The sequence below is a fragment of the Sinohyriopsis cumingii genome, chromosome 19 (assembly GCF_028554795.1).
Source record: "Sinohyriopsis cumingii isolate HCF-2022 chromosome 19, ASM2855479v2, whole genome shotgun sequence".
In the NCBI taxonomy this organism is placed as follows: domain Eukaryota; kingdom Metazoa; phylum Mollusca; class Bivalvia; order Unionida; family Unionidae; genus Sinohyriopsis; species Sinohyriopsis cumingii.
Window position 1 is genome coordinate 67,656,805 of NC_142979.1, and position 144,179 is coordinate 67,800,983.

The 144,179-nt window shown below is 36.7% G+C and overlaps 1 protein-coding gene and 1 non-coding gene across 4 annotated transcripts; one reads left to right on the forward strand and one right to left on the reverse strand.

The window, feature by feature from the left end:
• Nucleotides 1-13,714: 13,714 nt before the first annotated feature.
• On the reverse strand, nt 13,715-13,787 carry Trnar-ccg (transfer RNA arginine (anticodon CCG)). Its single transcript has one exon. It is a non-coding gene; the product is annotated as a tRNA-Arg (tRNA).
• Nucleotides 13,788-16,084: 2,297 nt separating this feature from the next.
• On the forward strand, nt 16,085-60,204 carry LOC149775884 (retinal-binding protein-like). Of its 3 annotated transcripts, XM_089943244.1 has the most exons (14): nt 16,085-16,162; nt 20,069-20,138; nt 22,341-22,384; nt 23,240-23,302; nt 25,959-26,021; nt 28,167-28,355; nt 34,189-34,264; nt 36,223-36,303; nt 37,448-37,531; nt 38,808-38,914; nt 47,631-47,770; nt 48,327-48,475; nt 49,770-49,890; nt 56,563-56,730. In XM_089943244.1, exons 1-14 carry the CDS (start codon nt 16,088-16,090, stop codon nt 56,576-56,578), a joined length of 1,278 nt encoding a protein of 425 aa, XP_089799370.1. In that variant the 5' UTR covers nt 16,085-16,087; the 3' UTR covers nt 56,579-56,730. The 3 variants fall into 3 exon arrangements, with proteins under 3 accessions (XP_089799370.1, XP_089799369.1, XP_089799371.1); XM_089943243.1 differs by lacking the exon at nt 49,770-49,890 and having other exon boundaries at nt 56,563-60,204; XM_089943245.1 differs by lacking the exons at nt 16,085-16,162; nt 20,069-20,138; nt 22,341-22,384; ... (1 more) ...; nt 25,959-26,021; nt 49,770-49,890 and having other exon boundaries at nt 27,229-28,355; nt 56,563-60,204.
• Nucleotides 60,205-144,179: the final 83,975 nt, after the last annotated feature.

A 144,179-nucleotide genomic window follows, 5' to 3' on the forward strand; every position in this document is an offset into this window, starting at 1 on the left:
GTCTTATGATCTACAAAAAGTAGACATGTGAATAAAAAGTGCTCAAACCCCCATGAAAATGAGTAGAGCAACGTTCTTCAAAATTCATTTAAGAAAGAAAATTGCACCAGGCCTGTAGATCACTACGAAGAGTAAAATGTTGGTGCCTAAACATTAAATATCCAAAACATATCGGCAATGTATCTTCGCGCACCCTGCTAGGATGTTTATGGCTGCCCTGCCAAACAAAATTTGTGTAAATATTTACCATTAAAACTATAATCTTTTGGTAACAAATCTGATGTTTACTTGAAATTTTAAAAAAAAGGATAAAACTAGTATATGGTAAATGGATAAGAGTGCGTGGTTTTGAAGACAAATATTAATAATTCACATTTTTGGTTAATTATTTTTTAAGGTAGCCGATTCTAATATGCCCAAGTTTAATCAGTATATAGCAATCGATGCTAGATTAAATGATGCTGGTGGGTGTGCGAGTGCGTGTTGGACACCATTGTACAAATAAACATGAAACACATGGCTAAGCAGTGTATACGTAATCAGAATCGCTCCTTTATTGCTAAAGGAATCAAACGTCATGGCAACCTACTTCTAGCAGACCTACATTAAGTCCATGTTGGAATATGTGTTGCGTCAAATTATTCTCAAAGAGTAGGTCAGAGCAAACACATACAGGCCAAAAGGCGTGGTACCTATTATCTCTTCACTTAGTATGTAATTTATAATAATAATAATAATAATAATAATGATAGTAATCGCTGATAACGCAATAGAAAGCATGTTCTTATGGGTGACGCATATTATCAGCTTAGTTGTCCAGCTGTAAAGAAAAACAAATCTTCGCTTCTGATTTCTCATGATTTACTCCGTACGGACACTTCAAAGGAGATGCTGTTGTTGTTGTTGTAGGGTTTAACGCCATTTTTCAGGACAAGGAGAATGCAACATTCAAACCAAATAAAGTCAAAAGCAACGCTGACTTCGTTTTCGCAAAATAAATTCATGACTCAATATACGTTTTCGACATTCATTTAAACTCTCCTTATTCCTCGTATCTCAAACGTAATCCTACTTCATTGCCCAGGCAAACGTTATTGCGCATCCTCTTATGCAAACATATCCAGGATGTGATTCATTATTGTTGCTGGTGTCCCATTTGATTCCCCAACTGTACGGAGATATGCCTACATGGTACAGTGTATACGTAATATGTAAGTACAAGGTTGACTAAAGATGTGAACGCTGCTGATAGACTGGACCGATTTAATAATAATAATAATAATAATATGTTCACCACTTGAAGTGGATATTTGTTCTTGTGTCTTAAGGGGAAATAATTTGACTTTGTACTTCTTATTTTAAAAGCACGGTTTCCATCATATTTTGGAAAAATTACATTTGGAGAAACTTGCTTTACATCGCAGCTTCTGCAAGTAGGCTTACAAAAGATGGTTTAATAGGATCAACTTTGACATAGCTACCTAAGAAGAACAATTTGGTCTAAGCCGATTTCCATCAGCGCAACGGACAAAGTAATTAAATTGTGTTTCTTCATCGATCCTACCGTTGCAGATTATATTAGTAGATTGGTAACTGACATAGCCATATGAAGAGACATTTAACGTACAATGTATATATTAGAACTTAATGGTATGTGGCTATATCGCCCAGAGGCATTTAATTGTAACGTGTAACAAAGGAGATCGCTTGATACAAGCGTACGATCTTGTGGAAATAACGAAATCAACCAGTACAGTGGGATCCATGATCATACATGTGATTTATCAGGAACCATATTATACAGGAGTCCTGTTTACTGGGGGACCTCTTTATAGACCGACGATGTTGGTAAGTGTTCGGTTGTTAGTATAAAACATGTGTGCATAAACTTTTAGTAATGTAAAAATATTTCAAGAATTTATGAGACAATACCTGATAAGAGACTCCAAACTGTGCTCCCTTTAATGTTTATCACGAGTTATAAAAACGTATTTTGCTGAAATTACGTGACAATTTATGTAGTATGAGGATAGATAGATAGATAGATAGATAGATGGATGGATGGATGGATGGATATCACACAAATTCATAAACATGACCCATGACCTCAACGAGAGAAAATATTACTTCCTTGCAAAGTATGAACGACACTGGCCTACTGGGCTGGAGCGTTGGTGTAAAACAGACCCGGTGTAACAGGCAATAGTATACCCCCAGTCCGGAGTATACCTGGGGTTAAAGCGGCCTAGGCTAGATTATACCCGGGTATATTATGGCCTGGGCCAATTTATACCCCTGGGGTATATTATGGCCTGGGCCAATTTATACCCCTGTGTTATATTATGGCCTAGGCCAATTCATACCCCTCAGGCCAAATTATACCCCCATGATATCAATAGTGTTGAGCGATATACACAAGAATTACTTAATTTTTCAACGGTTTATTGAGGATTCAGCTTTGTCAGGTAAGTTAAGTGACATGTTTCAGTCGTACTCGTAGTCTGTCAAGGTATATACATATAATATAACATTATATATATATATATATATATATATATATATATATATATATATATATATATATATATATATATATATATATATATATATATATATATATATATATATATATATATATATATATATATATATATATATATATATATATATATATATATATACACATTTCATGTCCAGAGACAGTGTTAATCATGTGGTACACTATCGTGGTAGTGTCAATGCACAACAAGTTGAGCTTTTTGTGGAAAACTTGAAGAAGGAATCAAGAATCATGATAGAACATATACCTCACATTTCTTCCAGTCCAATTGTATTGGTTAACTATTATATTTTCAACACTCCCATCAATATGTTCTAGTTCTTAAATCACAATGGTATTCTCATTTCTTTAAGCTGAAGCTAAAACATACCTCAATAAACTCAGAAAAGGCGGTGATGATTGTTGTTCATGTTTTCCTGCTACACGTAAAGACCAGAACGATAAGTAAACATTAATTTAATATACAAGTGGGGCATATTCTGGCCTGAAGGGGTATGGTCTGGCCCAGGCTATTTTACACCCTCGGGCATAGTTTAGCCTAGGACAGTTTATCCCCCGGGGTATACTATGGCCTGGGCCAAACTATACCCGGGTTTAATCTGGGCAGGGGTTAATTTGGCCTGCTACACCGGCGTTAAAAAAGCAGCTCATACAGATGTGAAATTTTTGTCAAAGCCTTACTGATACATATAATTTAAAATCGAATACAACAACCACACACACACACACACACACACACACACACACACATTGGCCGTCAGACATGCGTGACTGCAGGCAAAGATAAAAAAAAATAATGGCAGAAGTTTCGAAATGGTATGTATCAGTATCAAACAATTTACAGGAAGATGATGTTGACCATCTCAAGAAAGCAAGAAATGTGATTTCAATACAGAGCATAAGTCACGTTCCTTTTTACACAGCCCTCAGGAGTATTTTTAAACGGCTTCAAGTGTTAATCCATTATCAAAAAACGGGTAATAATCACGAATGTAAAGGGCATATTGCGTAACTCTTGCCCCATCCGTCCGTCTGGTTAACTTGGCTCGCTTGTCAATGTGAGGCATTCATGTTCCATTGTTGCAAAACGTACTCTTTATAAAGGAGAGGTATTTTTTTATCCCCGTGTTTCATTCACACTGAAAAACCACTTATTTTCTTAGAGTGTATGTTGTTGGGGAGAGGCTAGCATGGTTACCATTAACAAGTCAGGAAGTAAACTATCTCTGTCTCCAACATTTAGATGGCATTAATGTGTCTCCATTTCAGAAAGATGGTGTTTTCATTATATTTTCCAATTCAACCATACAAAGATCATAACTTTAAAAAAGCTAGTATAAGTATAAAAATATGCGTGTCGATATAGCCTCATAACAAGTCAATATTGATGAACATATTAATGCTTATTAACCAGAGTGGTTGTCCAGACCTGCACATTACTGTAGAAAATCTGAGCATATACTAACACATAGTATACAATAAAATAAAGCTTCTCGCTACAAGAACCATTCAATTTATAGTGCGTTATTTTTAGTACTAACATTATGTCACTGCGTCGCCATCGGTTACAAAAAACACCCCGAACATACACCAAGGCTAACAGGCCTGGCACATCAAATCTTAAACTTCACCTAAAAATCTTCAGTACTTTTTATTTTGAGAAACCAGCAAGGTTTAAAAATATTAGACTTTATAAATCCCGTGACAATATTTTTCTAAGTCAACAGGACTGGGTCAAAGCTCAGGACAAACTGACTCATCATTAGTCACGTTTGAAGTTTTAAAACGACAGGTTGTTGCTACACTTTATATTCACAAGCTAATTTCCCTACACCAGCTAAAATGTAAAGTATAATTTAAGTTTTCGAAATATATTGTGATTGTTCATTTGATTGGATATCTAATATGTATTTCCACACTTGATCAACACTTGATGAAGGAAATACAGCTTTCTATAAAGTTAAACGCATAGGCAATTACAACATGTAATGTGCTTATAATGTATGAAATAAGGTCATGTGAGGAGTGCTGAACACTGTTTTGTGTTAAATACAAATAGAGGTACAAGGAGACAAGAATGTATATAAAGGGAGGAAATTATTAAATGTATTTTTTTCCTAATGAACGCTGCATGCAATTACTGTTTGTGAAGAACTAATAGCATCGTTTCGAAGTATCAAAAATATGACACAGACATGAACTTGTAAACTAACATCGAACCGATCTTTTGTTTATATTTTGTCATGTTTCTTTTAAAGGTTATATTTCAATATTATGAATATAATCAGTACTCGAATAAAAAAATAAAGAAAACATAAATAAATACTTTCAGAGGTTCAAACCAATATTCAAGGATATTTGGGGATTTTGTATTTGTTTTAAATTGAAGAGAGAATGGGGATGGGAGGAATTGGCATATCACAAGAGTGTACATATCATAAGAGTGTACATATCATAAGAGTGTATATATCACAAGAGTATATACATCACAAGAGTGTACATATCATAGAGTGTACATATCATAAGATTATGCATATCATGAGAATGGACATATCATACTAGTGTATATAACACAAGAGTGGACATATCATAAGAATGTACATATCATAAGAGTGTATATATCACAAGAGTGGACATATCACAAGAGTATATATATCACAAGAGTGGACATATCATAAGACTATGCATATCATAAGAATGGACATATCATAAGAGTGGACATATCACAAGAGTGGACATATCACAAGAGTGGATATATCACAAGAGTATATATATCACAAGAGTGTACATATCATATGAGTGTACATATCATAAGAATATGCATATCATAAGAATGGACATATCATAATAGTGTATATATCATAATAGTGTATATATCACAAGAGTGGACATATCATAAGACTATGCATGTCATAAGAATGGACATATAAGAGTGTATATATCACAAGAGTGGACATATCACAAGAGTGTACATATCACAAGAGTATATATATCACAAGAGTGTACATATCATAAAAGTGTACATATCATAAGACTGCATATGATAAGAATGGACATATCACAAGAGTGGACATATCATAAGACTATGCATATCATAATAATGGACATACCATAAGAGTGTATATATCACAAGAGTGGACATGTCACAAGAGTGGACATATCATAAGAGTGGACATATCACAAGAGTGGACATATCATTAGAGTGGACATATCACAAGAGTGGACATATCACAAGAGTGGACATGTCACAAGAGTGGACATATCATAAGAGTGGACATATAACAAGAGTGGACATATCACAAGAGTGTACATATCATTACAGTGGACATATCACAAGAGTGGACACATCACAAGAGTGGACATATCACAAGAGTTGGCATATCACAAGAGTGGACATATCAGAAGATTACACCAAGGCTATGATGGAGATACTTGGCAGTATAACGAGGCAACCGATTTCTTTTTCTCAAGTTGGTCAATCTTTTGTCTCTCCCCATCATAACAATATAAACGAAAACTAATTAAAATAAATTTGCTAATGATACACAATCTCGAAACATCTTTAACTCTATGAATTATGACCCCTTATTTGGTACTATAAAAGTCGCATTTTCTGTAAATAAGAATAAGAATGTTTCGTTACATCTACTTGCATTTAAGCCAACAATTGTGTTTTTCTTCATTTGGTCTTCAATGTATCGCTTCGATGTACAATTTTTAGATATGCAGCAAATTTCGTGCTGACGGGATGAAATACTAAACTTTTTTCACTGAATGTCGAAAGTAATTAACACGGAAAGGGGTACTGTCTAACCAAGCTTTCTACATCAAAGTAGACATCATTTTTGTTTTCTTTCCACAAATAGGCAGCATTGCTCAAAATAAAAATAGTTTTAGACACAGGTCCAGGGCTGGTGAGTTAATTAAGAAAAAACATATGCCTTGCCTGAAATTCCACATGCCTGGACTCCCATTTCCACATGCACAAACTTTCCTCTTTTGTAATACTGTCATACAACGGTATAATAGCTACGATTCCAATATAAATTTAATGGGGTTCAAATGAGCTTGAAGGTAATGCAAGTGTCATTAGTGTTCATCACTACACTCACTATGGACTGGATGGTACTGATATTCAAAACTTTCTCTGCTGGATTCTTTGAGTGAATCCAGGTCAGAACCGAGTGACGTTTGTCGATGTGTTGTTTACGTTAACAGGTAAGCTACAAAGCAGTATCTCTTCCACTGATACGCATTACGGATGGAATACACCATAAGATGGTGATGAAAGAATGGTTAACAAATTTCTAGGTACATGTATCGACAGCATAAATATACGACGTCATTTTATTTTCTTTTTAACTCTGATCATCAGACTCCAAGATATTACACAAAAGTTCCCACATTTTCTGTTTGCGCGGGAAAAAGGGGACTTAAAGCATAACATGTCAAAGCAATGCATAATACATGATTTTACAGATCTTTGATATTGCTCAACACAAACACAATTTTATGATATAGCCAAATTTACTAATAATTATTACAGAATGCCATCTCATCGTTCAGTTTTAAGGACACCACATTGCTTTTTAATTCACCGATTTTTAATTGATTCGTTTCTAATATGAAATAGAAAACCAGTTTAGAATGAATTTGTTGAATACATGACTATTTTGGTCTTTACATTTCAACCTATATACAACACGAGTTGTCGCTAACAATATGAAATATTAAAGAAACTTGATTTTGTTAGCTAATATCCCCATTTGATATCAAGCTTTAACTTCAACAACTTGTCTAATTTAAATTGCAATTTCACAAATATTTAGAACCTGCAGATAAAATTATTTCACCATACGAAAGCTGTAAAACAAATGCATCAGTGTTCTTCTACAGTATTGCAAAATGCACATGTGTTATCATCTCCAAAACCTATCTTGAACAAAAAGACGTATTGGAACAATATAACGATAAATTATAAACTGAAATATATAACGTTACTGGATATATAGATTAAACAAGTAATTGGTGGGGAAAAATGGAAACATCTATAAACATCGTTTCAAGATAAAAGCAAACCTTCTGTACAAAACAGAATGGTAAATAAACATAACTCTTTCAACCGCGAAAGTTTGACCAACAGTTTTCGGATCAGTGGTTGTCTTGCAAATCGGTCTGTAGACATTCGTGTAAAGCTTTCGAGAAGATTTGCGTCGTATTGTTTTTGTTTTCTTTTACCGCTCCGGAAGCCTAGTGATCAGAGCCACCACGGATGCGGGAGGTCACGGGTTCGATGTCCGGCCGAGTCATACCAAAGACATACAAAAATGTACTAACAGTTGCCTCGCTAGGCACTCAGCATTAAGAGGTAAGTACGAGTGATCAGCCTGGTGTCAGGATAATGAGTCTGGATGGAACATGATGCTACATGCATGAGGCATGATGCCCCACAGCTAGACATCATTATAAACTACCACACTGCGGACATAGTAGCGATATTACTGGAAAAGTGTTAAAACTCAAATATTACAACACACACACACACACACACACACACACACACACACACACACACACACACATTTTCTTTTATTTTCAATAACCTATATCTCTGGCCATGCATGAAGGACGTCTTCATACAAGAGTTTCTAGACTGTCCAGCTAAATCTTCTATTTGAGGTACATTTAAGTAAACTGATGGATACTACTTTAAAAGCAATTTACAAAGAACATAATCAGCAATACTTTGTCATTATGATTTCTTGAAAATTAACCGTTATCATTCAAGATATTTTCAATGACTTCATAACAGACGTCAAATGTTTTATCTAAGTCCCGAGTTCTCGACACGATTTATAATTGTTCAGCTACTGGTTCAATGTTGCATACAAAATGGTGGATCATCTTCTAAAGTCCTTTCATAATTTCAAATGACTGATTGGGAAAAACAATCGCGTTAGCTTAGCTAATACCAACGATTCAACAACCTTCTCATATCTTTCCAAACATTTTAAGGCTCCATTCATGCAAATGTGTTCGCAGTATCGTTACTTTCATTTTCGAAGTCATTCTTGATCATTTTTTTCTGAATATGTTGACAAATTAATCCCTTAGATGGTCAACTATGACTCTCATTAAAATTTTAAATTGGTAAATATTTGTATATGAGAATTCAAAAGCTCTTATTTTAGTTGTTTGTTTTTTTCAATGTTTACTTTTAAGCTGTAGTGCAATTTTCTATTTTTATATCCATTTATACATTTAAATTAAATACTCCTATTATTACAAGCCATGTTAGATAAAGTTCAAAGTAATAAAAGAAACAAATATGTAGAAAGAGGAACTTCTTTGCGTTTGCCAAGATCGATGCTAAAGAAGAGTAATTCATATCTATTACACTTTTATAAAATATAAGTATCCATTGTCTAACTTGTTGACCAAAATTGTAAAGCGTAGAAGCCTCATGTACTAATTTCCAAGCGGTATTATCAAAAGCTTTTAAATATCCATTTGAAAAATAAATCCATTTGTGTTATTTTTGTGAGTAAAAGACGTTAATAGCACTTATTAATAGAACCATTTCCACTGTATACCGATACTTTATAAATCTTTTTTTTTTAAGTATTAACTTTCATAAGTATATTATCAGGGCCGGACTTAGACCGATTCAACCAATTTGGCCCGAACAGAGGGACCTCGCCCCTTGGTAATTTAACTAAGTTAATATCATATAAAACTTCTTTAAAAGTTTATTTCCAAATGATGTGCTCACAGGGGACTCCACAGAAAGGATCTAAGGCTGACCCTGTATTTTAGCCTTGTATTACCAATTCCCAATAACTGCAGACACTACTGTATCAGGTATATTTGCTAAGATAATTTACTCCTATTCGTAACATACCCTCTTTGCATGTCTCTCTTGAAAAATGAAGTAATAATTCCTCCCTTTGTGTGATAGATAATTCTCTTTTCAGAATCTATAAGCAAATTCATTACTGCTTGATCTTTTATGTTTTAAATTTTGTAAACATCTTACTCTGGTAATGACGCTTTTCAAAACTAAAAAAGGTGATCTTTTTGTCCTCTTCTAACCAGCTGTTGGTTTTTTGTTTTCCTCCTCTCTTCACCTACTCATCTTTCGTCCTCCTCTATCCACCTACTTGTATTTCGTCCTCTTTTTTCCACCTACTCTTCTGTTATCCTCTTCTATCCATGTACTTTTCTAGTGTCCTCTTCTAACCACCTACTCTTATATTGTCCTTCTCTCTCCACCTTCTCTTCTTTCGTCCTCCTCTATCCACCTGCTTTTCTTTGGTCCTCTTCTAACCATCTACTCTTGTATTGTCCCTTTGTATCCAACTACTCTTCTTTCATCCTTTTCTATCCACCTACTCGTCTTTCATCCTCTTCTATCCACCTACTCTTTTTTTGTCCTCTTCTATCCACCTACCCTTCTTTCGTCCTCTTCTACCCACCTACTCTTTCCTCTTCTATCCACCTACTCTTCTGTTGTCCTCTTCTATCCATGTAGGTGTCCCGAGTGGCCGAGTGGTCTAAAGCGCTCTCCGTTACGGATCACTGCCATCTCACCTATGCCTGCGTGGGTTCGAGTCTCGGATTCAGCCAATGTGGGTATGTGAGAAAGCTTTCCAGTAGCTTCTCGTGGGTCGGTGGTTCTTTCCAGGGGTTTTCCCGGGTTCTTCCTCCACCATTAATACTGGCCGCCATGTATAGCCTATCGTGTGCAAAAATGGCGTTAAACACTACAACAACAACAACAACAACTATCCATGTACTTTTACATTGTCCTCTTCTAACCACCTACTCGTATATTGTCCTTCTCTCTCCACCTACTCTTCATTCGTCCTTCTCTATCCACCTGCTTTTCTTTGGTCCTCTTCTACCCACCTACTCTTGTATTGTCCCTTTGTATCCACCTACTCTTCTTTCAGCCTCTTCTACACACATACTCTTCTTTCATCCTCTCCTATTCACCTACTCTTCTTTCATCTTCTTCTATCTACCTACTCTTCGGCCTCTTCTATCTACCTACTCGTATTTCGTCCTCTTCTATCCACCTACTCTTCCGCCTCTTCTATCCACCTACTCTTCCTTCATCCTCCTCTATCCACCTACTCTTCGGCCTCGTCTATCCACCTACTCTTCTTCTGTCCACTTCTATCCATATATTCTTCTTCTGTCCTCTTCTATCCACCTACTCGTATTTCGTCCTCCCCTACCCACCTACTGTTCTTTCGTCCTCTTCTATGCACCTACACTTCATTTCGTCCTTCTCTATCCGCCTACTTTATTCTCTCTCTTGTCAATCACCTACTTTTTTATTATCTTACTTTTATATTTCTTAGCCTCTCTTTCTGCATTGCATATTTTTAAGTTGTATAGTTCCTTTTTAATACACAATTTCTATGACATTTATTTATTTTAATAATATCTTTTTTCTTTTTGTTTCCCTATTTTTGAAATTTAAACGTCCTCTTTTGGACAATGCATATTTTCAAACACATTCGATTACGACATTAAAATGTTTTGTGATCCTAAAAGTTTCTTTATACTTTAGATCTCTATTATTAACAAGTAATATAACTATTCTCGTGACCTGATTACACCAGAATTAAAAAGGAGATAAAAATATATGTATATCCCCACTGTGTTTATCGACAATGTTCGAATTTCTCTGTAAAATGAATATCATACAGACAGTATATAGCACTAGAGATGAACTGTTTGGGACAATTTGCCGGTACCAGTTAGGGTAACAGGAAGGCAACGACCCTTCCAGGTCGGTTTTTATCGTGTATTGCAAAATCTTGCCTGGCCGGGTATATCTGAGTGGTGCAAAACCTAACCGAGTGCGGCTAGCCGGGTAGGGTACCCGTCCAACCCTATATATCACACTATTTTCTTATAAATTAACAAACATCTTTGTGCTTTCCTTATTTCTAAGTTCCATTATATTTTAAGTCATAACATTAATCCGTTTTGAAATGTTCAGTTTTGTCACAAACGATGACTGCATTAGTAAACTATAGGATGGATTTAAAGAGACTGAAATTTGCATAGAAATAGTATGTATTGAACAAATTGCCGACTGAAATTAGTTTGGAACAAACAATGAAACAAACATTAAAAAGAAAAATGAATATTGCTTAAGATAAGAACAATACAATCTGCAACATTCAAAGAGAAGTCTGCATGGAGGAAAGTCAGTCATAACAACGTTTCTTCAAAATGTTGAGTAAAAAGACAAATAAGTTCAGTTTTTATTTGCTCCGCCAAACATTAACTTTTAGAGTCAATGGACCCAAATAGCAAATAGAAATAAGCTGCTTAAGTAACTAAAGGCCCCAAACAGTGCATGGAAATAGCTTCTATAGTAATTGGATCAAAACGGTGCATTGAAACAACTTCTATAGTAATTAGACCCAAACAGTGCATGTAAATAGCTTTTAGAGTAATTGGACCCAAACAGTGCGTGGAAATAGCTTCTAGAGTAAATGGACCCAAACGGTGCATGGAAATAGTTTCTAGAGTAAGTGGACCAAACAGTGCATTAATATAAACTATTAGAGTAATTGGACCCATACGGTACATTGAAAAACTCCTATAGTAATTAGACCCAAACAGTGCATGGAAATAGCTTCTATAGTACTTGGACCCAAACAGCGCATGGAGAAAAGCTTCTGGAGTAATTGAACCCAGACAGTGTATGGAAATAAGCTTCTAGAGTAATCGAATCCAAATAGTGCATGGAAATAGCTTCTAGACTAATTGGACCCAAACAGTGCATGGAAATAGTTTCTAGAGTAAGTGGGCTCAAACAGTGCATTAATATAAACTATCAGAGTAATTGGACCTAAACGATGCATTGAAACAACTTATATAGTAATTAGACCAAAACAGTGCATGGAAATAGCTGCTAGTGTACTTGGACACAAACAGTGCATGGAAATAGCTTCTAGAGTACTTGGACACAAACAGCGCATGGAGAAAAGCTTCTGGAGTAATTGAACCCAGACAGTGTATGAAAATTATCTTCTAGAGTAACTGGACCCAAAGAAAGTATATAAATAGGCTTCTAGAGTAAATAGACCCAAACATTGCATAGAAATAAGGTTTAACAATCAATCTGATTAAAATCAGATCTGTACTGTCCTACGTGAAGATCTGACAGCGACCGTTTAGGGGTTATGTTCTGTGACCTATGTTATCACCATAATCGCTATTTTTTCCCCCAGCCAACCAGATAGAACCTTACACCTTCGCGTTAGAGAGACTGAGCAGTATGGTTGAAGAGCATCAATGTGTGCATCTTCGCTAGCCAATGTTCCGATGTGATAACCCTATATACACCTTGGCGTTATGGACGCGGTGGCAAGTCACCGCATCCAATCAAAATTTGGTCGTTCAAATTGTAGCGTTTTTCCTACATGATAGAATCAAGGGGAGCACACAACTTGAATGGGCTAATATATAAGCAAGTATCCAGTGCCGGTCCGTGTTTGCACAAATACATTTCACTCAAATACACATGTAATGGCTTCCTTCTGTTACATAGTCTTAGGTTCAATGTTAAACTTCCAAAGTATTCTTTTTAGGTCAATTGCCCCCACCATTTTCGGTGGATACACAATGCATCACGCTGTTGGTTAGTTGGCACTACATACTAAGGGAGGCAAATCATGAAATCCGATAGACATCGATAGGGCAAAGCACAACTATATATGTTCGATCCGCCAAGGTGTAAATAGGATAATCATATCGAATCTTGGCTAGCGAAGATACAATGTGTGCCGAGCAATTTAAATTATTTTCAAATTTCTGAAACCTGCAATTATATTGGCTAATTCAAAGCTCACCAGAACATGACCCGTAAGCAATGGCTCTTTGTGTGTATGTGTGTTATTTGGAGTTTTAACGTAGCTTTAACAATTTTTCAGTCATATTGCTAAGATGTCTGCAGCTTGACAGTTTATAGTGATGTCTAGCACTGGGGCATCATGCCACAGACATATAGCATGATGTCCCACCCAGTCACATTAGCCTGAGACCTATCCGACCAGTCCTAACACTAACCTCTTAATGCTGAACGCCAAGCGAGGCCGTTGTTAGTACCATTTTTGTAAGTCTTTGGTATGACTCGGCCGGGAATCGAACCCACGACCTTCCGCTTCGGAGGCGGACGCTCTTACCACTGGGCCACCGGAGCAGTGGCTGTCAGATTTCCAAGTAGAACAGCGGAGATCTGATTTTAATTAGATTGCTTAAGCAATATACAGATTGCAGAATTTATCAAATTATATAATCAAAGAGATAGTCACATAATTCTATATCGATAAACTTCCAGAGCAATGAATTTACAACGTTGGCTGGAAATATATTTAAATGAAAAACACGTATTTCATGTATTCAAAAAACAAAATTTGTATGTTACCAATTGTACTTAAAATGTATATTTATCCCCATAATACACTCAAATAACTGGTGCACAAATCCCGATATTAGATATCTGTAATGATACCGTTTTCATACATGTACTTCTATTACGCTCCCCGTTTCACATGCAGGTACCATTATATACAAATAATACGGATACACTAGATTATGTGGGTAGTTTTAATCCACTCGTGAAAAAGAGTGATTTTGTTCTAATCGCTATGCAAATTAAACTGTTTATATGAAAGCTGATCCATGTAACTCAGTATTGTGAACCATCTTTTTGTATCAGGACTACAAATGGTATTTCTACTGCAAATATAATGTCACTGTCGAATAGGTTTTGCCTGGATGAACAGGTAATGAAAACAGGTTTGAAATGTACAATAGCGTATATGCCGATTTATTGACAACGTAAGAATGCCATTTGCCTTTGTCTGCAGTTTATTTGTTGCAGTTTTTCGTTATGTACGTTGCGTGTGCTACTCTATTTTCTGTCACTACTTGGTTTCCATTTCACATCACCGCTCTCTCTCTCTCTCTCTCTCTCTCGTTTTCATCAAAGTATGATTTTAGTTCCTATTTTTAATTATTCATTATTTTAATCACGGTGTGTTCCACAATGCTATTATCTCATATGGTTTGACAGAGCCTTCTACTTTCCCTATTAAATTCTTTATAACAGTCAGTATCTCTGCTTCCTTCTCTGTATCTTGACTCCACATAGTGCATCCTACTTACGCGTCTTAAACATTTTGTATACCGATTCTACATCCATGGATTGGCGTAGTGTCTTGTAATTATTTTTGCCTATTTCTTGCTTTTTTCCTATTCTTGCCTTGGCGACATCTTGCATGGACTTTCTTAGGGCATATGCGGTATCCATACAACATTTACTGGGTGGGTAGAAGAATTAATTTTAAACAAATAGAAAGAAAACAAAATCCAGTAGATCTTATAGCTTGTAATACAACAAATGTCACAGCTGATATTTAAATCCCTACTTAGCTTACAAATTCATCTCATTATTATCATTTTCTCGTCAATATATGGGTCGCTGATCTCTGTCTCTTTCTCACACATGCGTTAGCATGCTATCACCTAAGCGCAGTCATACCAAAATCAAGGTCAACGTGACCTTGACATTTCTAACAGTAAAACGTCATACTCTGTTTCAAGCCTATTCGGTTCTATTTTTATGGATTTATAAATGTTATTTTTGTGATTTAATTAATGTGCACTTGTTTATTATACTGGTACAATCAAGCCCACATTGTTCGATAATTAATGACTATCCTTTTACGTATTCCAAGTCAATTAGGCTGTAGGAAGAGACAACCGCGATCTTGTCGTGTACATCAGCATTGTGTGGCATACATTGCATACGTTACTCTGACCTAAAATAGAATATAATGTGCTTTCGTACTAACGATAATGGTGGTTTGATTCAGTTGTGAAACGAGTGCAAATGAAAACCAAGATACGTTTTAAAATCTTTCACAAATGACTTCAAGGCAGTAAGTACGAGAGAGCAAAAGAAAACCAAGATACGTTTTAAAATCATTCACAAGGGACTTCAAAGCCGTAAGTAGGACATAGGACCGTATTACCTGTCATTACATTCAGGTTATCTTTGTATCTAAATTGCACCAACCTTCTGTAAACCCTTTGACAGCTGCTGTAACGATTCGTTTTTTTAGTATTGAAGAAATTTGGGTCTTAATAGTATATTGCAACATTAAAGACATGTATCAAAGGCTGAATAAATTTATGTCATCTTTATTTTTTGCTTCTCAATACATTACCTAACTTAAGGGTTAAAACTGGGTAATTGTATGTAATTAGTTTGTACCATTTACTTAAGTTTGGAACATTTCTTGAATCTTGTCCCAAACCCGTGTACTTTTAAGACATCGTTTTGAATTCGGTAAGTCAAAGACTATGCAGCTTCCATGGTCACTGATAAAACATCTGTCTCTGGCAGTTCTAATTGCTAATTAGTATTTCATTAGAGAAATAAGGATAATAAGCATCATCAACATTAATTTCCTTTCTTTTTTGCAGAATACTGAAATGGAGAATGGTCATTCGAATCCACTAGAAGTGGATGCCAAATACAGCGCTAAGGAAACGGCAGCCATTGATAAAGTAAGTATACAACATTATATAAGGTTATTTTAATCCAAAATTCTAATTTTTACCCTACAATCCTAAATTTGCACCATATTTATTTAAATGTTAACTAATTGCTTTTATTAGGACAGAATTTTTTAGTACAAGTAACAAGATTGAAAAATTCCTCTAAATTGTATCAAGAGTAAGTTTTGATTAAATTGTATTAGAAGTAAATTGATAAATCATACTGAAAGTAATCCTCTACTAAAATATATTGAGATTTAATCCATTTATTCGTGTTACAATTATATACTACTATTCAACAATGATTACGCTATTATGATCAAGTACGAACCATCTTATACAAAGCATTACTTGTATCTCTGACTCAGCACAAAAAGAGAGTACATTCATCAGGTTATGGAAATAGCGAACTAGACAGATTCCTAAGATTCCTATGGAGGGCAAATGGGCTGATCTTGCAGAAGTACTTACGTAATAATGTACATAGACCTAGACAATAATCTGTAAGAGACTACGAAGCCTCGCTTTGAGATTCTGGCCAACACAAGGAGCTAGGAACGCGCCATATTTGGTGTTGTCTTAAGAAAGCGGGTATAAAAAGCCCCAGCCACGGGCCGACACCAGTTTTGCTGGCCAGAAACTCAAACAGGCTTTGTCTTTGCAGCTCGATCCCGAGTACCTTCAATTCCCCAAGAATGTAGTCACGTCTTCATCATCGAGTGACACTTACATCAAATGACTTGAACTTCCTTTCTCCTCTCTCTCTCTCTCTCGGAATTGAGAAACGGATTGACTTAGAGTTTACGAAGCAATTCTTCACGTAAAAGTTGGTGAAGAAATTCCTTACGTAAATCTTTTACTAGAAAATAAGTTACGAACTTCCCAGCCTTAGTCGTCCCAGTGTGTGTGTGTGTGTGTGTGTGTGTGTGTGCGTGCGTGAGATTAGGATTTTTAACGTAGCTTTAACAACTTTTCAGTCATATCGCTACGATGTCTGCAGTGTGGCAGTTTATAGTGATGTCTAGCACTGGGGCATCATGCCGCAGACACGTAGCATGGTGTCCCACCCAGTCATATTATCCTGACACCAGTCCGACAAGTCTTAACACTAACCTCTTAATGCTGAGCGCCAAACGAGGCACCTGTTAGTACCATTTTTGTAAGTCTTTGGTATGACTCGGCCGGGGTTCGAACGGTGGAAGAAATGCTTTTAGATTTGGTCTGTAGTAATTTTTGTTCATTAAAACAACAGCTAATAAACTTAAAAGAAGAATAAAAGTTAAGATTTTACGGTAAAGAGTAGAATTTTAGTTAAAAATGCTATAGAAAAGTGTTTTAAGCAAAGTTTTCAAAAATTAACCAAACTGGCAAAAGTATGGGTCAAAATTTGATGCTAAAGGACGCTGCACTTACACTTATTATACTATTTATATGTTTGCATGCATTTATATATCGATGAAGGTATGGATGGTCAGACGATATATGGGTTAATGAATGCGTGGTCAGTTGAAATATGGACGAATGGATGGATGGTCATATCACCTACCGATGAATGGATGGATGATCAGATTTTCTATGAGTGAATGGATGGATGGTCAGGTTATCTATGGATGAGTTGATGTATAGTCAAAGTATCTATGAATTAATGGATGGATGGTCAGATTATCTATAGATGAATTAATGGACGGTCAGATTATCTATGAATGGATGGTCAGATTATGTATGGATGAATGGATGGATTGTCAGATTATATATAGATGAATTATTGGATGGTCAGATTATCTATGGATGAATGGATGGATGGTCAAATTATCTATGGATGAATGGATGGATGGTCAGTTTGTATATGGATGAGTGGATGGATGGTCAGTTTGTATATGGATGAATGGATGGATGGTCAGATTATATATGGATGAGTGGATGGATGGTCAAATTATCTATGGATGAATGGATGGATGGTCAGATTATATATGGATGAATGGATGGATGGTCAGATTATATATGGATGAGTGGATGGATGGTCAGATTATATATGGATGAGTGGATGGATGGTCAGTTTGTATATGGATGAGTGGATGGATGGTCAGTTTGTATATGGATGAGTGGATGGATGGTCAGATTATCTATGGATGAATGGATGGATGGTCAAATTATCTATGGATGAATGGATGGATGGTCAGATTATATATGGATGAATGGATGGATGGTCAGATTATATATGGATGAGTGGATGGATGGTCAGATTATATATGGATGAGTGGATGGATGGTCAGTTTGTATATGGATGAGTGGATGGATGGTCAGATTATCTATGGATGAATGGATGGATGGTCAGATTATATATGGATGAGTGGATGGATGGTCAGATTATATATAGATGAATGGATGGATGGTCAGATTATATATGGATGAGTGGATGGATGGTCAGTTTGTATATGGATGAATGGATGGATGGTCAGATTATATATGGATGAGTGGATGGATGGTCAGATTATATATGGATGAGTGGATGGATGGTCAGTTTGTATATGGATGAATGGATGGATGGTCAGATTATATATGGATGAATGGATGGATGGTCAGATTATATATGGATGAGTGGATGGATGGTCAGTTTGTAGATGGATGAATGGATGGATGGTCAGATTATATATGGATTAATGGATGGATGGTCAGTTTGTATATGGATTAATGGATGGATGGTCAGATTATGGATGAATAGATGAATTATCAGATTCTCTATGGATGAATGGATTGATGCATAGTCAGATTATATATGGATGAATGGATGCATTTTCATTTTATCTATGGATGAATGGTCAGATGATATACAGATGAACGAATGCGTGGTTGGATTATATATGGATGAGTGGATCAGTAAATAAACCGGCGGATGCATAAAGAACGTATTCTTAATTTGTTGAAAATGTAATGCATTTTGTTGTTTATAAATCGAGTCCAACCGCAAACTGCACATACCCAGGTTGGCTGTCGCGTATGCGCGATAGATCTGGGTATATATAATTTGTTAGGAGTAATCAGTAGAACAAACAACATAGATCCTAATCTGCCATCGCATTATGGGACGCCATATCAGGGTCTTTGATGATTGCACTTGGATATGAATTTATAAGCGATTATACAAATATAACAGAGGCATTATTCATATCAACTGATGCTAAGATAACTGAATCTGGAATGTCCATAATTGCCATTTTGAGGGTTTGAACTTTTTAATTTGATTTTGAAACAGTAAGAGGAAAAAGCCAATTAAAATATTAGGAAAATATTCCAAAACAAAAGGTGTTTGGAAACAAACATATAAATACGGATGATGGTTGTCTTTATCACGTAAAGTCTTGTCGTCTGCATCTGAAGTATGAACTACGAATAACTAAGGCTGTGCATATAATTAAACAAAGACACTGATCTCTTTGTTGATTCACAGTTGCATAAATAGAATCTTCATGAATTGCCTGAAACTTATGAGGACAAGACTGAAAAAGTACTTGCATATTGTGCATTTTATGCTGCACAAATCCTAGATCCCTTTTAAGTTCAATTTGCAAGTATCATGAATTATTCATATGTATAAGACAAATTAAGCTAAATTGTCACCTTAACTAGTAGGCCTAAATACCAATATTTCGAATGGTACTTCTTTCTTTTTATGATAACTGCATGCATCTTATAGGTAAGACCCCGTAAAAGGATCATCCGTCCGACGTATAATGCAATGAAACTTTCAAAAAGCGCCCCTACCCCACCCCCTTTTAACGGGGATTGTCAATGCCATAACTTTACATTATGAGTAAAAACTGAATTATTAGAAAAGGATATTAGTGAATTTGATTATTTACTGTGCTCTTGGTATGTGTTTTTGTGATAATTTGTTGAAACTATTAACATTTACAGCTTCGTGCCAGACTCAGCGACCTTGTGCGTCCAGGCACACCGGATTCAGATTTATGGAAATGGCTGAAAGGTATGAGTTATAAGTAATATGTATCTCGACTGCAGAAGCTGAGTGACGACAGAGATAAAATTGCATTCCCATGACAAAACTACATCGTTCCCATAAGAAAGATATCTCATTACCAATGCTGTATCGTTCCAACCAGAGACCAAAAACTCGTGTCGTTTCTGCATGAAAGCTATGTTGTTCCCATGATATTCGTATGCTGCTACCACGACACTGCTCTGTCATTTCCACCTAAACAACATGGCATCCCAACCAGAAACCTATTTTGTTCCCATTAAAAAGGAACGCGTACGTTGTTCGCTCGATTTAAGTATACTGTTCAAGCGAGATTATGTCTTGCAAACTGGTTGCAATAATTAAGGCGAACAACATTGCTTTTTCAAGGTAACACTTGATCCTAATCAATATTTCAGGGTATATGTCCTCAGTGCCCTCCTCACTGTCTTCGGGGTACTATCAGCCCCTTCCCTCTGCTTTTCTGACATCATTTCATCTATTTCTCTTCAGATCATCTAATAAAAGTTTAACATGATATTTATTACACTTATTTGTCTGTTATTTAAGGTATGATAGATCTATTAAATTCAAATGTTCATGATTGAGATTAAAGTTCTTATATCGTTTAACCTTATGCATGGTTACAACATGTGTCCTTACGTTAAACAAAATTACCACTAGCAGTGGCGTTTACCCTCTTATAAAGTTTTTTTTATGGCAAAACATTCCACCTTGTAACGAAAAGCGTCCAGTTGTTCACCAAAAGTGCTCCTATCACTAACGATTTCTGACCTCCCCTCCACCACTGTAAGAAATTTCAGACTGGAATATGTTAAGTTCTCTTGTGCGTGATATTGCTATTTTGGGATAACAGCAAAGCCTTTTATGGGAAAGAAGTTGCTTTCTCATAGAAAAAACACGAAACCTTTCCTTCTCGTAGGAACCAATGTGTGGATATAACATAGCAATATCGTGAAAAGACATAGTTTTCTTGTGGAAGCGAGGATGTTATCTCATTGAAATGATATAAATTCTGGCTAATAAAACATTAGCCTTGCTTTTTTTTGATGCAATGAAACCACTCTCTTGTAAAGGGACATTATTGTCCTTTGCTCGCGTCTTTCGCAAGCCGCTGAAGAAGACAATAAAGGTACTGCTAATGACACATTTAATTTGCGGTTTATGGTTTATGCAGGCATGAAAGGTTTCTCGTAGGTTACTATACATGGTATTTTTCTTAAGAGACTGTGATTCCTACAGCACTATATATATATATATATATATATATATATATATATATATATATATATATATATATATATATATATATATATATATATATATATATATATATATATATATATATATATATATATATATATATATATATATATATATATATATATATATATATATATATATTATTGACTACAACCAAGCTTAAAATAAAGCTACTGCAAAAAGTTCTGTACAAAATTAGAATGGGTCGGGGGTATTACTGGTCTTATGATAAGATGATGACATTCATATAGTGATTGCTGAAGTTCTTTTTTCGCGTTTGATTCATTTAATGTACTTGGGTTTTTTTTATTTATTTATTTTATTTTATAGAAACACTACCCTTAATAATAACATTTTATTTTGTGCAAATAATGTTTGCTAGGCTTTCAGTGTAGTTTATTATGCAATGAAAACATATGTACAGCTAAAAGAATATGTGCGTTGTTGCGAAACTGCAGGTGTCTTAGATTTTCACCTTTAGCTTCCGTACACGTTCCTCTTTTGAAAAGGAGCAATGTATTCATTTTTTTTTCAGTCTGTAGTCACACTACATGACTATCCACCGACTGTAAACATTCTCCTGTTACGAATAATGATTGAATTGCTTATGATGGACGAAAGACAGATGGATAAACGTAGACCGAAGTACGCTCTTTCTCTTTCATTAAGTTATACAAGTAGTGTTATTTATTATCTATATATCTGTATTTATCATTCGAAGCCTGCTTGGAAGGGGGCATTAACTATTCGACAGGCCCGGCCGTAGGGCAAGGCTAACGAGGCAACCACCTTGGGCCCCGCGCTAACTTGCAATGCAATTTTTTTGCTTGGGGCCCCGCGCTTATCACTTGCTGCCTTGGGCCCCGCACATCCAAGGGCCGGGCCTGTTATTCGAAACCTGATTTGACAATTTTGTTTATTTTCAAGCTCGACAGTATGATGTGTCTAAAGCAGAGCAAATGTTCAGAGCGGTAAGTTATACCAATGTTCCAGAATAATGTGGATCAAAATGAACATTCATATGTAAAATGATTGGAGGCTTCGGACAGTCTGAATTGGAATTTATTTTCTAAAACTTAATATTCATTTTGAAATGATATTTAGTGAATATATCCCAGAGCAAAATTTCTAATCAGTTTAATTTAATGTATTTTGAGATTCTTGTTCAGCGTTGGAAATACACTGCTGCAAGACTCATAAATTTTTTAATGATCGCAAAGACACTTGAATGTTTCTTTTTTTCTCCTGTTAATCAGTATTTATTATGTAATTCAGGTTCAGAATTTATGATTATCCAGCATTTGATCTTAAAGAAGAAAAATCTTAAATTCGAAATTTGCGTTAGATGTGATGAATACATTTTATTTTTCAATTTGAAGAGGAATGTTACTGTAAAATGTTTATAAATTAGTATATTTTGTGTACATTCTTATAGTTTAGTATATTTTGCTGGATTTTGTCAGTATGTTATTCCACAACCTGCATGCAATACTGCGTTCAATCACTCACGCCTAGTATCAAATCAAAATCCGGATGTTGTTTAGAGGCCATGAGATGGTGCTGAGTAAAGCTGAGTAAATATACGGTGAAAAACCGCACTCTTTTGCTGATTTAGTTTTACCATTATATTAATCGTAGAATGGGTAATTTCAAATCACGTTTGAACTTGGAAAGAATTGCGTCATGTTTTGAATAAGTATATTAATAAATGGACTTTACATCAGTTTTCATGATCACAAGACAGCTGAATAAACATAACATGTAAAGAAAACAGAAAAGCTGGAAGTAAGTTAATATTTAACATTTAAATATCCTTGCTTTTGTAGAGTAAAGCTTTCAAAGAAAATATCAGAGCAGATTTTCTCTTATCAGAATACTCTCCACCTGAGGTAACACTTACAATTCATAGCTATCTACACTAGCTCACAGTCTGAGATCCATGCAAACCGTGTAATGTAGACTCGGCTACGACGTTAATGATTAAAATTGCAAATAGATTTTACGCTGTTTTCTAATCTATTCTATCGATGCGACTTAGGTAATGATCTCTTGGTGTATATGAGTCTACGATACACGTATTAAGCTAAATACTAACACCTCATATTATGTGGCATTTTGGTATTCATACTTTTACCATAAGAGTCAAATTCATGTTTCCGGTAGGTAAAACATTCGGTTTGCTCACTTTCCATCCATAGTCTTGTGTTAAAAGTCTAAATTCATGCATTTAGGATTTATTTTAAATAATCGTTAACAAATTGGCGAAATCGATAAATGATTTCAATCACTTTTTATTCGATTTTACAATTACTTTTGTCACTGAAGTTAAAATGATAAAAGAAATGTAGTGTAATAAAGACTAAGTATATCAGTTGTTCTCCCTTTGAGGTATTTATCACAGTGATAATGCCGATGTCAAAAGTTTGGATACAGTTTTGCACATATTTCAGTACTAACTATAATTAAGGCCTTTGCAACTTTATTTTTATGATAAAAGAAGGCATTTGTGTTTTTATAATTGTGGTAAATAAGGTATTTGTACCTTTATTTTATGGTAGAAGAAGGCCTTTGTGTTTTTATTCTTACGGTAAGATAGGTATTTTCTCCTTTATTTTGATGGCAAAAGAAGACGTTTGTTTTTTATTTTTACGGTAAGAAAGGCTTTTGTGTCTTTATTCTTACTGTAAGAAATGCCTTTGTGTCTATTTTTGCAGTACGAAAGGCCTTTGCATCTTATATTTTCGCTTTCTACTGACTAGTTTTCTCTGCATTCCCACTTTCGTCACTAATCAACATGTCTTTAAATAATAGAAGCAGACGCAGTGTCATCTTGTAGTTTGACTGCATCCTTGCTTAAACATATTTGTAACAAAGAGATGGGATTTAGTGTTTGTCAAAGATTTTTCACAGAAGGTTTGTTCTTTTCAATAATTGTATCTTAACTGTCCATTTCATCTTGTATGTACACATGTGATGTGTGTGGATCTGTGTTTTAGATTTATAATGAACAGGTTTGTTATCGTGCTTATACAGTTTAAAGACCACCGGAATGAGTTTGCAACATGAGGCTGCGTTTGTGTAGATTCTTAACATGATTCAAAGTACTAACAACTACTATTACTGAAGTATAATGTAATCGAAACTAATATAAACTGAAGCCAACATGATTCACCCTTGTCTTCGTCTTCTTTCTTATGAAGCATGAAGGAGCTTCGGTGGGAATTACAAATTAGCAATGTATAAAGAATTATTTTACACCGATAAAATAGCCGTTATTGGTACTGGTGTCACGAGACTTCTCCAGAGGAAAAACCCAAAACTCTCTTAACGGGAGTAAGTCTTTACCCAATCTCATTAGAATCAGATTGTCCAGCGCGAAGATCTGACAGCGACCACTTATGGGTTATGTTCTTTTGATCTATGAATTAGCCCCTGGAAATGCAGCTTTCAGAACAGGAATGTGAATCAAATCGTTCGGCACACACTGATGCTTGATACTGCTCAGTCTCAAAAACACGAAGAGAAACGACGTCATCTGATTGACTAGCACAATTAGCGATTATGGTAATAACATAAGTCACCTGAACATGACCTCTAAGCGGTCGCTATGAGATCTGAAGGTAGGACAGTGGAGATCTAATTGTCATGAGATTGGTCGTTGCCTGCCAATTGCATGTTGGAAATGAACGGAAGAATTAAGGCCAAATCTCACAGTAACTGACATACTATCCTCTGACACCAGCCGTTTAAAGATTTCGTCTGTCAATTAAGAAAGAATGTAACGTCCATGTCTGTTTGTGTGTGTGTGTGTGTATATATATATATATATATATATATATATATATATATATATATATATATATATATATATATATATATATAAGTAGTCTCATTAGCTGACCTGGCGGCAAATTAACTAATGCTTTTTTTATAGCTTTACCGGTCATCGTCCAGAAGAATTTATGAGATGGCCTGTTGTCCATCCTCCGAGCATAAGCAAACAAACTAAAATGTGCATCCCGAAAGATAAAGGATATCAGCATTTAACTTTAATCAGAAGTTTATATGAACAGGCTTCCTTATTTGGAAGATCATTATTTTGATGAATATTGAACCACAGGTGCAGGATATATAATTATCATGTACATACACTTATATGGCAGTGAAGATAATACCCGTATATTGTACATTATACAGGGAAATGGTAAACGTAGCTGTTATTGTAGCTGTTATTTTCTTTTCCAAAACTGTACTCATTGAATATGATACTCATTAATTTCTTTCCGAGTACAATGGAGCTAATGCACATGCATTCACATTTGTATTCGCCTTAAGTCGAGTCACATTTTAGAATATTTGTGTTCGATCTCAATGAATAAATGTTTGTAAAATAAAATTATCATCTTCCAAATTAACACTTCTAAACAGTGATGCCTTTACAACTGAGTGATTAAGATAATGTTTCCATCGAGATTTCTGCGTCGAAACGCTTCCTAAATACGTAAAAAGTTCACTTAATATTATTGCGTGTACACTATGTTATAGAACCAGGTAACCAGAAAAGAATATCGCCTGGACTACATTACACAAGAATTCGAGGAACCCGAGGTATCGTAAGGGTACTGTCCACGTGCTTCGTGTGCCTGAAGTCGTAGTGTTGTGTCTGCTTGCCACAAGAATGCTTCTTTTCTTCACGCAAATCTTAATAATACGTAATTTGTGCTAAAACCAAAATGAGTCAGTAATCTCTTTTACCTTAATATGATAGTCGTTATAATTTTCGCCTCTTCGTTTGCGTCATTTGTATGGCTATTGTATGTCTCCCCATGCATTTTATTTCAGCAGAGTCCTTTTTCACAACGCTAAATACAGCCGAGTCAGAAATTCGAGCAAATAGTTGCTTTTGCTTCTCCAACTTTTGTTTCAAAAGCAAGCAATCCATATCATGATTTGTTTATCGCACGTTGGCATTGCCTCTGTTTGGAATGACTTTCTTTGTTATATCTAGCATACGTACTTTCTTTTATAATGAATTAAGTTAAACCTCGAATTATGCACGGCCGTAACAATATTCTAGGTCAGTGGTTCACGGCCTTTTCGAGTATGATGACCCTTTCTTAACTTCATAAACTTGTGTGGACACTCAAATGCCAATAATTGTGCTTTTAGGTTCCCTTGGAATAACCCTGCGGCCCCAGGCAGTGCCAAATTGCGAGTAAACGAAGTGTGGTAATGGCTTGCTTGCTCATAACACATGATCGCATCGGGCATGTGCAGTTCGAAGCGGTAAATTGTGTAGTTATTGGCTTCAATTAATTTTATCGTTGTTTCAACACTTGACATCGATATTTCCCTTCCGCAGGAATATTTAATATGCATAATGACCCATATTTTGTCAGGTAAAAATCGCGAAAATTGAAAATGAAGAAACACATATTCTTCTTCTTCTTCTTCTTCTTCTTATTATTATTATTATTACTACTACAATTATTGTATCACGCCAAGGGTCTAAAGTCAGCTTGTTTAAATTTACCTCAAAACCAAGGAAAGAATGGCTTGAGGTCGTTGTTTCCCCGATTTCCAAGGACCTCACGATAGCGTTCTCTTTCAGCTGAAGAATACATGCATATTAAATATTATGAATTTGAATGTTTTCTCTGTTCCTGCAATCTTGTTTGTTTAAGGGGGGTTTGGGGTTGGGGGCTTCATTAAATGTTTCTGATGTTTCTAATTTATCTCTACATTATTAAACCTTAATTTATCTGAAGTAGATTGAACATAACTTCTACCAGTTTATTTGAATACGGTATGCCACAGATTATAATAAAGTTACTGTGTCAAACATTTTAGATTTATCTCGGTCATGTTGAATGCATGTTGTCATCAATATCACCATAAAAAAGTAATGAACATCAGTCTGTGATATAATAAATTAAAGAAATGTTATGTTGTAATTAAATATCTCTCTTTTCATCAAGAATATATTCCTATTAAATAAATATTTTCAATTGATTCATGCAAGAAAAAATGGCATAATCTGTATTATAAACGTGTGTAAAGATGATGAAAACATTTGATTTTGAAGACATTTGATAACTTTGATCACCAAAAAACATGCTTATATACCGTTTTCGCTACACTTCTTTTGCATTTAAACCATGTACCGTTTCTGCTCGCTTACAGGTCAAGTCAAACTGCAAGCAACATAGACCCTTACCCGCCGTCGCATAATGCACGGACAGATCAGGGTTTTTGTTGTTTGTTGCGATCACTCTTAACAAACTGCACAGACCCAGATCCGCTGGCGCATTATGCCACGGCTGATCTGAGTCTGTGCCATTTGCATTTGGACAGGGCTGATAAATGAGTAAATACGGTGTTTCATTAATGTCATTACCCAACGGCGTATTCGCCATGCTTGCTTGTATCGAATAAGACGCATCGATCGATAATGATATACAAGTAAAACTATCATACGCTTGTAATATTTCTTGAGCCATCATATAGTGTGATGCTTTGTAAGATTTCCTCAGTCATCAATAACGATAAAGATTCTTTATTTGAAAATTCATCAGCGAATAATCGAAGGATCAATATGTACCAATCTTAACCTGCCATAAACATTAAGCCTGTGTGTCCATGTGTTTATATTACAAGCAAGCATTATATGTTTATATTGCAAGCAAGCATTGTGTTTATATTGCAGGCAAGCATTATGTTTTGATATTTGCTCAAATATATTTACCTTGGAAGGTCATAAAGAAATATCTGACGGGGGGATTTTGTGGCTACGACAAGGACGGCTCTCCAGTCCGAGTGGAACTTTATGGACATCTTGATATGAAAGGTATCATGGCGTCTGTCCGGAAGTCCGATTTGGAGAAGTCAAAGCTGCTGCAATGTGAACAGATTGTACAAATGTGGAAAGAACAAAGTAAAAAGGTAATCGATATAAGTTAGGACTGAAGTAACCAATTATTAGTTTTGACTGTTGTGGATTCTTTTTAACTAGTATGTATTAAAGAACAGTGTATTATGAATATCAGCAAAATTAATCAATTTGGAAATAAAACAAAACACATTTTACAGATAGTATAGGTAATTCTAACAATAATAATGATAAAATTACTAATGCTTCTATCACTGATAATAATGATAACACTGATGATGACGATTACATACAATTCGAAATTATTGACTGAATTGAAACAAGAGAGTGACAGCGGGGACACTAATTTTCAGTTTTGGTCTACCTAAGGTGTTGCAAAACAATTCCTGTATCATAACATGACCCGGTATATGTTGATTATGAAATGTAAATGGAGCTGCTATATCCTTGACTCAATATATGCAATCCGTTTCTATGGCAACCATGACGGATCATAAGAATCAATATTCATTACATAACTTTGTATATCTCCTTATTATAAACAGTAGATATTTCCAAAAGGAAATGTACGCTCCAGAGTAAAATCATAAGAAGACTTCCAATAACAACACTTCAGAAACAAGCTTTAAGAGAAGATACTCTCATCTTTGCGATTCAAAGATTACAGTGCTTTTCACAATTCTTTAATGTGGGAGCAATACTATATTGTCAGCTAAACCTATATAAGTGTCTGAGTGTGTGTGTGCGTGTGTTTCTGATTTTTGACGACGCTTAAAATTTTTTTTAGTCATATCGCTAAGATGTCTGCAGTGTGATAATTTATAGCGATGTCTAGCACAGGGACATCATGTCGCAGGCATGTTGCACGATGTCCCACGTAGTCACATTATCCTGACACGAGGCCGACCTTTCCTTACACTAACATATTAATGCTGAGCGCCGAGCAAGGCAGCTGCAAGTACCATTTTTGATCAATTGGTATGACTGTGGCGGGGTTTGAACCTGCGACCTCCCGCATCCGAGGCGGACGCTCTAACCACTAGGTCACCGGAGCGGTCTGCGTCGTTTGTTCTACTGATTACTCCTATCAGTCGTTATATACCACTATATACCAATACATTTTGCGACGGTCAGCTCTGGGATTCTGCCGTTTTCATTTAGAATCGAATTTTACGCAGATAGAGACAGTAATAACGTACCATACTGCTACGAAAAAGCAAAACGAGTTCTGTAAAATCCGACAAGCAGTTTAATTGTCAAAGTTACAAAATAAAATTCAGAGGAGCGTACAGTATTGTAAATTAAATCCCAAAATAATCGTAAATGTTCTATCACAAATCCAAGAGTATAGAAAATTCCAATCTTGAATGTGCTGATGTATAAATAATCTTGAATATACCGATTTACCAATAGTATTGCTGTATCACAATAATATAATCCAGAATATATTCGAATGAATTTACAATAATCCAAGAATAATGTTTTTGTCAGAAATGTGAATGAGCGCTTTCTACTTCCAATAAATAATTGAAATAAAAAAATTCCTCTTAAATTATGTCTGAGTACAAGTAAAAGTGATTCCACAAGAACTGACCTAAAATAGGAATGAAGGCTTTATTTACAACTTAAGCTTTATATAAAAACATAAAACACAATAAGATGACCAGGATGTGGATCAAAAGTTTCTTTGTAAAACATTCTAAATTTTGTAAATGAGATTAGACCTTGGACTGTTTGTAACTTACAAACTTGACAAAATCAGGTAGACGATAGAATTTCCAAGGGAAAAACCAAGGTCCTGAACTCAAAATGAAGCAAACATGTTGCTTACAAATTATTATTATCTTAAAGCATAATCTAAATTCATTGATAAAATTACCTATATAATATGTAGTTTACAAATGACCCTTGCAAGCTACAATCACGGACAATATATACATATAACAATATTGTTGCAGCGGTGAAAATCTTGATTTATATAATTTTGTCTATTGTATGGGCAGAATTAACGGAGTAGAGAAATGTTTTATATCTTGTTAAACAAAAGGTGATTTTAAAATCACTTAAATTACTTACCTGCTGTACGCATCTTGTAATATTCTCTTGTCTCCAAAATTTCTGAAAACAGTTGTCCTTGACGTTTACTTAAAGAGATATTATTTTCCTGTACATTAATCTATATTTATTACTGACCCCTGTTGTCTGTGAAAAGTAGGTCCACAAGTTATAAGAGACGAGTGTCGGAGATACTGACTGAACAATAAGCTTTTCTATCTGACTTTGAAAACATTATAGGATAATAATGTATTATTCTTAAATACTGTCCTTGGTTCTTTTGACACATTAAGTTGATGAGGCAAAGTTTAAGCTAGGCTTAGGTTACATTTCTTTGCCGTGTCCTGGCCACATATCAAACAAATAGTGGTTGGCCTAGGTGTTGTGCTCAAACATGTTCATATTGTATAGCCATGATAACAGTCACGAAGTATGATTTCTCAAACAAAAATTAATTATTCTTGTCAGCTACAAGATCTTTCAGAAATAAATTCTTTGAAGACCTATCATTCAAGAAAAAATAACAATTCTGACCTCCTCTGATGATTTCTGGCACGTTGGTCCCAAACATTCTTGACTGGGGATGGTTCAGATTATTGGCGATAGAGACTGATCACGTCGCCTAAAGAAGCAAATATCCGTCGATAATCCTCCACCCAGGTAGAAGCCGAAATATAACATTATTCATACCATTGAAGAGGCGGTATCCCATTATCCGATGTGCGGGACTCCTTGTATTAATTGCATTGCCGTGCTTCAGGCTCAATATGTATAGTCATAGTCATACATGTACATGAACACCGAACATCAAAGCATAATTGCAAATGGATAATGATTCGTTCCAATCTATAAAATAACCTTTAGGCTTTGCTTTCAACGTCATATTTACGCGGTTACCCACCATATGTAATTAAGCGATTGGTACCACTTATATCGTTCTACGTATAATAGGCCAACATTTATTATTCAATATTATTTTGTAAAACTATCTTAAATATGTACCATGCAAATTAAAATCTGGTTGTGATTTTCTTCATTTCTTCCAGTTGCCACAAATATAGTTATTGCATTGGATGTAAGCAGAATTCAGTGAGTAGGAAATCTGATGAAACCTTTTACATGCGATATAACTTGGCTAAAACATTAAGCAGTATATAAGTTTTATTCAAGCAATATCCCGCTCAATGCCATTAGCACTAATGTGCAATGATCATGTAACATTTGCTGAATTTGTTTGTAGGCTTGTACTCGGTTTATTTTTTTAATTTTATTTTGTTGCTTTTAACGGTACCTTGAACACATTTTTGCATACATCATGTGACAAAAATGGTAGTCTAACCGTGTTTATAGTAAGGATGCAGGTTTCTATTAAATATTGGTGCTAGCGTTGTTTACCGGATTCATATACGTTGATATCTTTATATAATACTTACTATAGCAATCAATGTGACGTGAAGTATCACTAGAGACAAGCGATACGGAAGACGAAGAAAGACTTGATATATGTTACGAAGTATATAAAATATAGACATCATTCTTACTTCTGTTCGACAGCTTATATCTATGAAAGCTTGGTTTGCACCTGTTTAAGTTTTAGATTACCTTTAATAGCATATTTGCAATTATTGTAGCTATACACACCATAGAAGCCAGTATATTTCTATACAAAACTGTAGGTATCTACATACAAAGCAGTATACTTCCACGTACAGAACAGTATGTTTCTGTGGTTTTCTTTCGTCAAATAATATCTCTCTGATTGGCCAAACAATTGCAGTAGAATATAAAGGTTCATCAGTTCGCAGCGTCTCGCACGTGAGCGGCGTCGTGATGACGTAAAATCATGTTTAATTAGCATAAAACAGGAGTACGTAGCATATAATGTACAAAGGTCAAGGATAAAGAAAAACTGTCTTGAGGTTGTAATTGAATACTAATGTAGAAAGACACGTGTCCTTCTCGAAGTTTCGCATAGCACATAAGCAATGTTAATTGTGCTTCCAGTATTCTGCTTTCGCAGGTGTGATAGTAAATTGTAACGTATCAGGTTACAAACTCCAGAAATAAAGTAATATTATCCCCAAGTTTATGGTAAATGGAGCAAAGTTTTTTTCGAAGACACGTGACGTTTCACCATGAACGGCGTTTGGGGGTGGCAAGTAGGGCGACCGCCCCAGGTCCCGCTCTTGATGGGGCCCTGCGCTTCAGTCCTAAGGTCGTCCTTATGAGTTTGTCAAGCTATATTCTCTGTTAAATTGGAAACGCTGATACAGGCCGCACGTAATGCACGCAAAGTTGTGAAGTCAACTTAGTCAACTTCGTAACGCAATTAGCAGGTGACAGCACAGATGCAGACAGATGCAGCCATTTTCTCAACGCCATTAGCGGACAACGGCTGTCCGATAACTTGGATTTCAGTTTTTCAAATTTTCGCAGGGTTGCGCGGGAGCCGATGGGCTAGGCGGGCCACGTCCCGTCTATCTCTAGTCTATGGCCATTCCTGTCCAGGTACCCGGATAGTCTTTAGATACCACAGCAACTTAGTTTAGTCTGCTATTAAAACACTGCGCTCAGCTAGTGTCTCAAGAGTTTTTGCAGCAGCACACCAATCGAGATACCGATACTCTGGCCCCGCGCGGTCATGGTCGGCCTTTGGCCCCGCGTACTGCTAACGCCGCCTCTGCGTTTCACAACTATGACACATGACCTTAACATAGATATCAGCGCTACTGCTGCCGTCGCCGCAAAAGGAAAATGATAATGTATGTATCTCCATTCATAGGAGGGACAAAACCCTATTTTGATTCGTATGGCATGATTTCCAATTAAATTCTGATGCAGAGTGACGATTATGATACCAACTTCAACTTTTGGTATTTCCATTGGAAACATCGTACCTAACATTACTTTGGGTTCGGTATGCGGTTGCCCTGGAAACCAGTCGAAAAATCACATCGCGTTGAGAGTAGGGAAACTCGAACATAACTTTTCAGAGTGAAAATGCCGCCATTTAGTATACTATGCTATACTCAATTTCATATACCATATATACCACAAGCATCTGGAAAGTTAGAACACTTTTTGCACTTTGGCCTCTGCTCTTGAAATGAACCCATGGCCCATTTCATACCGAATTTAACCGAGTTGCTCCGTAATTATCCGAATAACCTCCCGAGTTACTTTATACTCCAGCCTACCAAACGCTGGTGGGCACATGTACATAACAAAATTGGCGTCCGTTGTTGTTGAGAAATATTTCAGAAATAAAATTAATTAAACGATTGAAATTTATATGTAAATTATCTACTGACTTTCAAAAACAAATCTGATAAACTCATATAACACACATTTTATTATAGTGACGTTTCGGATGCACATAAATAGTTTGAACAACTTGCTCTTTGCCTGTCAGGATTAAATTTGTTTACTTCGACACCGTTTCCTTACTTACATGTACATGTCCAGATGTAAACAGCTCAAAGCTACTCTCTCGTATGGGTTTGAAATCCGCCCTGGTTTCCAGAAAATAAGACATGATGGTTCTAATGTTAAATTTCGCCAATATCTGCGGTAGCATCGCTGTTGAATATGCATTTTTCGACTCGATAAACGATGTTGAAGTAGTTACAGAAGTTGATGCTGATGCTGAAGCGGCGCCATATTTTGCCCACCACTTATCGAGTGCCTATTACGGTCAGCTGACCACCCGCCGCGTGATCAAAATTCCGAGCAAATTACGAAGTTCACCAAGTCTGCATGAAATGGGCTATAGCGCTGTAATTCTGGAGAAAAAAAATTGTGATAAAGTTATTTTGCTTTTTCTTCTCCTAGCTCGGGCGGAAAGTGGAAGGACTATCTGTGATATTTGATATGGAAGGCGTCGGTACAAAAATGTTATGGAGACCAGGTAAAGAATTCATCATAACAATTTTCAATCTCGGTTAGTGAGAGTAAATAATGCCTTTTAAGAGAAGAGTAATAAAACAAGGAAAAATCGAACTTAAGCCAGAGCTAACTTTGTTACGCATGTGCTATAGAAATATTGACTTTTTGGAATGGATTAATGATTGGCTAATGCTGTTTTTGTTAACTTTAACAGTAATTTTTTTACACATTATTGTATAATAATTAAAAACGGTACTTTTTACACGTTATTGTGTAATATCTAATAACAGTAATTTTTTACACATTATTGTGTAATATCTAATGGTATTTTTACACATTATTGTGTAATAGCTAATAATGGTACTTTTTACACATTATTGTGTAATATCTAATATCGGTACGTTTTACACATTATTGTGTAATATCTAATGGTATTTTTTACACATTATTGTGTAATATCTAATAACGGTACTTTTTACACATTATTGTGTAATATCTAATGGTATTTTTACACATTATTGTGTAATATTTAATAACGATACTTTTTACACATTATTGTGTAGTATCTAATAACGGTACGTTTGACACATTATTGTGTAATATCTAATGATTTTTTTTACACATTATTGTGTAATATCTAATAACGGTACTTTTTACACATTACTGTGTAATATCTAATAACAGTACTTTTTACACATTATTGTGCAATATCTAATGGTATGTTTTTACACAGTATTGTGTAATATCTATTAACGGTACATTTTACACATTATTGTGTAATATCTAATGCTATTTTTACACATTATTGTGTAATATCTAATAACGATACGTTTTACACATTATTGTGTAATATTTAATAACGGTACTTTTTACACATTATTGTGTAATATTTAATAACGGTACTTTTTACACATTTTTGTGTAATATCTAATGTTATTTTTACACATTATTGTGTTCTATCTAATAACAGTACTTTTCATACAGTATTGTATAAAATCTAACCGTTTGAAAAATGGGAGTTAAATGCCTTCTCCAAGTACACCTCGAGGTCGCCAACTCTTGCTGGTCTAAGTGGGTATCGAACCCGCGATCCATGGATTACGAGTTCGACACAGTACCAATTGGGCTACCACGATTCCAGAAAGTTTTGGATATAATAATAATAATAATTATAAAAACTTTGTATAGCGCCTAATCTTTAGAAGCTCTAATCGCTTTACAAAATTAGACAACACTATATCATAAAAAACATATATAATGATATTATTACAGAAAACAAACACCATGAAATTAGAAAACATAAAAACATGCTGTAAATATTTAAGACAGGGAACATTATTAGGTTTGTAAGTTTGTTCTTGCAGTCGAAAAAGGTGAGTTTTAAGAGCACTCTTGAATGGGATCACTGTGTCTTTGTGTCTAAGTTCAGTGGGCAGTTCATTCCACGTTGCCGGGCCCTGGTATGCAAAAGAACGTTGTCCATATGGCTTCGTTTCCGTAGTGGGAATAATGATTACACGATTGTCAGAAGAGGAGCGTAAGTATGTTGTTGGTGTGTACACAAATATGGGTATGTAATACAAATGACTGTGATTGGATGATTGCTTTGTCGTTATTGATTTGATCATTTGTATACCTGCTTCGATGAATCGCAACACGTAATATTGCAAGGAAAAGCTAATGAAACTCCAGCTTTTAATTTCTCTGCTTTACTACAAAATACATATTATCAGCAACCGATTGTGATGTAATGATCGTGAAATGTATCTCACGTATTCGTCAGTATCACTTCATTAACTATGACATGCAATACCTTTATCTTACGTTGCTGCCTGTAAGTTGAAAAAGGTAGACATTATTTGTACTTTTCTGAAATAATAATAAACCATTCAAACTGTGTGAACATACGGGATACAAATAATCGACGCAAATAGGAACGTTATATGCAGTTAACAATCATCAATGTTTTAACTTTTACAGGTCTTCAAATGTATCTGCATTTAGTGAAAGTTTTGGAAGACAACTATCCGGAAATGATGAAGAGGCTTTTAGTTATAAATGGTAAAAAGTATTTACTTTTATCTACGTATACATCCTCGTGGACCAAAACGGTACATGGACAAATATATTGATCTATAAGTAAAACCGAAACGGTACATGGACAAATATATTGATCTATAAGTAAAACCGAAACGGTACATGGACATATATTTTGATGTATAAGTAAAACCAAAACGATACATGGACAAATATATTGATGTATAAGTAAAACCAAAACGATACATGGACAAATATATTGATCTATAAGTAAAACCAAAACGGTACATGGACAAATATATTGATCTATAAGTAAAACCGAAACGGTACATGGACATATATTTTGATGTATAAGTAAAACCAAAACGATACATGGACAAATATATTGATGTATAAGTAAAACCAAAACGATACATGGACAAATATATTCATCAATAAGTAAAACCAAAACGATACATGGACAAATATATTGATCAATAAGTAAAACCAAAACGATACATGGACAAATATATTGATGTATAAGTAAAAGAAAAACAGTACATGGACAAATATATTGATGTACAAGTAAAACCAAAACTGTACATGGACAAATAAATTGATGTATAAGTAAAACCCAAACGGTACATGCACAAATATATAGATGTATAAGTAAAACCAAAACGATACATGGAAAAATATATTGATGCATAAATTAACGGACTCGATCTTGGATATAGTGGAAAAAAACCAACAGAATTATACATATATAATAGTGTCTCAGATAAATTTAAATACAAACTATTAAAGTTACAAAAGAAATGTACAGTACTGTAATGTAGGTACAGATGACGAATCTTCGCATATATATATATATATATATATATATATATATATATATATATATATATATATATATATACAGACCACCACTTTAAGGTATAATTAGGGGATGATACAAATTTATCATTGGAAACCATCTCCATTTATGCAATAATTAACATAATTAACTTGAGTTTCTTATGAATATTTGTGTTTTACTTCCGACCAAAGGTATTTAGCAGATATTGCGATATTGCAATGATGTATTATTCCTACCATCAAATTTTCTTTCATTATTAATGTATATATTTTGCGACCATTCCCATTTCAAACATTTATTGGCTTTCTGTTTTGCTAATACTCTTTCCAGCTCCACGAATATTTCCATTGCTATACAAACTTGCGAGACCGTTAATAAGCGAAGACATGAGAAAGAAAATATTTGTTTTGGGAGGTAAGACATATTCTTTTGGAGAAGCTGTGGATAGTGTTTTTCCTAAAGTTATCAAAGTTAAAATTGAGATACTATTTCATATATTTCGCTTTTTCATTCTATCGTGCTTAATTTCTTTCTTCAAGGAAAACCTTTTGTTGTGAAACAAATCCATTTACATTTTTCCAAATGTAGGTTGTAAAGGTACATGTACGTGTTCTGGAATAAACTAATTCATATTGCCACAGTCCGAAAACATTTGAATAGTATAAATATAGCTATAAAGGTACATGGTGTTTACAAGTATATATTTTTCCACCTAAATATATTTTTAAAAAATAAGACATGTAAATAAGTAATAAATTCTAATAGTAGCAGCCAATATCAGACTCACGAAGCGATAAATAATGCAAGTAATATAATATAAATCTGTTAAAAATAACTTAGAGTGATAATCTGCAACTTTACCCTATCTTTTGTTATCTTAAGGAATAGACATTCAAATAGTCATATGGAATAGAAATTCAAATTGTATCGGGAATATGAATTCAAATATCATAGGGAATAAGAATTCAAATATCACAGGGAATAAGTATTCAAATATCATAGGGAATAATAATTCAAATTCTCAAAGGCAATAGGAATTCAAAGTCATAGGGAATAGGAATTCAGATATTATATGCAATAGGAATTCAAATGTCATATGCAATAGGAATTAAAATATCATAGGGATTAGGAATTCAAATAGCATAGGAAATAGGAATTCAAATATCATAGGAAACAGAAAATTGTCATATGGAATAGGAAGTAAAATTTCATCGGGATTAGGAATTCAAATATCATGGCTATTTCAGTACAACTAGTGGAAGGTGAGGTCGTGGGTTCGATCCCCGACCTAGTCATATCAAAGACTTACAAAAATGGTACTAAAAACTGCCTTGCTTGGCGCTCAGCATTAAGAGGTTAGTGTTAGGACTGGTCGGACTGGTGTCAGGATAATGTGACAGGGTGGGACATCATGCTACATGTCTGCTAGACATCACTATAAACTGTCACACTGCAGACATCGTATGACTGAAAAATTGTTAAAGCTACGTTAAAAATCCATATCACACACATCACACTATTTTCAGCAAAACTAGTGAAAGGTGAAATCTAAGTACTAAATTTGGCAAGTGCATTTGGATTTGAACGATTTTACTTTCAAGTTTAAATTCTTTATTTTTCGAGTTTTTCTTTATTATTTTAAACGTAAGTAGTCATTCAAACAGACTGAAGAATTAATATGTTCCTACAGCTGACTGCAAAGAATTTCTACTGAAGCACATTGATGCCGACCAACTTCCAGCATATCTAGGAGGCAGACTCACCGATCCTGATGGAAATCCGCGATGCGTCACCATGGTAAGTGCAACGCAAGTAAAGTTCTTTAAACATGTCAATACCATCCATTTAGGCAATGTACAATGTCAATCCAAAAGTCTGTGCAATCAAATTTACTTTACAAACTAAAATCAATACATATTCATCCTTCAAATCAACGACCAAAAGCAATGTTTTTGGTGAAAAATAATCACTTATTTACTATTGGTGTTGGAGTAATAGATATCTCAACAGATGCTATTCCATTAAATTTTTCTATTAAAAGAAAAAATACGTACTTTGTTCCCGTCAATGTAGTTGCCGAATTTGAGAACACTATTTCAGAATTATTTTTTCCTGCGGCATAAAATGAAAACCTGCGGCTTTGATTGACCCGTTTAAAATGAAACTGTGCAAACTGAACGAATACGACATAGCAGTCAGACAGATCCTGTGCCTTTGTCATGTTTACCCCGACCCAGAGTAGCCCAGTTTGAAACATGTATAATCAAGGTAGTTCTGACGGGTCATTGTTTGATGTCGAACATTACCGAAGGCTAGTACTAATCCGTTACGTAAGATTGTTGTGGCTAGAATCGAAGGACCGAACATCGGAGTTGCGAAGTCACAGACAGCCAGTTATCACCTAGGTGTCGAAATGTTTCCAAGATCAAAAGAAATTGCATGAAGAAGTGGGAGTGTCCTAACTTCTTTCCCCTGCAAACAGACAGACAGGTTGAACTGGCCACTAAGACGATTGGACAGGGGCATAGCGCCACCCAATCAGAATCGAGATGGGGGGAGACCTTGATTTGGGTAGAATGATATCCCTGCGTTTTCCGGCAAAAGTTAGTTCGCTAAGAGAAATTACCCAGAGTGGAGGTTAGCGTAACTCCGAATAGCCATTCGTTATTGGCGGGAAAATCTTAGAGCGGGAAATAAGTACAGAAAGCTTCAAAAGGTCAGTAGATATTTGTTCGGTCTTTGTGGAATGCGACTGCTTTTAATTGTAGGTCGTATGTATACTTTATTAGTACTAGAATCGTAGTACGAAGAATTACTTTGTTTTGTTAATATATTTGCATATTTTGAAGAAATGAGTTGATATTTGTAAAGAATTATTTAGCTTGCCAGCCGTCGTAAGAGTTAATATTGTAATTTACTATGTGGGTATTTTATAGTAGACTAACACATATGTTCATATGATTATAGATTTTGCCATTGTTGAATATTTGTAATGTACAGACATGCGTCTGATTTTGTCAGATTGTAGTACGATGAGATTAAATATATATGTGTATATACTGACGTGACGCAATGTATTGATGTCTGTATAACAATTCGCTGATACTGTGTTATTACGCCATTGTTTACCCTGCAAGAAGTGTGTGGGAATTTCGATGTGTATGCATGCGTGGCCGAAACAGTGACAGCTATCTGATGGTTAATTGTCGTTATAGTGTGAGTTGAGGTTCGATAAAACATTTGTTAACGCCTTGTGGTTTTTCACAGGAAGCTTTGAGGGACAGACCAGTTAAAGTTTGGTCCCGTAGTCTCGGATAGAGAGACGGAGGAAAGGAGAAGAAAGGAGAGAAGAAAGGTGAAGTGAAGTCTGGAGCGAAGTTGGAGGAGGAGATAGTAGAGAGGGAAACAGACAAAGGAGGAATTAGAGGAACGGAAAGAAGGAAGGAATCAGCGGGAAGAAATAGATGAGTAGATGCAAGGACGGGGGAAAATCGAACTCACACTGTAAATCACGGGATGAATTAGGCTGTCACTTGGTCGAGGGAAAGACGAGTGATTGGAAGTTATCGTTTTTAAATTATCACATTTATTAAATTGTTATTGATTGGATTTCTTCTTCGTGTTCTCTATAATTTAACCGTCGGCATTGCTGACTGGGGGCTCAGAGCTGTAAATCTACATCATCACTAATTTAACTTTCTAACCTAACGAGCCAGGGTGGAACTTTCAATTTAATTTAATTAAATTATATTGGGAGAACCCCACCCCAATACGACAGAACGCCACAGTGGGCGCTTCGTCCGGGATTTGAATTAGACATAAATATTATTTTACGACCTAAAAGTTTATTTGTTAGGAAGTATTAGTGAACAGTGTGAGATATTTTCCATCCTATGTATTTTGAATTTTTATGATTTTCTCATCTTGTGTTTGTTATATTTGATATTTGCATGTTTGGTAGATCTTTTATTACGTGGAGTAATTGTGAAGCAAATATCGAGCAAATATCTTACCTGAACGAAATTAGTTGTTGTCGACAGGTAAGTATTTGGCTGGGAACTTGTAATATCTGTCCATTGTTAGTAAGGTCGAGACAAGGTATCACATCCTGTTAGTTTAACAATATGGCTACAGAAAGGCAAATGATAAAGGAGTACCGTGCCATGGGTTCGGAAGATCTCGGATACGAGGGAGATCGCCTGGCAGCATTTATTGAAGAAAGAATCAAGGAATGGAAGGCAGAAAAAGCAGCGGAGAAGGAGCTGGCCAAGATATCAGCGGACCGAGAGCTGGCCAAGATAGCAGCGGACAGAGAGCTGGAGTTGGCCAAGATATCCACGGACAGTGAAAACCCAGAAAGAGCTGGAGCTGGCCCGGATAGCCGCCGAAAGATAAACACAGAAAGAGTTGGAGCTGGCCAGGATATCAGCGGCCACAAAAGAACGAGAGCTTGCTCACACTCTCGAAATGGAGAAGGTCAGGTTAGCCGCTAGGGACATAGATCGGGACGACGCTAGCACAAGTTCTGGAGGGACCGGACGACCTTTCATCGACCACCGAATGGTCCAGATAAGTATGCCGCGGTTCAGCGATAAGGAGGAATCTATCGACGATTTTCTTGTTCAGTTTGAGAAACTCGCTCACGCTCATAAAATTCCTGAACAGCATTGGGCGATTAATGTCTCAGCTTTTTTGCAAGGTGCAGCTCGTGAAGTCTACCACGGCTTAGCTGCAGACGATGCTGACGACTACTATGCGCTCAAAAAGGCCCTTCTCTGCCATTATCGGCTGACCGCCGAAACATATCGCAAACTTTTTCGGGACTCGGCGAAAAAGGCAACGGAGACCCACTCTCAATTCCACACCCGTGTTCGAGGGTTATTTGAGAAGTGGATGAAGATGGCCGAAGTCGAACGATCGTACGACGGGCTACGCGAGGTTATACTCAAGGAACATGTCCTGAGTACTTACCGTCGCGAGTTGACAGTCTTTCTAGCAGAGAGAGAGCACCGGACGCTCGAAGAGATCGCTAGCATGGCGAAGCGATACGAGCAGGCACACTCGAAAAGTGGAGGTTCCGGGGGTGCGGATCGACCCCGACCCACTGAGTCGCGCCGTGTGGTTGAGGTAGAGCCGGCTGTCCGTAACCGTCAGGGCGACGGGAGGGTCGGAGGGGGATCTACAGGTAGGGATGCCAACCATAGACCTGGACAGGCCTCACCCACGAAAGCGGGACTTGCAGGTCGGCGAGGACCGCCGACGTGTTACAACTGCAAGCGCCCGGGGCATATTGCCAGGGACTGTCCCAAGGGCAGGCAGACCCAGGTGAATGCCGTCGCTAGGAAGGAGCGCGAGCCGGAGGCAAGCTGTAACCCAGCCAACCTCGCGTCTGCTACTGTCAACGGAGAAGGTGCCACCATCTTGTATGACACTGGGTGTAACGTCCCAGCCCTTGTCGACAAGAAGTACGTTAAGCCCGAGGATTACACAGGGGAGGTAATCGAAGTTCAGTACGCGAACAGCGCGCGTGACTCATTACCAGTGGCTGTCATTGACCTCGATTCACCGTACGTGAAGGGGAAAATTGAAGCTGCATGCTTGGATGGTTTATCACATGACGTCATACTGGGATGTCGTTATGTGTTGCCACAACCGAACCCAGAAACCTGCACACCGATGCCGGTGAGTGCTGTGGAAACCAGGTCCAAGAGTCGACAGACGAAAGCGAAGCCGATGGAAGTTACATCGACACCGGTGAGTAACGTTCTTCCGGCCGAGCTGAGGAAGTTGCAACAGGAAGACGCAACTCTGGCGCAGTTGCACGAACACGCTGCAGCAGGGACGGAGAGAGAAACTCCGAATGGCGGGGTGAAGTTCGCATACAAGAAGGGGATCTTGTATCGCTACGCCAGGAATGGTAACGAACACTTTAAGCAAGTCGTCGTACCAAAAGAGAAGCGAGGCGAAGTGTTAAAACTCGCGCACGAAAGTCTCATGAGTGGACACATGGGAATTGCCAAGACGCTTGACCGTCTTGTCAGAGAATTCTACTGGCCAGGGGTCCAGGGAGACGTTAAGCGGTTCTGTCTCTCCTGTGACAAGTGCCAGAGAATGGCACCGGAAACGGCTCATCGACCCGTCCACTTGGGGAGTAAACCTGTTATCGATGAACCATTTCGATGCGTCGCGATGGATTTAATCGGACCGATAAAACCCGCATCGTCGCACGGGAATCGTTATATGTCGCGTACGGCAGTCGGAAGTTGTCAGCTGCCGAGAAGAACTACTCCGTATCGGAAAGAGAATGCCTCGGAATCGTGTTCGGTATATCACGGTTCGAGCGGTACTTATACGGGCGGAAGTTCATCTTGGAGACCGACCACCAACCACTCGCGTATCTCGCGCAGGCGAAATTGTCGAATGGACGATTGATGCGATGGTCGCTGTTCTTACAACAATACCAGATACAGATCAGATACGTGAAAGGAACTTAGAACGTAGGCGCCGATTTCATGAGTAGGAGCGCTGGAATGGTATAGATCGCTGTATATATATATATATATATATATATATATATATATATATATATATATATATATATATATATATATATATATATATATATATATATATATATATATATATATAGTCATGTTCATACTCAGTGTGTAGTGTCGCGATAATTTTGTTCTTTATTTCGTGTATTAATGCCATTGCATTTGAAGTAATTTTGAGGGAATAAAATCCCGATTTTATTCTCAAGCGTGGGGGGGGGGATGTCATGTTTACCCCGACCCAGAGTAGCCCAGTTTGAAACATGTATAATCAAGGTAGTTCTGACGGGTCATTGTTTGATGTCGAACATTGCCGAAGGCTAGCACTAATCCGTTACGTAAGATTGTTGTGGCTAGAATCGAAGGACCGAACATCGGAGTTGCGAAGTCACAGACAGCCAGTTATCACCTAGGTGTCGAAATGTTTCCAAGATCAAAAGAAATTGCATGAAGAAGTGGGAGTGTCCTAACTTCTTTCCCCTGCAAACAGACAGACAGGTTGAACTGGCCACTAAGACGATTGGACAGGGGCACAGCGCCACCCAATCAGAATCGAGATGGGGGGAGACCTTGATTTGGGTAGAATGATATCCCTGCGTTTTCCGGCAAAAGTTAGTTCGCTAAGAGAAATTACCCAGAGTGGAGGTTAGCGTAACTCCGAATAACCATTCGTTATTGGCGGGAAAATCTTAGAGCGGGAAATAAGTACAGAAAGCTTCAAAAGGTCAGTAGATATTTGTTCGGTCTTTGTGGAATGCGACTGCTTTTAATTGTAGGTCGTATGTATACTTTATTAGTACTAGAATCGTAGTACGAAGAATTACTTTGTTTTGTTAATATATTTGCATATTTTGAAGAAATGAGTTGATATTTGTAAAGAATTATATAGCTTGCCAGCCGTCGTAAGAGTTAATATTGTAATTTACTATGTGGGTATTTTATAGTAGACTAACACATATGTTCATATGATTATAGATTTTGCCATTGTTGAATATTTGTAATGTACAGACATGCGTCTGATTTTGTCAGATTGTAGTACGATGAGATTAAATATATATGTGTATATACTGACGTGACGCAATGTATTGATGTCTGTATAACAATTCGCTGATACTGTGTTATTACGCCATTGTTTACCCTGCAAGAAGTGTGTGGGAATTTCGATGTGTATGCATGCGTGGCCGAAACAGTGACAGCTATCTGATGGTTAATTGTCGTTATAGTGTGAGTTGAGGTTCGATAAAACATTTGTTAACGCCTTGTGGTTTTTCACAGGAAGCTTTGAGGGACAGACCAGTTAAAGTTTGGTCCCGTAGTCTCGGATAGAGAGACGGAGGAAAGGAGAAGAAAGGAGAGAAGAAAGGTGAAGTGAAGTCTGGAGCGAAGTTGGAGGAGGAGATAGTAGAGAGGGAAACAGACAAAGGAGGAGTTAGAGGAACGGAAAGAAGGAAGGAATCAGCGGGAAGAAATAGATGAGTAGATGCAAGGACAGGGGGAAAATCGAACTCACACTGTAAATCACGGGATGAATTAGGCTGTCACTTGGTCGAGGGAAAGACGAGTGATTGGAAGTTATCATTTTTAAATTATCACATTTATTAAATTGTTATTGATTGAATTTCATCTTCGTGTTCTCTATAATTTAACCGTCGGCATTGCTGACTGGGGGCTCAGAGCTGTAAATCTACATCATCACTAATTTAACTTTCTAACCTAACGAGCCAGGGTGGAACTTTCAATTTAATTTAATTAAATTATATTGGGAGAACCCCACCCCAATACGACAGAACGTCACAGTCTTGTACATACCCAGTGTAAAAAAAGGGTGTTATTGTAATGACCATATTTTCATGCTCAAACTTGGACTAAACCAAAAGGTATGTTTGATTGGTTGAAACCCAAACGGCTGTCCAATCAAATATCGCAAATGTTACTTCAGCCTCCGAGTAAAGCATTAGAATGGTTGATTGTGGTTTATTGTTTATTGTTGTAGGGTTTAACGCCATTTTTCAGCACACGATAGGCTATACATGGCGATCAGTATTTAATGGTGGAGGAAAGAACCCGGGAAAACCGTGCGCGTATCCTCGCTTTCCTACGTCAAAATCTGGCAACGGCGCTTAGGGGTCGTGTTCTAGTGACATTTGATTTAGACAATGGAAAAACATCTTTCAAAAATCTGAAAGTGAATTAAATCGTTAGGCACATATTGCAATACTGTTCAGTCTGGCATGTGTATTAGATTTAATTATATCTGATTTAATATATATTTATTTCAATTTAATTATTTGTCAGTTTATAAAAGATTTTGTTTTCTTCATTATATGCTATTGTAATGTAAATTGATTCACTAGAGATGATACTTTTTCAGAAAATAGTTTGACCTTGACTGTTCGTTTTGTAAACACGAGGTGTTAATATAGATCTTGACCTTGCTTCAAAATTAGTAACAACCACGTAAACCAGTTCTATTTTTATTTTAAAATGATTGCTTGTTGTCGAGGTAAACAATTTTGTCTTTATTTTTTATTTCTTAGAATAAAATAATTGGTTTTCGTAAGGGCCACACTGGGTGTACGTGTATTTTAACAAGTACCCATTTTCTACGAGGTTGTAGAACATGATCACTTGACCCCCTTTTTACCTTTTAGAATACGAAATAACCTTTGTTTTGGAGACTTATTCTCAGTAGAAGTTGGGCTCTTACACTGGAAGTTCTATGTTGTGCTGTTTGGAGCAATTTTAAATTACTTGGATTCAAAAGGATTAATTCTGTTATTTTCCTGGAAAATACGTGTGCTCATATGAACTTACTGAGCAAAGACAGTTTTAATAAAAATTTATTTGGATTTCGAACACCGGAGTGATAATTCTTGTTTCTGCAAGGAACTGTAGACTTCAACACTACAGCATACGTCATTGTCTTCCATCTTGGATTTTTCGTCGGGACCAGAACTTGCAATCATTAGAACATTTTGTTATAAGGACTACTAACATTTTATTAATGGATTATTCTTTGATTATTTTGAATTTGATTCTTGAAACCGTAATTCATTTTTTTTCCCTCCATTTTTACAGAATTTTCCCAGGAAAATATATTAATTATATTTTTTTCAAAGCTTGTTATTTTCACTCTTTTTTGTGTTACTGTTTATTTGAACTTAAATAATTGACATAAGAAGTCTAACAGACGCGAACATATAAGACTTCATCTGATTGACAGATACAATTAATGATTATATTAATAACATAAGGTCATCAAAACGTGACCCCTAAGCGGTCGCTGTCAGATCGTCACGTAGGAGAGTGGATACATAATATTAATCCGATTGAACCATACATCTGGATCAGAGCCTCTCATCATTCTTCTGTTCCAGCGTATTCTCGGCTCTCCTTATATTCCCTGAAATTTAAGATGGTTCCATGTCGATCGTTTTAATTTTCTCTGTGACTAAAAGCCTAAAATGTGTCCAACTGGAAAACGTTGATGTAGCTGTGAACATAACTAATAATGAGGAAGAAATATGAATCTCATGTCTAATAGTGGGAAATTCCCCCGCCCCCCCCCCCCCGAAAAAATATAACCATTAACGTATGAACGCTTGAAAAACATTTGATGCACCGCAGCATATTTCAGTTTAAAAATTGTCAAACATATTTACTTTTACAAAGGAATTTGTCATTTAAATGTTGTATACATATAAAACAATAATGAAAACTATTATTCTTGAAAGGAGTCATGAGATATCATTACAATTACTAAATTGATTTCTTGGTAATGTATGTACTGCACAAACTCAAATCTGCCGTCGTATATTGCACCGGTAGATATGGATCTATGCAATTCATTATGAGTAATCAGTAGGACAAACACCAAAGACCCTGATCTGCCAGAATATTATGCAAGCGTTGAAAGGACATTAATTAATAGCTGCGATTACAACCCTGTATTTTAATAGATATGCCAGGGAGGAGACGTGCCGGAGAAGTATTATTTGGACAGTTCGGAACTTCTGCAGCACATGCAAGAAGCCACCATTCCAAGGGGAGATAAAATCCTCGTTGAATTTGAAGTAGGAAGTCCAGGAAGTATCTTAAGGTAAACGATATTTGACAACTTTAAGGACATGACAGAAGCAAAAACAGACAATTGCAGAAGCAAAATAGTGAAAAACAACTTATAAGAAAAGAAGCAACATTGAATTCGTCCATTTTTCCTATTACTGTACACGACTAGGTGACATAACATATATGGTATGACATGACTTTGTCATGTCTGTTTTTGTAGTTACCTTTCCAAAACAGCCACTTTTAGATGAATTAATTAGGCATTAAATTCCATTATATAATCAATTTTCTTCAAAGGTCCTTATTTCAATTCCCAGAAATTATGTATAAAGTCAGTTTTGACTGTTCCAGTTTATATCTTGTCATGTACCACTATCCCAACGAGAGATATCTGGACAAAGATGAAATATCTCAGTGTATACATTGAACATATCAGAGTGCAGATTTCGCCTATAAACACGAATATATGTATGGACTTTGATCACTTCTGTTGTGCGTTCTCATTTAATTTATTACTTGTTCGGGGCGTTTTAAAATTTACTTTACTAAAGTTATTTTTACATCATGTATTATCCTGTATTTTCTAGGTGGGAATTCAAGACAGAAGGTCATGATGTTGGATTTGGTGTCCTCCTAAAAGATGGACAGAAAAGTGTTCCCATAGTGCCAGTTAAGCGTGTCAATAGCCATCTTGTGGCAGAGGACGGCAGCATAGTGTGTGATATGGCAGGCACATGTAAGCTGCTCTCTCTTTTCATCTATTATTTATTGTCTCTCCTGCGTAAGCTTATCAAGAAATAGGCATCGTTTCTCTGGGATCAGGATAACGGCGGCGACGTGAACGTTTAACGTCTATTAGACCTTTGTCTTCAAGCTATTGAAAACTCTGTTACCGTTGGATACATGATATAAAAATGCGTAGGCAAGACGTCACTTTCAGCAGAAACAGATTTTTTAAAAATATTTCTTTATCCTTTATTAAGGAAAACAATTTGTCCTCATTCGTTCAAAATTTAATCCATTCTTATTTAGTTGTACTTTGCTTAATCATACTCAATCTTGATAGACTCTAGTAGCGGCAATGCCAGATACTATTACGGACATTTCGTTTACTTCACACAGTAAGTATGCATAGTTTTGCATAACCCATCGCAAGTTACCAATCATTTTACATAGTTCTACGTAACACATCACAAGTAACCAGTCCTTTTAGATAGTTTTGCATAACGTATTGCATGTAACCAATCAGTTTTACAAGGCTAATAAAGTTCAAGTGGATTTATTGGATAATAGCAAATCATAAGAGTACATCAATTAATGGCCATAGTTCCTACACTAAACATGAAAATTACCACATAAATAAATTATAATTAAATACGTCAAAAATATATTTAGATAGCTATAAACTGGATTTAACTCATACCTTTTCAAGGAATTTAAAATAATCGAATGTAATTGAATGCCGCTAAATCCTAATGGATTCTTTGGAAATTATATGTTCAGGATAATGCAGCACATCGACTTGGATAGTATTATTCTTGTGATGAACCACACATGCGCAGTCGATGAAAGATGTGTATTGATATTGCGCTAAAATATTTGTTTGAAAATACGTTCTACATATTAAAACGTATGTTTCATTTAATTTGTCATTCCACCATATAATATATAAAAAGGATGCATTTGATATTTTTCATTCACTTTCATTTTCAGTTGTAATCAGTGCCGGATTTAGACATGGCGAGGCCCTAAGCCATGGAAAACTGTAGAGGCCCTATTTGGTATAAAATAAATTTGAGAGGCCTCTTCAAACAGAGTTTAGACTGTGAAGCCTAAGCTCTAGCTTGTTTAGCTTATGCCTAAATCCGGCACTGGATGTAAGCATAGATTTTAACAATAATAGCACCATTAGTTGTTTGAGACATATATTATTCTCTTTGTTTTGTGTCTTAAATGTCTATCATATAATTATGAAAATGCTACAGTCACCTTTTGTCACTATCTCTTGAAATTTCCGTGTTAAATTGCAGATGTTCTAGTGTTTAGCAATAAATTTAGCTGGTTCCGGTGTAAACATGTCCACTATCACGCAGAAGTTTTGCACCCTGTAGAGGGGAAAGAAATGGATTTAGATGTCAAGCAACAAAGAAGGTCAAATGAATATTGTCATCATGCATGTACATTTAGTGGTGTTACATATACATTTAGTGGTCTTACATGTACATTTATTGGTGTTACATACATGCATGTTTAGCGATGTTATTTACATGCAAATTTAGTGGTGTTACATGCATGTACATTTAGTGGTGTTAAATATAGTCTGTGGATGCATGCAGTTATATACTTTGCTTTGCACTTCCCTTTTCAAGGAAAGAAGCAAGCGCCAATATTCTTCTGACCAAGCAAACTTTATCATCATGATTGTTTCTATATTCATTAAAACGTAATGAATCACTTTACTATGTGCTGGAGAAAAGAAAATTTTGAGCTTCCATAGGTTTTCCATATCTACTATATATCTTGCCAACTGCCGGATGAATATGAATATTGCTTACAGAAAGTGTGCTTGGAACGTTTTACGAAATATAATCAATCGGGGGTGGAGATATAATGCATTGGACTGAAATGTGTGGAAGTTTTGGATACCATCATGCTAGTTATAATGTAACGGTGAACCTGAGATAATGCTTTTCAAGCCATTAATCAGAATGGTTCAACTTATATCTCTATGGCTTCGGCGAATTTTAAAATGTAAGATAATATATGGACCTAAATAGTGGTGTGATGTCTTTTATTGTTTGTTTGTAAGCTAATGTTGCTTTTTTACGTAGCTCTGAATGGACATTGGTATTTTCAAGTGCAAATCACAGTATTACCTTTGTTGTTAGTATCCAGACAGTTTATACGACTGTGATCCTTCAATCAACTATCGAATTAAAGAAATTTCAACCAACTGCTATCCAGTCCATTATCAACAACACACCAATGAGAGACGCGGTGTGCTAATGAGCTACCGTCATTGATCGTGTGTGCTAACAAACGTTGTCAATACAAGTGCAATGGCAGGACGGATGAGGAATCCTCAAAAAACGAAGTTGTCAGTTTTGAGTATAAAGTCATCTTCGGCGCTAAGGATAAGACTGACTATTATGGCCTAGACCCATGTTTTTTCATGAATTTCTTCCGGTGTCTATTTGCATACATCTTACTCTTTTAGGCGACACGGATCGGACTCGATACAACTGGTCTCATAGTCATTACATCACGCTATGGGAATATAATATCGCCCCTCCATCTTGAAACCTTTTGCGAGAAGTTTTCTTTAGTTTCTTTGAAGTCGAATGGATGGAGTATGTAGACACAATCAAACACCCGTACAAAACGGAACAGCCTATGAGAGCTGGCATCTACGCCAGTGGACACATACAGAGCTATAAGAAGATAAATCATAACGAGAATGAAAGATTTTGTTGAGGTTTGTACCATTCTGATAAAAAAATGGATATGATGCTTCAGTCACGGTTTAATAAAAGGTTGCACCGTTTGTTACCTTATATAAACACAATATTTCCTTCGTACATTTTGTGACCAGAAGATCGTTGCTCGCTTGGCGCCGCATAAAATAGAAATAAAACTAATTAACAGTCTCCTCGATCTTGAAACAATGCCTCCTACGAGCGTAAAGCGGAACATGGCGGGCAAGGTCCCTACAGTCTCCGTACACAAGGAAACCGAGACCATGTACAGTTTTGTGATTCCCTCTAGAAAAAGTAAGATGAACCTTAACACCTTTGGTCGTTAATCGGAGACTAGCCCCTGAAATTAAAATGTCGGCGAAATTAGTAGGCCGTGCAGGTAATCTCCCCAACACCCTCAATTTCATGCGCGTTCATACTTATTAGAGCGGTTATATCACCCAGCGGGGATGTGGTACAAATCCTGTCAACAAATGCTTTTGGGACATCGCCTTTTGGACTTGCAAGCTTCGTCCATAGCAACGATTCTGTTCTCGTTCATGTTTGTTGGACCCCACGTGGTTTCCCTTGCTTTTTGTCTGCTCGAGAAAGGGCCTACTGTTAGCAAAGTTACGCACATCGCCAACCGCATCCCTTACCGAGTTCCGTGTCTAACGGTTATTAGTTTCAATATATGCAATTGTTATCACGTCTTGAGAATCAGTAGACTTTATTCGCGTTCATGTTGATGGTACTTTGCATGGGTGCAGTCAAATCCACTCCGGCCTAGTTATAAGTAAATGATTAACGTATACTTTGGTCGTCACATCCTGAAGAGCTACGGTGCCTGCTTATGATGAAAGTTTACTTTTCCCGTATCCAGGTGACCAGTCTTGCACTTACAGCTTTGGTGACAGATCCCTCATATATTCTAATCTGTTGACTGCAGCATTTATGTGCTATTTTCTCACCGCATTAGAGTCCCTAGTAGGAGCTGGCAAGCCCGAGATTCTTTCGGCCGCCATGTTTAGGGCACCAGTTACAAGACTTGGCCACTCAGAGAGCAACTTGTTCGTTGACATATGTTGTCGTGGACATTTTGCCGAGCCGTGTGATCGCAGTTTTTCAGAGCCACGTCGTTGTCTTCATTTTTTGCTTTGCATCCACCTAGAAGACGGCTAGATTGCCTGTCTCTTCCACGCCTGCCGGACAAATCAACAGAGAGTAGCGGTTCATGCCAGTGCCTTCAGATTCCCGACATTATTTGCGAATTCAAATAAGAGGTTTTTACACTATATACCGCCAACTCGACCTTTTTGTGTCACTGGGCGAATCCCTGGTCCAGTCTCTTCTTATTGTGACTGCTAGAAGATATCTACCATATTGCTACTACCTTCTTGTTTCTAAGCAGACCGGCAGGGTCAGCGACAGCGCCACATCCATCAACGCGCCGGATATCTGATTACGAATTAGCATCTTCAGCTCCTGAATGGATGCGTGGACGCAGATCAACTTGTTGTACTTTTTCTGGGGAGGGCGAGTTGTAATGGTTAGCGGTATGAGCAGTAGCTCTCTGTCGCGGAGGTAAACAACGAGCGCTGGTGGCGGCAGGAGGCCATACCAGTCCTGGCAGAGCAGGCAGACAGGCGTTGCCTGGAACGTCACCCAACGAGTACCGCGGATCTGCAAAGTGTGGAGTTAATAATGCCGGTCCCGTGCTCGCTGATCCCTAGCATTTGCTCCAATTTGTCTCGCATGTAGACTGCCTTCAAATGCTTCATGTATCTGGTAAGCCGTATCAGATCAAGGTTAGAAAGGGCAACGGTGGCTCTGTTATATGCGTTATTAAACTTTTATACGAACTTCTTCTTGGTGTAGCTTCGGAGTGGGTGGCCTTTCGGAAAGCGCTCGTATCAAGGAGGTGAACATCCTAGGACATGTCTCAGAAGATGTCCTTCAATTCCACCTCCAACAGCAAACTGTAAGTCTTCTGGAGATTGGGCGATTCAGATTAAGTACAAGTGTGTTTAGTGGACCACGACAAGGTTGTCCTCAAATATCCCAGGAGACTGAAAGGCTTGGCTAGCTACAACGCATCTCAGCTTGTTCTCTCTGCCCTCAGGCCGGAACAGATCAAAGCGGACACGCTTCCGCAAATTTCCCATTGTCTTACTAAAGACGGAATTATTTAACATTTTTAGTAGGTCTTGTCAAACTAGTTTGTGGCTTTGCTTCAAAGGTATGTATTCCTTTGAATGTACTGTGCAATCGAAGGGCTCTGATCAAACTGTAACGATCGATATATTTTACTGATGTTCATATAAATGCTGGCTATTCCGGTAGCGAACGACGGACGGCTCTTTTTGTAGCTTATTGGATACAAACTTTGTGGAATCGGTATGATTGCCTCCCAACTTGTCCACCATATCTCACTAGTAGGTGGATAGACACTCTTTCCTGACAGTCATAACAGCTGTGGGAGTCGCCCAACTCTTTGGGATATTCCATGTCAGTTACGAGAAGGTATTCTTGGGGGTTTCTGGGGGTATGCTACTTAAGCGATTTTAACCTCTTCGGGGTCGGCCCATTGGACGTCTCTAGTGGGAAGGCATACATACTCGTACAGATGAGCACTCACATCCTTGGCGATCAGTAGGGCGAGATCATGTTTGATATACTGACGGGTTATGCTGAAGTCTTTCTATGAATGGTCTTTAACCAACTTGGACAGACTGCTCAACTGATAGCTGCCTATAAAATGGAGTAGAACCTAGTGAAAAGGTCGTATATTTCTCCATGATATAGTGGATGGCCATAATAGTTGCCGTTATTAGGTTGCCGTCGTAGTTTCGCAAATTGTGGAATATGACGGCACTTTATTTTTTTTTTTTTTACCGGGCTTAATTTTGCTTCTGGAGGTTGCAGCCGTTGTGGCCAGATCCTGGATATTAGCCAATAATATGACTGGTGTCGTACCTGGATCTTACCTAGAAGCTTTTGACAGATGTGATATAGCTTAGCCTTGTTAGACGCTTAAGGTTAGCTAATTCCTCTCGGATTCCTTCCGAGCTTGTTTTCTATGCTTTTTACAAGTTTGATTAACGCGTCTTTTCCTCTGTATATAAATGGGTGGTTTGGTTTTGCTGTCACAGCGTTTGACTATGTAGCCGACTGGCAGTTGTATATGTGTCACAGTATGTATAATCAATATCTTCCCTTTTCACATTTTCACGGGCATTAATGGGCCTGAGGTCAGCATAGATTACGTATGTTACGGACATCTGACGACAGATTTATTCAAAGTATAGTTTATTCTTGCCGGATTCTGATGGGTATGTCCTCTGTTACTTTGAGTCTATACCACGGTAGATCTTTTACATCGAGAAGGTTGGCTCTGGAGAAGTCTTGGAGGTATCGGGAGCAAACATGCTTACGGTGCACGTATTTGCTACTACTGTGTACCATTTGGGAAAAAACTTGGATATTTTGATCCAGAAGTAGAGTTGTTTTTCATCTTCGGTAAGTTGCAATAGGTTGGCGGTTGAATAATCTCCCTATACTGTAATATGACCTTTAGTTCTATGCATTGCAACTTGTCGGCCTGGTGGCCACCTCCACCCCGGTTTCAAAGTTGTCAATAGCCCCCAGTTTCAGCAGGTCAGTGGCATTACCGCTGGGCATGTACCGTGCAATAGGTGTTGAATCATTTTTCTGCGCACCAATATACACGTGTTTGTTCCTCGTCAAACCATGGTTATTAATGGTATATGATAGACACACTGCATCTCTAATTGTTCATGTTAGTGGTGGTTGCTTGTTACCCACCTCGCCTATGATAGTAACACTTGGACGGCCATAGTTAATTGTGTTGTTGATCGAGGCGGCTTCTGCATCTTAGAGCATTTTAAACTGAACCATATTTTCAGTGTCCCAGAATCATAAACTCTTAGTTCTCCGTCGATATAATTCTCTCTCCCACTAACGATCTAACTCCTTTTCTGGAAGCGTTACATATTACATATGTGCTATATGCGGGTTCGAGTTATTTGATGGGTTTAGGCAATTAACCAAACTGGGTGTCCATCATCATATTCAGTACTAATATAATTTGCTCATGTTCCTTTGCGTCAGCCACGATACCAGTATCACATCAGCACGCCTCGTCTCTCTTTAGTGTCTTGTTGATAGTCACCCACCTGATACTATGCTACCGAGACTGCAACCCCTCCCCTTCAACCTTCTACTCCCTAACTGGACACAGTTCGTACAACCCTCTAATTCACCACCATCCTTTTGTAACCCCATCAATAGCTCCCAGGATCTAGCAAAAACGTTGCTGCTCTGTGACACCAGCATAAAATTGATGCAAGGTGCGGTGAAACCGCTGAAGTGTTTTGGGGTCAATCACGGCCTTTTACCATCTACCCTGCAAAATGCAATGCAAAGTGTGTCAAAATTGCTTTTTAATCCTGCTGCTGTTGCTCTTCAACATGTTTATAACCGTACTATGTTGATGAAGAATCAAACCTCGTCTGAAAGAGAATTCGTTTTGATTTTCAAGTGAGTGGCAATGCTTGAATGTTTGGGTACAGAGAAATGTATTACTTAGTCTACCGGTACAATCAGAATAATCCTAAAATGCATGTAAAGTTTAACTACAATGTCAGTTAAATTGCATTATACTAATTTGCAAAGATCATTTCATCTTCTTACATTTCAGGTAAAAATAATGCCCAAGTTCAACATTTTAACTAATTACCTTTTATTATAAAACAGTTTATACCTTGATGAATTCATTCTTTCGGTTAAAACCTACAGGTGCTATTTTCACGGTGGTGGCGGGAGTGGGGGTTGGTGTAAATCTTTGCAAGAGTTAAGTTTACTTCTGCGAAAATTTCATTTACGCATATATTCAATGCATCATCAATACGAAGGAATCTGTTATTCCTCTAAGACTGCTCTTTCTTGTTTTATATTATTCGGATAAATAATAGTTTCTTTTAGAGCTATTGTAGATGTCTTTTTTTGTTTGTTTTTTGTTTTTGTTTTTTTGTTTGCTATTTATTTTTCATTCAGATTATTTCTCTTTAAAGGCATATCCATGTTGATGTAATTTTAAATTTATTGTAAAGAACCGCGAGAAGCACAGACTGTACCTGTATATGTTCAATATAGTATTTTAGTGTCACCGTGCATTCCAGAGAGGTAAAATGGTCAGTGATTGGCATCTTGTTTTATTTGTTGCGGTGATAAATATAAATAAAGTATTCATTGTGATCGATACTGTATCGTGAGCTGGAGGCCTGAATAATAGAAAACATGCACTTTGCAAGTATTTGTTTGTCTTAATTTTATTTTTGTTTTGCAGATCTTCTTTGTTTTGATAATACCTTCAGCTGGACAAGGTCAAAGAAAATTTATTACCTGGGAGAGGTGATCGTTTCGGATGAGGACATTACATCAGAGATCAGAAACCTTGTTTCTAAAGGTGACTGGAAGACTTTGGAGGAAAAATTTGAAACTACACATCTCTAGAAAAAATCTCATTGTAAAATCTTGACGATGCAAAAAAAAGATTACATAGTTTCGCATAGCGTATTATTAGTTCATGCAGAAAATAGCAACGTGTCCTCTGAATAATATTAATAATAACATGTGAGCAAAGTCTCATCCAAGATGCGTACATTTATAACACATAGAAAAACTATGCAAAATAAGGAATACGTCGATCGCTTTAAATATAACAAATTGGTTTAATATAATTTTTTCTTTGGCTTATTTGTTTTGACAACACGTTCATGGGCATAATTCCTATATCTCGTTCAAAGTCCATTACACAAATGAATGCAGCGTTTGCCTGTATATGAAAGACGGTATCAGCTGTTTAGATGAAGAACTGCCATTGCTTAACACACCGGCATCAGGGTCTACTGTTCGTGTATTGGATTGCACATCAGACCAAAAATTTCCTTCCTTAAATTGATATTCTTGAGTTGTCTTTCTTATTTCCTTATTGGTAACAATTAATCTTGCACTAAAAATTCACCAGGCATCATATATATTTTAATTTCTTGAGAAACGTCTTGATCATATCTGATGAAAAATTGGGGAACTCCTCCACTCATTTCTCAAGAATAAAACGAGTTCCCATTTGTATCATTTAAAGGGGGTTCTTTCAATGCCTTTCTTTTAAATCGATCTTTCCAAAGTCTTCCTCTAAAACAAGCAACATTATTGTCAGAAGAATAATAATAAAAATAATGTGAAATTTCAACCTGAGGAGAATTTTGGAAAAGTTAGACCCAACCCTTAGATTACAAAGAATGCTTACACTCATACTCAAATCAAAGTTCTGACATTTAATTGGTCAATGATTTTTATTTTACGGAAGCCAATCAGACATCAGAATTATGAGTTGAGACTGTATTTGAGTATGTAATATTGTGTGTCATCTATGGATATGGCCAGGATATCATGCAACTAGGAGCTTGAGTTTAAGATTGAGTTTTCACTATCAACGAATCAGTACTAACATTATAAAACGTAAAGATTTTTGTTATTGGCTGACATAAAATCACAAGCTCAAATTCAGGCAAATTTTATGACTTCCAGGCAAGGCATCGTATGCACGAAACTGTCCCAGCAGAACATTGAACATAGACTCAAAGCTCCGTAACAAACATTCATGCTTAAACTCCCTGCAGATCGCAGAAAATTAGACACTTATGGACTTTCTAGAAGTTAAATTAATGCCAAGGTTACCGTGATTCAAACTTAACTCAAAGTTTTGTGCACGTACTACATTAGTGAATACGGTACTTTCCGACCTGAAGATATCACCCCCGTCCCGAAAACGCCAAAGAGATTCGAATAGTGTTCTGCAGATTAGTTTAGATTAAGTCGATGTAAACTATCTGCCGGAAATAAAGGTGCCGTCATGAAGCGAAGATTTATTCTTATTATAGCAGTTCGTATGAAAGAGTTCAACAGATACTGCCTTAGGTTTGTTTCAGGTGGATTGGTATTCATTTTTTTTCTCAAACATTTGTGTACAGTGACTAAAACATAAAATTGTTACACTGTAATTGGAAAATCATCAAATATTTTAACTGTATCATTAGACATCGTTCAAAACTTTGAAGTGAAAGATTATTTGTGTACTATGTATTTCAGTGCACTTCGGACCATCATATGATCTGTAATTGTGATTGTATCAATTTTTATCGTAAAAACAACACGGAAACACTTTTTCAGCTTCGGATTAGTAACGGAAAGGGTTTCGGTGCTGGCGCACCATTGCAACACATACCCAAACTTTGTTGGGTTGTTTTAAAACGTTGAACCATATTTAATGTTGATTATAGTCTTTTGTAGAAATTTAAAGTAGAATGTCGATATTGGTTGTCTTTGTATCTTACAACCTTTGGTTTAAGTATAGCATCTTCATAAAACGTGTTTACCATCCATTGCATCCTGAATCTCCCTACCCTTTCTCGGTGGGAAACTTCATTCAGCAGCACTTCATTAAATGCGTTTGCCTTAAGATGTAGTTCTACTTATGTTTTCGTTCTCTTTGTGCATAATGCATTGTATAAAAGGTTTCTTGTTTGGTTCTAAGAAATCGCGTACATCACTGTATTAAAATACTTTTTATTTCTTAACATACTTATCTGAATAAATGTCAAGCATTATTATATGAGATTCGATGTTTTTTGTCCGATATAATTCAATTTTATGCTTGGTTTTCGGTTATATATCAATCTTAATATTGTTAATACGTGTTTCTTTGCAATTTCGGTCATTGAAATGTATATTTCATTGACATACATCAGTTGATTTATGAATGCATCGATACTGCGGCACTGATCAAATGAAATTCCCCAAGTCGTACGTTGCGATAATGAAACAAATACAAATAAACGCTGCAAGTAAATATAGCAATTCAGTGTAGCGAAGAAATAGTTTTTACAAAGATGTTTCTTAATCGAAACATGATTATGTGTAACATGAATTGTTTTATGTCTAGTCACTTTCAAACATTTTCAAACATTTTCAAACTGTTGGTAGTCTATTTCATACTTATAAAATTGAGGGACTTGTTGTTTAAACTAAAGTTAAGTGTCCGTGAATGTTTATGAAGAGTATTTATAAAATATGATTTACCTGTCAGAAGTGAGGTCATACAGGGGGTTTGAGGGAAAACAAAGGAATGTAGACTGTGTTTTAAAAGGCAAAAATATTATTATTTGGGTATGAATGTGATAAAGTACATACACGTTAATTACAGAAACGGGAATTGACTTTTGTTTGGGATCAATAAACAAAATTCACAATCTTCAATGGAAAAGGGACAAATACCCCCACCCCACCCCGGATCTTAGGGTACCAGACTTATTCTGATTTTTCCCAACAGTTAACATTTCTAAACCAGAAAATACTGATGTTAGATACTTGTATTCTTTCTCAAACATCCTATGTAATACTGCCACAAATGTTCTATATTTGGACTTGTTTCTGACATCTATCTATGGAAATGGTAAAATAATGGAGTCGGTTACATCTAGCGTCGAATATTTTAGCATGAGATATGTATAGCAGATGAATTATACTATGTACACAGAAAAGACTGTTTATTATTTTCTTTGATACAACGTTTCTTCTATTCGGAATACATATTATGTCAAAGTTTAAATAGCGCGACTAAGGTCATAACTAATATTATTCCAAAGGATTTGTTTTGACGTTCCTTTGTTACAATATTTGATTGGTTATGGCATTTGATTTGTGTGGCCCGCCTGATACAAATTAGCTTAGCATTGATTTTTTATCACGTGACGCGCCTAAGTCAGATTAAGAATGACGGTCGTTTAAATAATAAAGCGATATTATCACTCGTCATTCGTAATCCACAAATAACAAAGGTTTAACAAAGGCGCCAGGAATTAATGACATATCATATGTAATCGAAACACTGGATTCACGGGATGCTGGTTCAGTGTTATTAGAGCATTAAAACATGACAAGAAATACCTTTGTTTTTTTATACTTTTTATTATGTAATTTAGCAACATTTCTTATCTATCATTATCTGCCTGTATGTTGACTCAGGACAGAGCTAAGCTAATATTTCTCGTGTTTATTTTTGGATTCTGGCTGTTGTGTGAAAACTTTCCGGTCAGAAAAGAAACATAATGTCTTAGACACAAAGCTATATGCGCATTTGCATGTCATTGATAAAAACATACCGTCAGGACATTTCCGATTAATAGAAAACAGACGGTTTAGGGGCTGATATCACCTGATATCAAACCTTCATTAAACCGTCGGGAGAAGAGTTCCGTTGACGACATATACATTCTATTTCCTGATCAAATCCATGATTTGGCGACTTGTTAATCCGCGTGGAATAACACAACCCTCTGTCATGTGGCCATTTTGAATTTCGCGCTAGATATGAGTAGTAATATGGGACGATATAGGGTCTATGGGAATTAGCATTAAAAACACCCCTGGGACGATATAGGGTCTATGTATATTTAACATGGACAAAACCCCTGGGACGATATAGGGTCTATGGGAATTAGCATGGACAAAAACCCTGGGACTGTATAGGGTCTGTGTAAATTTAACATTAACCACCCTGCGACTGTATAGGGTCTATGTAAATTTAACATGGACAAAAACCCTGGGACTGTATAGGGTCTATGTAAATTTGACATGGGAATTTGGGACTGTTGAGCGTCAAATGGAACAGGGTCGGGACCCTATTTTAATAGGTCCCGACCTGATGGGTCTATGGAAATGGAATAGGCGAAAATTGAAACAGGGAGGGGTCTCTATTTTAAAAAAAAATAAAAATAAAAAAAGGGGTAGGCAATGAACGTCAAGGTCTTTTCGAGATATTGGAGTGGCCCTGAAAAAGGCCTTTGGTTTTCTTCTTTTTCCTCTAATTTCTTCTATTTCTCCACCAGTTCTTATTTTCTGTCCTACACTTTTTCTATTCTTTTCTTTCTTTTCTTCCTCCTTTTTCTTCTTTTTCTCTTCTTTCTGCTTCTCCTCCTCTTCTTTCCTCCTCTTCTCATTTTCTTCTTCCTTTTCAATTTTTTCGTTCCATGCTTTCATCCTTATCCTTTCCTCTTCATACTCCTTCTCGTCCTTTATTTCTTTCAACAGATCACTGATGATTTCCTTTAGTTTTCTTAAATTGTTGATCTCCATCTTCACTCGATGGGGACTATAAGAATAGTGATCCACGTTTAGGTTAACTAACATTTGCTCCATCATGCCCAAATTGTCCAGGACGTCTTGCAATTTTTTCATTTTATCAAGGTGGTTCGAAGCCATCTTCGTTTTTATTCTTTGTAGAATGGTGCGAACGACGAACGTTGTGGGTTCTTATACGAAAAGTGCGGACGTGAAGGAAAACATCCCCTAAGACCCGAATCTTATATTACCTAGATCATCACTTAAAACGTGAATAAACAAGAGGTACATGTTCAAAAGAACGAAAACCACTATAATCCAACTAACTAACTAACTTAAAACGCGCGGACGTGAAGGAAAACATCCCCCACGACAAAACTTATATTACCTAGATCATGACCAAACAAAGCTTGGACGTGAAGGAAAACATCCCCTACTTTTCTCTTCTCATATTATCTACTATTCACATACGCGAAGCAGCAATAAACAAACCCAAAATCTACCATCCACACACGCAAAGCATTAAAATCAAATCCCAATATCTACTATCCACACTAACGTATGCTAACGCTTATAAACACACAATCATATATATAAACACATACACTCACACTAGTAAAAAAGAGTCAGTGTTTATATTCACACTACTCTACATACACACATTGGCAAATGGATTACTATATCTTTTCTAGAGTATTGGGTAGCCCTGAAAAGGGCTGTTTGTTTTGAACTCCAGGGTACCTGGTTAATGGTTGCACCTCCCCGGCCTGGCACCGCAAACGCATCTCCTACTCCAATCTCCTTTCACTCTTTTTGCTGGGAGTGCAGAGGCGGAATGAGTGGCTTCAGAATCCCAATCTTCTGTCTCTGGGATTCTGAAATTTCCTTGTTGTGTCTGTGGTACAGCCATTCCTCTCTCCTTTTCCTCCTCTTCTTTTTTTCTTCTCTCCTCCTCTTCTTTTTTTCTTCTCTCGTCCTCTTTCATCCTTCCTTCTTCCACTATAGCGTCTGCGGCCAGCTCATTCAGTATGAGTCTGGCATATTCCAGGTGCACATGAAGTTCTAACAGTTTCGCTAGCCTTCTGCTCATTCTCTAGTGTTGATCAATCAACAAGGGTAGCTAGACTGCCGAGCGATTTTCAATTTATAGTTAAAGCGCGGACGTGAAGGAAAACAACCCCCTAAAACCCAAAACTTATAATACCTAGATCATCACTTAAAACGCGCGGACGTGAAGGAAAACATCCCCCAAGACAAAACTTATATTACCTAGATCATGACCAAACAACGCGCGGACATAAAAGAAACACTTACTCACTTTTTATACTACCTATCACTATTCTAAAAATTTTCATTAATCACTTAAATATACTATCCACATACGCAAAGCAATCAAATCAAAACCAAAATCTACTCTCCACACACGTCAAACAGCAAAAAAACAAAAAAACAAAACATTATCATTATCTACTATCCACACAAACGTACTTGATCGCTTACAATCACAAACACATACAATCACACCAGAAAAGAGTGAGTGTTTATATTCACACTACTCTACATACACACATTGGCAAATCTATTGTTATTTCTTTTCTAGAGGTATGGGTAGTCCTGAAAAGGGCTGTTTTTTGTTTGCTATGGCGATCTTTTATATTCTAAGAATGCGACGTCCTCTGACGATAGGCTTTCTGACGATAGGTCTGCTTCTTTGGAAAGAGAAGAAGAACTCTTTGGTGTCGATACGACAGTCGACAAAGCCTCTGTCAGGTTCAGGTTGCTGCTGCTGCTGCTGTTGTTGTTGCTGTTGCTGCTCTCTCTGCTGTTTCTGAAGTCTGTACTTCTCTGTCCATTCTTCTTTCTCCCTGTTAATTTCTTCTCTGAAGAGCTCTTCTATCATATCTTCAGTGACTTTTAAGATTCTCACATTCTCTATCTCTTCTGGCTTCGGTATCAGACTGTGTCTGACCCTATGCAAATTCACGTAGGCTTCGTTTAGCTTAGCTAGTTTGGAGCACATCTTCGTAGGAGGATGAGTCGACAATGGATGGTTAGACTGGAAACTGCCCCGTTTTTCAAAGTCAAAGCGCGGACGTGAAGGAAAACATCCCTACACGGTTTTCGAGTCGGAACGTTCAATGAGTGTCATGAGAGGGATAGTAAGAAGTCAAAGAGCATGAATTAAGATTCCTATAGCAAAACAAACCACAAAGGCATTTTTTTTTTCAAGACACAACATTTTTTATTCAAAATCACTTAACACTAACAAACAACTATACTATTTTTAACAATAACCAAACAATATAACATCAAACATTTTTTCAAATGACAAACATTTTTTTAACTAACACATTATTTTGGACAGGGCTGACAACGTTGTGAATGAAATTGTGATTTCCAGTGTTGGAAGTCATTAGGCCATTGATGGACACTACGTTTCCTAGCTTGAGACAAAAGATAAGCATAGTGGTCACAAAACCATTTATCTACTTTCATATCGTTTCTAGAAGAAGAACGAGGATCAAAATGAGTCACTAAATGTTCTAAGGAATAGCCCAGGCTGCGATGATGCAGAAAATACAAACAATATTGTCCACACACCAATGAATCTGTGCCTTGTAATTTCACATTATTGAATCGTGTGGTCTGAGCATTTCTTCTCATAAAGTTAATGATATCGTCTTCCAAAGGAGGCAATCCATACGAATCGAAATATTCCACACATCCTTCTTGAGGATAGTAGACGGCTACCCAGTGGGTTCCTGGGAGATGACTGTCGTCCGTGTTGATCACATAAGCTTGATGGTCTTAAGGTTTGCGATGAGGGAGTTCATCTTTCGCACAGACGACAGGATTCCAAGAAGCCGTGTACGAGCTGTATTTCAAAAGGTAATAAAGTTCCCAGGTATCCATTTATTTGTGTGTTTTTTTTTTCTTCACAGGTAATGATAAGTGATCAATTTGATCCTGATTTTCTCTTGGAAAATGTCTGACAAGTAAAAGGCGTTTAGCTCTGATTTCGGACCCTGGTTCACGAGCGTTTCGATGCGACGGATCTCCAGAGGCATTAATGGAGGACAAGAATGTACAAGCAAGCCTTTATACCACTGATGCAACACGACTTCTTTCGAGATGAGACCCCAAGCTGCGTCCAGATACTCGTCCAATTTTTCTTCTTGACTCAGCATCAGGCATTTATCGTGTTGAATTTGACTGGGATGATCGTTTTGACATCCATAACACTCTTCCTTGATTAATTCCTTCATTTTTTTCTGCCAGGACTGTAGCGAAACAGGAGACTAAATGCGCTTCTTGTTCTGGCCATCTCGACTTCATCATGATAACTTCTTCTTCTTCCACAGTCTCCTCACATTCCATGTCTAATGTTTCTCCACTAGGTAAAGAGGGATAACAGTCTTCCATGGCTTCTAATAATCTAGAATGACTTCTCTCAAACTGTTGATTTCTATGGTATTATCAAATTCTGCGTACAGGATGACGTTCACTGTCTCTGGCAGAGGATTTGCAAACTGAAGTTCCACACGAATCTTGCCAGATTTTATAGGATGGAAATGTCCCTCGTCGCTGCCCTGGTCAGGAGTGAAATCGAAAGCCCACAAAGCATAGCCTCCTGCGTAATCTTCTTACGTAATGCCATGACTGGTGTTGGTCCCTAATTGTCCGGTGGCTTCGTACAAGGACAAGTACGATCTCAAGTAATTCTTCTTGGTAAAGTCAGGTTCGAAAGGTCTGGTACACAAGGTCTTGCCATCGCGACTGACTTCGATTTTCTTAACGTCGAAGTGTTGAAAGTGGAAAGGATTTTCAGCGAAGGCTCCTTTGAAGGCTGAATTCTCGACCATACCAAGGATTAAACGCTTGGGTAACTGTCCTTGAAACAGATGATCTTCGATCATGGAATGATGGCTAGCGGGAATGGTGAACGTTTTCACTTCCACGCGTCGTATGGAATACTTGGCGGTCGTTCTGCTCAAAGTGTTACTGATGTCATTTCCCACTTTAGGTAACACTTCCACGCGTCGTACGTAGAGTTTGGCCTCCTCGATTTTGCTTTTGGGATTGCCACCAACAGTACAAATGGAAAGCGGCACTGCTGAGATTCAGTCTCAAGCGAATATTTACACCGTTCAACAAATATTTCTCTTGCAACCACATGTCCAAATGCAAACGATCCATCAGTTCTAGACTCTGTCCATTTAATATTTTTTCTCTTCTTTCTACAAATCCCGCATTGTGTGGTGTTTTGCTTGAATCAGGTTCGGTTTCGTTAAACTCTCCCGCATCGTCAGGTTCCCATAACACGCAGGCATTGAGATGGGTGTTCTTGGCGTCTATTCCGTACGTCAAGAGATTTTCCAGGTAGGCACGGTAAGGGTAAGTATCCATGCTGCTACTGACTAGTTTGTTGTTCAAGTACAAATCCACTGAGCTGAACAAGGAATGCATGAAATGGTTGACGGGAGCTTCTTTCTCGTCTACTATAGTATCTCCTCCCTTATCTAGAATTTTGACTTTCAAGTACAAGTAACTGCTATTCAGATCGATGTAATCTTCGGGCTGGTTTCAGGGAAGCGGGAATGCTTGACTCGGTAGCGTGCAGGGCATTTATAGGTGTTTCTCGTCGGCCTAAAATGTCTTTGCCCGTTTGCAACAAGACATTTTTGCCTGCCCTCAAGAAGGCTTCTTTTGGGTTTTGTTTCTCGATGATTACATTTTGGAGAAATTCTTTGCCTTGCGTCAGTGCGGCATCTTTCAAGGCATGCAATCCGCGTGTCACCATCGGTTTCAACACCGGAGCCACTGAACGAAAGGCTCATTTCAACATATCTCCTAAACCGTGTCCTCGCTGTCGAGCAACCCCTCGGTACACTGGATACATGACTTACGAGTCGTTAGAGAACCGTTTTCGAAAATGGAGTTTCACCGTGACTTTTCCTTTGGTGAATGGAATATTTTGTCCCAAATCTGCTTTTATAGCAATGTTGACTGTCCAAATACGACTTGCTGACAGGCAAATAATGAGGATGTACAAATTCGCGGTGTACGTGATAGGTGTTTCCACCTTCCTGGTCATTGTTCGTGGCAGAATTCACTTTGAAAGGAATGACACGCAGTAACGGTACGGAGGTGTGTCCCACCACGTTGTACTCCACCACATCGGAGTACACGAAGATCAAATTCAGTCCCTGGTTCAGTTCTACCGGGAAACGAAAATACCTCGCAAAATGCCCGTTGTTGTCAATGTCTACGATGTGAATCCTTTTGGTCTGCTTATCCGTGACCATATTGAGGTCTCCACCCAAAATGTCAGACAATTCAGGGCAAAATTTAATACGTATACTTTTTTCCTCACTTTCAAATTTGATTAGTAGACGGTGAGACAGTTTATGGTACTCAGTTGTAACACGTTTTTTTAGTCCGGTTAGAACCTTGTCAAATGATGCATGGAATTTGTCAGCGATTGCCTCCACCAGATGTTGACCACTAAAATAATGGCCTGAGTTAATTTTAAAGTGATAAATGTAAAAAGGACAAGTGTCACTATTGCTGCGGGGTACTGTGTCCTTCGGAAGAGATTTATGTTGATTAGTGGTAATCATGGTTTGCTGCACTGTTTGGTCCAGAAATTCGACCTCAAAGGTGTTTTGAGTTTCAGTGATGTTTTTGATTTGTGTTGGGTGAATCATTTCTACTAAAGCCACTTCCCAATGGGCTTCGTGATCTAATTGAATGGCCTGAGGTAATTTGGCCGTGTAACAGCACAACGTGTTGTGGGGAAACACCTTCATGGAACTGTCACTGGGTAAGGTTAAGTAAAATTGGTTTTGGTGACTCATAATTCCAGAGTTCTGTGGCTGTCCGAGGGGTTACTGGACGTCAGAGGAGTGTCTCCGCCCAAAATGGGGTTGTTGTTGTTGGAGTGGTGACTGACACTGGCACTGGACACAAGGTTCCCGTTGTTCCCGTTGGAGGAGAATTTCAGGGAGGGATTGGGAAGCAGGTAACCGATGCAACTTCTCAATAAAATGGTCCACAATTGTTTGTCTCCTTGTTGCAAACTCAAATTGGCAATGGCTGCCCCGATGACACAATACACCACGAAGATTTGGCAGAAAAAGACGATTTGCGTTTTAGGCACACGTTCTCCACACCACACCCACAAGGGTTGTTTCTATAAATCTTACAGAGAAGAACTGGGTGAAGGAGTGGTCGACGTAGTTGCGTCTGTGTGAAAGGACATGATGGTCACTTCTTTTTATAGTCGATGACTTGCGAAGCGTCGATCCAAGAATCAAAACTGGGTGGATATCCTTTCCAACGTACTTTGACTTCTTTGACACGTCATTTGCCCACTTTACGGGTTCTGCGTTCGAGAATGCTTTCGATGTCGTACACGTCGTCTTCTTTTTTGGTGACATGTTGTAACTCGGGCAAATAAAAAGTTCCTTTGAGCACTTCTCCGTTCATGTCTTCTAAATTATAGACGGCAGGATGACGGCCATGCACTCGTCCAGTGACACGAAACAATTCGGTAGTCCAGTTAGGTAAGTAACCTTTGTCGAAAGTGCGTTTGGTTTTGCTAATGCGCACCCAATCTCCTACGGTTAACACTCCACTTTTCTCGGGGACAGCCCTCGTCGGGGACGTACCAAACAGGCGCTCAAACACCAACACTTCGTTCTCGGGAGTCACTTCTTGCGGGGCACGTCCGATGCTTCGATGGCAAGATTGGTTGTACGCTTGCACCAGGTGCGGTAAGATGTCGATGTACTTCAGAGTGTGGTGATACGTAAAATATTTCCACATGCGTTCTTTCAAAGTGCGTTGGAACCGTTCTACGATGCTGGCTTTGGTTTCAGGATTCTCGGTGGTAAAAAAATGAATGTCGCATTTCTTTAATTCTTTTTGGAAAGCTTGGTTCAGAAATTCGGTGCCTTTGTCCGTTTGCCATCGAAGAGGGTGACGACCGCTTTGTTTCATCACTCGTTGCAGTACTCGCACTAACTCGCTGCTCGATTTGGAAGTCAAGGGTACGACCCAGGCAAATTTGGAAAAGACGTCGATGACACAAAACAAATATTTGTAGCCATGATTGTAGCTGGCCAAATGAGAGACATCGGCTAAATCGGCTTGCCATTGATGATCGATGCCTTCCACTAGGGTGCGACTTCTGGAAAACTTGCGTCGAATGGGCTTGTGTAAAGTGTAAGTAGCTTGTTCTTGTAACCATCGTTGACTTGAGGTAAACGGAGACTTTTCAGTCGAGTTTTGTCAGCAGGATACAATTTTTGAACTCCTGCATAACCTGTAGGATGCGAGGGATCGTAGTAAATGCTGGCTAACACTTTTTCCATTTTTTGTTTGTTTGTTAATAAGACACCCCCTCCTGGAAGATGCTACTCTTTTTCTCTTGGGGTATTTTCTTGGAATGCAATGCTTTGCGTGTGCGACCAACAATAGGTGTCGAGGAGGAGGATGTCTGAACAGGGGATATCGGGTCTTGTTTCACTTCTGTCTTCACCTTCTTTTTCTCTTCTGATGAAGAAGGGGTGGTCATCATCTTTTTAATCCATCCAATTCTGGAGGTAGGTGGTGTTGTTAACTTGCGTACTTTTTCTGGTGGAGTTTGAAACCAACCCTTCTTCTTCTTCTCCTTTTTCTGTCTTGGTCAGTGGTAGTGGTGGTGGTAGTGGTGATGGTGCTGGACTTTTCATCAAGGTCTTAAAATCTTTCAGAGTGGGAAGAGCTGTTTCGTCTAAAGCTTTCTGATGAAAGAGTTGCAGTCGTTGCAAGAGTTGACCGTACTTTTGCGCTTGTTCTGTTTCGGACAAATCTTGTCGATCCATCAAGGACTGCAATTCGTGTTGTAACTGGGACATCTCGCTCAAATTGGGATTGGGAGGTAAATGCGGGGTCCGTTGTTCTTGCCAACGATGGTATTCCATCCATCGTTTGTAAGGCACTAAAGCTAGTTTCCGTCCTTCCATGGGATGTCAGGGGTCAATTCTTAGATCTTGGGACTTCAGAGGTCCTTTTTATCTTGCTCCTATCAGTCCTCCCAACACGGTTCCCAAGACTCCTTTCAGTAAGGGACCTAACAAGAGGGGTAAAATTCATCCACGTTGGACCAACATCTTCTTCTTTTGACGAATGGGGATTTTCTTTTGAACCATTTGGCGAAGAAAGTGACGATGTTTTCCTAAGCATTGTTTCTGGTGTTTGGACAAAGGGATCGTGCCTTTCAAGACGTTCAAACAACATTCGCACACAGTATCGATGACCTCTTTGGAGGCCGTTTGAATGAGTTTTTTTCTTAGGGGTGGAGAGGCTTTGGACAGGACAGATAACATGTCCCCATGTTTGACTAAACGTGGAGGCAGTCCTTTCCTTTTCTGTCCTAAGGGTTTAGAAGAGGAATGTTTTCTGGAGGTTTTGCTTGTGGGTTCCGGGACATTCACCAAACAGACACTAACGTCGATGACTTAACACACACCCTTTTATCTTTTTTGGGGGGACTATCGCATTGTCATAAAGGTAACAATGTTTTTCCCAAAATCGCTAAGGAATCCTCCCCTTTGTTGACGCCTCTTTTTCTTTGAACGACTGTATCTTTTCTTAGGGTAACGTCGATGCTTGGTTAAGCGCTTTGTCGGATGACGAGTCTGCCTTTGGTCTGCCTTTGTCTCTTTCTTTTTTGACTTCTTGGAGGTGACATCTTTTGCAAGTTCACTGATACCCCTACTTGGTCGCAGGTCTTTTTTATACTGGAACGCGTCGCCACTGATTGTCTTTACGTCGTATCAACTTGAGGACAGGCATGACACGTCGTGCAGGGGTACGTAACGCACTAAATCGAGCCAGTTCTTGCTTGGACAAATCCAGTAAACTTTGTAACATGCCCGATCTTTCTTGGACTTTGATTTTGGGAGAAGGTACTTTGTGAGCAGCAGCCACTGCCACTAAATTGGAGGGTCCTGCCACTGGGGAAGTTCTTGGGGTTATCAACGGAGAAGTTCTTGGTGTGATCAACGTCTCCAAGTACTCTTCAGCTCTTGGTGTCATCAACGGGGAAGTGGATGAACCTGAGGCTACCGGAGACGCGGTCACCGCCGTTGCAGGCCGTGGTTTGCGAGTGTAAGGTTGCGTCCTGGCCGAATACCTCTCTTGCGACTAGTTTTCTGTGGGCTTTTTTTTCTGGGGACTTTTTCTCTGCTTCTTTTCCTGGGGACTTTTCTTTTTCCGGGGTGGTGTCTGGTAAGAGGAGGGTCCCGTCACTGGAGAAGTTCTTTGAGACACAGGTCTCCTTGGGGACCTGGTCTTGACACCGTGACTCTTTTTCTTCTTCTTCTTGGAGCTTCGTTTGACTTTTTTCTTGGGGACAACTTTGGGGGCATTAGGAATCCATCTTAAGAGAGAGCGAATGATGACCCCTCCTAGAGTACCGCTCCCTCCAGGTTTCAAAATGATTTGTTTTTTGGTTTGAGTGTCGATGTGGGGATCGGCCAGTTGGGTCAAAGCGACATTGTTTCGATCAAAAAAGCGTTTGGTTTGATGAGGAATCTGAATGATCCCTTGCAGTAATTGACGTGCTGTCACCGTGAACCATCGTAAGACTTCTATGAGACTAGCTTCTAAAACACGAGCCCGTATTTGTGGATTTTTTTCTCGACTGATGCCATACAAGGCACGAATAAATTTGACGGGGAGATGTGATTGAAGGGACGTCATGTTGACGCTGAGTGAGACAGACTAAAAGTGTTTGAGATTTTTATAGATTTTTTTTTTGGTGCGGTTAAGTCGAGGACAGAGACGTGTACAGGACAGGCCCTCCGTCTTGGCCCCAGTGGTGAAACAATTGGGTACGAAATCGCAAAACATCGGGGGTCGTAGGTTTCAAATCGACGAGTAAATAAGCGTGTGGAGTTTGAGTGGCATCGTCGTACGCCTGAGTCAGCCAAGGCGTTCCTAACTGTTTAGCAAAGACTTGCACTTGCGATTGCACTTGCGATTTATCTCGAGGGCTTTTAAACAAGACCACGTAATGCGCATTGAGAATGATGGTGCGATGGGCTTTACTTTGTTGAAACAAATTTTGGGTGATGTAAACGACACTGGCATTACGATGATGCCCTTTGCGCGTGAACCACAGTTTAATTTCTTCTTCGACTTCTCCTAACATGTCGTCGAAAATGACCAAATGGGTTTGACGGGAGTCAGAGACGATTCCGTCGTCTTCTTTAGGAATGCCTTCCACAAACACGATGGAATCGTCTTGACTTTCTCGCTGGAGGCTGTACGCCGATTGCCACTCTTTGTAACACCACACGATGCGTTGAGCTGGCCGATCGATCAAATGATGTTTATGTTCGATCAAACGTTTGACGAATTCGGTTTAGCCTGAACCGCTAGGTTCAGCAACAAAGCCTCCCAACTGGCACGATCTAAGTGTTCGTCGATGACTTTGACAGTAGAGGAAGAGGGAGCAGAGACAGCAGAGGTAGCCATATTGTCAGGAATGTCACTTGTGACACGAAAACAAACAAGACAAGAGTTTATATACTTTTCTCAGAACACGTTTATTGAATGTTTTAAACATGAATACGAAAGACAAAAATACATAAAAGCCAAAGGCTTAAGTACAACGATAAAAGGCACATGAAAACCATTAACGTGGAATAAAAACAAGTGTCTCTACAGCATGTTTTGGGTAATGTTCTGACCAGTTCTATAGGGGGTAAGGTCACACAAGTGTCCTCCCGAAAGGGTCTTTCAGGCATGTCCACGACAGTCCTGTCCTGGGTGACGGGTTCTTCTTCTGGCACTGTCACTAACACTGTTTGAAAAGTGACTTTTTCCTTGAACAACTCTCGTGCATACTGGGCCACTTCTTGGGTCCAAGCCTCAAAACTCCCTTTTTTCCAGGCACGGACATCTGTCCAGTGGGGGTGTAAGTCACAAGCTACACACACATCGTCATACACGTCTTCGGTGCTAAAAGTTGACGAATCTTTTTTTCCCGTAGAGGTCGAGAAGTATCCAGATGAAAACGCAAGGCTTTGAGCAAAAGGAGTCTTTCGTGACCATTTAATGACATTTGGGTAGTAAGTATTGTTCGTAAAGAGTCCACAAGGAATCGGCTGGTAAACGAAATCCCAGAAAACAAGTCACTAAGACACACTATGCGTCGTCCCAAATTGATTGGATACAGTTCTTGTAATAATTGATGGTAATGATCCACGGTTTGAATATGGTCATTGAGTTCCTTCCACGGAATCTGTTCAATCACATGTGATAAAAGTCGTGGCATGGATTCTTGTTTTTATAGTCTCTTTGTTTCGGAAGCAATACACGTACTTTCTAGCCAGAGATCATCGTTCTCCAGTGGGAAATTTAAATGCTCCAAACTGTAACCTACAGTTCAAACTTCCTTTAGAAGTTTCCTCTTCCGCTAAGCAAATTCCGCGTAATAGACCTTTGTAATCCTTTAACTCGTCTTCCTCAATGCGTTGCACTAGGTGAATCTCGAAGTAACCAAAATGATGAACATTTCGATCATTCACTAACACAAAGTGTTGAACAAGATCTGACCACTGAAACAATTTCTGACGAATCAATTCTCTTATACCATTCAGGTACCAGTGGTTCAAACACCGGTGACGTAACGGATACAGTTGTTCTTTACGTATGACTTGTATTTTGACCAGCTCTCGGTAAATGCGTTGACATTGTGTAAAAGATATTGGTAATTCGTTAACTGTTCCTCTGGAATTCGATGCAGTAAGTTTACAATGTAGTAGATAGAATCATCAATAGCAAAATAATCTTTTTTATAACTAGGAGGTCATTGATCAATGTCTGTCCAATGGAACACTTTCAACTGAATCAGTCCTTGTATAGCATTCAGGTACCAGTGGTTCAAACACCGGTGACGTAACGGATGCAATTGTTCTTTACGTTTGACTTGTATTTTGACCCGCTGTCGGTAAATGCGTTCTCTCAACTCCACAGGCAAAGCACGAATGTTCTCTTGTAAAGTATCCATTTAAATATATTGTCCTACTAAGGGTAAGTAATGACAACTGGGAGACCATCGAGCATGTTCCAGGTAGGCTGAATCTTGCGGTTCCCAGTGGCGAAGTGACACACCGCAACTGAAGCACTTGACTTTATCCCCTTCGCCGAAGTAGTAAAATCCGGCTCTGGGTAATTCTTCTGGGGTCGGTCCTCCCAGATACTTAGGCCATTTTCCTTTGAACGATTGAAAACGATTTTCAGAGTTGCAGTATTCCAACAAACGCACAGGGAACGAATATTCGTCTTCCACAGGTTCGTTTCGATGAGGGCTGGGTGACATGGACAGGAGTTTGCTCAGGGCTGGATGACATCCGTAGGGAGGTAGACGTGAAGGTGGACATCCACCAATAAAACGAAACCCTGTAAAGTGTCCAAGAGGACGAGCGGCATCGCTTTCGCATCCCTCAGGTTTGACACGCACAGCATCACTTCCCATGATAGGGGCAGTGAGAACAAAGTTCCCATGATGCTTTACGGCATCGCTAAGGTCACAGCGTACAGCATCGTTCCCATCGCAAGGCTCACAATCGCATTCCACTTCAGAGGCCCCAAACCTGAATTGTGCCTGTCTGAACTTGCTTTGTGTTTCTCTGAAAGTATTCATCTTGTTCGCTTGGTCTTGGTAGTCACAATGAACTATCGATCTTGACCATAGCCCCACTTTTTATACTAATCGCAATGAAGTCTCAAGCTTGTACATCGTTCCTTTTTTATGTCTTGTTTTGGAAGGTACCGTCTCTAAGGTGCCGTCATAATTGTACCGTAGTGTAATGGGTGGAAAGGCCATAGAAAGGTAAGGGCAGTGCGGAGACCATCGAGTATGTTCCAGAATAGCTGAATCTTTATAGATACATAGATCCATTCGTAATTTCAGGCCACAACTGAAACACCGTACTTCGTATCCCAATCCAGTCTCAGGTCCCAAGTCGACAAATCCTGTTCTAGCTAAAACATGCGAAGAAGGTAATCCTTTCCTATCCGTAGGCCATTTTTGAAACGTGTCCAATCGACGGGCACAATCACAATAGTCAGGTAAGAAGACCGGAAAATGGTAGGATTTGAACTTGGAGTTCTCACTGGATTTCTCACTTGATTCTTGCTGTGGCGAAGTCATACTTCTGGTGGGTGGCTATCCTCTTACAACCAATGTTTTATACCAACATGTCCATACGGCAATGTAAAGTGGTTGGGAAGCCGCACTCGCTTCTGGTACACGATTTGATAGAATTTTTCTAAGGGTCGACTGACGATGTGGTGGGTGGGTAAACGTACAATTTTGTTGGGCTGATAGGTGGTCACTTTAAAGTGTTCATCTTCTCTAGACTGCAAGGCTTCTTTCAATACGTCAAAGTTCACCACTCGACTGGTACGATAATTCAGAGTCAATCCTTTCACTTTACACTTCGTGTGCACTTCTCCTTGCCTGTCCCGGTATTCGTAGCCGTAATTTTTTGGACCGCCACTGACGAAACTTAGAATCTTGTCGTCGGGGTGCTCGTCTGTCCAGGCTCCTAAACGGTCTCCTTCGATGTCAGGGTGCTGTTGACTCGGGTGATGGATGTAAATGCAACTATCCGTGTCAAAGTACAGGACACGTTCCCCTAACAGTTCTAAAGCTTCTTACAATTTTAAGCGAGCATGAGCTGTCACGTAAGCCGCAATGATGACATTTCCAAAGGGGTCGTCTTGTACAAAGTCCAGATCTTCTTCGTAATTGACCAAGATCAAATTCTCGCGAACGACGTCCACGTGTTTGATGAATTTGGTTCTGTCGTGAATCATCTGGAAATAGCGGGAAGGTTCGGTCAAATATTCCGTCTTGGGTAAACACGGTCGTTGTGCCATTTTACCCCACAAGCAATTTAACATCACTTTGGCAAACGATCGCCTGCCTTCGTTTTTATCGATGTGATCTAAAGTAATGCCTTCTTGTGCCCAGTATTTTACTTTGAATGTCTTTTGGTCTTCCGGAGTGTTACACCAGGACGGATAGCCACTGGCTTCATGCTTCAGTTTCAAAAAGGCATCCACGTAGTCTGCGAAAATGCCTTTCTGCGTGGGGTCACCCTTGTGGTATTGTTGTGTCTTGGGAAAGTGGCAAATTTCGTACACTTCTAACAGTTGGTATCCCGTGTCCAGAGCTTTGAACAATTCTACGCTGACCCACGTCCCCGTCAAAGCCCGTTCTTCCTGGGTGTGATGACAAGGTTGATCTTGGTTGCACAAGTACGACACAAAGGAAACAGCAGTTTGCCTTGGCAATGGTGAGGTAAGACGGGATGGTATAGGTTTGTGGGAGGCAAAACTTTGCACTTCATCAAGCCTTCGTATTGTCGAATGCTTTTCAGGTCGATGTGTTGGGTGAACAATTGTGGGTGCCCTGCAGGAAAGCGACAATATTTGCACATGTAGGGATACAGCGAACACACGTCCAAGTATTTGATTTCTTCTCCTTTCTCTTCGTCAGCTTGGTACAGCAAACAGATGGCATTGGCCCTTCCTCCGTACAAACTATCCCTCGGGTTCAGGGGGTCCATTAACTGGTAACTTTCCACGAGGCGTTTAAACTCGGGATCGGTCTTCAAACGGTGATCGTATTCGTGTTCCCACATTTCCACCATTTGGTATCCTTTCTGTTCTAACTTTAGGCGTCGCTGACAAGTGTCCTGGTACAAGTCTTCCATGGTTCGTTGTAAAAACTGATTTTTAGTGCCACGGTCAGGGTAACAGACGGGACATCCGTGAAATAAGCAACCGTTAAACTCGTACACGATCTTGTGGTTTTCTAAGTCCCAACCATCGACCGTATGCGTTCCGAATGCGTTCCAATGGTCTTTTCGCCCCCTCCGTTGCGGGCATGCTGAATCCACTTGTCTTCCTTGTCGCACAAGTAATGTAACCAGCGTAGGGCTTTGACCGAGTATTGACGTTTGATATAGTTGGTCGTTTGAGGACTGATGACAGCCACGGTGTTTTCAGGCATGAATCGCTGGCGGTACACTAAGGAACACGCTTTGGCAATGGTGCAAGCTTCTTTCAAAGGATCGACCCCTCCGTGTTCCATGAACAGTTCTCGAAATTTTCCACAGCAACGTCGTAAAATGTCCACGTCGGAACGACAATACTTTAACATTTCTTCCTGAAAGTCGAAGGGGTCAGAGGCATGAGCCTGGTACCAAGCGTAGAAATCTTCTCGTTGTTCGGTACGCATGTTGTCGGGGTCGTAATAGTGAGCCTCAGGCAAATGTGGTAGAACAGCATGTTGATTGGCTTCCGTATTGAAAAAGTGAGGAAAATAACCTTTAGCCATTTCTGTCATTCCAAACGTTTTAGGCATTCGACTCAAAGGCATGGCCAAGTAACGCATCGAATCTTTAAACTGCACGTGTCCCACTTGCATGAAAATGATTTTGGCTCCGTTCAAAGTGACTTTAGGACGTTCGGTGCCATGTTCCGTATAGTATCTGAGAAGAAACTGTCCATCGTATCCGGAGAAATTGTGAGCCATCACCGTGGCATGACGATGACAATCTCCGTAACGTTCGTTGTCCTCTTGGCTCCAAGTCTTGTCAATGGGGTCTAAGACCCATCGAGCGAAATCGACTAGCGTGTTCGGTCCCCGAAAGATTTTTTCACGCCCTCCAGGAATCTTGCTGCAGTGAGGGTAATGACTGAATATAGGTTCTTGAATGCACTTCTCGCACGCTCGATGAGCCACGCAGAAATTAGGAATGTGAATGCCGGTCTCTTGCATGCATTCGAAATCGAAAAAGATGAAATTGCCTTTCTTCTTGTGTCCATCCTCTTTCTCTGGTTGGGGTTGGTATTTTTGCACGTAGCATTCGTGTTCCAAGTCCACGATGTGGTGACAAATATGACATTTTTTCTTTCCTCGACATACGTGAAACTTGGCACTATTGGTAAGTATGCCTTGTCCACACGTAGGGCACAATCTCAGCAGTTCACAAGCACATTTCTTCTGTGAACCTTGCGTCTTCAAATGTTGTTGGTAACAGGTAGGACTGACAAAAGTGCGCAGACAAGCAGAACAATGCACTCGTTCTTGTCCTTCGTTCAGACAGGGTGGAGAGGCCAAACATCCTGAGCATTTCGATCCACAATGTTTGTGTTGCTCTCGATTATTATAACCATAGTCACATTTCTCACAGTAATAACCGTATCTCAGGAATGCGGTGATACTGGTAATGGTATCGAAATGGTCATCGTGATGATAGAGGTGAATGTATTTTCCATCTTTAAAGTCTTGGCCTCGAAACAACAGAGGCCCACGCACTTCTTGAGGGTGTACTTTCAAGGTGTAGCGTGGAGCTAGGATATCTTGCAATGTTTGCATCTCAGGAATGCCATAGGGGGTGTCTGTGGACAGGTCGGCTTGTTGTAACAGGAGTTCTGCTTCACTTCGTTGTTTGGCTCGGTCCGATTGTCCAATGTTCTCCCAGTCTCTTTTCCATTCTACCGTGTCGTTCTTGCTGCATAGGTTCGTCCCACCACAATAGCCCTGGCTAAACACATCTGGTCTTGAGAATTGTGAATTTGGACGAGGCTACGCTTAATGCTGCGAAGGTCGTTCACCAATGACATCTTTTGCGTTGTCCGGTCCCTTGAGGAGGAAAGACGTGGGTCATAAACAGTGTGGCTTTTCCGTCGGTGATGTCAAACTGGTCATTGGATTGTTGTACGTGTTGAATTTTGTCCATAACTTTGGAAGGGGTCATTTCTTCAGGGCTACTAAACTCGATCCAAACAGGGGATTTCAAGCCGTCGTGTTGTATGGAAAGTCTCAAGCGATCGTCTTCTTTGGCTTGACATTGTCGCTTGAGTGTGGTGAGCAAAGAACCCCACATCTAGGTGATGAACCCTTCTGCTTTCTCTAACGGTACGTCGGACTTGAAATTTTTAAACTTCACCCTGTACGTGTAAGCCGTGGTTCTAAATTTTCTAGAGGAGCGCTTTTCTGTCTCTCGAATGCAATAATACTTTTCAGGGTTGACTAAGGGTGGTGAACTTTGTTTAGAGGAAGACTCTCTGGGCTTGAATTCTGGTTCACTCATGTCCTCTTCAAAATCACTGGCATGAATTTGTGCCAAGACTTCAGCTCTGGTACGAGGCGATAGATCACGTTTCTGCCTCTTACTTTCTTCTTCTTTCTTCTCAAATGAATTGATCGTTTCATCTTGTAGCAAAAAGTCAAATGACTAAAGTTTAAACACCACGGACTAATTTATAGTCATAGCAGACCAGCGTATATAAAGGGTATGTGTCTTGTCCTTTCACTATTCATTTCACTCTCAAACCGAGCACAGCGATGGAAGAGACTATACAAATCGAACATTTCATCAGAGCGTTGCGAGGGGTCATTAGAAAATTTTCTTCAGACCAGTCGTCGGACTACTCGCCTTCCTTTCGAGATAAAAGTCAAGATACTTGCTATATCTGTCAGAAGAAAGTTCATTGGTCTTCAGAGTGTCCAGACCGTCAAAAAAGAAAAAAGGGTTTAGAAGAGACAAAAGTCAAGATACCTGTTATCATTGTCAAGAAAAAGGACATTGGTCTCCAGATTGCCCAAAAAAGAAACAAGAGGAGTCAGAAGAAGAGAGGGATTCTTCAGAGGAAGAAGAGGAGGAAGAAAGCAGCCAGGTAAAGAAAAAGAAACAGGAGAAGAAAAGAAGAAGGAAAGAAAGTGAGGAGGAAGAGGACGAAAAGACTGTGACGGTGAAGAAATTTAAAAAACAGAGAGACTAAACAATGAGACAGAAGAAGTGTATGAACTTTTTAAAGTGTTATGTTGTGAATTGTGAATTGAATTGTAAAACTTGTACCAGAATAGAAAGTCTATAAAACGTAAGTGTCTTTGGGTTTTGATTTTAAAATAAGAACCTACACTCACGCACACTCATGAAAGACACGTACTATAGGGGTAAAATGGTTAGGTTTTTTTGAGTTATTGGCAATTGAAAGTCTATCTCTTTTCGAGATATAGGAGTGGCCCTGAAAAGGGCCTTTTTTGGTATAGGGGTGAGTTTAAGCAATCAACTTTTACTGTCTTAAGCCTTTGCCACGGCCAAGGCCTACTTCTGGACTGCGTACTGTTGATGGTGATGATGATTTGGTTGAAATCACTAAGGGTGGCACGGTAGGCTTAGTCACAGGGTTGGAGTGTTTAGCTCGGGAAGGTCGTATTCTCTTCGGTCGTAATAAAGAAATCTGATACATTTGTTTCAGACTTCTTAACTCCGCTAAAATGTCTAACAATACCGTGACCGTTTGATTTTCACACCCTTGTTTCTTTGCTACTGCTACTTCTTCTTGTTGTTGTTTCTTTCTTACCTCTTCTTCTTGCTGCTGTTGCTGTAGGAGAAAAGCTTGTTCCGCTTCCTTTTGTCGTTGTATAAATTTCTCCAATTCTTCTTTCTGTCTCTGTCTAAAATTCTCCACGTGCGGTAATGAAGGAGAAGGTGGCGAAAGTTCCGGAACAAATTCTTGCGAGGTAAGAAAATCCACAAAATCCCAATTCACCTCTTCTGAAAGTAAGTCCGGGTTCCCTTGGGTAGTCTCCACGGTTGGTGCACCCCAATTTATCGTTTTCTGAGTCTCCGTCATGTTGAAAACCTGTCGCATGAATTGACTGCGCACAGGCGCTAGCGAATCTATATAGACCACGTGACGTCACAGACTGCTCTCTTCGGATTGGATGTGGACTGACTGAATTTTGTAACGCGTGTTTGGATTGGTCAACGAACTCCATCCGTTTCAATCCTTCCTTTCCCTATAAATAAGTGCAGTTCACTGCATTTCTTCACCTGTTCTCGGCGCCTCAACATGTGGACCGACGTGCAATCTTCCACGCTTGTATCATCCATGATGTTCCGGAAGGACATACCAATGTATGTCCGATCCAAGTGGACAGTTGTCCATAGGACAGACACCAGCCTATGGATACGTAGGATCTATGTGGAGAGGCAAGGATGCCTCAAAAGAGTTTTAGTATATGGTCCTACAGTTAGGCGAAGCCTAAGGACAAGAAGAAGTCACAGATGCCCTTTATGTTAATATACCTTAATATTAACATAAAACCAAAGGCCCTTTTCAGGGCCACTCCAATATCTCGAAAAGACCTTGACTTTCATTGCCTACCCCTTTTTATTTTTTTTTTAAAAAAAATAGAGACCCCTCCCTGTTTCAATTTTCGCCTGTTCCATTTCCATAGCCCCATCAGGTCGGGACCCTATTAAAATAGGGTCCCGACCCTGTTCCATTTGACGTTCAACAGTCCCAAATTCCCATGTTAAATTTACATAGACCCTATGCAGTCCCAGGGCTTTTGTCCATGTTAAATTTACATAGACCCTATACAGCCCAAGGGTTGTCAATGTTAAATTTACATAGACCCTATACAGTCCCAGGGTTTTTGTTCATGCTAATTCCCATAGACCCTATATCGTCCCAGGGGTTTTGTCCATGTCAAATTTACATAGACCCTATATCGTCCCAGGGGTGTTTTTAATGCTAATTCCCATAGACCCTATATCGTCCCATATTACTACTGATATGCCAATTACCAGATACCGGTGTCTAAACTGTACGCCGGTGTGCTCCCGAAAGATCTGCATGCAGCAAAATTGCACATTTCAATAAGCATGCGACATCAGACCCACATATCGTCCATCAGTATCAACACATATTTTGTTGGGGGTGGGGTGGGGAATGATTGATCTAGCATGATGACAATTTCATCAGATAGTGAAACTTACTGATTTATCATTTTTTCATGATAACATGAATTTATGCAAATTGCATGTTAAGTTTTGCAAATTTTATTACCATTACATACGAGTTACAACAGAAATCATTCCAAAATAAATTGTTTGCTATATGTATGTCCAATGCCACCAACATAAACATTTTGAACATTCAAGAAATTAGGATATAACATTTCTCGCTTATAACGCTTAATACTAACCGGTCTCCTCTCAAACTGAAAAGAACAACAACAACAACAAAAAAAGAACAACTCTGCTCTTTACTATCCGTATATGCTTAAAAAGAACTCTAACTCGAAACTTATCACTCATTTTGAAATCAAGTAACAGCTTCGATGAATTCCGTTTATCATAAACACAGTATGCATTCCCAAAAAATGTTATTTGAAATCCACAAATATATTTTACTTCTTTTTACTATTTAATGTTCTGAGCAATGAAAATTAAAAACTTCTTTGGTACATTATCTCTGATGGAGTTTAGAAACTCTCTATTCATTTTTGGAATATCTTTTGCAAGGAGATTTAAGTGTATATTTTGGTTGTTGTGTTTAATTTTGACCTTTTCTGACACTTGGTGCCAAAGTAATTAAGGTCAAGATATTATCAATGTCTGCTTTGTTAAATGAGTTATCGGTTAACTCATTCTTTTTTTATTTGTCTATTTGCATGTACTTATTTATTATTTAGCTTTCTCCTTTAATCCATTTCTCTCCTTGACACTTCTTTTTGTCACATTCCCATCATATCTATATCTTCTTGATTTGTTTCTCTTTCTTTATTTTCCTCGCTCAAGTATTCGTTTCTCCACGTCTGTCTGTCTGTCTGTCTGTCTGTCTGTATGTATGTATGTATGTATGTATGGACGCAAGTATGTATGTATGTATGGACTCAAGTATGTATGTATGTATGTATGTATGCATGTATGTCTCTGTACCATTTCGTCTCCATCTGATTTTTTTAATTTGTGGCAGTTGAAGTTCGAAAATGAAGGAGAACAAGTTGATGACGATAACATATTAGCACCATACAATTTCATTCGGTTCGCCATCAAATACAAGGCATGCTAATTTTGATGTAACTCAATACCATCATGCAGAACACAATTAGTGATTTAATATAAACTCCAAATTGTAACTATGGATACTCAGTATATGATTAACCCAGAAACAACTGTGTATTCCATAAAACAAAGTCACAGTTTATTTAGGGATATGTCTTAAATATCAAACACGAATAATGAAGTAGGTATGCCAAATAAGAAATATATGCGCACAGAGATGAGAAAAATGACAGTTGCTTTTTCTTCTCTTACTAGTCAGGTTATGAACTTAACTACTATTCAAATTCCAGTTCGATGAACGATGTTTGCAAAGTTGTAGTTTGACACATAATTGATAACGGAGACAATACAAAATATTGTCCCAACATTTTGAGCCAAACAAGCTCCACGTCAAGGGAAGAAGCTAATAATCAAATATTCAGCACAAAATCCAAGATAAATTCTTGACTCTTGCAAGCTTCAATGACGTTAGAAATTTACAAACAAGAGATAAAACTACGAGATAGAAATATTGTTTTTTTTTAAATAAAATAAAACAGTCTTAAAACTGCATAACTAATGTATGCTTCTGTCAGCCTCAAAATGCTGTACAGCAAAAATCAATCGGGGTGGGTGGGGGTGATTAATTTGTCTATCCCACAAGAGAATCAAAATGTTTTGACCTAATTCCAGGCTGGGGGCGAAGTTCGGAAACCACAGGTGGCGAGAAAGCAACGCCACCTACATAAGTTGCAAAAGAAATTATATCCAGGTCAAGTTATGCATGGAGCTACTAAAGTAAATATATCAAACGAATGGTGCAGCGAAATGATTGACTATGGTTGAAATGATAATAATAATAATAATAATAATAATAATAAGAAGAAGAAGAAGAAGAAGAAGAAGAAGAAAAAGAAGAAGAAGAAGAAAAACATGCAAAGAGTCAGGGAATGTTTACTCGGGTACATATTATTGCGAAATATTGCGTACGTCTAAGATGGTCACCCCTGGCTTCTTTGATTTAGGTTGCATTAGGAAGGTTAGCCTTTCTCAGTTAAGCCGAACTCCTCAGGAGTTTTCAATTATGTTATACAGTATGTGTGCCTTCTGCAACGGTCCGACCCAGGTTAGATTCAATCGGTAGCGTCTCGAGTGACTTGACTGAATACCCCCCCTCGAGTTCTAGAGGTTAGCGAATCTCGCGTTGGTTTTGTTGTGAATGTGGTTCTTGTGGTTATTCATTTCGTTTCTGACATCAACGGTTTCCACCAATATACTGAGTGGCACAGATCCTGCATGTTAGAAGATAGATTAATATTTACATCGTGTTATGTATATTTCATTTAATTATATCTTATTTATTTGTTTGCAAGTTTTTAAATCTTTTTAATTTTTTTTATATTTCATTATATGTCAAAATAGTGTTGTTCTGTTTGCTAGGAACTAATGCTTTGTTTTAGAAAATAGTTTGACCTTGACTGTTTGTTTTAGTAAACACCAGGTGTTGACCTAGATCCTGATCTTCATTCAAAATTATTTGCAACCAAGTAAATAAGTTCTTTTTTTAAAATGATTGTTTTTTGTTGAGATCATGATGGGACTACGGAATTAAGATGCAAATATTTTTTTAAAATTTTATTTCTTAGAGTAAAATGAATGGTTTTCGTCAGGGCCACACTGTGTGTACGTGATCTTTAACAAGTAAATATTTCCGACGAGGTTCTGGAACATGATAATGTGATTCCATATTTACGTTTAAGAATATGATATAACCTTTGTTTTGGAGAGATATTCTTAGTAGTTGGGATTTGTCTTTACACTGGAAGGTGTATGTTGTGCTGTTTGGAGTTATTTCAAATTATTTGGATTCAAAAGGATTTTTTTTCCTGGAAGAAACGTGTGCGCATGTGAAATTCTTGAACAAAGACAGCTCTTATAAAAATTCATTCGGATTTCCAAAACCGGAGTGATATTTCTTGTTTATACAAGGAACTTTAGACTTCAACACTACCGGTTACAGCATACGTCATCGTCTTCCATCTTGGATTCTTCGTCATGATACGAACTTGAAATCATTTGAACAGTTTGTTATTAGGACTTCTAAAATTGTATTCGTGGATTATTCTTGGATTGTTTTTTGGATTTGATTCTATAAAACCGTTAAGTTCATATTTTTTCATTTTTGCAGAATTTTTCCAGGAAAATAAATTATTGTATTTTTCAAAGCTTGTTGTTTTCACTGTTTCTTGTGTTACTGTTTATTCGAGCCTAAACACGTGACATAAGACATCGACATCCGAATTCTGAGTGATAGTGAAGCTAACCCCTGTCATCGAACGTCTGATTGCTTTGTGTATATGTTTGTATATTTAAGCACGCTTGTCGTTGCAACAATATGTGCCTGAATCTTCTCGAAAGTTACCGTAGCATGGACCAGATAATCCTTTATATTCGTAGGTCTACCATAGGAAGTTCTTAAAATATCCACTTTAGACATAACCAAGAAAGGGACACATTTGATTGTTTTGGTTTTATATTTTAGCAGGGTGCCGTAAGGAATATTTTGTTTTATTACATGCTGGTGGTTGCTGCTAGTTGAGATTATATAATGGTGAGAGTCAGTTAGTTTTGAATACTGGCCAGTTGTTATGCTCCCCTTCAGTAGACTAGATTGAGTGTCTAAGATGTTGGGACCGGCATGATAACTCCGATGAAGATTTAATTATAGGATGGCAGTTGTCGGCGAATTAAAATATATTTTGAAATTGTCGCCCATTTCTATCCATTTTCGATTGCATGATGTCGATGAATCTGCACCAGATTCGAGGTCTGTACGGTATCTCAATGAGGGTCTTTTACAATAGTCTTTCCATGGAATCTGTGCATATGAAGGTGCCAATTTAATGTCCATTGCGGTTCCATTTTTCGTTTTAGGAAGAGTTGACTATAAAAATCAAAATTTTTAAAGTTTAGAGCAAATGTTAAAAGTTTGGCCAAAAAGGACTGAAAGGATTAGGCCGACCATCATCACATGCTTCATTGTAGGTTGTGATATCTTCCTCGTATGGGATGATGGTGTGTTAACACCAGCCATACATAGTTACGAGGAGATTGATATTTGGAAGGTTAGTTTTCTGTGTTTTATTTAGATATTCCGTTGTGTCTTGGATAGATGAAGGCAGAGTTTCCACGAAAGGAAGAAGGTGATAATCAACGAATTCAGAAATTGTTTTCGGTGAGATGGTTGTTTCCAGGAATGTGTGGCCTCCACGGATTTCCTTCTTTGTACATGTAAATGAATAAATAAAATCTCACTTTTGGGGTTAACTGGTAAGAGGTCTGTCAGTGCTTTGTCGTAGGTGTAACCAGCGCTATGCATGTATTTTAATGCCTAACACGATTTCGGCGCGTTAATGAGTTAGGTCTTGACTGAGTTTCTTATACAATCTCTTGTCTGATAGTTGGCTGTTCATTTTGGCGATGTAGTCAGACGTATTCATGACAACAGTGTAGAATCCCTTGTCTGCTGGCTAGATACCAATATATTTCGTTCTAGCGCAGTTTTTTTTCCAGCGACTATCTCTTCTCTCGGGGATAATAGTCCCTTTTTTGGTATGGATCTGTTCGTACTAATTAATGTCAGAAGATAAATTGATGGCATTTCAAAAGTGAAGTTTGCAGTGTATTCGGAATCCATGATAAGACCGTCAGATAAGAATCTTATTTGTCCACACCAAATGTTGATACGTCCTGCTCAGGCCGGGCCGAACAGATTTCCCTGTCACATATTTTGATTAACAATCATTTTAGAAGCGTTCTCATTGAAATTAGCAAATGTCAACATTCGGAGCCTTTACAAAATGCCCAAATATTTACAGCAAGCGTCCCATAATGTGCAAGTTTACGTCTATTGTTAAAAACTGTTAACCACTTCATCAAGTGTTTTTTTTCATATATAAAGTTTCATGCAAAATTTGTTTTTCACCAATATAAATAACTTTCCCTACAAATATATGAAAGTAGTATCGCTATGTCTAGGAGAACACAAATGGTCCTACCCCCTTAAAATCAATATAAATAAAAAAATAACAATAGCCCAAAGTCACGCTTTTTTCTGTCACATGCAAGTGTCCTAGTACGGGCTAAACAATAAAGCAATTGAATTAGGTAGTGGTTATTTCCAATTCGTAGAATGCTAAATTTTTATATGAATGACAAGGGATAAACATATGTATTGTGTAACTTTGCACACCTAGCTATGTTGTATTAAAAATGTGCTACACTTCAGTGGATTTTGAGAAAAAGTGGAAAATTGTTTCATAAAATATTCAGTTCCTTTCTTCACTTTATCATGTTATCACAGGGACAATATTTTCATTAAAAATTACAAAAATGACACATTTTTCATCTGTTTGTATTTTCTATAAAGCATATTTTCCTGCCCATTCGCAGCCCTGTCGAACCCTTCCACCCTCCTCCCAAAAGCGATGAGACACCTACAACATACCTCACCAGAAGCCTTCACATTTTTGCGGTGTAGAACCCAAGCAACTTAATTCAGTGGGTATAGTTAAAGAATAAATAGTCACCACACAGGGACTTGCAATGAATGCTAAGCAATATGCGGTCAAATTAGGTAAAACATAAACTTTGTTGCTGTCACGTGGCCAATTTAAATATGTATTAACAATATTTATTGTTTTAATATTAGTCATCACATTGGCATTAATACTCTACCAAACCAAGGGGATATATGATCTATATGCAACTTAAAAAAAATGCATAACTGTTCGAGCAGCTACAGAAGCTGTTTGTAACATATTAACGTTTCGCTGTAATTTGTCGCTAGACACGCAAACTAATAGACCTAAAAAGTAAATGGTATTATTCTCTGCGATAGACAAAGGACGGTACCCTTGATTCCTAAACCTGACTGTCTATTTTATTTATTTACTTTTGATTTTTAAAAAAATAAAGATGTCCATTAGCATCGACTTATATCGGTAAAAAATGACATGACCTACTAAGTTTCATTTTCAACGCACAGTTCCAAGACACGTGACAATGATGTCAATTCTATCATTTCACTTCTTTCGAATTAATTTGGGTTGTTCCCCTTTCTTGATAAGCTGATTGTTCTGTCAGTTTTTGTTCATATTTGATCAGTATGTTTGCCGATGCTATCCAAGCAGTTGTGTAAAGTAAGATCGGAAGTGGAAATTTATTAAGTTAAATAAAGTCAACAAAGACTGAGCAAGATAATCAATTCAACTTTTCCAACACATGACAAATTGTTACGCGTATATAATAAATTAAATTAGCAATCACTCTATGTCATAAATTTAATACACCCTATCCATTAAGAAGCATGTGAATTTGAATCACCATTTACACACACACACACACACACACACACACACACACGTAATAATAATGAGAAGAAGAAGAAACATGATTGAATAAATAACTACTACTACTACTACCACTAATACTACTACTACTACTACCCCGAATAATAATAATAATAATAATAATAATAATAATAATTAGGAACTCAAGTCTCAAGTAACTATAAAATTTTAGGGTGATGAAAATAGATTCATTCAGATTACTAATATGGGTCAACGGTTAAAAATTATAATCCGATGCAAATTATAAGTAAAAATGCCTCCCGAGGCGGAGGTCAGTGATGCCCCCTCTGCCGCTTGTTTTTAGAGGTGCGAGTGCAGCATCATGACGGGCGGCATCACCAAATTTTCAAGATAGTATCCTCCGTCCCCCCTCTCTCTCTTCTTTTTTTTTTTCTTCTTCTTTTCTTTACCTTTCTTTCCTCCTTCTTTCCTTTTTCCCTTATATGCCGTCCATGCAGAAGTGCCGCCCGTTCGTTCGCCAATTAATGCTCCAGTTCAATACACCAGTGCATATAACATGCATGCACACACGGGATCCATTTTCTACCTGCTAGATAACAATATATTTCCTCTCGGGTAGTTTTGTTTCCAGCAACTGTATTTTTTGTTGTAATAAGTTGCCCTTGGTCGGAATAGCTCTGTTAGTGCGAGTTAATGTCAGCATATAAAATCATGGTATTTCAAAAGTGAAATTTTGAATATGCTAGGAATCAATGCTAAAACTCTAAAATAAATGTCATTTGTCCAGGACAAATACTGATCGAATGGTTAAAAATAAATTATATATATAAACCCCTTGTATTAGTTCGCAATCATTGGAATGAACTATTGCAACTCGTCTGGTCATCACTTCGAGTGACATGTTTTATCTGTTCAACCCTGCAAGCTAAAGTAGAAGAATAAACGTTAAAATAGACGCACAATTATCACCAGAGTGCGTAAAGACATGTTTAATTCGGCTTTAAAGTAAAATAAATGTAATAGCTGACTGATCAAGATTCGTATTTATTTTTCTACTAAGTCGAGGCTTACATAAAGAAGAATATACGCAGAAAAATTAACGATTTTGGTTCTATAAAGTCCAACTAGACTGAACGGTTAAACCCATAACGAGGATAGAGTCAGACAAAATATTAATGATCGAAGTTACAGAACATAGTCTTTAGACACCATTAATAGAAACTGAATGCAAAAGGTAATTGATAGGCTATATGTAATGCTATATGTAATGATATTTGCAAAATTTGCACATAAAATAAGCGAAAGTACAAATCGGCATTTCAAAAGAATACGCCATTTAGCAATACTACTTTTCAAAACGCAGTTCAGTAGTGGAAGATCAAACATATAATTAGCCAATTACTGAAGAATATAAATATGTATACTAACATTCAAAGCAACCATAATAAATACTCAGTACCATCGAATTATTTACCTATATAATTAACTAGCTATGTATCCTCGTGTTCCTTGGTATCTATTTTGATTGTCCTTTTCCTGGAATAAGCTCAAATTTAGCGATGGTAAGGTTTGATCGCGTTCCATTTTGATTTTGCCGTTTAAATTTAAAACTTATTTTCCGTCTTTCTACTTGGCTCGTGTACATTTCAATTTTATTGAATCTAACATGGATTAAAACAACCTTTCTTCAATCATTTAGAATAATGTAATATAATGAACTGTTCTTCAGTTCATTAGAAATATTGTAATAACCGACAACTTAATATCTCAAACAACCTTTTACCATTGTCTTGAACAGCTGAGACAGATTTTGTACGAGACGGTCTGTTTTGAACTTGAACACCTAAACTATATGGCGCAAATGTCCCAATGGACTGATGTACTGTTATAGTTTCTTCTTCTATCAAAACATTACTGTCCTTTAAAAGAAACACGTCAAGCCTAATACGTATGATCAGTAACGAGCTTATTGTAGTCAAATTAGAGAGCAATAACAGAAAGAAGATGAATCCATCAAATGACGCATAACAGAGACATACATCATAACGTTGATCACTTGGGCATAGTAACGTACACTGTTAGCTCGAGACAGTAGACCTGAAGTCATTCATTTACTTGTAATTTGCGTCGTACATAATTAGGTTACTGTATTTCTACATGATTCTGGATACATTTAACACATCCTGTTTTTCTCATGATAAAACACAGTACGTATATATATATATATATATATATATATATATATATATATATATATATATATATATATATATATATATATATATATATATATATATATATATATATATATATATATATATATATATATATATATATATATATATATATATATATATATATATATATATATATATATATATATATATATATATATATATATATATATATATATATATATATATATATAGGTTATTTAAGAGAGAGTGATGAAAGACCAGTCATTAAGTTTAAACAGAATTGATGCAATTAAGCTGCTGATATATTGTACTTGCGTCATTCATTAAAAACAACTAATTAATGTTGTACTTTTGTGACCAGTTAGTATTTATATTGTAAATGTAGACACTTCAAATTCAATTATTTCCATCGATGCCACATTTTTTAAACTACTCCACCGACGTACAAAATCGATACTCTGACCCATTATTCAGAATAAAACTTGCTCGACCGATTCAATTTTAAATAATACGGCGCCGACTTTGTTTTGTAAATAGCTTTCTGTAAACGATGTTAGTTGTTCCATGGGATATTATACTTAATGTTATGCCATTAAGAAGACCCGCAATTACCTTTCCTAGATAGAAAATATTTCACGCAGTTATTATATGGATGAAACTCAAAGATACATGCATTTCACTTAGAAATTATTTAGTTAAATTTCCTGGTTTCTTATTAGAAACACGTTAGATAACAACGTGAAGTATGAACGCCTAATTCCTTTCCTAACTAACTGATGCAATAAAGCAGCAGAGAGGGTGAACATATCTTTCAGCTGAAACATCATTTTTGAAAAATTAAAGCTTCCTACGAAAATGAAAAAAGGTAAATAACGTTAAACCAAAGCCTCTAACTTACCGAGAGTTTCTTTAATTGGGTTTCTTTTGTTACTTTATTTTTGTCGTTAGTGTTTTTCTAAAGTTGTACATGCGTTTGTTTACCCGCCGAACGTTTCATTGAGGTCGCACCCTCTCTGCAGCTATACATATATGAGTAATTTAATCATTATTATATCAATAATGGACTCTTACACTAGTAGATTAGCTAGAGAAAGATTAGAAGCAATTAGAAGATATATGCCTGTTCATAACGCTCTAAAAACAAAAATTGGAAGAACGTCAAAAATTTCAAGTTGAATATGAAGAAGGTACGGAAGAATTATTTAAACCAATCATCGAACCAACCAAGCAAATTGTTAAGAAACTGAGGCGGCTCAAAAAGCACTTGAGACACTGTATCTTGATATTGCTAGCTGTGTTCATGCAGCTAAACCACCACCCCAGCAGCCTCTTCAACCACAACCTGAAGTTCAACCACAGCCTCTGCCAAGAGTCAAAACTAAAATTATAGATTAATTTACGCCTAAAGGTATTGACATTATCGATGACCAAGTCAAAGCAATTGACATTGCTGCATTTGGATATTACGAAAGAGAAACATATGTGAAACCAGAATATGTTAAAACTATGAAACCTTGTCATTGAGTTAGGGATGTATATCATGTCACTAATAAAAAAAATCAGATCTACGGAAGATATATATACCTTTAGCCTCTTTGAACAGAAAGTGAATGAGTATATTGAACAAGTAAAGCAAGAAAGGAGATAAAAGGAAGAAAAAATAAGACAACACTTGGGACAATCAAACACAGAAAAAACCAAAAGTAGGGAGAAATTACCTTCTAAGCTAATTTAGAAATTAACGGATATAACAACAAGTGAGGAAGAAGTAGCAGCTAGAAGAAAGAAAAGCGAGAAAGAATTATATTATGATACAGATCCTGGCACCATCTCCAAGTGGAAGTGGTTTTTCTACTCAATGAAGTGGTTTCATAGCTTGTCCTAACAATATTCTTTCTGAAGTTTATAGATTAGAAATTCAGATTAGAGGAAAACCTGCTTGAAAAAATTCTCTAGAAATTATTAATGAAATATCTGATATTTGTCAAAGATTATTTACAGGAGGTGTTATAGATCGTAACATGTATTATTCTCTCATTAATGTAATTGTTGATGATTATTACAGCGATTAAAGATAATTAATCTGTATGTAATTCAGAAAATGATTATAAACAATGCTCAACGTGGACCTGTAGTGGTTAGAGTAGCAGACTCACGATTACCAACTTACAAAGCGATTTACGGAGATGGACTTGATGATGTTGTTCAAGTTTTTTTTTTTAAAAGAACGGCTCCAACAGTAATACCATTTATAAAAGAACAAGGTATGAAGGCTATTGACGTTATTCGCGATAAATGTATCAGTGCTGTTGGTAATCTTGCTGGTAAAGCATTTTCAACAATCAAAGAAAGATTATCTCGATTAATAAGAAGAAAAGCTCAACTGTCATTATAATTACCCATCACTGACGTTATGCCTGCAAATATCAGTAAAATAATTAATCAAGCTGACAATCAAAAACTAGCAGAGTTGGTTGTTAATGAAGTTGTTCCTGCAAAGTTGATTAATGAAATTATACCGACAAATACAAGTTCTATTTCAGGAAATGGTCTTCGTGTTAGACGAAGATAGTTATAATAAGATGTTTAAACGTATATCCGATCCAGCGTTTGATACGGGTTCACCAAGTCTCAAAGATGAATCTATAAGCGATTATCAGTATTATTCTTATAACGCACGTATTACCTGCCGAAGCATTTATTGAAGTAGAAGGAAAGTTTGTAACAGATGTCCCTCTTAATACAGCATATACAGCTAATGATATAGTTGGTTTTGTTAGCAACGGTATTCTGACGTAGTTTGGTTTGCGCCACATAAAAGATTGATGGAAGAAATATTGAAGCAATTCAAAAAGACGTCGATGTTGCTACAATGGTAATAAATTTAGCAAGATATTCAGATGATTATACAAAATCAGTTGGTCCGTCAATGATATTTGCCAAAGACAAAGCTGATCGTCCTGATCCCAGACAACATTTAAGAGTACAAGTACCACGAAATACTGCGACTGATCCACAACCAGCTGGAGCGATAGACAGACCCGGCGCTGAATTTTTGATGTTACAGAACATCAACGACAGTTACAGTTTAGTATTTAATACACGAGTAATAATGTTACATGGTGGTCGTAAACGATTTTCAAGCGCAATTCCATTCTCACATATGTTTAGATTTTGTAGAAATGTTAGAAAAGTTATATTGGAAGCGAAACATACAGTTGACTTGTAAGAAAGGGTAATTGTAACAAGATAACCGGGTGGGATATTTCGGATTAACAACAGAACACGTTTTGACGACACAGATATATGGTTTAATGTGGCGATTTATATGAGTAGTGGATGATGAAGATATGTGCGTATTTATAATCCAAATATTGGATCTGTTTAACAAAAAAAACCGCACAGTTTCAAAGATGAAAAAAATGTACAAATAAATTTAGGTCAGTAACCCTAAAACACAGGATAAATGATTTCACAAATGATTCAATAATGGAAAGATGAATATAGTTCACTCAAATAGTAAACAATGTAAGCGTTTACACATAGTAAAAAAATGTATTCGCTCAGGTAGCGAAATTATGTCACTAAACAAGAACGGATATACAATCTATCCTTCCAGTCCTGAATAATACACTGGGTCTTACTAACCCAAAATTAGCATACAGCTAAAAATACATGTGTGGAGATACACTCCGTCACCCGTGCACCATATCCGCTCCACAGCTCCTCCGAATCAATTTTACAACTGCTATAGACTTCGGACTCTCGGAATACTATGATCACTTGAACATTAGACCCTCCGGACACTTGAAATATTAGACCCTCCGGACCCCCTGATCCTTTGACGGCTCTACAGCTGGGTCACCTTTGTCACTCTGGACACTCCGGACGCTAGACATTAGACGCTCCGGCACCTTAAACGCTCCGGACACACGGACGTTTCTACACTCTGACAACACCGGACACCCCGGATATTCCTACCCTCAGACAACACCGGACACCCCGGATATTCCTACCATCAAAAACACAGCCCTACAGCTGGAGTTGTGCGAATCCTTTTAGCAGGCCGCTTGCTGACAAAACCATTAGTATTGTACAGGTCCTTTACATGTAGTAACGTATTTATACCTTTAGAATTTTCGTTATTCTTTATCAAAGGCACCTTGCACGTGTGGCACAGGACGAATCGTACTCACGATTTCGAAATACATAGACCATATTATAATCACCCTCGGGTATCATTGTACAGAGAAAAAGAAACGAAACCCGAGTACATGTATTTAATTAACAACATTTACACCATTCCGTGACAGTAATGATAATGATGCTATTTGGCGGTCAGCCGCTATTGCTGCTGGTAAAGTAATATTATTCAAACTTTCACTGTGGATGCCAGTGATGACTCGATTAATTGCTGAAGAAGAAAGATTAATTAGTTTTATGAATTCAGGCTGAATATCATTCTTATCGTGGTTAACAGTAACCACGGACAGTATTCAAAGTAATATTAATGGTTTATTTACATGGCAGATAGCATCACAGCAAGGAGTTTCTGCACCACGACATATATTCATCGCTTTACAAAATGCTGATCGACTAGATAATCAAGAACGCAGTCATATGATATTTGACAACCTTGCTGTTAGTGAAGTTTCTTTACGGATAAATGGACCTCAAGAACCATCTGAAAATATAACTTTAAATTTTGAAAAAAATCTACATAGTACGTGCTTGTCATGACATCTATGAGTCGTGACCAAAATATAGAGACCTGTTTATAAATATTACAATTAGATTTTAGAAATCTGCATCCGATCTATTATTTTTCGTTGGAACATTTAGATCTATTCAGACAATCTGTTGTTGATATTCACAATCGAGCACGTGTAAATCCAGCTGGTGGTGTTAATTATAGAGCAATTGCAGTTATACTTAATAAAGCAATATTATTTGAAGGTATTGGTGGACAAATGAGAGTTAATGATACTCCAGTAGAAACATGCAATGCAATTAAATCGTTCACGATATTTATAATGTCATATGGTCAAGTTAATGTCACTCTGACTACCGTTCAGGTGAAAAAATTACACTCAAAACTTGCATGTAAATGCAGAACAAAAATAACGTTAAAAAGATCAAATTTCTAGTGGTGGTCCAAACAAATTATCATTAACTAAGACTCAACTTAAACATTTTAATAAAGCTTTAGAATATAAAAAACGGAGTTCAGTTTCATCTTTCTCCGAGTTCTATCAAAGACTCAATTAAAACAGGCAGTATATGTCCACTTCTTGCAACTATACTAGCGTTAATAGCCGATGCATCCCCAGCTGTAGCAAAAGCAGCTGCACTTGGTGCTGTTGGAACTGCTGCTGGGATGGCAGTAAAGAAAGCAACAGGACAAGGATTTAAAAAAGAGGGAAAGGTCTAAGATTACCAGGAACTCCTTATCGATACGGAAAAGGTCCTGGAATACTTCGTTAATCCGTCCAATGTCAAATTTTGATTTACTTGATGCTGTAAAAAATTAAATATAAATGTTTTTAGAGGTGTTTTTATGCGTGATGACTTACTTTTCAAACCAAACAATGTAGAAACCAATATCATCAATCTTGATAATAGTACTGGTTCTGGCACTCGTTGGGTGGCATATGCGATTGATCCACGTGGAATTATTTATTTTGATTCGTATGGGCTGGCTCCACCAAAAGAATTTATGAGTTACGTGTAAACAATAAAAGCTCCTGTTCTGGTATTCAACATTACCAACACAAACAATGACCGATCCGCCAATATGTAGTCGGGAAGTAATTTCTGTACTCGACGCTGTATCAAAATCAACATTACCGCCATATAAAGTCATATACGAGTATACAAGTAACTGCGCCTTTTTAAACCGCTCTTAAAGTATAATGGTTGATATTTAGAAAAGTTCTTTATCTAAACAAAAACACAAAACCGACGAAATAATTCATGAAAATATAAGTAAACAGATTAGTAATGAAATATATAATTTATTGAATCTTGCAAATGTTAATCCAAACGAAGTGGTTGCATTTCAAGATAATCAAGGACAATTCAAAACAAGCATAGTTTCATTGCAAGATATTATTGTTAGACTTAACTGAATAGTTGAAAATGCCGTAGCTGTGTTTGATAGTAATGGAAACATTAAACCCGGTGTTACTATGTTAACGATATCAGATAATATTCGTGGTCGAGTACTTAAAATCGGTGACTGATTCTCTCAATATCTCTAATAATAAAATTACTGGTCTTGGAGAACCAGAATCAGATAACGACGCTGTAACGAAGACATATATCGATAATACAAACATTCCAATGATGAACTCGTTAGTTTCGGTTAATAATGAAATGACCTCATTTAGAACTGATTATTCTAATCATATGCAATTGTTTATGAATTTTCGTAGAAACATAAATAGATCAGTTAATGATATTTTGGAAGTTGATATTAAACTCTCTCATATTATAAAAATTACCGACAGTTCAGCGTATACAGTAGCATATGATCAATCATATTGGTCACCAGTCAATAAAACCTTTAAATATCGCGCTCAGGTTATCGGTATATACAGGCTCTCAGTACTTGGTGTTACAGCATTTATAACATCGACCACAATTTCTCGGCGTAATCCACTAACTGGATCTTCTGGATCTATGTTAGTGGAGTTGAAGCAAAACGACGAGGAAATATTTACTGTGGAACCCGAAGAAAAAAAAAACTCGGCTTGATCTATTTAATGGTGCCTTGAATTGGTAGCTAAATTCCCACCTAATTAATAGAATGAGCTCCTCAATCAACGTTCAACGCTTAAGATGCAATCAAGCACGTGAATGGGAAACAAAACTAAATAATATCGTTGACGAATATACAGTAAAAGTAAAACATATCGCATACGTGCAGTTGCTGTTGACATAATTGTACATTCTGCGTCTGCTATTATTGCTGGAACTGGCTTAATATTATCAACAATAACAATGACATCACCAGCAGTTGTAACAATTTGTGTTTCAGCTGCAACAACAATTGCAGGTATTCTTAATATCGTCGCAAAAATATATGCACATGTACAAACACAAAATTACATGATTATATAATAAAATTACACAGCGACGGTAGCATATTCCAAATTATCATCGTTATTATCAACAAGTCTTAGTGATGGAAAAATATCAGATTTTGAGTTCACGGAGATGATTAAAACTTACAAGGAAGTAATGACTGTGAAAAATCCACGCCTGGTTTAGCAGAGCATTATTTTAATAAGAATGTCAACTCCACTGACGTCGTCCAGCGCGCTATTTCAGCAGATTGTCGTCAATCAACTCCGTCACAAACTACGATGATATCCTAAGTTCATTTAATCCAGAATTTAATGTTAACTTTCCAACTGCAAATGCAGCGAAGAAATAGCGCTTGCAAAATTCGAGTAGATCATAGTTGTCCAAATATCAGATCAAAATAATTAAGTGGATTACAGGCAAATAATTCGCTTGTATTTGCAAATAAAAATAAATATCATGGACCTCTCGATTGGCAAGTTGTCAAAATTCCCACAGGTAATTATCAAATCGAACAAATCAATGATAAATTCCAGCGCAGAAAAAATCTATAACTGAAAAAGAATAAAAAATATCTATAACAGTTCATGAACCAACTTTATCAGATGTGATAGAAGTAGATTCGCAAGATTATTTGTAGATACTTATCAATCATCGATCAGAAATGTGTTAAGGTGGCCTGAAATAGCACCTGTTTATTAAGGTCCACCAGAGCCAAAGTTAAATAAATTTCTTACAAATAAAAATATATTTATAAAACCTCCAGAATATCGAATAGATATTTATCAAATAGTGGGTATCATAATTTTGAATTTGATGTAAACGTTTTTGGCCAACCAAACGTTTTACGTATTACTGAAATTAGTTATTACTGAATCTATAATCTTCGGACGATATGGCTTTCCTGAAAACCGTAAACAATAATACTTGGATTGTCAGTGACAAACGTGACCCTTTCCTTCAAAATGAAACAAATGCCGAATTAAGTCCAAATTCCAGACCAGGAATGTTGACTGGTATTGAAAAACCGGATTATGAAAGAGCGTATCCTGTAACCCCGGTCATTTATGGAATTTATCCGATAAATGATAAACCCAGCTTTAATAATCTAAAACCAATGAAATTTTCAAAATTAAATTGTGTAGCCGAACAAGTAACGGAACATTTTACAAGCGCGATATGTGGAAATTTTTTAACGGATCAGCGACGTGAAAAAATAAACAAATGGGCTGAATCAGTCAAGGATAAAGGAGCTGCGATAAATGATGTTACTGAATTAGGAAAGAAATTAAAATTCCCAATAAAAGTAAGAACGATAACTGGAGAAATTTTATACGAATCAAAGTATAAATCGAATGGGGCTTCGATTGAAATTATTGATCATAATGCGCATGAGTGGACTAATGCAGTTACAAAATTTCCACAAAATCGAATTGTTAAATTTTATAACGGTGATATATTTGATTTTATTAATCAGATTAATAAAAGTGATCCTGTTTGGCTGTTTCAAAGCTCTGAAGATGTTAGTGATCTGATAAGGCCTGATAGAAGTATCTGCATCGAAGAAAAAAGCAGATTTGATCAGTTTGTAAGACCTAATAATGAAATTTATCGAACAGAATTTCTTCATACAAAAATGAAAAATTTTGCGTCAAAATATACCCATGACGATGTCATACATGAAAAGTTACTCAGTAATTGTTTTACGATTCCGTCAGTAACAGCTCATCTTGCTAGAGATTAAAAGTTGTGGAAGTCAACGAGGTTAGATTTTCTGAATGATATAATATCAAGTCGTGTCGAATACGGACACGGTAGGTTATGGAATACTAAATAGTGCGATTATAGGGATGATATTTCGGTTAATATGGTTGCATGTTATCCCGGACGTGCTCTTGGTATAGGAGAGTGATCTAAGTATTTTGAACGATTTGGACATCCCACACACGAGATGACCAGAGAATCGATAAATGGGCCATTACCAGATTTTGATTTGACTGGATTCGCTTGTATCTAGTCATTTAAGTTTCTGAAAATCTTCATCCAGTTTGTTATGTCTAGATTGGCAAACATTTTTCAGAAAAATATGTTGGCATCAGTAGTATTATTACTTTATATATTTGATGTAAAAAAATAATATTATTGTTAACAGTAAGTGAAGTAATTATATCATATCATCCTCAGAAGAAATTTGGTTACCACAACAAAAGAAATATTTTTATTCTCGAAATCCTGATAAGACTGATTTTGAGAATAAAATCGGAAACGATCTTGGCACAAAAAGAATCGGTAAATTCACCCAAGGAGGATCATATGATCATAAACGACACTGCCCAAGATTGATTATAGATGAAGTAATGTTAATTTATTAGACGGAACTAAATTAGGTACAATTGTGAGTTATATTTATGGTGAGTCACCGCATTTAAGATATGCAATGCTCGCGTACATTTCAATAAATCTATTATCGATAATAAATAGATTTTCTGAGTTTTCTGTCAGAGTCGCTACGGATACATTTTATATCAATAAAAAATACAGGATTGCTAGAACAACTACATATAGGCACTTATGCATCAAGTAATGAATGGAGAATAAACAAGAAAATATACTTAATTATTTTGAATCCGCTGATGTTAAAATTAAGGATATTTATTAACAAAAAACTCAAATATCCATCTTATCATCTGCACCTTCTGTGTATGATAATGTAGCTAGACATGAAACTCTTTATCTCAATAGGCCTGGGGTTCTGGTAAAACAACTCGTGTGATCGAATTATATTTGAATAGTTGTTCTGAAATAGTATTATTAATACCTACACACAGACTCGCAAGAGAACTGAGAGAAAGAAATATTAAATCATGCACTTATGGTAAATTCTCTCAATGGAAGGCAGATAAATGGTCTCCTTAACGAATGGGTGAGAAACATATTCCAAGGATAATTGTTTGGGATGAAATATACACTGTTTCATTAGAAACATTACAAATATTTCTTGATTGGTTATTGACAAAACACACTGCTGTAATAATGTTTGGCGATCGTGGTCAACCACCGCCCTCTGTTGGATTGTCTCCACATAAATGCCTGAGAAATTTTGTAGATTATTATGAAGAAATAACTGATGATCAGAGAGTACTTGATCCAGACTTAAGATAATTTAAGAAATTAATCAGACTACAACCGAATAAAATTCAATGTGAAATAATGCGTGAAATAATTTCAGAAATTCAAATTAACATTTTTGGAATTTATGGAGACCAAATGATTTGAAAGTTGCAAGTAGAAAGATAGTTCATGATACACTTCAACAACAATTATTTATGTTACATAAAGAAAAAATTTCAAATCTACCCGTACCATTGTGTTATCGACCAGCAGATACGCGACGACAAAATATTGAAATTGATATACCAGGATCGTCAGAGAAACAAAATCTTGTATTAAATGATATTGTTTTAGTTCCTGTCATTTTGTTGACAGCGCGTTAGCTATGGACAAAACTCTATGGACGCTTGGATACGCAATGACAATTCATTCATCACAAGGATGAACAATCTCTGATGCAAATGCTTGGATCGTTGATGATCGTATCGAATGGTCAAATTTAGTTTATCTCGCATTGTCTCGAGTCAGAATAATATCTCAGTTGCGAAGGGTTAATTATAGATTTCACAGAATCTCCTGGTAATAGCGATATTATTGACAATTATATAGTAAGAAAACAATTTGTTAATTATAAACAATGTGACAAAAAATAAACGCGACTTTGATCTCGATGCTGGATTTATCATAACATTTAAACAACGACAGAATAATCATTGTGCGAGCTGTAACACAGTAATGTTGTGGCAGTATATAAATAATAATCCAAGCCAATTTACCGTAGACAGAATTAATAGCAATTTTTGGTCACATATGCCAAAATGTAGTGCTAACCTGTCTTAAATGTAATCGACGTCGAGGTGCTAGTTTACAAAACTTAATGCTGTGGTAATTGTGTGTCTTCAGGAATTACTTGTAATTGCTCACGTACAAATCCACGTTGAGGAGCAGTTGAATCTAATCTGTACATTGCAGATCTACCCGTTGATCTTACCACGCTAGACATTTTATGTGTCGTAATACTCCAAATCTGACCAGTCGCTCTTTTTTTTACCATCTTCAGGTTCACCTGGTTTATATAAATATCTTATAGTCACATTACCTAAAACTGGTTGTTTTGAAAATTCATGTCGTTATATTGGTATATGTAGGTTTTTTTTTTTTTTTTTTTGTAATCGCATTAATAGTTTTCATGTCAGTTGTTCGAGCAATTTCATTATTTAATACATTTATCACACTTGGTAATCTTGCAACATATTCCAAAGATCTCGTATCTTTCTGAATTATGTCTTTCGCATGTTGGTTTCCAAATAACCACTCAGCAAGTGTTCGATTAAATCGTTCAACAATTGCCTGATCACAATGAATTGCGGTATGTCCTCGTCTGCTTTTGACGTTATGTTTGTTTATAAGAGATGATACTGTACTAAGAAAATCCTTACCAGATCAACCTGTAGCAACTGTAGCCATCGTAAGGGTCATCGTTGATAAATTCGTTCAAAAGCAGAAGAAACTTCAGTTGCTGTTTTAGTTGATAACTGCTCTGCTTCCTTATATATACTTGCAACGTAAACGACAGTCAACGCGTATATGTATGGACGTGATTAATGTCTACCAGTTTTTATACTATCATATGGTAAAAATAACATATCTGCTTGATGAACTTCATTAGGAGTGCTGACATCAAAATGTGCATACTGAATGTTTTTAGGTGGTGGTATATGCAGTTGCCATACTGCCTGTCGTGCTAACCATTTTGCAGCAACATAATGTGTAGCATTTGCTGCATTAGCGAGTTTAGTAATCTCCGCTATACCCCTACAATATCCTCCTGGGCTATAATAAATGGATTCCATTATTTTATAATAATCGATTGATTAACTAACAGCTCTTAATAAATAATTAACCTATCATAGCTGATCTAATCAACCAATTAGCTAATGATTCTTTGAAAGATTTTGTTTTTATAGAATTTAATGCATGAATCAACTTCACATCTGCAATATGTCTAGAATTTAATGCATGGATCAACTTCACATATGCAATATGTCCTTGTTGCAGATCGTTACTTTTATAAGATACATCATGAATATGACACACTTTATCAATAGCGTTTACTGGACACTCTCCAAGTCTTGATTGATCTCGCTCGTCAAGTCGGATATCAAATCCGGTTCCAGGACCACAATAATTATATCCAGGAAGATGTTTTTCTCCTGGGTATTTAGCCCATGGGGTCCTGGCAAATTTCTTAATGAAGTAGCGATATCACCACCGATTTTCCTTGACTTGTCAAGAGAGATAAATTTATATTTTTTGTGCCACATTTTACACATTTACATGTAAGTGTACGTTGTTTTTTTAAATGTTTATTATTGTTGTTAATCCATTTGTTGGGGTGGATCCTCTACATCTAACACAATATAGATCCATAGTATTTATAATATTTATATAATATGGATGTCATTGATTTCTCAGCAACACGAAAGCAAGAGCCAGTCAAACATATTTCAGCATTACCGAATTCCATCAGAATGATAATAACAAGTCCATCCGGATCGGGTAAAACACAATTACAGCTTAATTTGATAATGAGATGGCTCAAATGGGATAATTTGTATTTAGTAGCTCCATCTGAAGATGATCAGAGATGCTACGATGTACTTAAAGATTTTAACGAAAATGCAAAATTGTTGGATGAGGAAGGTAATGATATTAATAATTTTATAACAGATACTGATGTAGCACATTCAGTTGATGATCTGGACGGATTTATTAATAATTTAGTAGTTTATCACGACGTAATGCTGGAATGACAATCAAATCCAGCTCGGATATTTTCTTGAGGCAGACATACAAATACTGACGTGATTTATGTTATTCAGAGATATAAACAAATACCTAATGTGATCAGAGATAACTGCAATATTTTAGTTGTGATTAATGGACTTGATACACATACTCTGCGAAATATTTATCAGACTTGGTGCAGCGGAGATATGGACATAATCCGATTTAAAAACTTCTTTTCAAAAACACAATCTGCTCCACGCGGATTTATAACAATAAATTTGCATGATCCTCGATCACGATATCGTATATGTCTTGATAAAATATTTGATTGAGATATTGATTTAATTACTCATATATTTATAGTTGCAAAAAGAGTACGACCTCAATGAAACGTTCGGCGGGTAAAAGAACGCACATTACAAATTTAGGAAAACACTAACAACAAAAATAAAGTGACAAAACAACTAACCTAATTAGACAAACTCTCTGTAAGTTAAATTCTTTGGTTTGACGTTGTTGACCTTTTTATCGCTTTTGGTAGGAAGCTTTATTTTTTCAAAAATGACATTTCAGTAAAAGGTATGTTCACTCTCTCTCTGGTGCTAATAAATTTTAACACAAATTACAAGTGCGGTTTGTCAAATATTGCAAATGGACTAAAGTTAAAGCAGAAATAATGATAAAATTACCTAGACGTATGTATGTTTAATGAGATAAATGCAGGGAAAGATCAATTTTATTGGAATCAGGTAATATCTCCCCATCATACTTGAATTTTCAATAATGTTACATCGGTTCTCCAAATTACAATTTTAAGTTTCAAACTTTGGAATATTCAAAGAAATCTTATTTTGTTTATGTAACCAGGCGCTTAACGTTGCTGGTTGGTTTCTGTACAAAACAGTAATCATCATAAACCCTATTTCAGTGTTACTACTCTATCGTCATAAACTAAGCAAAAGAAAAAAGCAAAACCTACACCTTTCATAAAACTTAACAAATCATTTAATGATCAAAGTGATATAGAGAAAATTTAAGAGGACTTTACTATATTATGAAACAAATCCAAAATAATCCTAAAAGTTCTAAAGAAACGAATGTTCCGAATGAATTCCAGATCATCGAATGTACTGGTCTGCCAACAGCTTTGATGTCTCAAAATGGAATGTCCAGAACTCTTTTGAATAAATTCACAACAGTCCCAGAATAATATTTTAGTCTAATGAGAACTTTGTAATTCCAAAGAATAATCCCCAAAGTAATGCCTCCTCTCAAATTATAACTAAATGCAACATTAAACTCTTCTACGGACTGATGTTAAAACAAGAACATAGATGAAAAAAATGCATTAATTGTCTAGCTCAACCAATTTATATACACCTATATAGTCCTCAAACGCAATTTTATTTCTGCTCGTTGACTATATGCATTATTTGTTCAACGACCGACGTCGACACTGTCCGTTGAAAATGTGCACGACAATTTGCAGGTATAGGAATTTCACAATATTCTTGACGTTTAAACAAATTAACAACCATATGAAACTAGATTCGGCTAACTTCTCAGTGGAATATAAAAATAATGTGTGGTTGACTCAATCACCAAACTTGACTAAAATCTTAATAATTTGTTTTTATCAGAGAAATATAACCTTTTTCTTCATTTTATATCTGCAACATATGATATATACGGAGTAAATTTTAAGCGTTATGGATTGAAATGCACAATAGTGTGAATATGTTTGAAAATTGTCGTTTCATCTCTGGTGAAATTCAGAGAATATCCTCACAATAGAAGCGTTTCTCAGGATTACCGCCAGAATAAAAGGAATCCTCGTGTACTTAAGATAACCGTTCGATTTTGTATTCCTTCTATCTTTGGAACAAAATCGTAATAGTTTCAGAGGTATCTCTTTTTGATGATAAATTGGCAGTAACTTGTAACTGGAGCCCTATTCTTAATTGTTGTTGTTTCTTGGTGCTAATAACAAAATGGCGACACAGAGTTGTAAGTCAGTACTGGAAGGTGACCTTTGATTCCATGTATCAATCAAAATATTGCCTGTTACGATAAACCCGTGACCACGACTTCGTATCGTCCATGTGTTTATCTTTCCATCTTCAGATATTACTTTTACGGGTCAACGACAAAAATAATATCAATCAAGTTTCAACATGCGGAAGCAATGATGTGTTACAAGGATTTACTTGCATACCAGTGGTGTGAGAAAACAAGAAGTAAGAATATTCACTTGAGTTTCGTAAAGAAAATCAATTAAAGCACCAAAGCTTGCAGAAAAGTAAGTCTGACATCATTACGTCCAGAACATAGTCGTTTTAAACATCAAACCATTTGTGGACATCAGCGTACTATATCTTCCGCCACGAGTCATGTTTGACGAAATTCAAACTTAAACACGAAGACAAATGTTTCTTCTTGTGACGGAATATTTAATTTGTGCCCCAAATTACTTTATGTTAAGATGGTGAAGTTGTTGATGGGAGTTCCATATCTCACCCCCCCCCCTCGTGCCAGTCTCCTTGTGGGTTATGAATATTTAGGTGATGAATCCTATTTTGTTCGTATTTTTTAAGTTTCTACTCATACTAATATCCTGGTGCTGCCACGGAAGCGCGTCTGACTTTAAGTTTCGACTGGGCCAGTTGCCTCAGCGTGTTCTTGGGAAACACACTTGACTCGCATATTTTCTTCTCGGTATGATATAGCCAGTAATGTGTTAAAAGTGTAGTTTCAACCCGCAAACAAAGAAGCGTATATGTTTGCTGTTTTCAGTAAAAGAAATATTCTTCAGTATTCATGAATCCTATCCAGTATGTGGATCTGGAAATTTATTTGCATTCCTTTTTCTGTTCATGCAAAGTTTCTTACCTTGCAACTTAAATGGCAGGTAAAATTACTTATTCTTTAGCATGAATTAGCTCTTGATAGCTCCTCCAACAAAACAGATAAAATAAAGGACATTAGCTTTAAATGTCACGATACTTGATTGGTTTATAGAAACAACGGGTAACGGGTCAGTCACGCCTACCTTCTTGTAACAAAGGTATGGTCGACGAAAAGATTATTCAGAAAACAATCCTTCTCGTGTTATTCTATTGCCATTTATATTGTTAGGGAATATTTGATTACGTGGTGTGGGATAGGATTTTTGTTGTTGAAGTTAAGACATTAAATTCGATATAAATCTAAATTAATACAAATTGTGTTCAGCTGTAATTAAATTCAACGTTTATCAGAATTTAGCCACAGTTTGCTTTATCTTTTAAAACTCTTGACGCATTTAGCTGGTACAGATACAGAAATCGTGCTTGTCAGATTAGTAATTCAGAGTTTTACAAATACCAGCAATCTGCGAATACATTCTCAAAAAGAAATTATTAACAAATATTTTAAAAGTGTTCATTCATTTTTCGTCAGCTTAAAAAGTTGTATTTTTAAATGTCTTCTAAAAGTGTAACGAGTTTGCGCTAGATTACTTAGCTGAATTTAGCAGCTACATGTAGAGGTGCAACTTTTCATTCAAAGGCATCGGCACCGCGATAATTTCTGAGTTTCTGCAATGGCATTCGTTCTATTCCATTGCATAATGCATCTCGAGGGTAACAACACATCACTGTAGGTCCGCTTATATTTAATGAATTCCGATTAGAGATTCTCGGTATTAGCAGTACACCCTTTACTGCGATATCGTTTTCTTGAAAAAGTCAATTTGGATTTATTTCCTAGCGTATGTTAATGTATTAAGTACACGTGTGTTAGACAACGATTTACCCTACAATTGTCAGGAGAGCTGTTGTGTTCTGTTTTAAATTTACGTAAATTCACAAGTCCACTAAATATTTTCTCGTTTATTGAGTGTGTTTTATGTTTACTGGTCCTCCTTGAGAAATATCTTGCCCTGATGTCGGCATCCCACTCGAAGTTTCCCTGCCTGTTATATCAATAGTGCAATTAGTAATTTTTTTACATCATCAACAAGCTCTCTAATGTCAGCGCAATGTCTTTCACAGGATGTTAGGTATAATGTAAGCTGTACCATCCTTCTTTAGTTACAGGGTGTCAGCTATAATGTAAGCTGTACCATCCTACTTTAGTTACAGGGTGTCAGCTATAATGTAAGCTGTACCATCATACTTTAGTTACAGGGTGTTAGGTATAATGTAAGCTGTACCATCTTACTTTAGTTATAGGGTGCTAGGTATAATGTAAGCTGTACCATCCTACTTTAGTTACAGTATTGAGAATACAGAACAATTAACATGCACATAGCAATTTCATCTACTATACGGTACTAACCATATTCTTTGTGGGCGTGGGGATGGGGCTGTGATTTTCGTTTAAGCTGAGATATTTTATTTTCTTTAGTCTTAATTTAATTAACAATTATTTCAAATAATAGAATGGATATATTATGGTGTTCTTTTCTTCTAAATCAGGACATATAAAATATTAAATTGTTGGTCCCTAGTACTATTGCGGTATACCGTGCGTGGTACTTATCGTGGTATGTTCAGAAATAATGCCGTATACAATGGTACAAAATTATTCGTGGTACCAGCTCTAATCACGATATAGATACAATACAGCTGATATAAGAACGAATATTAAAGTGATCTATGTCTCTTGAATAACATTATATCAGAATGAAATTGTAAGAGGAACTTCCAGTATTATGAATTAAATCAAAATGATCCGAAACCTTCCATCACAAGACCAAAATAATAGTGTTCCGAATGAAATAAGTGTCTTGAAAGTGCTGACAATCGTATACCCTTCTGACAATCGTATACTGATTATTCCCACTATGAAAACAAAGCCATATGGACGTCGTTCTTTTGCATACCAGGGCCCAGCAACGTGGAATGAATTGCCCACTGAACTTAGACACAAAGACACAGTGATCACATTCCAGTGCTCTAAAAACTCACTTATTTCGATTGCAAGAACAAACGTAAAGACTTAATAATGTTTCCTACCTTAAATATTCTCAGCATGTTTTTTTCTATGTTTTCTAATTTCATGGTGTTTGTGTTTGTAATCATATCATTATATATGTTTTTATCTTATAGGTGTTGTCTAATGTTGTAAAGCGCTTAGAGCCTCTAAAGATTAGGCGCTATACAAAGTCCTCATTATTATTATTATCATTATTATTATTATTATTATTATGTACAAATAGTTTTGAATGTACCAAAGTGACAACAATCTTGATGTATCACAATGGTGTAGTCCAGATGTACTTTGAATGAATTAATAATATTCCCAAAATAATGTTTTAGTCTAAAGTCAATGAGCACTTTATAATTCCCATGAATAATCCAAACGAATGATTCCTTCTCATATTAAATTTAACACAAAATTAGATAAATTTGTTGACTTATATTAAAAGAATGAATCAAGATCTCTTTGTATACATCTCCACGACTCTATCACGACTCTATGTCGTAGTACATCCCTACGTGACATTTTTCATAATTCATTCCCACGTGACATATTTTACAATTCATCCGCACGTGATATACGTCGCAAGACGCATTCATCCAGTCAGACTATTATTTCAAACTCTAAACATTTTCTTTATTTAGAACCTTTTAAAGTCATAATATGTGACTCAAACTCCAAGTAAACAAACTCTATTTGAAATTAGAATTTAACAGTCAGGGAGTAAAAGTGAAACACACAATATAGATCTACATAGCATACTGGCACTGGTATTGTGGTGTATTAGAATATGCTTCACAGTGACTAATCCCTCAGGGTTTTGGACTCACACTAATTCGGTCAAACTTTAATTATTCACCCTCGCTGAAAGCTCCTTGCAGGTTCTTCTACAGAAGCTTTTCTAACTGGAAAGCAGTGTGTGAGCTTGTCCCATTTAGCATTTCAGATCAGTTTAGCGTTCATATGAAAGTCTGTATAGGAAAGATCTTAAATACTAGATAAGACATTGTTCTTACAAATTCTTTAACTTTTAAATGTCAAATCGCAAACTCAAACAGCACAAGCATTAAAATCTCTATTAAACCGTCCACCTGTCCATGTGTGTTTGTGTGTGTGTGTGTGATTAGGATTTTTAACGTAGCTTTAACAATTATTCAGTCATCTCGCTACAATGTCTGCAGTGTGGCAGTTTATAGTGATGTCTAGCACTGGGGCATCATGCCGCAGACATGTAGCATAATGTCCCACCCAGTCACATTATCCTGACACTAGACCGACCAGTCCTAACACTAACCTCTTAATGCTGAGCGTCTAGCTAGTCAGCTGTTAGTACCAATTTTATAAGTCTTTGGTATGACTCTGCCGGGGTTCGAACCCACTACCTCCCGCTTCTGAGGCTAACGCTCTGACCACTAGGCATGATCATGTAAAACAACGCAAGTACACGATATCATTGAGATAATTAGTGATCTTGTGTAAACGTCTGCAAGCCGGTAAGTTTCAATTCCAACATAATTTCATGTACGAAATAAAATAGAAATTAAATCACAAATCAAACTTGTAAAAGTATTCCCATTAATGATGATGCAATTTAGTAGAAGCACTAAAGAGTTATATATCTAATCTTGGTGTGGTTATATGACCCCATGAACAGGTCATATGATCAGCACGTGAGCTCTTAAGCGCGTGTGCGTTTGATAATGGGATTTAGCAGCTAAGGGTCACACAACTTTGAAAATTGAAAGATTTGTCAAGATTTCCCATCCACCAATGCATTTCGGTTTATCTTGTGCAAATTTTCATACCAGTTAGTTCCAGTGTTAACAGGGTCAAAATCACATAAATTTCAAGAATGACTTACTTGAAAACCACAATAGAGATTTCGACTAGGGTGGACAATAAAAATAAAAAAAAAGTAATCAAGAGATAACAGTTCCTGAGGTGATAACAAATTAGTTATAAATCAAGTTCCCCTACTTGGGAAAAAAACTATTAGTCTCAGTGAAGAAATATCAGAATCACTTTTTAGTTGAATATTATTAAACTGATTAATGAATCATGTCTTAAACATTTATATTATAATGACAATTTCAGATATAAATGATAGTTGTAGAGCAATGGCAATACGAAAAAACCTATAATACTTTGCTTAAGACAAAGTAACGAAATTTTAACTGTAAATCCAGGTCTCACCTGTATTTAAGGCTCCCGTCCAGACATTTGGAACAGTAGAAGAAATTGAGATGGTACCTGTGGGGAAAACAATTTCAGAGTAAGGAGGAGAGGAGGTTCATATCGTGGATGTATCATTGACTTTATCAAAATAACATTTAAAGTGCATTTTTCAGACAGTGAATTAAGAATGCTCAATCCCAAAAATGACTCAGGGTTACAGCTTATATGGGTCTTGTTTCTGAAAATTTGTAATATATTTAATTAAGTTGGTCAAAATATGCGTCCATGCATGCAAGCTTAGATATTTGCATCCTTACCTACCATATAAACATATATACATGCATGCATACGTACATACGTATATATTTACAAATCAATATTCAGGCCTCCTTATTTGCGCAATCTCATCCCTCCATATTGAAAACATGTCTGATTCGTTTCAGCACAATCTACCATAAATTTCGAACAAAAGCCTGTCTGCGCTATGATTGGCAATGCAACTGAACATTTTTTTATCATCTGAATTATGCAATATTTTGAATATATAAATATCCATACATGTATGCAGCAATTCACCCATTTATCCATCATCCATGATGGCTTTATGGTTCTCTGTTAAAGGACAACTTTATTTCGTTCTGACATGACATCAATATTTTCTGATCTCAGTCCCAGAAGACCGACACATATCTCCAAGCACTGAATTAAAAGCAACATTTCGGAACTAATCGCATTCAATACCTCTCTGATATGCACAATGACATTTGAACAATGCTAGCAGCTATTCCATTAATAGGCGTGAAAAAGTCGTGGATTAGTTTCAACTGGTGAAATTCTTCGAGACTTTTAATCGATAGGTTATGCTTGCACTACATACGCTACTTGTTTTATTGCAATGTTTACGTCAGTGCTATCCATTAAATCCTATGGGCGTATGTGGAAACTTCATATCGTCCTTGTAGACATTTTAAAAGATTAGCAAGCTATGGAAACTGAAATCAAGTATTTCTCTATCAATATATTTCATATTGCTTACTTTGCAACGAAAACGCGATCGCTAAACATAAGGCAGTTGAATAGATTTGAATACAGTGTTTTGTACATTAGTTTGGCTTCCTTGATATTTCAATTTTATGAATGACATTGCAAAAAAAAGCACGATATTTTTGGGGATGAATCTCTGAAGCGAAAGTTATTGTCGGTGTTTCACATATTCATTATTGTTCTTTATGTTATCTTGGTTTATAATCTCGATCAATCACGAAATCCATGAAAACACACGCCAATAAATATGAATATTAGTCCCGAATTATATTTATAATCGTTTTGGGTTATGTATGAGGAAATTTGTATCATATATTCAAATTTGCGGAATGGTTCACTCTTATTTTTAAAGGAAAGCATCACCGGATAAACAATTTTATAACTAGTTACTTTTTCATAGTCTCTGCTAGTTCTTCGTTAATGGCAGAAACATCATAAGTAAGTAAAATGAAAATTCTCAGCTCGAGGACGCATTTTAAATATTTTTAGTGAAAATGGCTTTGGGTATTTGATTTTTAAACAAGCTGTCACCGTTTTTCTAGTGTAAATATTAAAATGACATAACACACATATGGTCTTTTTGAAAAGGATTTTGGCAAGCTGAACCATTTCATCATTTGATTGTTATTAAATTTATTTGTCCAATGCACCTATAATCAAATAGTACCAAATTAAATTCAACTTCCAAACATTAACTAGATTTTCATTTAGGTACCATTAACTCTGTTATATACGGCTGCCTAGTTAGATTTTGCATCTACATATATCAAAAGTTCTGAGGGATAGCCATGCATTTACTTGTTTAAAAGATCTTAAATCATTTCTTTCGATTGAATATACGTAGGTACAAATTTGTGTGTATGCATCCTGACTATATAAAGTACAATACTTTGTGGGGATAGCTATGTAGCTACAGTTGCGTGGCCTAACAAACTAGATACACCACATCTATTTTAATTTTATGAAATCACAACACTGTTTCGGAAACGAAAACTTCGGCGTTATACTTTAAATAGTGGAAATTCGCATTAACACATATAGCACAATCCTGGATAGTTATACAAAAAAGTTGCATGTTCAAAACCGAATTCTGAATAGATGTACAAATAGAGTTGCGGGTTCAGAACCAAATCCTGAACAAAGCTGTACAAAGAGACTTGCATGTTGAAAAACTAATCCTGGATAGATGTACAAATAGCGTTGCCTGTTTACAAACAAATCCTGAATGTAAAATGTTAACCGTGTTGGATTTCGGATTTATAAAACACTTTTGACGGTGATACAAATACAATGTTTATTGATGAATGACTTAAATGAAGAAACAATTATGATTAATATGTGCGTGTATGAGATCCAATTATTGGAATAATTGACACGAACCTAATAATGTAACATAAAGGTGCATACAAGTAAATGACTAGGTACAAAGGTTAATGATTCACAGTAATTTCACACGACGAAAGGAATGATATATTTTACTCAAATAGTGAAAATGGTTCACGGTAATTTCACACGACAAAAAGAATGATGCGTTTTACCCAAATTGTAAACTGATGTATTCACTCAAATAGTGAAAAATGGAACTTTACTCAAATAGTAAAATGATGAATTGATTGGAAAGATATCATACAAAATTTCTTTACACCCCCAAAACACTGGGCTGTTGTTGTTGTTGTTGTTGTAGGGTTTAACGCCCTTCAGCACAAGATAGGCTATACATGGCGTCAGTATAATTGGTGGAGGAAGAACCCTGGAAAACCCCGGGAAGAACCACCGACCACGAGCAGCTACTGGCAAAAACACTGGGTATAACAAACCCCAAAATTAGCCCACGGCTAAAAGATTACATATATGGAGTTACACAAAAACACTCCGTCTCAATCAAACTTAGCCACCAGTCACACTGGTCAATCAAGCAATCAGAAGTACAGGTAGTCACCGACTACCATTCAGTTCCTTGGTCAGTCAAGCAATCAGCGCCAACCAATTGTTCAGCAATGTCCGATCACCTACCTACCACTCAGCCAGCAAAACACTGTTCAATCAGCTCTACGGCTGCTACGGTCAGCTTTACAGCTGCTATGGTCAACTTATATGGTCAGGTGTACGGCTGGTACCTCGTCGACTCTGATGAGCTGAAAATAAGTCTAACACTGTGTACTATGAGTGACACGGGCATATACGATAACACGTTATAACGTTATATACGGTAAGCTATACAAATTACATTATCGTCACAACATTACAAAGCAATAAACAGGTTCAGAAGTGAACCTACTGATGTCCGATAAGAATCATATCGTTCTAATCGTTTCTTCATCAAATGCAACTTTTATTGCTAATATAGATCTCCCGTCAAGTCACAAACACGAATAGGAAATATTTACATTATACTACGCAAGCCGGAGTTACATAGAAAATATACAAAAATAAACGTGGTAGTACATTAGTCATAACATATATATATATATATATATATATATATATATATATATATATATATATATATATATATATATATATATATATATATATATATATATATATATATATATATATATATATATATATATATATATATATATATATATATATATATATATATATATATATATATATATATATATATATATATATATATATATATATATATATATATATATATATATATATATATATATATATATATATATATATATATATATATATATATATATAAGAAATTAATAAATCTCTCACATACCTCTACAGCTGAAGTTTTGCAAGTAGTTAATTTTTTGGTGTGGTCCCTCTCCGATTCCATCATAAAGAGGACCCCCTAGTGCCAAAATTTGAATGATTTTATGTGTTTTGTTGCCCCGTAGTATATGTAGATTCAAATATAATTTTGACCGAGATGTATTAATTTGGATTAGGGTTGTGTACAACGTCCTGATCTAGTGTTTATATAGCTCCTTAACCCTGGCTGGTTTCGACGCTTTAATTACCTTAGTGATCCTTGCCAGGGATCTATGCTGTGCAGTGTATGCTATATGTACTGTATGCTATCCGTTTTTTTTTTTTTTTTTTTTTTTTTTTTGTATGGACTGGCTCTATAATCACATTTATGTTAGAGTTGTGTTTAGTTATGCGGATTCCTATGTAAGAAAAAAAACCCAGCATAATTCCAGCTAGGGAGGTTCGGCATTAGCATGTGACGGTGTCAAGTGACTCAATTCTTCTGTTCGCACGCTAAAGGCCAATACCATCATTCCCATGATTTGAGTCCTTATCTAATGTGAAAGTGATGTGTGTAGAATAGACGAGGAAAGTAAAAGTTTGAGAATAACATAATCAAGAGGAGAAAGAAAAGCAAATATTGCTGAGTGCGTGTATGTTGTGCATTTTATACCTCGTAGTTTTAGTAGATTGCATATGTACCCCCGTTTCTGTGTTTTCTTAATGTTCTATAACTTATCCTTATCTTTGGGGAGATCCGATACGATGCGTGCTACCTCGAGTGAGCCACGTAGCTTAGGCATCGTACCATCATATGCTTCTAAATCAGTAAGGCCAATCCCTCTCCCACAGTTTTTGTTCTTTTGTACCTATCGATGTTATTGCTTGTATTAGTTTCTACCAGGTATTCAGTGTTTTTATTAGTATGTTATTTATTAGTATTAAATTCAGTATTTTTGTTGATAGAGACTATCAAAATTACAGTTGCATAAACGATGCAGAGAAGCTCATTTAAGATAAACCTCTCGCATCAGAGTATATTTTCTTATCTATGATGTCATCTGTTTATAGCTATTGTTTAGATTCCACTCCAACGTATTTATCTCTAATCTTATACGTGATTATATACATGTCTGTAGAAGTTTGGACACATCTTAAAATAATGATTATTTTTTAATCTGTATGATTGTTTCACAGTCTGCAGGGTGGTTGGTTCCTACTAGATGCTTGTTGGAGGCCGCCTCTCCAGTCGCCCATTTGTCATGCAGGTATGGGAACATCCTACATTGTATGGAGGTCGATCCTATACCTGCCCATTTATTCCATAAATTCCCCCAGTTTAAATTTGTTTGCCGTAGCTCTATCTCGTGTTTCTCTTTGAATATTTTATCATTTAGTATGCTATATATGTTTGTATCTCCAATACAAATTTCACTATTGTCTCTGCACGTATATATTAAATCTCTTATTCTTTTGCCACATCTCGGTGGTTATAATAAATTTGTAAGTATATTATTTTTAAAATTATAATCAGTACACACACACACACACACACACACACACACACACACACACACACACACACACATATATATATATATATATATATATATATATATATATATATATATATATATATATATATATATATATATATATATATATATATATATATATATATATATATATATATATATATATATATATATATATATATATATATATATATATATATATATATATATATATATATATATATATATATATATATATATATATATATATAATTTAAAAATGGATTTTGTTATTCCATATAAAGTGTATTATCTTCCCCTCTATAACCTTCATCATTTCTTCAGTCAGGTGCACTGTATTCAAAATATAGCTGAGATGACTATACTTTTAGGTTTTAGCAACCTGAATACGCTCCATTAGATTAGTGTTGTGTGTGACCAAATTTCAATCTGCTCTTCTATCTTGACTAGTAGATGACGGTAATTTCGGTGAGTTTAGTTCTTTCCATATGATATTCCTAATGCTCTTACATGATTTTAAATTAAGTAATGAGGGAACCCAGGGTGATTACCTCTCCAGTTACCTATCAGTAATATTTCTGTCTTATCATGATGAATTGCTGACCCAGAGGCGTTTCCAAATTGTGCGAATTCATGCTGTAAATGCTTAAATGATAATTCGTCTCTGGTGATTTTTGTGCAGTCGTCTGTATGTAGCATATTTTTAAATTCCCCTTTCAAATTAGGTATTTTAATTCCATGAATATTAACGTTTTTATTAATGTTAATATTCAAAAATTATATTGTTATCATTTAGAGTATCACTGACAATTGGTAACTCTGTCTTACTGATCTCTGTATCATAAATTCCTCTGATACTGCACCATTTATTGTTCTGTTAGATATTATATTTCTGTACATGGCTTTCATCCAATTAATGATATTTATGCCGAAACCACATGATTACAGTGCTTTAAAGAAGAAGTCATTCTCTATTCGATCAAAGGCTTTCTCTTAATCGAATAGAAACAAGACTCCTCCCCTACTAGTTAGAAAGTCAATTATTGATCCAATCGATACTGTGATAGTTAAAATATTTCTACCCATCCCCCCGGCCAGCTTTGGTTTATATCAATTATTGTATCTATGCAGGTTTTTATTATGTTGGTGATAATTTTGCTTAATATTTTGTAGTCAGTATTTAGTAGTGTAATCGGTCTTCTGTTTTTAATTTTGTTCATATCTCCCCTCCCTTTATATATTTTTGTAATTATCTCTTCCTTCAAAGTTTTTGGAGTTTCCCCCTTAAAAAGTATATTATTATATAGCAATTCTAGTACAACGATTAATTCGTTTTGAAATTTAATATAAAAGTAAGATGTAATTCCATCTGACCCTGGCGATATCCCTTCATTTTCAGCAATAAACTTTTCACAGTGTTAGTTACCGCTCCGGTGCCCCAGTGGTAACAGCGTCCACCTCAGATGCGGGAGATGGGTTCGATCCTCGGCAGTGTCAAAAGACTTATAAAAACGGTACTAACAGCTGCCTCGTTTGGCGCTCAGCATTAAGAGATTAGTGTTAGGACTAGTCGGCCTGATGTCAGGATAATGTGGCTGGGTGGGACATCATGCTACATGTCTGCGGCATGATGCCCCAGTGCTAGACATCACTATAAGCTGCCACAATGCAGACATTGTAGCGATATGACTGAACGTTGTTAAAGCTACGTTAAAATCCAAATCACACACACACACACACACACACACACACACACACAAATCACACACACTCACATATTTCTTTATAATGTTTTAGTATTTTTTTGGTAATTAGTTTTCCCTATATAGTTGTTTATAATGTATATATCTATTATTTGTGTCTTATAAATTTCTGCATAATGCACTTTAAATGCCTTTTAAAATATCTGTTTTGTCTTTGTAGGTTGTATTATTTATTTTTATGCACTCCATTTTCTTTTCCCTACCTTTTTTAAGATATATCCTTTTGTAAAGTTCTGTCTCTTTTTTTGTAAACTTCCCCAAACTTTCCCGCCCTTATTTTCACACACTGAGTGGTATTTTGTTCTAATTTGTTCCATTGTTTAATGAATATTTCTTCTTGTTCTGTTTTAGGACCATTTTTCCATTGTATTTTACTATATTTCTCATTTGCCCATTGTTTCTCTATTTTCTTAGTTTTACAGTAATATATTGAAATTTGTTGTATTCTCTTTTTTTATAATTTCCCACTTACCATTATATCCCCATACCATTTTGAAGTGAATTCTGTATTTGATGCGTAGATGAACAATGTCCACATACTCGTCATCGAGAATGTGAGCATTGTTCATCTTCCACAGTCCTTGTCCCCATTTGATTGTATTAATGATCGTTAAATCTAGTAACACTGGTTTATGGTATGATATTTGTTCTGCTATAATCAAGCATTGTGTTACTATATCGACTCACCCTTCTGATATATAAAAAGTGTTTAAACGGCTCCTTTTGTTGTTAGCATAATCGTATGTATATTCCCGTTTATTTCCATTAAAGTATATAAAACCGTCTAATAAATTATTTGTTTTCGAAAGAGTATTTATTAATTTATATAATCTTTTATCAGAATCCAATAGACCCTCACTTTTATATAGGTCGGACAATACCCAATTAAAATCCCCTCCTATGACGCATGCTTCTAGTGCGTGTCGCTGTATGTATGTCTGTATGTATGTATGTATGTGTATGTATGTATGTGTATATATATATATATATATATATATATATATATATATATATATATATATATATATATATATATATATATATATATATATATATATATATATATATATATATATATATATATATATATATATATATATATATATATATATATATATATATATATATATATATATATATATATATATATATATATATATATATATATATATATATATATATATATATATATATATATTTCCGTACTTTTGTTAATTTTGTTATATAAACCATTGATGTTCATAGTCAAGATATTTAGGTTTAATTCCTCCATCTTGGCTATGTCAATGGTAATTTATTGTTTATGGTGTTTCATTAGGCTACAGATATATTAAGATTGTAATAATCAAGTTTATAGAATAGTAATCCATTTTAGTTGGTATTAAGTTCATTTGTTCTGTATTCCTCTATACTTATGATGCGTTTCTTGTGATCTTTTGTTAGGGATACATTCCGTCTTTTTTCTACTATTTCTTTGTTCCTTGAGATCTTGCATTAATTATTTCTGCCACGTTTTTTATCCGGAAACCTGTGCTTTCTGATTAAGTCAATGACTTCTACCTCAGTTGGCGCTCTCGGAGTGGAAGCGGTTCTTTTCCTCTGTTGTGTTTCTGGTGTCGATGCATTAGTGTTATATGTTTCAGTGTTAGGTTCATTCTTAGTTCCTCCCTCTTTAGTTTGGATAGGGTATTCTGAGGTATTTTCCAACATTACTGTTTCTTCCGCCATTTGTTTCCCTTGTTTTTGTTTAACTACGGGGCTTGCAGGAGCGCTCTCACAAACCCGAATTTCGTTTGCTTTTTGCGTAGGTGCCTCTCCGAATTGCGGCTCTATCGGTACAAAGTACGGAGACGTCTTTCTATCAACTAGTTTTATTTCCTTTTTTGTTGTTGTTGTAAGCGTTTTAGCTTTTTCTAGATTACCTTTTTTCCGCAGAACTGGTCTGTTCTGCAGATTCCGAATTAACTGATCGGTCGTTGGAATTATTCTCAGTGTTTTATATCTCTGTATATTTTGCTACTCGTTTTTCTTCTTTTGTCTACTTGTATATGTATATGGTCTTGTTTTCGTGTCCGTCTACTGGGGCTGGGGCTGGGACTGGGGCTGTATGCTTGTATGGTGGCTTCATCCGTTTTTTCATCCGTTTTTTGAACCGCTGTCGCATACATTTTTTTTGTTGGGTGTAGTGTTGGGAGTCTCTGGGAAGGTGCTCCGTTGCCCCACATGGGCTGCATTGCCGAAAATAATGGCACCCTCGGTACCATGTCTTAGTCATGGACCCTAGTACAAAAGGGCGAGATCTTTCTTGCGTCTTCCTCATTGACTCTGAGGATTCGCACTCCAGTTTACACGGAAGGGAATCTCCAGTAAGTAGCCATATGGCTTTTGAGCACTTTCAGTCCATATTTTCTTTCGATTTTGAACTGTATTTCATTGGTCAAGACTTGCAAGGTAGCCAAGAGAAATGAATTTATTTCATCTTCTCCCTAGAGGTTTGGTATATGGAAGTGGTACATATATCTTAATTTTTTCGCTCTTAGTTCTATTTCCGTATCACTGGGGTATAGATGAACATCTTCCTTCGCGAAAAGGAACTAGGATCCTCTCTCCCCATTTTGTAGACCTAGTATGTTACATGTATTTGTCCCTCTCGCTATTAGTTGCTGTAATACCTCAGCTGGTCTAGGTCTTTCATTTTCTACAAACGATGTTAAGTCTAGAACTTGACAGCCCTTTGTCCTGTATGTGTACAGGAATCTCCCTTGGTTTGTTTCAGCTAGGGATGTGGGGAAATAGGATTTAATCTTATCTCCTTTTTTGAATTTGCCATACAATTGCAAAAATGCCAAAACTAGCAAGAGCAAAATGACTATGAAATATAAAAATATGTAAATAGTTCTTGCTAGTAGATAAATTGCAATTACATAATGTCAATAATGGAAATATAAAATGTAATACCTTTCTGATACACAAAGAATACTCTAAACACAGTGTGAAGTAGCCCTACATCGTCTTTGCGCTTGAGGAATCGGTTTTCCCATCGAAAGCACTTCGTACGTTCGGCATAGGATGAACTGAACTCACTGTTTCGAAATATTGTACAATATACATAAATCACCATCGGGTATCGTTGTACACAAAACAAAATAAACCATAGTACACGTATTTAACAAATAAAGGGATTTATATAATTCCTTGACAATTAATAGCTGTACAAATAGACTTACATGCTCAAAAATAAATCCTGTACAAATAGTCTTACGTTTCAAGCAAATACAGTATAGAAGGAGAAATTGAGGTACGTGTTCCAATATAAACCCTGCATAACTATGCAAATAGAGTGGTGTGTTCAAAAACAAATCCTGGATAGCTGTACAAATAGAGTTGCCTGTTCACAAACAAATCATTGTTAGCTTTACAAACGGAGCTGCGTGTTCGAAAACAAATGATGATAAATTATTTATATTTTTATGATTGTAAACTGCAGAACTCGCGTGTCGGCATCGTGACTTTGAAGTTTACTAATATCAATAACAACCGGTATTTTTCGAAATAAAATCTTTGATTTAAGATATTTGTATATTATAAGGAAATAAAACTATGAATTGCTCTCGCTGAAAGAAAAAAGTGCTTTTGAGTTATTGTTGGAATCGGCTTTATGATGCCGACACGCAGAGTTTGTACTTTCGTAGCATACAGATGCAGGTAACCTTCTCAGCTTTTTCAAACTCACAAATGTTACTCTATTGCCAGGGGATATGTTGAACTACATTATAATATGCTTTTTTAAATGAAAAGAAAACATGTTTCGTGCCGTGCAATTGTTTGAAAATTAAATCACACGAACGTAACCTCTGATCCTAAAACTTAAGGGAGCAGCACGAATCACTTAGAAATAAATAATTAGATGTGATACTTTAATAAGAAACATGTCAGGATGGGAGAAAGAATAAATGCAGACAATCGTTAAAGATTATGATCCTAAAAACGTGAAGATGTGAAAAATATGCAAAATATTAACTCTAACATGCATACATTCACACGCATGCATGCACGCATGCACGCACACACACGCACGCACACACAAACACACATACATACATACATACATACATACATGCATACATATCAAGCCTCAAGCTACTCGTCAAGTAATCGAATTTTGTTTTATGTCTTCCGTGTGCTTTCAAAGTAGTCTGATATAAATATTCACAAACTTCAATATCTTTCCAACTGCACCATTGAAATGAATATGTTTGATTACTTTGCTGTTACGATGTATGTATGTATGTGTGTGTGTGTGTGTGTGTGTGTGTGTGTGTGTGTTCGGCTAATTGTAAAGTACACTTCCATGATATCAAAATCCACCGATTGCACAAATCATAATTAGTCCAGTAAACAAGATCTATTTTAAAACGTCAAAAAGTAGCTGTCTTAAAGTAAAAATTTGCATGAATCTAAAATGATTCATACATCATGAATAGTTAAAGAAATGTTGCATATGGTTCACAAGAAATGTTTCCCTTCTAGATTGATATCCTTTCTGTTTATCGACAGCGCATAAAGATGATCTGCAAAGTTTAAAGCATTCTTTGGATGTTTTTATCCCGTTTTAAGTTGCTGACACCTTAAACAACGTTGCAGTTAGAACACCAAACTGTGGACTTCACAATGAATAAAAATAACAGTACTTAAGAAAGTTTTAATATAATCATGCCTAAACAAGTATGAACCAACCCTGGAAAACGAAATGAAACCTGACAAAAGCAAAATAAAGTACGCAGTATTTAAATAATAGTTAACTGAACAATCGACACATTACACAAGCAAGCTAGAAACATATCCAATGAAGAAGGCATAAGTGAGTAACCGGCAGACACTGCGCACATTCAAGCAGTTAAACAACACATGAATGGACCCAAAAACATATTGAACTGATTAGATGTCTTCTTGGGCTGAAAGAGTTAAAATTAAAAGAGATGGTGTACACAATTCTTTCAGAGTAACCTCCCCAAACGTACAATTTGATAAGGTACAGTTTGATAAAGGAAACGATTTCTGTATTATTTTTTGGAAAAAATATATTGTTAACTTTTTCAATCTAGAAAAAATGTTCAATGCATAGGTTTAACATAATCCTAAAGACAAGTATGTAGAATAATTTCAATAAACATTAAGCCAGAAAAGGTGTTGGTGTTACCTAAAGAAACATATTGATGCATAGAGCAACACATAACACATCCGTATGTGTAACGATGTTCCCTCTTGTTAAAGAGTGGTGGTTAATTAGATTCAGCCGTCTTTACCTAGAGGATGACCTCCCTCGACACATTACATAATACATGCCTCCCGGAGAAGTGGCTAATGAAGCAAGCTGAACAAGACTAAAGATCAGTACATACTGACACATTTAAATTCTTAAATTCGAAATTGATAAAATGGCCAGACGTTCGAAACACAAAACAACATTTTGAAACGAATACCATTCTAACGTCACCGCGCAAATATTCAACATCATGCTAGCAGCATTATATGAGTTGCAAGCTTACAATCCGGAGACTTGACGAGAGAGCATGCTTTATATACACGACAAAAATACAACACAATTAATACGTATTCCAAAGTTGCAAAGAGTTTGAGACACTGACAATGAAAGGTTAACAAGTGTGTACTTGTGAAAATGTCAGTGTGTGATGATTCCTTTAACATCTGGGGAATCATTAAAAACATAATTCCGTTAATTAAATGTCAGAAGCGTGAACACTTCGAGTTTTTTAAGATAACGTGTTTCTAAAATGTGACAAAAACCTGAGAGGAAAAGACAATAAATCCCAGCTAAACAGCACAGTGATACACAGGAAAGGTGCGAAAAATCGACTACATTTCAAACCCCTTAAAAACAAATACAAAGTCAACGACTATAGCTAGTCTAGCCAATTTTTAACAGAATAATAAAAGTACAAGGAGTCACAATAAGTTGATGTTGTCTTTAAACTTTTAGTTTATTTTCAAATGCACTATATCCGTTCACACAAATACTCGATCAACTATGCATTAAACATGGACAAGCTATTAACTAATCAATTAAATAAAAAGTCATTTGATATTGGAAGCATTTGCGCACCATCTTGGTAAAGCAAAAGACCAGGAAAACATTACTGTATGTCGACATACAGATTTTGAAGACCTTGTTTTTACAAACATTTGTCGTAAATGAACTTTAGGCATAAACATAAATGACTAAATCGGTTGCACATAGATTACATCCCGTTGTTCTGCCTCCGGCAAAACTCTTTTTCGGAGAAGGCTGTGTCACAGATGAAGAAACAGTTGTCAAATGTTACAAGCGTAACATGCAGAATTAGATGAATGTAAGGGAAAAACGAAATGAAAATAGCAGGAATGCAAATAAAATGCTTGGAAACAACGAGATTAATATGTGCTATAATGAAGAAAATGAAATAATTATGGTGCAGAATCAACAAAGAATTACACTTGAGTATGGAAAAGACAGTAACTTGAGAATCAATGTACTTGCTCAAGGAAAACAAATTTCGTACTAATATTTTAACGTTACTAATGGATTCATAACTACAATTAAATAATCGGTAAAGCGCCTTAGTTTTGACCGGCAACTCTGTGTAATGCAATAAACTAGTGTAACTCTTCTGGAAAATCATCAGTTCCGCTGCTCTGACCTTCATTGACAAGGCAATGCATTCACTGAAAAATATTTTTTCACATGTAAACCATTAATTTGCTAAAAACAACTTATTTTAACGTTGACAATGATAAAGATGTAAAGATAACAGTGACTGACATGACAATGCACACATGTAACATCGGTGGATACAACATCAAGTTGCAGAAATCCAGCGACCCGTTTTGACTTGGGTAGGAAATAATTGTCTTTCAAAATGTATGATGCACAAACTGTAACAGTACGATTGACAACTGTGGTGTAGGGAAACAAAGACAAAATGTGAAAATTATGATGAGACAGAGGGCTATGATGAAACTGTATATTTCAAATGTTCGACCTTCGGCTGAGCCACAAGGCTTGTACAGCGTTGCCGTTGCTCATTCTGAACACATTGCCTTGGGCAATTAGACACCGACATCTCTTGAACAAAACGATGATGGGTCTGCGGTGAGATTTTCGGAAATACAAAGTCCTCCAGCACTCGTTCTACCTGACATACTGACACTATTTTAGCTGTTGTTGTTTATGTTTTGAATTTAGCATGAATAACATAATAATTTATCTTTCTAGACGCTATACTTACACCTATTGTCCAAAATGCAAGTAATTAACATAATAACGTATCTTTTGTAGACGCTATACTGACACCTATTGTCCAAAATGCAAGTAATTAACAAATAAATGCCTCCAAAAAAGCAAAACAAGAAGTTATTTTTTCTGACTAAACCAACAAATAAACAACTGCCTTTTTTTTTTGTCACAAATAATTTGCTTGTAGTATGAAAGAATGAGTAGGTGTAGGGGTAACAGTAGGAAAAACAGGGTTTATTGCTTGTCATAAATATTGTTTATATTGTCATTGACAATGATGTAGCAATTGTGACAAGGTGCCATGCAATCTATCAAAAGCAACGATAACAACACTTGATACTAAACTGAAGAGAACAAGCAGGAAGTAAACAAAGCAATGTCACAAGTGGAACATACAAGGAAATAACGGCAACAATGATTGCAAAATAGTTGAAAAATGGAGGTGAACTAAATCAAGGAAACAGCTGATATCTGTATAAATGCTAGGGCAGATAAACTTTCAAATATCATTGCAACGTGCTTTAATGTCTCTTGCGGAAATATTGCGTAGCCGATTTCTTGCAATCAACAACGTGCTCAACTAAAACTTAAAGATTACTTCCATAAACAGCATTAGATAATTCTTCACAATATTTTCGTTTGAACTAGGATTGTATCGATCTTTATGTAGTATTATTTTGATAATTGTCAAACACGCTGAGTTAAACAAAAAATATGACAAATAAAATAGCGAAGGGTCATAAATTTATCCATCGATAAATAGGATCTTAAAGCAGAAATGCATAGCATCTATGTTTCGCCTTTGGCGCGACATGTCGAAGTCTTTTGGCAGAGCCTACAGTTAAGATGAATGTAAACTCCTTTGACTGTTGTTGTTAAAACTGTTGCCATTAATCAGATAACTACTTATCCTGAAAAGGTATTTTCGCAAAGGACAAAAGAGACAGACACGGTTGAACATGGAAAACAACTTGGAAAACGCTGAAAGGAATTAAAAGCACAATTCAAGATAATGATTTCCCACTATACAATGTAACAGAAATCAAATAAAAGAAACAACACATTGTATTATTTGATAGACGGTGTTGCATGTGTTTTAGGCAAATTGTTCATTTGGTCAAAAAGTTAAATTGCTTCTTCGCAGATGTCTCGACGCCTAAGTAAGAATAATTTGGCTGCCTAACCAGAATGTTTTTACCGATTTAGTCCAGTCTTTAAGTATGTGCTCCAGCAGACTAACTTCTTCTGTCATAAATAACAAGGTGTCCTGGGCTTTCATTATAGCCTATATTATGTTTCTTTAGCACAATAAATATCGAGTGGTACAAACAGAGGATCTCAAATGGGTAATGATTTAATATTGAATTTATGAAACGAGTAACTTTTGCGAGCCTTGGCGAGCAAAAGCTGGATATTTTTAACGAGTTTCATAAATTTAATATTAAATTATTACCCACTTGAGATTCTTTCTATCGCATAGTTTTTGTCAGTAGAAATTATTTAGATATATAGAAGAATGTATAATTTTGTTCATTCTGACAGACACTGTACCTTTCATTTGTTGTGCGTAAAAATTAGCCCCAAACAAAGTTGATATAGTAAAAGTAGATTATACATATTTACTAGCTATAAATCAAAGAATAAGCATCCATCTAAGTAATCAGAACAATATACAAAGACAAAATGATTTGTCAACACAAAATGTCCAGTGAGAGTTATGTCACATAGTTTGATACGGTGAACAGACTGTACCGGTTGGAGTTGGCATGCACAACACAGTCAGTGTTTACATTGAAATTCTACATCACAGCTAAACATTACATTGTTGCAATATCTTCGTGAAAATAAGATTACTGGATGCAGGAAAAAACATATATACTGTAATGTGTTTGTGACCGGATATTTGCAGTATTTGATTTGGAACATTAGAATGTAAAGAAGACGTAAACAAATCTCATTTTGAGTCGGACTTGCATCCCATCTTTTCCATGTAAATATGCTGTGGTTGGATAAAGTTCTGTCAGTTGGGGACACCGGTTTATGTCTACATTGTTCTGTGAACAAAGGTGAGTTTATTTTCTTCTGTATGTGCACATTTAAACCACGCTTGTATAATGGGTGGATTCCATGTGACAGATATACTGCCCCTCCACCCCCACTCCCGCCATCATCTGAGCAATATCTGTAGTTTTACTTGTTAATTTTCTTGTCTTGAGGGTTGTAGCCATTTTTTATGTCATATGATATACTTGACATAAGAAACCCCTGTAGAGGTAAATTGGCCATATTAAAACAGGCGAGACCATTTTCCCCGAATTCATGTTCGCGAGTCGGATAAATAAATGGCGGCCAAAAATGTTCATTCAAAACAAACAATTCCAGAAGATGGGGTTAAAAAGATTTCCCACGATCGCAGCCAATCATTAAAGAGGATAATGCACAATAATTTCACGGGTTTTTTTTGACCAATCAGAATCACACAAAGTAATAAGCTAACGTGTAGTAATATTAAAAATATGAAACTGCACATAATACAGGAAAACTGTACCCACTATGTGATAAAGCACATTATCAACTATATTTAATATGCAGCATCAAAATCTGTTCTCACAGCTGCATACAGCTTTCTCTTGTAAAAGCTGCTTAAAAAGTCTGTACGTCCAAACAATTTATCAACACAATTCAAAAATACAAGATTAAAGACAGCTCGTACTATTTCATACGGAATGAGTTTGAAAAGCTAAATAAAAAAAACAACTGATCCACCATCTACAATGAAGATAAAATAAGTTTTCTAACTGATCATTCGAGGTAGAAAAGCAAACATTTTGCCGATTCACAATAAACTACATAACAATAAATATATTGTCACTCAGTAAGTATACGGTATTGTTCTTTTTGAAGAAGCGTTGTCGCTTCGCGACAACAGCGCATATGGCAAGAAGTTTACTATATTAGCCTCGCGTCATAAGAAAGAAATATAATTTTTTAATCTTCTTTATAGCTGGAAAGGAAAACTATCCATTTTTTGCATATAATGGATTTTGTTGCTATTATTGTCTTTTGCAATATTTCAAATGAATTCAAATAACTCTTTAACTACATCAGTGACAAGAAGGAACATGGATTGCTTCAACTACTATTAGTTATTATGATCTCGATATTTACATGGAAACGTAAAAAAACAATGACTGTAAAATGGCGAAAAAAGAAGAACGTATTGCTGTTGAATGTTAAAACTACCACTGAAAAGTTAAAATTACTCCAAGTGACAAGTACACTAACAGTTGCCTCGCTTGGCGCTCAGCATTAGAGGTTAGTGTTAGGACTGGTCGTCCTGGTGTCAGGATAATGTGTCTGGGTGGGACATCATGCTACATGTCTGCGGTATGATGCCCCAGTGCTAGACATCACTATAAACTATCACACTGCACAGACATCGTAGCGATATGATTGAAAAATTGTTAAAGCTACATTAAAAATCCAAAATCACACACACATCACACGTATATAACCAACTACAATGCTAAACTGTTAGGACACAATTCCCAATGAGCTATACAGTTTGTTGTGTTGAAACCACCAAAGTATAACTTTTCTCGGTCCTATCAAACATACCAAACAAAGTTGCTTCAGTGGCACTTATTCGACTTTGTTTGTGTCTTTGCCAGTTAACGTTTATGTTATTTAAGGGTGACTTTGTTTCATACGAAATTACTGGCCTCTGTAAACAATTCTAAAGTGGTGGAAGTAATAGATTAAGTCTCAATATGAGAGATGTAGACGGAAAAGTGATAGATGTTCACAGCATTACTATAGTATATGTTCTTCATGTAAAATAAATATATTATAACAGAACAGGATTGTTGAGCTGTCCTAGTGAGTTCTTTCATTCACACACTCTAATAACTAAGTTAGATGATTAAAGATAATGCAATATATCAAATATTTTTAGCAGCTGCTTAGACACAATCAATCACTGTATAACCAATCCAGCGTAGCAACTTTTGATGCGGCTAATCAAAGCTATGTACAACACCGTCTTGATATTCAAATAGTGAAACTCTGGAGGATAATGATTTGAAAGACATGGAAACATGGAGGGCACATATCGACAAGTATTATATTTTGTTGAACAAAGTGGTACTGAAAGAAAAGTGATAAATTATTTATTGGAATTTCTCACACTTTGATCTAATAAATTATCTATTGTTGTTCAAGATTTTCAAACAGTAAGAGAATTAACAGCCGATCTACCTAACGTTGGACATTATTATACAACAGATGGTGCTAAATTATCCTAATCTTAATAGAGTCGGACAAAATGCAGTGAGGTGTACCGGAGAATAATTGTAGATTTCTATGTAAGCATAACATAGATCACTTCACTTTTGAATGAAACATGTATCGACTACCCATGGTGCTGACGTTAGATACGATTTTAAACAAGAAAGATTTGGAAAACAATGGCAAACTAACCAGAATGATTTATGCCAACCTAATGCTAACAAAGTAAAATACGAATATATTGTTATTACACTTGCGTGAGATGTTAGTTTCTGGTTCTTAAAAGTGTGTGTATATAATGCTCGTTTTGTTAGCACAATCAATAACACAGATGTATACGAACTGTGAACACATAATCTCCAGCGTGAGCACAAAAACAACCCAAGACACTAAACATCAGTCCAACATGACCGCAAGTATATAGAAGGGGTGTATATGTGAGTGAGGTCATTTACAGTGGAGCCTTGTTAATTCAGACACATTCGTTCCCAGTGAATATGTCCGGATTGACGAGTTTTCCAGATAATTGAATCGTGCACATTTTAATTTTAAGATGTCATCACACCGTATACATGTACATGTATATGCTAGCTGTAAATGTACTGTATATTCAGTAATGGTTGAAATAAATTAATGAATACGTGTACTGACGTGTGTTTATTTCCCATTATTATAAAATGCGCTTGTACAGTAAATATAAGTTCAGACAATTAACACATCGAACAAATCATACTATGTACACGTACATGTATGTAATCTACATACATTTATTACGTTAATTTCCTGAAGAAATATGTAACCTTTGTTTGCTGGATTCTTTGGCAGATAATGATAATAATAATAATAATAATAATAATGAGGACTTTGTATAGCGCCTAATCTTTAGAAGCTCTAAGCGCTTTACAACATTCGACAACACCTATAAGATACAAAACATATAATAATATTATTACAAAAACAAACACCATGAAATTAGAAAAACATCAAAAAATAAAAAACATGCTGAGAATATTTCAGGTAGGAAACATTATTAGGTCTTTAATTTTGTTCTTGCAGTCGAAATAAGTGAGTTTTGAGAGCCCTCTTGAATGTGATCACTATGTCTTTGTGTCTAAATTCAGTGGGCAGTTCATTCCACGTTGCTGGACCCTGGTATGCAAAAGAACGCTGTCCATATGACTTTGTTTTCATAGTGGGAATAATGAGTATACGATTGTCAGAAGAGGAGTGTAAGTATCTTGCTGGTGTGTACACATGGGTGAGGTCGGATAGGTATGTTGACTAGAGTCCGACAGTGAAACGTAGCACAGAGAACAAATGTTATGTTTGATTCTGGATCGAATGGATAGCCAGTGTAGGGTACAGAGCAGTGGGGAGGTGTGCTCTGATCGTGGTACTCTAAGTATGATCTGAGCAGCTGTGTTTTGAACCTTTTGAAGTTTCTGGAGTAGATATTGAGATGAACCAGACAGAATTGAGTTACAATAGTCCATTCTTGAAAGTACTAATGAACACACAAGTGTTTTAGTGGCATCAACTGAAAGATATTTGTGAACTGAGCTGATGCGTCTCAGCTCAAGATATGCAGCCTTGCATATGTTCATGACATGTTGGTGCAATGTGAGAGTACTGTCCAGAGTAACACACCTAGGTTTCGTACTGATTGTGTGAATTCAATGTTGGCGTTGCTGATATTTATTGTTTGAGGTAAAGGATGTGAATCAGAAAGTATTTGTGTTGTGATCAGAATGGCCTCAGTTTTATCATCATTGATCTGCAGCTTGTTACATGTCCTCCATGATTTCAAATCAGAAATGCACCTCTCTACACCTTGGATGGTGCATCAACTTCAGTTGGGTGGCTAGATTTTATATTTGGGTGTCATCAGCGTACAATTGGTGAAACACTGGATGATGATCTATGACACTTAAGAGCGACTGAGTGTACAGAATGAAGACAACAGGTCCAAGAACAGACCCCTGTGGAACACCACAACATAGATCAACTGGGCTGGAGTGTATTCCATTTGCAGATACAATTTGTGTCTGTTGACCAAGTAGGACTTGAACCACAGTAAGGCTGTATCATGAATGCCAAATACATGCTGGAGACGGTGAAGTAATATATCATGGTCTATTGTGTCAAATGCTGCAGACAAATCAAGGAGGGTGAGGACTGTAATCTTTCCACTATCCAACGCAGAGAGAATGTCATTAACTACTTTTAGAAGAGTAATTTCAGTACTGTGGCAAGGCCGATATGCAGATTGTACATTGTTAAAAAGACTGTTTGAATTTAGATGAGATATAAGCTGGGATAGAACAACCTTTTCTGAGATTTTTTATATGAATGGGAGGTTAGAAACTGGGCGGTAGTTCTTTAAATCGTTATGGTCTAGTGTTGGTTTCTTCAGCAGAGGCTTTACAATGGCAGTTTTGAAAAATGATGGGAATTCCCCGGATGAGAGAGAGCTATTAATAACATCAGTTAGTGAAGGCAATAAGCAGCAGTGATGTTGGAATTGGATCAAGTTCACATGACTTTGGTGCACTCTTCATCATGATTGTACGTACAAAATCCATAGAGACAGGTTCAAATGCTGCTAATGGTTGCCGCTCAAACTCTCTATCACAACTGTATGGTGATGACGAGTCAATTAAAATTGTGGTGTCAAGCTTATCTCTAATGGTTTGTACTTTGTCATGGAAGAAATTTGCAAACATGTCCGGAAGGTCGACTGGAGAGAAGGTAGTTGGAAGTGGTGTTGATTTGTTCCTTGACATTATCTGGTTAGTAATCTCGAAGAGTTCTTTGCAGCTGGAACTTTTCATGTATTTAGTAGAGTAGTGGGCTGATTTCGCTGCATGGACTATATCTGTGACATTCTTCTTAGCGACTTCATAGATTTGCTTATGAATAATGAGTCTGGTGGAAAGCCAGAGCCTCTCAGCTTTACGGCGGTCTCTTTTAGCAGTGCGAAGCTGTTCCCTAACACTGCTATACCATGGAGAACACTTTTGAATTGATACTCTGCACTTGATAGCTGGGGCATGTTTGTCAAGTAATGAACGCAGACAGTTATCGAGTTGTTTTGCGGTAGGAGGTAAGCAAGTTGTTAGATTAGCTTGGATGTCGTGCATTAGTTTGGTTCTATTTATCATACGGATGTTTCTCTTAGTAGCAGATAAAGGTGGAGGTTTAGGGACTGATACGTCAAGATGGCATATAATGCAGAGATGATCTGATGCAAGGTCATGGTATACTAGGGAGGACCGTAGAATGTTATCATCAGGTCTGTGAAGAATCCAGTCTAGAATGTGACCATGTTTATGGGTGGGTTTGTTAACTGACTGTTTGAGGTTGAAAACATAAATGGAATCTATGAGTTTTGATGTATTTGAGTTTCCGGGACAGTCAAAGCGAAAGTTGAAATCTCCAAGAATAATCAGGTTGCCACCTATCGAATTTCCATAGTCCAGGAGATTCGGAAACTGTTCCAAAAAGAGAGAGTCAGCCAGATTGTTTTTTTTTCTACTAGGAGGAGGGCGGTATAGGCAGAAAAAATGGACTGACCTTTGCTCCAGTGTGAGTGTGGTTTGGACTAGTTCAAACGATGTGTGGTCGAAATTGAATGTTGTGGTGTAGTTAAGACGTTTTATCATGGAGTTCTTTATGATGACAGCAATTCCACCTCCGCGAGAATTACGGGGGAACGACTTGATGGAGTAACCAGTGGGTGTTAGAGCCGCACACTTGGGATCATCGCCTGATGTTTGTAGCCATGTTTCTGTCAAGAAAAATATGTCAACATTCTGGTCGTGCGCTTTTCCGGTGGTCCTACTGACTGGGCATTGAATAATGCAATGCGCAGAGGTATTTCTTGGATAGTTGACACAAAGGTTGACGAAATAATAGGGATTTGAATTAGGCTATCTAAATTAACGGTCGAAATTTTTTTTAATGGTTGTGCCGTAAAAGGGAGATAATTGGGATTCTTCTTCCTGTTCTACGCCGGCCAGCTTTGAAACAATGTTTTTTTTTCGCTTCTGTTTACATTTAGGTAATGATGAATGTAGTCCCAGTTCGTTTAGTCTAGAGGACAATGTAGTGTGGAGAGCCAAGGAGTGATCATTTAAAGCAATTAATTAGGGTCCATCGTAGCATAAACGGGTTGACTGGCGAGTATCACGTGATGGCGGTTTCTTCAAAAACAGTGGAGCAAGACAGCTTAGAAAAAGTCTATTTGTTCTCGTTTCCAAAACAAGGAGATGAAGAAACATATACGAATTTAACAGCCAATACATAATGAACACAATAACGAAGATGAAAACAGGCAACATGCACAAATATCATGAGAACGGCACTAATAAACGGAACAGCTGCTTCAAGCCGGTTAAGCGATGTCGGCCATTTTGTTTCTCCAATCTGTCTGCCGTGATTATTGATAGTGGCCATAGATTCTCAAGGGCTTCACTATTGTGTTTTATGTCATCACTAGTGAATATTGCTGAGGTCTACTCAAAATACGAAATTACTGTTGCTATGCTAATAAAATGCAATCATTTTTTATACATTGTATTTTACAGCTGCTATAGCTGTAATGAGCAGATAATTGACGTCCCCATTTTATTCGAAAATGAAGCGCTATACTGTCCACAGCTTAAATTAAGCAACTGTATTTGGACAGCCATCAATAAACTGTGATTGTTACAAACAATTGGTAAACAATAAATACGCTTAATGACACACTTAATTTATTTACCATATGTCAAAGAGCTTGGACGATTTGACCCCAGTGTGTTTATTTAATTATTAACACCACTGTTGGTAATTAGCTAAAACAGACGTTCTTTATACAAGTACTGGTTATAATATGGTCACGCTACTTAGTTTTTCCACACACATGATCATGTGATCAATTGATAACTTTAACATACCACTAGAATTTGACCATTCAGAGACTGATACATTGACATACCTCCTTTGCGTAGGTGAATCTGTATTATCCGACTGGCTGTATTTTCATGTACGATTTTTCGAATTGAGGTTTCCGGATAAACGGAGTCCTGATTAACGAGGCTTCACTGTAGATACTTTGTGGTATTTGGTAGGGTTGGGGTGGTGTGCTCCCAAAATCATTTTTAAATTACTGTGGAAATCCCACCCAGGCTCGATTTTGTAGGAAGTGAAATTAGTGATAGAGAGAGGTAAAGCTCCGAGCCCCAAGCCAGCAATGCCGACAGTTAAATTATTGAGAACAGGAAGGTGAAATTCAAAAGAAATAACAATTTAATACAATTCAATATTCAAATTATAATAATTTCCCAATCACTCTTCTTCCTCTCGACCAAGTGATAACCTATTGCATCCTGTGATTTATAGTGTGAGATCGCTTTTCTACCTTTCTACTCATCTGTATCTCTCCTATCCCGCCAATTCATGCTCTCTTTCCGACTTTTCTCCTAACTCCTTGACTGCTCCTTCTCCAATTTCTCCTTCTCGACTCCTTTTCCTCCTCCTTCTTGACTCTGCTCTCCGACTAGGCTTCGATTCCCAATCGACTTCTCCACTAGCCTCTTTTCTGTCTCTATCCTTGAGAGTCGGGACTAAACCACACTGTAAGTCTGTCCCCTAAAAGCTTACTGTGAAAACACAAGGACGTTAGCATACTTCCAGATCCCTTTCCCTCATTTTTACCTATTATTTAATCCCATCTCCAAATTTACTATTTTATGGTCCGAAATTTTAAAATCAATTTTCTCTGGTTTTTTGCGTATGTTTTCTTCAAATTTTGTGACGTAGAATTTATTTAGTCTACTAGCCCTTTTGTTTTTGTACTCGCGTGTATATTCAGTTTTTAAAAGGCTAAATCTTCTGTATATATCCACTAAGTTATGTTCTTTAAAACGTTTTTTCATTAATTCCTTTGAGCTGAAGTAATTTGTTGATAATCCCCCTGTTCTATCTACACTTTCCCCCACCAAGTTAAAATCCAGCCAAGAACTAAGTGTTCCATTGTATAGTCATTTATATGTTTACTTACATTCTGAACGAACTCATGTCTCTTGTATCTAGTTGCTGGACAGTATACGTTAATTATGTGTAATTTGTTTAGTACTATATGTATTATTCTTCCCTTTAAATTTTCTCCTTCCTCTATTCTTTCCCAGTTAAAACCATTTTTATTTTTAATAATATTAGCTACTCTTGCTCGTATATCATACTGTTTATAATTGTTTAAAATCATAATTGCATTCATTTTATCTTCTATCATGGCTACAAACTTTTTAGAAAAGTTATTGTGAGTCTTCTGTATAAGGATGACGTCATACTCAGTTAAACTTATTAATTTATCAATTTTAAATGTTAATTGAAGCAATTCAGAAGTTTGTTCCTTAAATTTTTGTTTCCTCCTGGTGGCCGCTTTCTTTTATTTTATACATCTAATTTATAAGAAACTTAATTTACTTTTATTTTCAGTGAATAGTTAATGATCATTTTAGTTAATTGGATGGGGGCACTGGCCACCCCCACCCCCTCCCACCCCCCCCATCGACTTCTGATTCATCAATTGTTTTATTTTCTGTACAGTACGTTTCGTGTTCCGTTTCCATTTCCATTTCCGTTTCCTTGTCAGATTCCGTCATATTTAATATACATTTAATCCGTCCATTTTCTTCCTCTTCGTCCTCGTTATCGTCACCGTCGTCGTCTTCATTTCCGTAGTTATTTCCGCTTCTGTCATCTTCCTCATTGTCAGTTTCCGAGTTTCCGAGTCATTTTCGCCTTCGTTTGTTTGTTCATTTGTTTGTGCTAGACATCACTATAAAATGTCTGTAACGTCGCCCTTTTAGTAAGAGGGGTGGTTAATTGGGTTTGGCTGGCGTTATCTAGAGGATGACCTTTCTCGATATTACAGCCCGGAGGGAGTGAAAGAACAATGGAATTTCAACAGAGAACTGAGCGGAAATGCTGCGAAGAAATAAAACAATACGAACCCCCTTTTGACAAGAAAAAAAACAAATTCATTCAGAACAAATTAATAACGGTAATTCTAATTCAAGCTAGATTATATCAATAGCATTTAACAGGTGTGTATAATTTGGATTTATATCATCATCATAACGAGAGGTGAAAAGAGCGCTATGTCCACGACTGACTTGCATCGCCTTCCTGTCTGACCGTATCAACGTCTCCTAGTTCAACCTTCCCTTGCTCTATGTTCTGCCCTTTCATGGACTTCCTGGTCCTTTTATTCTGACCTCGTCCTTCTTAATTTCCTCGTACTTCTGACTCCAGACTGTCCCGTCTTTCTCTCAGAAAGCTGTTCCTTAAAGGACAAACTCACCCCATAAGTATGTATACCCCACTCTTTAGTTACATAAATCACATCTGTATTTTTGTGTCTGCCTCTGAAAAATATTCTAGCAGGGTTTGATTGTTTATCAAGCATTACATCATCGTACACGACTAAATTGTTAATAGGTCCATCAATATCATCTACAGACGGTGCTTCACTAATATCAGTGATAAACTCGATAACATCATCACCGCGCTTATTTAACGATTTTGTGTTTTCATTAAAATCTTTAAGTACATCATAACATTGTTGATCATCAACTGATGGTGCTACCAAATACAACTTATCCCATTTTAACCATGTCATTATCAAATTAAGTAACAGTTGTGTTTTACCACTTCCAGATGGTCCTATAATAATCATACGGACAGAATTTGGTAGCGCTGCATGATGCTTGACCGGCTCTTGTTTTCTTGTCGCAGAAAAATCAATTACATTCATGGTATATGAAAAGAATATGGATTTATATTCTGTGAAATGCAGGAGGCGTACCCCAACAAGTGATCTAACAACCATTACAACAGAAAATAACAGATCAGCGGTTACGGGTAAGTGTGAACGATGCGGTACAAAGAAATTTAAATTTATTCCCTCACAGTCAAAATCAAATAATGTTATAAAAAAAAAGAGGAGGTGATATTGCAGCAAAATTAACAAAATCACCAGGAGCTCCGTGGGCTAAATATCCAGGAGAAAAACATCTTCTAGGATATAATTACTGTGGCCCTGGAACCCGCCTTGATATCAGACTTGACAACCAAGACCAACCAAAACCAGGTGAGTATCCGATAAATGTTATTGATAAAGCGTGTTATGCTCATGATTTAGCTTATCGAGTAAAGGATCTGCAGCACAGACAAATAGCAGATGTAAAATTAATTCACGGGCTAAATTGTATCACGAATAAATCTTTCAAAGAATCACTGGCTAATTGGTTAGTAAGATCCGCAATGAAAGGTAAACTAGCGCTAGGTGCTGGTAATTAATTATAATGTAATCGATTTATTATTCCCCAAGAGGATATTGGAAAGGTAACGCAGCGATTAGTAAACTAGCTGAAGCAGCAAAAGTCACACGTGTTACTGCTAAAAAATTGTTATCCCGACAGGCAATATGGCAAATTTTATCTACCGCCAGCTAAGCAAATTCACTTTGCACATTTTGATGTTAGTGTTCCTAATGAAGTTCATCAGGCTGATATTTTATTTTTACCACATGATACCGTTAAAATCCAAAGACGTCAAATAACATACAAGTACGCGCTAACTGTAGTTGATATTGCAAGTAGATATAAAGAAGCAGAACCGTTGTCAACAAAGACAGCAACTGAAGTAGCTTCTGCGTTGAAACGAATTTATCAACGAGAACCCTTGCAATGGCAATGGCCACAGGTGTTACAAGTTGATCCTGGCAAAGAATTTCAGTATGCAGTATCATCGTTGATGAAACAACATAACGGCACCATCAGACGAGGACACACTGTAATTCACCGTGATCAGGCAATTGTTGAACGATTTAATCGAACACTTGCTGAGCGGTTATTTGGATATCAATACGCGAAGGATTTCATTCAAGACAAGAGATCTCGTGAATGGGTTGCAAGATTACCAAATGTGATAACTACGTAAATAATGAGATTACTCGAACAACCAACACGAAACCTATTAACGCAATTACCAAAAGGAATATACCCGTGATTTTTCAACACAGCCAGTGCTGGGCAATAACACTGTGAGATATTTATATAAGCCCGGTGAACTTGAAGGTGGTAAAGAAAGAGCAACTGATCCTATCTGGAGCATCACGACACACAAAATATCTAACATAACAAGATCCTCAGCGCGGATTTACACGTGAACAATTACAAGTAATTCCGAAGACACACAATTACCGCCCAGATCACTTAAATAGCGCCCCGACGTCGATTACATTCAAGACAGGTCACCACCACATTTTCTCATGTATTACCGCGGCTGTTATCTTTTCCATCTACGGTAAATTTTCTTGGATTATTACTCGAGTACTGCCATAGCAATATACAATTACAACTTGCACAGTGATTATTCTGCTGATGCTTTAGCATGTTGATAAATTCAACGTCGAGATCAAAGTCGCATTTCTTTTTGTGTTTTTCTTTTTTATTGTTTTTTTGTCACTTTGCTTATAACCAGCCAATTTTTTTCCTATTATATCCTTGTCAATATCATCATTAATGGTTTCTGATAAGTCCATGACGATTCCCTGCAATTGAGATATTTTTCTAACTCGAGACACTGCAAGATAAACTGAGTTCGACCATTCGACACGATCATCAACGATCCAAACAACTGTGTCAGTGATAGTCAGTCCTTGTGATGATTGAATTGTCATCGCATATCCTAGCGTCCACGGGGAATTATCAGCGTGCAGCGCATCTTCAACAACATTGACATCAACTGCGCCAATATCATTCAACACAAGATTATGTTTTCTTGATTCGGTCTGTCCTGGTATATGAACGTCAATATTCTGGCGTCGCGTATCAGCTGGTCGATAACACAGCGGCACTGGCAATGTTGGAAATTTTTCTTTATGTAACTGAAACAACCGATGTTGAAGTGTGTCTTTGACTATCTTTCTACTTGCCACTATTAAATCGTTTGGTCTCCACGTTTGTAGAAATTCGTTCATAGAGGTCTCTGAAATTATTTTCGCACTATTTCACATTGAATTTTGTTCGGTTGTAGTCTGATTAATTTTTTAAACTCCTTTAATTCTGCATCGAGAGATCTGTGATCATCAGTTATCTCCGAGTAATAATCAACAAAATTCTTCAACCAATCGTGTGGAGATGGCCCAACAAACTGGTTTTAATATTTCCAACGACACTGTGCACACTTCATCCCAAATGATGATCTTTAATTAGATTACCAGAGTTGTCTTGCCAGAACCTCCCGGCCCGTTCAAATAAACCGTTTCGTGTCTGGATACTGGATCATACACGGATGGCTCTGACGACAATTCTGATATCTGATCGCTGAGATAACTATCTTTAACCGCAACACACGCGGATTCACAATAACAATGTAACATTCTCCACGAACCCCATGATTCATCAGTGCTTGTGAAGCGAGTCAGTAATTCTGAATATTTTTTATTCAAGTAAAATGAATCCGTTTCAACTATAAATGCAGTGTGATGATATCTATTTATCATCGATAGCAAATTTATAGAAACATAAGCGAGCATTGAAGATCTTAAATGTGTAAACTGAGGAGATTCTCCATCAGTGTAACTAATAATTGTGCCCAACTTTTTCCCGTCAGACAAGTAAGCGTCTTCCCGATTACAAAATATATTTCTCGCAGCGGCATCAGCAATGATAAAATCTAATTCAACATCATCCATAATCAATCGTGAGTGATGCCGTTTATGATCATATGCACAACCTTGAGTAAATTTACCGATTAGTATTCTACTGAGATCTTTTGCGTTTTTTTTTACTGTTGATGAGTTTAATCCTGAGAATATTAGGAGGATCATCGACGATGACATCACTAGGAGTATTTGGACATTCCCGCGCATATTCTTCAATGACCTCATCTACACTGATACGCTCCGGTGTTGGTAACCAAGCTCAGGTCTGCTTCCGATATGATATAATTGCTTCACTGACCGTCAACGATATTAATACGCGGTTGTCAAGCATATATCGTAATAACACTATTGGTGCCCGGCGTCGTTCCGAGAAATATCTACCAAACCAAACATTCTTAGCGAATTCAAACGACACTACACGAGCGAATCCTGTCAGGTCAAAATCGGGTAATGGACCATTAATCGCCACTAGTGTCATCTCGTTTGTAGGATGTCCAAATCGCGCAAAATATCCAGCACACTCGCCCATCCCGAGAAAACTTCCCGGATAACAAGCGACCATGTCCACGGAAATGATATCCTTGTTGTCATATTCGGTATTCCACAAACCGCCATGTCCATATTCGATACAACTCTCCTGAACATCTCCGAGAAACTCAGTGCGTGTTGGTCTCCATGAATTTCTCTTTCTCGCGGCGTGGTCAGCAACTGACTCAACTGTAAAACAATTAGTTAATAATTGCTCAGTATTTTCTGAATATTTTTCCGATAGTTTTCTCATTTCTTCATGCAGAGATTCTTTACGATATAAATCGCCGTTGGGTCTTACAAATTGGTCATATTCTTCATCTTCAGAGCTCTTAAGCAACCATACTGACACGGGATCGTTTTTACTTATCTGTTTAACAAAATCAAACCTACTTTCCCCAGAGTTATCTGGGGAGTAATATCTCACAACACGATCTCATGGAAATATTGTTACCGCGGAGGTCCAAGAGTGAGTGTTATGATCAATAATTTCAATTGGTGTTCCCTTTCCTTTATTCGCTGATTCATATAAAACCTCTCCGGTTAATGTTTTTACTACCACTGGAAATTTTAATTTACTTGATAACTCAGCGACATCGTTTATTGACTCTCCTCTATCCTTGACCGATTCAGCCCATTTTGTTATTTTTTCACGTCGCAGATCGGTTAAACCGTTTCCATTACTCGCTAGGCTACACAATTCAGCCTTGACGAAGTCAAGGACGAAAATCTCATCGGGGCAAGATCATTAATGTTAGGTTTATCATTTAGTTGATAAATTCCATAAACAACCGCGGTCACAGGATACGATCAAGCGTAATATGGTCTGTCAATCCCAGTTAACATTCCTGATTTGGAATCTTTACTTAACACATCGGTTTTTCCATTAGTAAGGACAGGATCACGTTTGTCACGGATAATCCACGTATCGGAATCTGCTTGCACAATAAACTTTATTCTGACAAGATATTTCTGATTGGGGTAAATGATAATCGCTTTCACTCGTGCATCGTTCATTGTAGCATCAATGACATCGTCGACGTTGACTTCGTCAGCGTTGCGTACAATTTTGAATGTTGGCCACATGTGAGATGCTCCATCATCCCGAAATTCTTTTTTGGCACCTATGATAATATCAATCAGATCAGTCAGGGCTCGCCTACGCGATTCAGGGATTAGTCTGTCAAGATCGAATCTAAAAGCTTTCCAGGGCTTGATTCTGGATAATCTCTCAAACTCATCCATATATGATTAAGACAAACATTTAAATAAAAATATTATGTATAATGAATCAGTGTAAATGGCTTCAGGTAGGATCTGTGACTCCATGTGGCAAATCATGTGTAAAGGAATTCAGCGGGCAACATTCACAATGTGTTCGTAATGGAAGCTTAGGACCAATATCATGTCTGTGATGTAGTGTCGGAGTCCAGAGAAAGACACAGTTAAGTGCTCATTGTGGTGGTAAGCGATAAAGGGAACTCAAAAGATATTATGATAAAAAAATAATGACCCTGACTCTGTCTGGGTCAGAGTTATAAAATGTGAAGAGGATTATTTCAAATAAGTTCTCAGATAAATTATAATTTAAACAAATGATATTATTATATAAATGAATCAAGAATTTGTTCAACATCCCATCATCAAGGATTATGAAGCAAATCGTAATGGCGTAGTTAGACATTCTCGGCTGAAAAAACCAGTTGTGTTGTTAATAATCATGGCTATCTAACGTTTGGTGTTGGGAAAAAATATTACTGTCATCGTTTCGTATTCGAATGTTTCTTTGGAGAGATCAAAGACGGTCTTGTGATCGATTACATCAACAATATTAAAACCGATAATTCTTTATCCAATCTGAGAGCTGTTACGCAAAGCCAGAATTGTAAGTCAGGTAAAACTGGCTGTAATGATAATAGCGCCAAAGCAGTTGTATCCATAAATTTAGACACTGACGAAGAGAAATATTTCAATCGATGTATGCAGCTGGCAAATATTTTGGCATTTGCATACCTTCAGTATGAAAAGTCGCAGAAAATATATACAAATCCGCATTCTCAAAGAAATATAACCAAAAAATTATTTTCAAATATCATTAAGAGAGAGCTAAGATGTAGCATTCACTAACTACTTATTTATTTATATTTTTGGTCAGAAAATTATATTTGCATACTTAATCTTTTTCGACCTGAAACAAGGGAGATAATTCTGTAATATAGCTTTCGCCGTAGTTGTAGTCGTAATTACCTGTCTACGTCGTAATTAGTTCATTAACTATCTACGTCGTAATTAATTAATTAACTATCTACGTCGTAATTAATATCAGTAATGTTACATAGAAAGATATTTATGGTTTCTGACTCAGAAATAGAAAAAATAACTACGGTAACACATTGTACAATACAGTAAGTTATTTTTAGACCCGCTACGAGATACATGTATTTCAGACCCAATTTTATCAAGGCAGAACACACTATTATATATTTTGTTCAGAAACCGCTGTTATATCTATCTTGAGTACAGAAATATTTATATTTACGGTGTGTTCAGAAACCGATCTGTGGGTAACTACATAATAATTTTTCAATCCTATATCAGTAGATCAGAGCCATGGCGCATTGTTAGTGCAGCTGATTCTTGTTCCTTGAGAGTCAAGGGGTCAGCGGTTCGAATCTCGTAACGTGCATATTGTCGACTTTTCTATATAATTGGGGCGCCAGCAGCCCATGTACACCTCTCTCGTCACGTCAAACAGCGTGATGAGTACGTTTTAGTCACCTCGGGGTTTGATCCTGGGGGAGGTGCACATAAAATTGAAGTGCACAGACAGCCTTCTGAATATTCTAACATTTCGTTTCGCTTAGAAAATTCGCTGGATGTATGTTTGTGACGCCCCAAAATAAACAGTAGCGTGGATGTATAAGCTCTAAGTCACATGGGTACCCCACAGAAAAACATTCAGAAATAATGTTTGGCTAAAAGAAACGGTCTTGCGGGTGCAAAAAAGGTTACAAGAAAAGACAAAAATAGTCTCATCATTGCTACTGTTTAGTTTTGGTCTAAAATATTTTCTTTTAAATATATAATATTCGGTATATATAATAATGAATTACGAAAATATCAATGATATAATTGTTGTTGCTATTAAAAAATTAGAACATGACGGCATAAATATATCCGATGAACTAAATCCTGAAAAAATCATTTCTGATTTTGAAACACTGCAGGAGGCTAAACAAGAAGCAAGATATATTCTGCCATCTGAATATAGATTTATAAAGAAAATTCAGGCGGCTATGTGTTAATCACTAGCCACAGTAGAAGAAATGCGAATAAAAGAATTTGTTTCGTTGTCTCGTGCAACTGAAAAAATTAGATCACAATTATCTCTTGAATATGAAGCAAAAAAGATAATTAATTCTCGTGTGAGACAATTAAGAAAAAATATTTCAGATCGTTATGCGATCGAAAACGAAAAGTTGATTTTATCAAGTACGTGGAAATCAAGTACGTGGAAATGAAATCGAAAGTAAAAAATAAATTTCTGATTACAGTAAAATATTATATTTTTTTTTTTTTTTTCACTGACAATATTATATTTATTTACTTTTTCACTGAAAATTGCTGGATTTGCACGATTTTTGCTAGCTAAGTACTTTCCGAATTAGCAAATCGAATGATTTCCATGATTTTTACTAGCTAAATACTTTCCGAAATAGCAAGTCGAATGATTTCCATGAGTTTTACTAGCTAAATACTTTCCGAATTAGCAAATCAGTGGAGTGCTTTGCACTCTGTGCACAAAATATATATAAATAAAATAAGTTTACTGTTGCTCGTGCACAAAAAATAAAATTATTATACCTTGCTTGAGAAATCAGTCGATGCACACGATTTTGACTACCTAAATTACCTTCAGAATTGAGTAATCAGTTGATGCACACGATTTTGACTACCTAAATACCCTTTAGAATTGAGAAATCAGTCGATGCACACGATTTTGACTACCTAAATACCCTTCAGGATTGAGAAATCAGTCGATGCACACGATTTTGACTACCTAAATGCCCTTCAGAATTGAGAACTTTGATAGTTTTTCAGTAAAAAAATAAATTTCTTATAATTCTGAGAGACAGTCAGTAAAAAATATCCACATTGACTGTCAGGAGAATTATGTTTTTTTTGATGCTGTTTTCTTGAATCGGTTAACAGTTTCACGATTGAAGATTTTTGAAAATCGTAGATTTTTACGATGGAAATCTTTACGATCTTACAAGTAAATTA

Excerpts from the sequence above, each read along its gene's own strand:
- LOC149775884 (XM_089943243.1), top strand. The coding sequence starts at position 16,088 with ATGGAGAATGGTCATTCGAATCCACTAGAAGTGGATGCCAAATACAGC. Across the intron at positions 16,163-20,068 it reads AAACGGCAGCCATTGATAAA|CTTCGTGCCAGACTCAGCGA; the intron begins GTAAGTATACAA and ends TAACATTTACAG. Across the intron at positions 28,356-34,188 it reads GGAAAGAACAAAGTAAAAAG|CTCGGGCGGAAAGTGGAAGG; the intron begins GTAATCGATATA and ends TTCTTCTCCTAG.